Source organism: Thalassophryne amazonica, chromosome 10 (assembly GCF_902500255.1).
Source record: "Thalassophryne amazonica chromosome 10, fThaAma1.1, whole genome shotgun sequence".
NCBI lineage: Eukaryota > Metazoa > Chordata > Actinopteri > Batrachoidiformes > Batrachoididae > Thalassophryne > Thalassophryne amazonica.
The window spans coordinates 110,052,972-110,197,150 of record NC_047112.1 but is presented as its reverse complement, the minus strand read 5'-3'; the positions used below and the strand labels follow the sequence as shown (position 1 = coordinate 110,197,150).

The window sequence follows — 144,179 nt, the reverse complement described above, 5'->3', positions numbered from 1 at the left end:
CTGTTTACAATCATGACTGTCATCAGTCTCAGTTTCAGAACTGTCTGAGCCGCAAGCAGTGGTTTCTTGTTGACAACTATTTGGATCAGAGTTCCTGGCTGATTGTGGTCCTCCATAGTCCTCTCCATCAGCTTCCGATGTCAGTGTTTTGTGTACAGTTGAGCTGCTGGCTACAGGCTCAGCCTCTGTGCTCGCATCACTTTGGCTGTGATGAACCTGTGATGATGGTTTTTTATCATCAATTTCAGTCTCCAAAGTGACAGCAATGAAAGTGAAAGGGAACTTGGTAATATTAGCCTCCTCCACCTGATGAAGCTGCGCTCCTTGCTGACTTTTCCAGAGTTTTTCTTGTTCCTTTTTAGTGCCCTTCTTGTCAAAACTCAGATTCCACTTCTGCTGTTCTGGGAGAATTTCTTCTTTCATCAGCAACAAATGCTGCACATCTGCAAAGAATCACAGAAATGGATAACACTTATGTAGAATGACATTCATTAAAAAATAAAGACCAAGCTGCAGTGGTGAATGTGGCCTAAATACAGTAAGTTGTTGCACTGTGGGAACTGATACAAAATGTCTATCAGGAGTGTTTGTTGTACATTTCCCACATTCTTGACTGTATCCAATAGGGCTTAAAAAAATAATCGAGTAACTTGAAAAATTCGATTACAAAAAATGTTTGAGGCAAATTCTTTGCCTTGAGGCTTCGTTTAATGCTGTAGTACATACACCAGGCCAGTATGTGGTGCTGTAAGGCTCCCACAAAAACAGAGAAGAAGACTAAGAGCTAATCAACGTAGCAGGCGACACTACAAGATTACAAAGCCGCACACTGAGTAAAATAAAGCCTTTTAAGAGAAAGGGTCCACGCTGATAGTCTGAAAAAGACTTATTTAACATTTAAAGTGAAGCACTGTGCTTGTATATTAAAAAAAAAAAAGAAAAAAGAAAATGCGATTTGGTTCACTGGCTTGCTTCACAGATGAAGTGAAAGGATGTGCATTTTAAGTGAATCGTGTTTAACAATTAAAAAAAATGCCTTTATTCAGATTTCATGAGTTTTTAATCAACAGGCTGTACAGTTTATCAGTGCAGCTTTTGTGGAAACGCTGCACTCCACAGCTGTTTTTCAACAGGAAACAAGGAATTTGACTTCAGTTTAGGCTGTACTCTGTACAGCATGTATAAATATACACTGAATAAATCAAAGGAATAAAAAGTGCCAATGAAATGTGCAATAAGAGAGAGAAAAAAAGAATGTCCTGTCGGCAGACTGAAGATTTCACAGACCACCTGGGCTTATGGTTTGGCAAAGCTCCAAAACTCTTAATAATTACCTGGGAAAACACAGAGAGGGAACACCCTAAACTTAAAAATCTGCATGATGGCACAGCAACATTGTGCCATTGCTTAGGGAGAGCCATGTCACTATTGATAGTGTAAAAACACAAAAGTACTTTTTTTTCCGATTACTCGATCAATCACAAAAAAAATTGATAGAATACTCTATTCCAAAAATATTCAATACTGCAGCCCTAGTACCCAATTCATTTTAATTCAGTTCAGTTTATGTATATACGTGGTGGCAAATCACCACACGATTCGCCCCAAGACACTTCACAAGGGTAAACTCTAACCTTACCAACCTCCCTGAGCAAGCATGTAGGCAGCAGGGGTAAGGAAAAACTCCTTTGAGTGTAATTTCAGGAAGAAATCTCAAGGCCATACTAAAAATAACAAAGAGCATTTTGAGTCATGTCTTTGTGTCTTCCAGAATTGACTGCTGTCATGTGTTGTCTGGATTGACACTTGGGATCCTCGATCCACATTTTCTCACTTCTGATCCCGATACCTGAATTTGGGTATCTGCAGGTACCGGTAGTAGTCCAATACCAGAGCTCTGTTTGCTTTAATATTATCATTATTGTTGACTTTATATGAGGATATTTTGTATTCCCAGTTATACAGCTTCATGATGAAGTGGTATAGATGAGGATTTTCTTAAAAAGAAGACCTGAAAGTTCAGCTACAGCCCTGGTGGAGTCCAGGGGCAGGGCCCCCTGCAGCTCTAGGATTTAACACCTCTAAAATGTGATTGGCAGGCCCCATTTTAACTCATTTTAACTAAAAAAAAAAAAAAATACATTTACGTTGTAGTACTTGTAATATCAAAGTTCTTTTTTGCATGTTTCTGTCAAAGTCTAAGTTAATAAAATAAATAATGTGGAAAAGGTTAAAAACACGTTATTTGATGTAATTTGCTTTCTTCTTCAAAAATGACACACTGTTCCTTTAATCCAGTGGAGGCAGAGATTTTCATCTTGACAGTTTTTTTTTCAACATTTGAGTGGGATTACATAACTTAAAAAAAAGAAATTCGAATGAAATCTCTCTCTCTCTCTCTCTCTCTCTCTCGCAAACTGCAAACTTGGAACTTTTTAGAAACACAAATTTCTAAATGTATCATGAGCTACAGGGGTGGAGTTTTTTCCCTTTCAGCGGATAGAAGCTCTGTGTTCAGCTGCGCTCTGAGCTCTGCGTGTCACAGCCTCGGGACACTGTAGCAGCTGACTGCTGATCTCTGCTGTTTGCTGATATTTCATATTTCTTTAATTGCTTGTTTAAAATTGCAAAGCCAATTTTAACCCGAGAGCCAGGAGGAAATCTGCCGCACACCGTGGCTAGAATCCCGAGTCCTAAACTTCGAAAGAGTCCTTTCTCAGACCTTTCTCTGATTCCTCTCAGGTATCAGAAAATGCCACAGGTTGGATCGGAAATTTCCCATACGTGAATTATTTGATATCAGAAGCCGATACCGATATTGGATCAGACTGGCCCCATCCATAATTGGCACTAAAGACCATTAGATATCTGCAGATGGTTCAGAATTCTGTTGCTAGAGCCTTGACTAAAACCTGGAAATTTGATCACATTACACGTTACACCTTCTTTCCTTCACTAGCTTGCTGTTACTTTACGAGCTGATTTTAAGATCTTAAGGTCTTAACCCCTCCTCAGCCAAGTCCTGTAACTGTTCCCAGGTGATGGGTGATCTTGAGGTGTTCGAAAGCCAGATAGGAAACATAATACCTCCAGCATGTTCTGGGTCTTCCTTGGGGCCTCCTCCCAGTTGGACATGCCTGGAAGAACTCCCTATGGAGACGAGCATGTTGTGTGTGGGCCGCCAGAAGAGGAGGTACTGCTGGCCCACCATCAGAGGGCGCCCTGCCTGAAGTGCGGGCTTCAGGCACGAGAGGGCGCTGCCGCCATGGACACAGCCGGGGGTGACAGCTGTCACTCATTACCTCTTGACAGCTGTCAGCCATCTACTCAACGTCCTCTCACTCCATAAAGACCAGACGTCATCTCCATCTCGTTGCCGAGATATCATACTTCATTGGAGGTAATATCATCAGCCATTTGTGTTTATCTTAAACTGTATATTGTGAGTGTTTGCAGGAGTACCGGTCCCTCTTCCTGTGGAGGCTGAGTGAGTGCAGGACGGCACTCTTTTCCTCTGAGGGATTACTGTAAATACATCAGCATTCTGAGTGAGAGGTGGAGGTGGCATTCCCACCGTTGTTGTTACTGGGTGTACACACACCCACACTTGACTGTCTTTGTTCTCGCCAGCAGTACCAGATCCGACAGTCGGGGACGGTGATCACCTGGGAATTTCGGGACTTGGCGGCTCCAGTATTCACCAGGTTCTGTGGCGGCGGAAATCGTGTGGTTCCGGCTCTTCTCATGACAGACGTCTTCTATCCTTGAGCCTGCCCACACGTCACCTTTGTGGATTGACTGTAATTATATTCTGAGATTGTCTGTATATTCGTTGTGCACATTTCACAACATTAAATTGTTACTTTTTGGCTCATCTATTGGCCGTTCATTTGCGCCCCCTGTTGTGGGTCCGTGTCACTACACTTTCACAACAGACCAGGGGACATCCTTACTAGGTGCCCAACCACCTAAGATTGCAACTTTTGATGTGAAAAAGCAGTGGCTCTGCTTTGAGTCATTCCGACCTTAGGACCATAAATTCACTGGTAAATTGAGAGTCTCGCCTTCCGGCTGAGCTCCTTCTCCACGAAGGTCCAGTACAGTGTACATAAAACATCATATGCCGCCCCAATCCATTAATTGATCGCATGCTCCAATTTACCCCTACTCATGGACAAGACCCCAAGATACTAAAATTCCTCCACTTGGGCAATAACTCTCCCCTGACTCAAAAATGACAGTCCATCATTTATGAGAGATGACCATGGAATCAGATTTGGAGGTGCTGATTCTCATCCCAGTTACTTCACACTCAGCCAGAAACCTGCTCACTGTGCATCAGAGATCAACATCAGAACCACATCATCCGCAAAAACCAGAGATGCAAGTCTGAGGACACCAAATTGGACACCCACCGGTCCCTGACTGCACCTTGAAATTCTGTCCATGAACATCATGACTGGTGACAACACCCACTAGAAACAGGTCTGATGTAATGCAGAGAATGTGGACACAGCTCCCACTTTGGTCATATAGAGACTGGATCATACGTTGCAGCAAATCAGGTACCCCATACTCCAGCAGAGTTCCCTACAGGATATCTCAAGGGACCTGCTCATAGGTTAAGCTAGACATTAGCTGTTTCTTGTTGTCTCTGTTTTTCTGATGCTTGGCTTCACCATCAGATATGCAACGACAGTCAAAATTGTGCTTTGAAATAGGTTGGTACCAAGAATCAGAATGTCAAGCCCATGGCTGTGCACCGATGCTCCCCATTCAACCTGACAGAGCTCGAGAGGTGTTGCAAAGTGGAATGGTGCCCAAAGATAGCTGTGCCAAGCTTGTGGCATCAAATTCAAGAACACTTGGAGCTGTAACTGCTGCCAAAGGTACATCAACAAAGTACTGAGCAAAGGCTGTGTACATGTGATTTCTGAGTTTTATTTTTAATAAATTTGCAAAAAATTCAAAAACAGCTATTTTTCATGCTGTCATTATGGAGTGTTGTGAGGGAAAAAATGAATTTGTCTCCATTTTGGAATAAGGCTGTAACATAATGTGGAAAAAGTGAGGCTTGTGATGTCCAACACAGCACAGAGGTCTTGTAATGGATAGGAATTGTTTTTTTTTTCCTTTGAGTGGCACAGATAATTTTTTGTAGCAGCTTATTGTTTTGTAAATAGCTGTACAAAAACACCCGAAGCATTTCCTGCATTTTAATGTAAACAGTTGTATATAACTTTGTAGTCTGTGACATTTGTACATGCTTTTGAAATTAGATTTGCATTCTAATTTATAAAAATGGTTTGTTAAACATGTTTGTGGTTTTCACAGTAAAAAAAACTGTCTATTCAGAATTTATTTTTTGTGTAAATTTAGGTTCATTGTGTCAATACAGTGCATCGAAATGAAAGAAAAACTGTAAAGTCACACAAGTGAGGTTGTGCTGAAAAAAAATTACACCAAACAAGGCAAAGTAAACAGTTTTTTAAGGTAAATTATGAAGGTAAAGCCAAAAGTAGCCAAATACGGCCAATTACAACCCCTGGCAAAAATTATGGAATCACCGGCCTCGGAGGATGTTCATTCAGTTGTTTAATTTTGTAGAAAAAAAGCAGATCACAGACATGACACAAAACTAAAGTCATTTCAAATGGCAACTTTCTGGCTTTAAGAAACACTATAAGAAATCAGGAAAAAAAATTGTGGCAGTCAGTAACAGTTACTTTTTTAGACCAAGCAGAGGAAAAAAATATGGAATCACTCAATTCTGAGGAAAAAATTATGGAATCATGAAAAACAAAAGAACGCTCCAACACATCACTAGTATTTTGTTGCACCACCTCTGGCTTTTATAACAGCTTTGCAAGGAATGTTTTCACAGTTTTTGCTCTATGGCAAGATGCATTATCATCTTGAAAAATGATTTCATCATCCCCAAACATCCTTTCAATTGATGGGATAAGAAAAGTGTCCAAAATATCAACGTAAACTTGTGCATTTATTGATGATGTAATGACAGCCATCTCCCCAGTGCCTTTACCTGACATGCAGCCCCATATCATCAATGACTGTGGAAATTTACATGTTCTCTTCAGGCAGTCATCTTTATAAATCTCATTGGAACGGCACCAAACAAAAGTTCCAGCATCATCACCTTGCCCAATGCAGATTCGAGATTCATCACTGAATATGACTTTCATCCAGTCATCCACAGTCCATGATTGCTTTTCCTTAGCCCATTGTAACCTTGTTTTTTTCTGTTTAGGTGTTAATGATGGCTTTCGTTTAGCTTTTCTGTATGTAAATCCCATTTCCTTTAGGCGGCTTCTTACAGTTCGGTCACAGACGTTGACTCCAGTTTCCTCCCATTCATTCCTCATTTGTTTTGTTGTGCATTTTCGATTTTTGAGACATATTGCTTTAAGTTTTCTGTCTTGACGCTTTGATGTCTTCCTTGGTCTACCAGTATGTTTGCCTTTAACAACCTTCCCATGTTGTTTGTATTTGGTCCAGAGTATAGACACAGCTGACTGTGAACAACCAACATCTTTTGCAACATTGCGTGATGATTTACCCTCTTTTAAGAGTTTGATAATCCTCTCCTTTGTTTCAATTGACATCTCCAGGGTATACAACCCCTGGCAATAATTATGGAATCACCGGCCCCGGAGGATGTTCATTCAGTTGTTTAATTTTGTAGAAAAAAAGCAGATCACAGACATGACACAAAACTAAAGTCATTTCAAATGGCAACTTTAGTCAGTAACGGTTACTTTTTTAGATCAAGCAGAGGGAAAAAAATATGGAATCACTCAATTCTGAGGAAAAAATTATGGGATCATGAAAAACAAAAGAACGCCCCAACACATCACTAGTATTTTGTTGCACCACCTCTGGCTTTTGTAACAGCTTGCAGCCTCTCTGAGGCGACCAAGCAGAGGGAAAAAATATGGACTCACTCAATTCTGAGGAATAAATTATGGAATCACCTTGTAAATTTTCATCCCCAAAACTAACACCTGCATCAAATCAGATCTACTCGTTAGTCTGCATCTAAAAAGGAGTGATCACACCTTGGAGAGCTGTTGCACCAAGTGGACTGACATGAATCATGGCTCCAACACGAGAGATGTCAACTGAAACAAAGGAGAGGATTATCAAACTCTTAAACGAGGGTAAATCATCACGCAATGTTGCAAAAGATGTTGGTTGTTCACAGTCAGCTGTGTCTAAACACTGGACCAAATACAAACAACATGGGAAGGTTGTTAAAGGCAAACATACTGGTAGACCAAGGAAGACATCAAAGCGTCAAGACAGAAAACTTAAAGCAATATGTCTCAAAATTGAAAATGCACAACAAATGAGGAATGAATGGGAGGAAACTGGAGTCAACGTCTGTGACCGAACTGTAAGAAACCGCCTAAAGGAAATGGGATTTACATACAGAAAAGCTAAACGAAAGCCATCATTAACACCTAAACAGAAAAAAAAAGGTTACAATGGGCTAAGGAAAAGCAATCGTGACTGGATGAAAGTCATATTCAGTGATGAATCTCGAATCTGCATTGGGCAAGGTGATGATGCTGGAACTTTTGTTTGGTGCCGTTCCAATGAGATTTATAAAGATGACTGCCTGAAGAGAACATGTAAATTTCCACAGTCATTGATGATATGGGGCTGCATGTCAGGTAAAGGCACTGGGGAGATGGCTGTCATTACATCATCAATAAATGCACAAGTTTGAAATGACTTTAGTTTTGTGTCATGTCTGTGATCTGCTTTTTTTCTACAAAATTAAACAACTGAATGAACATCCTCCGAGGCCGGTGATTCCATAATTTTTGCCAGGGGTTGTATATATATATATATATATATATATATATATATATATATATATGCACTTCAATCGTCTTCATGCAGTTAAAAAAAAAAAGAGACTTGATGCGCTGTTCTAAGACACCTGATTATTTTGGCACACTAAATAAATTAAATAACTACACCACACAATAACCACACTAAAACACTCCACCACACACACCAAAAACACACTCCAAGCACGGCAAATATCACACAACTTTCAAAACTGAACACTTTCTGCTTTTCGCTCCACATGAAACCACAATTTCCCTTCGCTCAGCAAGCAAATTATGTGGATTGGGGATCATTGTTATTAGGTAATATATTTTACACCAGTGAAAGAAAAATTTGTGCATTGTGTGTATTGTGTGAAAAGTCCCATTTGCAAAATGCGTACACACACACACCCACGTGGGGTCTGTGGATTGTCATAAAACCACGTGAGGTTGGTGATTTTGGCTGGTTAGTTCCTGTTTTCCACCAATGGTAAACATAAAGGGGAGGTGATGGTCTAGTGGTTAAGCATTGGGCTTCAGACCAGAGGATCCTCTGTTCAAATCCCAGCCTGACCAGAAAATCACTAAGGGCCCCTGGGCAAGGTCCTTAATCCTGGTCCTTGATGTGTAAAGCGCTTTGAGCATCTGATGCAGATAGAAAAGCACTATATAAATACAGTCCATGTATTTACCCCTTTCTCCTGCTGAAGGTGAGGGAGTTGTATTTCTTTCCAGCCCCCTCTCTCTCCTGCAACAGAATGAGGAAATCAGTCATTTTTGCTGTGGGTGTCTGAAAAACACGCAGCAAATATGAGAATATTATCATCCCCAAAAACCTCGCATAAATTATTAATCATAAGTCAAGTTATACTTGGGCCATTAACAAAATTTAAAAAGTGGTGTTCAGGTTGAATTCCACACGTTCAACATGCATTCAAACAGACACAGAGTGGAATGGACTGTGTGCTATGTCCACTTAATTAGGTCATGTGACTTTTGACGTGGAGGCCACGGACCAAAGCCCAAAGCTGCAACTGCAACGCCTACATCCATTAGAGCCTGGTTTCTGGACTTTAATGTGAAACAAAAAGTTGTTCTACAGACTTGGAAGCAAAGAAATATTCAGTTTCGAGAGCATAAGATCTATTTCGACAATGACTGCTCAACTGACTTGCAGAGGAAAAGGAAAAAAGTCTGACCGGTAATAAAAAAAGTGAGAAGACATTACAGAGGGACAACAGGAAGAACCAACTGCTGAATCCAGCAGACATCAAAGCCATCATTCAAGGTGACAACAGAGAGGACAAAGTCACTGAGCGTGAGTAGGGAGGAGTCAGGACACTATGAGGGCAACCTGGCGGACCATCGCCACAGCACTTTGAGCTCTTTGCCAAGAAAGCCATATCTCTCTGCCAAGGGTAACTCTGGAGTGGGGAACCCCTGAGTTTGGTTATATGGTTATGCATCTGTTAATATCAGGCAAACCGCTGGGGTATTGGAAGTTGACATTTGTTTTTCATGTTTTGATACTCTGTTATCAATGTTTGGTGTCTCCAGGCAAACAATATTTTCAAAGTAACTACTGCTTCTGACTTTACTCAGATCTCAGGTATTAAGGAGTCAGTCAGAATAAAAACGGACACATTGACAGTAACTAGTTACAACATAAAGGAGTGAATAATCCTTTAATGAGAATGGAAAGTATGACCCTGCTGAAAAGACTGAACTGCTCAACAGCATTACTCCAGGAGACCCACCTTATGGCCCCTTCACTCATAACACAAAGTTAAATGAAAGAGACAGAAACCGGACGAAAAAATCCCCCTGCCAAAAAATGATTTGGCGAACTGTGAGAAAATTCCAGAAGCTGTCGGGAGGGACAGACGGTTGGACAGGCATGCACAAAACCGTCGCTGACACAGGAGCAGCAGCAATTATATGTTGGACAAATGTACACAATTCAATGAAAATGTGTAAGGAAAAAATGAGAGAGCACAGAACATTATAAGAACAAAGAATGTACTGTTTAAATATAAGACAACCATGTGACTGGTAATAATGTTTAACTGATGCCTGATGACTTGATGGTCTGTGTTGGAAATGATGAAACAAATGGATTTCATTTTGTCTGTTAAAATAAGTAGTTCTAAGATCTAATTAAAAAGCTGATGTATCAAGCTCTACCAAGCCATATAAAACACCACAGTGTAGCCACACTATAATGTGCACCAATATAATAACACAATTTTTGTTGTGATGTCTGCCTGGAAAAACCTTATGTCCTGTGCACCAACAACATTTCCAGGATTTTGTATAATAAACCATTTTATAATTTGTGTCAGTAGCATGGCCCAAGCAGAGGGTCACCCCTTTGAGTCTGGTCTGCTTGAGGTTTCTTCCTCAGAGGGTTTCTTCCTCAGAGGTTTCTTCCTTGAGGTTTCTTCCTCAGTGTGCTTGCTCTGGGGGTTGGTAAGGTTAGATCTTACTTGTGTAAAGTGCTATGAGGCAACTTTGTTGTGATTGGTGCTGTATAAATGAAAATAAATTGATAATGAAATTGAATTTTCTGGCACGTTTTAACAATAATAATGCATCATTGAAGTAAATGTGCATCGTGGAAAAGAATAAGCACAAGTAGGACTGGCCTAGGACTGGCCTCAAGTTGGAAAAGTTGTTCCCTAGTCTCTCATAGTCAATCAATCAATCAATCAATTTTTTTATATAGCGCCAAATCACAACAAACAGTTGCCCCAAGGCGCTTTATATTGTAAGGCAAGGCCATACAATAATTATGTAAAACCCCAACGGTCAAAACGACCCCCTGTGAGCAAGCACTTGGCTACAGTGGGAAGGAAAAACTCCCTTTTAACAGGAAGAAACCTCCAGCAGAACCAGGCTCAGGGAGGGGCAGTCTTCTGCTGGGACTGGTTGGGGCTGAGGGAGAGAACCAGGAAAAAGACATGCTGTGGAGGGGAGCAGAGATCGATCACTAATGATTAAATGCAGAGTGGTGCATACAGAGCAAAAAGAGAAAGAAACAGTGCATCATGGGAACCCCCCAGCAGTCTACGTCTATAGCAGCATAACTAAGGGATGGTTCAGGGTCACCTGATCCAGCCCTAACTATAAGCTTTAGCAAAAAGGAAAGTTTTAAGCCTAATCTTAAAAGTAGAGAGGGTGTCTGTCTCCCTGATCTGAATTGGGAGCTGGTTCCACAGGAGAGGAGCCTGAAAGCTGAAGGCTCTGCCTCCCATTCTACTCTTACAAACCCTAGGAACTACAAGTAAGCCTGCAGTCTGAGAGCGAAGCGCTCTATTGGGGTGATATGGTACTACGAGGTCCCTAAGATAAGATGGGACCTGATTATTCAAAACCTTATAAGTAAGAAGAAGAATTTTAAATTCTATTCTAGAATTAACAGGAAGCCAATGAAGAGAGGCCAATATGGGTGAGATATGCTCTCTCCTTCTAGTCCCCGTCAGTACTCTAGCTGCAGCATTTTGAATTAACTGAAGGCTTTTTAGGGAACTTTTAGGACAACCTGATAATAATGAATTACAATAGTCCAGCCTAGAGGAAATAAATGCATTAATTAGTTTTTCAGCATCACTCTGAGACAAGACCTTTCTGATTTTAGAGATATTGCGTAAATGCAAAAAAGCAGTCCTACATATTTGTTTAATATGCGCTTTGAATGACATATCCTGATCAAAAATGACTCCAAGATTTCTCACAGTATTACTAGAGGTCAGGGTAATGCCATCCAGAGTAAGGATCTAGTTAGACACCATGTTTCTAAGATTTGTGGGGCCAAGTACAATAACTTCAGTTTTATCTGAGTTTAAAAGCAGGAAATTAGAGGTCATCCATGTCTTTATGTCTGTAAGACAATCCTGCAGTTTAGCTAATTGGTGTGTGTCCTCTGGCTTCATGGATAGATAAAGCTGGGTATCATCTGCGTAACAATGAAAATTTAAGCAATACCGTCTAATAATACTGCCTAAGGGAAGCATGTATAAAGTGAATAAAATTGGTCCTAGCACAGAACCTTGTGGAACTCCATAATTAACTTTAGTCTGTGAAGAAGATTCCCCATTTACATGAACAAATTGTAATCTATTAGACAAATATGATTCAAACCACCGCAGCGCAGTGCCTTTAATACCTATGGCATGCTCTAATCTCTGTAATAAAATTTTATGGTCAACAGTATCAAAAGCAGCACTGAGGTCTAACAGAACAAGCACAGAGATGAGTCCACTGTCCGAGGCCATAAGAAGATCATTTGTAACCTTCACTAATGCTGTTTCTGTACTATGATGAATTCTAAAACCTGACTGAAACTCTTCAAATAGACCATTCCTCTGCAGATGATCAGTTAGCTGTTTTACAACTACCCTTTCAAGAATTTTTGAGAGAAAAGGAAGGTTGGAGATTGGCCTATAATTAGCTAAGATAGCTGGGTCAAGTGATGGCTTTTTAAGTAATGGTTTAATTACTGCCACCTTAAAAGCCTGTGGTACATAGCCAACTAACAAAGATAGATTGATCATATTTAAGATCGAAGCATTAAATAATGGTAGGGCTTCCTTGAGCAGCCTGGTAGGAATGGGGTCTAATAAACATGTTGATGGTTTGGATGAAGTAACTAATGAAAATAACTCAGACAGAACAATCGGAGAGAAAGAGTCTAACCAAATACCGGCATCACTGAAAGCAGCCAAAGATAACGATACGACTTTGGGATGGTTATGAGTAATTTTTTCTCTAATAGTTAAAATTTTGTTAGCAAAGAAAGTCATGAAGTCATTACTAGTTAAAGTTAATGGAATACTCAGCTCAATAGAGCTCTGACTCTTTGTCAGTCTGGCTACAGTGCTGAAAAGAAACCTGGGGTTGTTCTTATTTTCTTCAATTAGTGATGAGTAGAAAGATGTCCTAGCTTTACGGAGGGCTTTTTTATAGAGCAACAGACTCTTTTTCCAGGCTAAGTGAAGATCTTCTAAATTAGTGAGATGCCATTTCCTCTCCAATTTACGGGTTATCTGCTTTAAGCTACGAGTTTGTGAGTTATACCACGGAGTCAGACACTTCTGATTTAAAGCTCTCTTTTTCAGAGGAGCTACAGCATCCAAAGTTGTCTTCAATGAGGATGTAAAACTATTGAGGAGATACTCTATCTCACTTACAGAGTTTAGGTAGCTACTCTGCACTGTGTTGGTATATGGCATTAGAGAACATAAAGAAGGAATCATATCCTTAAACCTAGTTACAGCGCTTTCTGAAAGACTTCTAGTGTAATGAAACTTATTCCCCACTGCTGGGTAGTCCATCAGAGTAAATGTAAATGTTATTAAGAAATTATCAGACAGAAGGGAGTTTTCAGGGAATACTGTTAAGTCTTCTATTTCCATACCATAAGTCAGAACAAGATCTAAGATATGATTAAAGTGGTGGGTGGACTCATTTACTTTTTGAGCAAAGCCAATAGAGTCTAATAATAGATTAAATGCAGTGTTGAGGCTGTCATTCTCAGCATCTGTGTGGATGTTAAAATCGCCCACTATAATTATCTTATCTGAGCTAAGCAAGGTCTGAAAATTCACAGAGAAACTCAAAGTAACGACCAGGTGGACGATAGATAATAACAAATAAAACTGGTTTTTGGGACTTCCAATTTGGATGGACAAGACTAAGAGACAAGCTTTCAAATGAATTAAAGCTCTGTCTGGGTTTTTGATTAATTAATAAGCTGGAATGGAAGATTGCTGCTAATCCTCCGCCCCGGCCCGTGCTACGAGCATTCTGACAGTTAGTGTGACTCGGGGGTGTTGACTCATTTAAACTAACATATTCATCCTGCTGTAACCAGGTTTCTGTTAGGCAGAATAAATCAATATGTTGATCAATTATTATATCATTTACCAACAGGGACTTAGAAGAGAGAGACCTAATGTTTAATAGACCACATTTAACTGTTTTAGTCTGTGGTGGAGTTGAAGGTGCTATATTATTTTTTCTTTTTGAATTTTTATGCTTAAATAGATTTTTGCTGGTTATTGGTAGTCTGGGAGCAGGCACCGTCTCTACGGGGATGGGGTAATGAGGGGATGGCAGGGGGAGAGAAGCTGCAGAGAGGTGTGTAAGACTACAACTCTGCTTCCTGGTCCCAACCCTGGATAGTCACGGTTTGGAGGATTTAAGAAAATTGGCCAGATTTCTAGAAATGAGAGCTGCTCCATCCAAAGTGGGATGGATGCCGTCTCTCCTAACAAGACCAGGTTTTCCCCAGAAGCTTTGCCAATTATCTATGAAGCCCACCTCATTTTTTGGACACCACTCAGACAGCCAGCAATTCAAGGAGAACATGCGGCTAAACATGTCACTCCCGGTCCGATTGGGGAGGGGCCCAGAGAAAACTACAGAGTCCGACATTGTTTTTGCAAAGTTACACACCGATTTATTGTTAATTTTAGTGACCTCCGATTGGCGTAACCGGGTGTCATTACTGCCGACGTGAATTACAATCTTACCAAATTTACGCTTAGCCTTAGCCAGCAGTTTCAAATTTCCTTCAATGTCGCCTGCTCTGGCCCCCGGAAGACAATTGACTATGGTTGCTGGTGTCGCTAACTTCACATTTCGCAAAACAGAGTCGCCAATAACCAGAGTTTGATCCTCGGCGGGTGTGTCGTCGAGTGGGGAAAAACGGTTAGAGATGTGAACGGGTTGGCGGTGTACACGGGGCTTCTGTTTAGGGCTACGCTTCCTCCTCACAGTCACCCAGTCAGCCTGCTTTCCCGGCTGCTCGGGATCTGCCAGGGGGGAACTAACGGCAGCTAAGCTACCTTGGTCCGCACCGACTACAGGGGCCTGGCTAGCTGTAGAATTTTCCACGGTGCGGAGCCGAGTCTCCAATTCGCCCAGCCTGGCCTCCAAAGCTACGAATAAGCTACACTTATTACAAGTACCATTACTGCTAAAGGAGGCCGAGGAATAACTAAACATTTCACATCCAGAGCAGAAAAGTGCGGGAGAGACAGGAGAAGCCGCCATGCTAAATCGGTAAGAGCTAGTAGCTACGCTAAGCTAGCGGATTCCTAAAAACACGCAAATTGAATAATGTGTAAATAATTTAGAGGTGATTCAGCAGAAGGAGTGCTTTAGTTAAGGCATGTAAAGATTACACTGGGAAACAAATCGTAATCTAGATAACTAGATCAATCTAACTGCGCAGATTAAACAGCTAACAGATACAGAAAAACACCGCTGTGCTCCGGAACAGGAAGTGATACAATACCGCAGTGAGAGCCAACCACCAGTAGAGGCAAGCAAGGTCCAAAAAGGTAGTCCAGACAGTAGGAGCTGAGTGCAGCCGTAAGCAGGCACTCGTCCACTCTCTTTCTGCATTAGATTCCAAATTTGGACATTCATGTCAGGTGTTGCTCCGGATTTAAGCTTAATGTCATTTTTCAGTGTGAGGATCCAGGATGAAGAGTGATGCCACTTTGGATGATATCCAGTCATCTGTATTTTCCCCAAATGGAAAACAGAGAAAACTGACAACAGGCTCTTTGGCTGCAAAGTCAGTAAAGTGCCTGTCAAATTCTGACAAGATGCTGTGCACGTGATTATCATAACGTGCACTCTCAGGCTCCGCCCAGTCTGTGTCCTGCTGCTTAAGTTCTGTGTCCATGTGTGGAAAGTTCTGCAGGTCTCATTGTTGCAACCTGTTTGATAGCACGTGTCATTTGCTTTTAAACTTGATTTCAAATCCAAAAGCTGTGCATATTCAGCATAGTTTGAACATTTCAGAAATGTTGTTGTGAGGCCGGTTCGATGTATTGCCAAATTCTTGGAAAAGTCTTTGGAGATGGCTTATGGCAGAGGTGTAGTATGTTGCATTGCATTGTGTGTATGTTGTCATTACTAATTTTCATAGAGAAATCTGTGACATTCATGGGACTCAAATGAATGATGATGAAAGGTGACAGCATGTCATGTCACTGCAATGTCCTGGCATGGCGTACACAGCAGGACCATTTTAATTGAAAAAACGCCCACCTTAACTCATACGTGGCACACGCTAGCCCATTCAGATTGTAATTAAAGTGCACCCAAGCCAGCTGCTACTACGTAGTAAGTAAAGTGTGATACTTGCTACTTGACCCGAGTACCACATGAACTGCAAAAATAAGGGCCCAGTGAGGAGGTCGTGATCAAATATATAAGGCTGACCGTGTGTGTGTGTGTGTTCACGCACGTATGCTTTCAACCTAAGGGCCCCAGTGACCTCCCTCTTGGTGCCCCCAGTCAGCATACAAGTTTGGTGTTGATTGCTTAATTACTGTGGCTGTGCATAGCGGTGCATAGCAGGTTGTGATCTAATATATAAGGCTGAACGTGTGTGTGTGTGTGTGTGTGTGTTCGCGCACGTACGCTTTGAACCTAAGGGCCGCAGTCACCTCCCCCTTGGTCCTCCCAGTCACCATAACAAGTTTGGTGTCGATTGCTTAATTACTGCGGCTGTGCAGAGAGAACATACAAGCACAAATACACGTGCTCAGCTTTATATATTAGATGTTTTAGATCCTTGAGTTCAGCTCATGAAAAATGGGAGCAAAAACCAAAGTGTTGCATTTATATTTTTGTTCAGTGTATGTGACACCCCAAAGACCGTGACCATAACTTCTTTACAAATGTTACGCCATAATAGATCTCTATTTTTGTGTTAAAGAGAGATGCGTATATAAAGTCACAGACTGTCATATAAAACCTCTAACAATATCAGACCATGCTCCAATAGTTATGAGAGAATGATAACCTAAACAATGAGGAATGAATGTTTCTTTTCTGAATTACCCATAAATAATTAAAAGAATTAAAAATAATTGGAATGAACATATGGAACATATTGACAATGGTGATGTTTCAGTATCCACCTTATGGGAAGCTGCAAAAGTTGTTAAGAGGGGCAAATTAATTTCTTTGTCATCCCAAATGAAAAGAGATCATGATAAGAAACAAGTACAATTACAAAAACTCAAACAGAAATTAGAAAAAGGACATAAAAAGACAAATGATGAGAATACTTTGAAATCTCTCAGTCAGCACAGACTAACAATGAATGATTTGTTGACACACAAAGTGAAGGGCACTAGGGCTGAAATGATTACCGTAATTTCCGGACTATAGAGCATACCTGAATATAAGCCACACCTACCAGTTTTAAGAAGAAAAAAGAAATTTTACATAGAGACCGCAGTTGTCTATAGGCCACGGGTCTCCACGTTGTACCATGAGATATTTACATAGAAAGATGTTAGACTCCCTCCCTAACGAACACAGTCTGTGGGATTACTGAGTGTGCGAACTCACACTCATCAATACTGTTTCTGTTCTCTGCCAGCAGTACCAGGTCTGACAGCTGGAGACGGTGGCCACCTGGGGATCCAGGACTTGGCGGCTCCGGTGTTCTTCAGATCCGTTGGCAGTGAAGGCCGTGTGGGATCCGGCTCGGTTCTGGACGGACGTCTCCTATCCTCAAGCCTGCCCACACGTCACTCTACATATAATTATCTGTGGTACCAAAACTGTATTTGTCTGTATTCCGTTGTGCACTTCACAACATTAAATTGTTACTGTTTGGCTTATCCATTGCCCGTTCATTTAACGCCCCCTGTTGTGGGTCCGTGTTCCTACACCTTCACAACAGGATTTCTCGGCCAGCGTCATGGATCCCGAGGGGCGTCAACCATCGCTTGAACAGCCAATGGAAGAGCGAGGTGCACAGGCGTCAGCAGGAGGCGTGTTAGGTGAGTTGCAGCAAATCTTAATCGCTTTCACTGCTCGGTTGGACTTAGTCACCGAGCAGAATGTGATTCTCAATCGGAGGATGGAGGCTCTCACCACCCAGGTGGAAGCGCAGGCTCAGGGTGCTGATGCAGCACCTCCTCCTGCTGACTGGGGGCCTGAGACAGACATTTCTCTGGTCGTTCAACGAACCCCCCACCATCCCCTGAAGCATACATAAGCCCTCCGGAGCCGTACGGAGGCTGTGTCGAGACGTGCGCAGACTTCTTAATGCAGTGCTCGCTCGTCTTTTCACAGTATCCCGTCATGTACGCGTCAGATGCCAGCAGGGTGGCTTACGTTATAAATTTGCTTCGAGGAGAGGCACGCGCCTGGGCTACGGCGCTCTGGGAGCAGTATTCACGGCTCCTAACGACGTATACTGGGTTTGTGAGGGAGTTCAAGCAGGTTTTTGATCACCCCCATAGAGGCGAATCTACATCAAACTTGCTGCTGTCAATCAGACAGGGGCGTCGGAGTGCAGCGGAGTACGCAGTCGACTTCCGCATCGCGGCAGCGAGGTCCGGCTGGAACAACGTTGCACTCCGCGCCGCCTTCGTAAACGGACTGTCTCCAGTCCTGAAGGAGCATCTACTGGCTAAGGACGAACCGCGGGATTTCGCTTGTTGATCTGGTTATACGATTAGATAACCGATTAGAGGAACACCGTCGGGAGCAGGGCGGGGGGCGTGGCCGGGCACGAGCCGTCCCTCTTCCTTCCGGGTCCAAAAGGGTGCCGCCTTCCCCACGCTCCACAGCCCGTGACTCTCGTGTGGCTACAGCTCCCCCTGCTGACGAAGCTATGGACACGAGCAGGGCTAAAGTCAATACGAAGCTCAGACAACGGAGGCTGGTCCGCGGGGAGTGTTTTTTCTGTGGCTCGAGTGAGCATTTACAGAGGGACTGCCCCAAGTGGTTAAACGACAACGCCCGCCCTTAGAAGCTGGGCTAAGGGTGGGCCATAACACGCACGCAGGGAAACCCCGCAAATCCGCACGCATCCCACTTACGATTCTGAGTGGGGATCTGACCCTTCACGCCCCAGCACTGGTAGACATGGGGTCGGAAGGGAATCTGCTGGACAGCAAATGGGCAAGGGAAGTCGGGCTCCCTCTAGTGGCTCTACCTTCACCTTTGAAGGTACAGGCACTAGATGGCACCCTTCTTCCATTAATCACACACCAGACACAACCAGTGACATTGGTGGTGTCTGGTAATCACAGGGAGGAGATTGTGTTTTATGTAACACCTTCTACCTCCCGTGTGATTTTGGGTTATACTTGGATGATAAAGCACAATCCCCGGATTGATTGGCCGTCTGGGGTTGTGGCTCAGTGGAGCGAAACCTGCCACCGGGAATGCCTCGGATCCTCGGTTCCGCCTGGTGTGACAGCTAGTGAGGAAGTTAAAGTCCCCCCCAATCTGACAGCGGTGCCACGTGAGTACCACGATCTTGCTGACGTTTTCAGCAAAGATCTGGCGCTCACCCTTCCCCTGCACCGTCCGAACGATTGTGCCATTGATTTGATCCTGGGCGTTGAGTACCCGTCCAGTAGGCTGTACAACCTCTCACGTCCTGACCGCGAATCAATGGAGACCTACATCCGGGACTCGTTAGCTGCCGGTCTGATCCGGAACTCCACCTCCCCGATGGGTGCTGGTTTCTTTTTTGTGGGCAAGAAAAACGGCAGACTCCGTCCATGCATTAATTACAGGGGGCTGAACGAGATCACGGTTCGCAACCGATACCCTCTGCCCCTGTTAGATTCAGTGTTCACGCCCCTGCATGGAGCCCAAATTTTCACAAAACTGGATCTTAGTAATGCGTACCACCTGGTTCGGATCTGGAAGGGAGACGAATGGAAGACGGCATTTAACACCCCGTTAGGTCACTTTGAGTACCTGGTCATGCCGTTCGGCCTCACTAACGCCCCCGCAACGTTCCAAGCTTTGGTAAATGATGTCTTGCGGGACTTACTGCATCGGTTTGTCTTCGTATATCTAGACGATATACTCATCTTTTCCCCGGATCCTGAGACTCATGTTACGCATGTAAGTCAGGTCCTGCAGCGGTTGTTGGAGAACCGGCTGTTTGTGAAGGGTGAGAAGTGTGAGTTCCACTGTACTTCTTTGTCCTTCCTGGGGTTCATCATCTCCTCGAACTCCGTCGCACCCGATCCGGCCAAGGTAGCGGCGGTGAGAGATTGGCCCCAACCAACAAACCGTAAGAAACTACAACAGTTCCTCAGTTTTGCTAATTTTTACCGGAGGTTCATCAAGGGCTATAGTCAGGTGGTTAGCCCCCTGACAGCCCTGACCTCCACTAAAGTCCCCTTCACCTGGTCGGATCGGTGCAAAGCCGCGTTTAGGGAGTTGAAACGCCGGTTCTTGACTGCACCAGTTCTGGTGCAGCCCGATCCAAATCGCCAGTTTATAGTCGAAGTGGATACCTCTGACTCAGGGATAGGAACCGTGCTATCCCAGAGCGGGGAGTCCGACAAGGTTCTCCATCCATGTGCCTATTTTTCCCGCAGGTTGACCCCGGCTGAAAGGAATTATGACGTCAGCAATCGGGAACTTCTTGCAGTGAAGGAGGCTCTGGAGGAGTGGAGACACCTGTTGGAGGGAGCTTCGGTACCATTCACGGTTTTCACAGACCATCGGAACCTGGAGTACATCCAGACCGCCAAGCGTCTGAACCCCAGGCAAGCCCGCTGGTCACTGTTCTTTGTGCGTTTTGACTTTCGGATCACATACCGCCCCGGGACAAAGAACCAACGGTCTGACGCTCTGTCCCGGGTGCACGAGGAGGAAGTCAGGACCGAGCTGTCAGACCCCACTGAAACCATCATCCCCGAGTCCACTGTCATGGCCACCCTCACCTGGGACGTGGAGAAGACCGTCCGGGAGGCCCTGACACAGAACCCGGACCCGGGGACTGGACCGAAGAGCAAAATGTACGTCCCACCAGAGGCCAGGGCTGCAGTCCTGGACTTCTGTCACGGTTCCAAGCTCTCCTGCCACCCAGGTGTGCGAAGAACCGTGGCAGTTGTCCGGCAGCTCTTCTGGTGGGCGACCCTGGAAGCAGACGTCCGGGAGTATGTCCAGGCCTGCACCACCTGCGCCAGGGGCAAAGCGGACCACCAAAAGACCCAAGGCCTCCTCCAGCCTCTGCCAGTGCCTCATCGCCCCTGGTCTCACATCGGCCTGGATTTCGTCACGGGCCTCCCGCCGTCCCAGGGCAAGACTACCATCCTCACGATAGTGGACCGGTTCTCCAAGGCGGCCCACTTCGTGGCCCTCCCGAATCTCCCGACGGCCCAGGAGACTGCAGACCTCCTGGTCCACCATGTCGTGCGTCTGCATGGAATTCCATCAGACATTGTCTCAGATCGTGGTCCTCAGTTCTCCTCCCAGGTCTGGAGGAGTTTCTGCAGGGAACTGGGGGCCACCGTAAGCCTCTCGTCCGGGTACCACCCCCAGACGAACGGGCAGGCAGAGCGGACGAATCAGGAATTAGAGCAGGCCCTCCGCTGCGTGACCTCCGCGCACCCGACGGCCTGGAGTGACCGTCTGGCCTGGATCGAGTATGCTCATAATAGCCAAGTGTCATCTGCCACCGGCCTCTCCCCAGTCGAGGTATGTTTGGGGTACCAGCCCCCATTATTTCCGCTAGTGGAGGGAGAGGTCCGGGTGCCCTCGGTCCAAGCCCATCTGAGGAGGTGCCGTCAGGTGTGGCGTACCGCCCGCTCTGCCCTGCTCAAAGCCCGGACGAGGGCTAAGGCCCATGCAGACCCCGGCCCCTACGTATCAGCCCGGGCAGGCGGTCTGGCTATCTACAAAGGACATCCCCCTGCAGGTGGAATCCCAAAAACTTAAGGACAGATTCATAGGACCCTTCACCATCCTAAAAGTCCTCAGTCCAGCCGCAGTGAAGCTAAAGCTGCCAGCTTCACTGCGGATACATCCGGTCTTTGATGTGTCACGACTCAAACCCTGCCACACCTCTCCCCTCTGTGCCCCTGGACTGGCGCCGCCGCCTGCCCGGATCATTGACGGGGAGCCGGCTTGGACTGTGCGCCGGCTCCTGGACGTCCGTCGGAAGGGCCGGGGGTTCCAGTATTTGGTGGACTGGGATGGATACGGACCCGAACAACGCTCCTGGGTGAAGAGGAGCTTCATCCTGGACCCGGCCCTCCTGGCCGACTTCTACGCCCGGCACCCGGACAAGCCTGGTCGGGCGCCAGGAGGCGCCCGTTGAGGGAGGGGGGGTCCTGTTATGTGGGCCGGTGAAGAGGAGGTACTGCTGGCCCACCACCACCAGATGGCGCCCTGCTTGAAGTGCGGGCTTCAAGCACGAGAGGGTGTCGGAGCCACTGGGAGTGACAGCTGTCACACATCATCAGCACCAGCTGTCACTCATCCAACTTATCACCATCACCATAAAGGCCGGACTGCAACTCCACCTCCTCGCCGAGAAATCAGCCACCAGAAGAGGTAATTCTCTGCTGTACTGAAAACTGAATAATAGTCTGAACTCTTTTGCAGCCGTTTTCCTGTGGTGTTGCCTTATCTGTGGGATTGGCGTTTGGTGTGATCAGCGACGGCTTCGCTTCACACCCCAACCAGATAAGTGGTTAGACAGGAGCTGCACGAGTGTGTGATTGGAGGTGGAGGTGCTCCCTCCCTAACGAACACAGTCTGTGAGATTACTGAGTGTGCGAACTCACACTCATCAATACTGTTTCTGTTCTCTGCCAGCAGAACCAGGTCTGACAGCTGGAGACGGTGGCCACCTGGGGATCCAGGACTTAGCGGCTCCGGTGTTCTTCAGATCCGTTGGCGGTGAAGGCCGTGTGGGATCCGGCTCGGTTCTGGACAGACGTCTCCTATCCTCAAGCCTGCCCACACGTCACTCTACATATAATTATCTGTGGTACCAAAACTGTATTTGTCTGTATTCCGTTGTGCACTTCACAACATTAAATTGTTACTGTTTGGCTTATCCATTGCCCGTTCATTTAACGCCCCCTGTTGTGGGTCCGTGTACCTACACCTTCACAACACCTGCAACACATTTCAATAAAGCTGGGACAGGGGCGACAAAAGACTGGGAAAGTTGATGAATGCTCAAAGAACACCTGTTTAGAACATTCCACAGGTAAACAGGTTAATTGGAAACAGGTGAGTGTCATGATTGGGTATAAAAAGGAGCATCCCCAAAAGGCTCAGCCGTTCACAAGCAAAGATGGGGCGAGGATCACCACTTAAAAAATAGTCCAACAGTTTAAGAACAATGTTTCTCAATTGCAAGGAATTTAGGGATTCCATCATCTACAGTCCATAATATAATCAGAAGATTCAGAGAATCTGGAGAACTTTCTACATGTAAGCAGCCAGGCTGAAAACCAACATTATATGCCCATGACTTTCGATCCCTCAGGCGGCACTGCATTAAAAACAGACATCATTGTGTAAAGGATCTTACCACGTGGGTTCAGGAACACTTCAGAAAACCATTTTCTGGTAACACAGTTCATCACTACATCTACAAGTGCAAGTTAAAACTCTACCATGCAAAGTGAAAGCCATACATCAACAACATCCAGAAATGCTGCCACCTTCTCTGGACCCGAGCTCATTTGAAATGGACAGACACAAAGTGGAAAAGTGTACAGTGGTCTGATGAGTCCACATTTCAAATTGTTTTTGGAAATCATGGATGCCATGTCCTCCAGACAAGAGTTTGAAAAAGACCATCCAGATTCACAAAGTTCAAAAGCCAGCATCTGTGATGGTATGGGGGTGTGTTGTGCCCATGCCATGGGCAACTTACACATCTGTGATGGCACCATCAATGCTGAAAGGTACATCCAGGTTTTGGAGCAACACATGCTGCATCCAAGCAACGTCTTTTTCAGGGACGTCTTGCTTATTTCAGCAAGACAAAGCCAAACCACATTCTGCACGTGTTACAACAGCGTGGCTTCGTAGTAAAAGAGTGCAGGTACTAGACTGGGCTGCCTGCAGTCCAGACCTGTTGCCCACTGAAAATGTGTGCCGCATTATGAAGCGCAAAATACGACAACAGAGACCCCGGACTGTTGAACAACCGAAGTCGTACATCAAGCAAGAATGGGAAAGAATTCCACCTGCAAAGCTTCAACAATTAGTGTCCTCAGTTCCCAAACGCTTATTGAGTGTTGTTAGAAGGAAAGGTGATATAACCCAGTGATAAACATGCTGTCTCAGGAGCGGAAAAGGTTTGCTTACCACCTGGGCCGAAGCGGCTGTGCAAGCGAGAGACCGCAGCCACTCTGGCTAGGTGTGTAGGCTAGTGTCACTAACACTTAGTGACTTGATCTCTCCCATTTGCCAAGTCTTCCCTTCTCCATTGGGAACTGAAAAAAACCTGCACTTTTCATGACTACTTCGGTGATTCTAGCCAAAAACAAAACAGTACACTACTTTTTCCATGAGAAGTGATGCTGTGTTTGTGTTGTGCAACACCAGGCTGTCCTCGCAAGTGGTCAAATCCTGCAATATCACGCAGGGGCTCAAACGAGATTGCACTGCCCTATTATGCCCTGAAAGTCTGAAAGATGTGTTTGTAATAGAGAAAATAACCGCAAAGCATCATGTAAAAATGGATACCTTTTGACTGTGTTGCGCCCGCCATTTCCCACTTTCGATAGTTGGACAAATAAAGAGTATTGTTTGGACATGAGAGGTCAGGTACCGTGTTTTGCTTTTTGTTTTGCTTTTGTGGAAGTCATGTGACGTGTCAGAACCCTGTAGGGAGCTTTCTTTTGTTGAAGTTCATTTTGTGAAGCAGATCTTTGATGTTTGCTGGGACACTTTTTGTTTTTAGTGGTTGTTGTTTTGTGGTGGTGTTGTTGTATGCAAAATGTAATGTAAAGAATGTTAAAAAAATTGTAGTTGTACCATGGTCAAAAACTATGATTTTTGTCCTTTTTTGAAAAGCAGAAATTTGTGCTGCACTCTAAATCTAATTTTCAAAAAGGTATTGTACACTGCTACAGCCTTCTGTATGAAAAGTGGCTGAATTATGGATGCAGGTAGATATATACGGTGCATCCAGAAAGTATACACAGCACTTCACTTTTTCCACATTTTATGTGACAGCCTTATTCCAAAATGGATGAAATTTATTTAATTTTTTTCCTCAAATTTCTACACACGATACCCCATAATGACAATGTGAAAAAAAGTTTTTGAGATTTTTGCAAATTTGTTAAAAATAAAAACTAAGAAATCACATGTACATAAGTATTTACAGCCTTTGCCATTAAGCTTGAAACTGAGCTCAGGTGCATCCTGTTCCACTGATTATCCTTGAGATGTTTCTATAGCTTAATTGGGGTAAATTCAGTTGATTGGACATGATTTGGAAAGACACACACCTGTCTACATATAAGAGCCCACAGTCGACAGTGCATGTCAGAGCACAAACCAAGCACGAAGGCAAAGGAATTGTCTGTAGACCTCAGAGACAGGATTGTCAAAAGGCACAAATCTGGAGAAGGGTATAGGAACATTTCTGCTACTTTGAAGGTCCCATTGGGCTCCTCCATCATCCATAAATGGAAGAGGTTCAGATCCACCAAGACTCTTCCTAGAGCTGGCCACCCATCTAAACTGAGCGATTGGGGGAGAAGGGCTTTAATCAGGGAGGTCACCAAAAACCTGATGGTCACTCTGTAAGAGTTTCAGCATTCCTCTGTGGAGAGAACCTTCCAGAAGGACAACCATCTCTGCATCAATCCATCAATCAGGCCTGTATGTAGATTGGCCAGATGGAAGTCACTCCTTAGTAAAAGGCATACGCCAGTCAGCCTGGAGTTTGCCAAAAGGCACCTGAAGGACTCTCAGACCATGAGAAACAAACTTCTCTGGTCTCATGAGACAGAGTGAACTCTTTGGCATGAATGCCAGGCATTATATTTGAAGGCAACCAGGTACCATCCCTACAGTGAAGCGTGGTTTTGGCAGCATCATGCTGTGGGGATGTTTGTCAACGGCAGCAACTGGGAGATGAGTCAAGACTGAAAGAAAGATGAAAGCAGAAATGTACAGAGACATCCTGGATGAAAACCTGCTCCAGAGCACTGCTGGCCTCAGACTGGGGTGACGGTTCATCTTTCAGCAGGACAATGACCCTAAGCATACAGCCGAGATATCGGAGTGGCTTCAGGACAACTCTGTGAATGTCCTTGAGTGGCCCAGCCAGAGCCCAGACCTGAAACTGACTTAACATCTCTGGACAGATCTGAAAATGGCTGTACACTGATGTTCCCCATCCAACCTGATGGTCTTTATGTTATAATTCATATTCTCAGAAAAATGGCCAAAAAATATATCTAAAATTCTGCCAGGGTATGAAAACTTTTGAGCACAACTGTATATAAAAAAAAAAAAAAAACTCAGAAAGCATGTTCAATATTCTTCCCTGTGTCATTTCAGGTGATTACAGTTTCTTTGCATCTGTAGATTACTTGGGTTACTGACATCTGACAAAAATTTCATGTCAATAACACCTTTAGAAATATATTTCCTGAGACAAATGGTGATGTATTCAATACTTACAGTAGTATGCAAATGTTTGGGCAACCCTGATAATTTTCATGATTTTCCTTCATAAATCATTGGTTGTCTGGATCAGAAATTTCAGTTAAATGTATTACATAGCAGACAAACACTGATATTTGAGAAGTTTCTCGTATTTACAGAAAGTGTGCAATAATTATTTAAACAAAATTAGGAAGGTACATAAATTTGGGCACCCTTGTCATTTTATTGATTTGAATACATTTTGCACTAATTATTCTAACACAAAATTCGTTTGGTAAGCTCATTGACCCTTGGCCTCCTTACATAGGTGAATCCAATCATGAGAAAGGGTATTTAAGGTGGCCATTTGCAAATGCTTCTCCTCTTTGCATCTGTTCTAATGAGTGGCAACATGGGAGCCTCTAAACAACTCTCAAATGACCTGAAAACAAAGATTGTTCAACATCATGGTTTAGGGGAAGCATACAAAAAGCTATCTCAGAGATTTCAGCTGTCAGTTTCCACTATGAGGAACATAGTGAGGAAATGGAAGACCACAGGCACACTACTAGTTAAGGCCCGAAGTGGCAGGCCAAGAAAAATCTCAGATAACCTGAAGTGAAGGACCTGCTCCAAAGACCTAAAACATGATCTTACTGCAGATAGTGTCTCTGTGCATCGTGAAACTATACAGCTCACTTTGCACAAAGAGATGTTGTATAATGCTTTAATGCAGAGGAAGCCTTTTCTGCATACACACAACAAACAGTCGCTTGAGGTGTGCCAAAGCACATTTGAACAAGACAGCTTCATTTTAGAATAAGGTGCTGTGGACTGATGAAACTAAAATTTAGTTATTTGCACATAAAAAGGGGTGGTAGGCATGGCTGAAAAAGAACAGCAATTCCAAGAAAAACACTTGCTACCAACAGTAAAATTTGGAGGTGGTTCCATCATGCTGTGTGTGTGTGTGGCCAGTGCAGGTCCTGAAAATTTTGTTAAAGTTGAGGGTCACATGGATTCCAGTCAATATCAGTAGATTCTTGACAATGTTCATGAATCAGTGACAAAGTTGAAGTTGTGCCGGGGCTGGATCTTTCAACATGACAATGACCCTAAACACTGCTCAAAATCTACTAATGCATTCATGCAGAGCAACAAGTACAATGTTCTGGAATGGTCATCTCAGTCCCGAGATCTGAATATTATTGAAAATCTGTGGTGTGATTTTCAGCGGGCTGTCCATGCTCAGAAACCAACAAATCTGAGATGTTTTGTAAAGAAGAATGGCCCAAAATACCTTCAACCAGAATCCAGACCCTCACTGGAAGCTATAGGAAGTGTTTAGAGGTTGTTATTTCTGCAAAATTTACTAAATATTGATTTATTTTTTCTGTTGTGGTGCCCAAATTTATGCACCTAACATACAAATAAATTATTTAAAAAAAATCATACATTGTGACTTCTGGATTTTTATTTTTATTAGATTATGTCTCTCACAGTGGACATGCACCTAAGATGAAAATTTCAGACCCCTCCATGATTTCTAAGTGGGAGAACTTGCAAAACCGTAGGGTGTTCAAATACTTATTTTCCTCACTGTGTGTGTGTGTGTGTGTGTGTGTGTATACACACACACACACACACATTTTATCTGTTTATATTAAATGTCAAACACAAAAACAGCAAATAAAGTTAAGACAAAGCAACATAAAAATAAAAAATTCAACTGAAGTGGACATTCTAATATCAACAGAAGCAACGCTGGCCACCAGGATGCTGTGATTACTGTTCCAGGCTCACCACTATATGTCAGTACTTCCCTGTCCAGTCATTCAAGGCCAGACTGTTTTTATTACATAGTTTGGTCATTTTTTCATGTTAAAGGATGCCACAAATTAGCAGGTTCATACATCCTCAGCATCAGAAGGTGAAAAAGTGAATGACCCACTCACATACTGTATGAATGACATTCAGGTGTCACATATAAGGTTGCCCAGCACCAGATTTGTACTGTATATTTTGCAATCTGCACATTTGTTTGTTCTGTACTGAGTTTACCCTTTCTGTGTGTGGAACAAAATCAGGTTTAAAGTGAATAAATTCTGATCTTATCTTGAAATGATATTGCTTCCCTGGACTCATTCAGCACTACCTTGTCTGGATAGGGTTTAAATAAAATGAACAGGTGAGTTATTTTTGAAACCAACTGTCCTTTCCGCACACAGAAAGGGTAAAACAACAAACTTTTTTCCACACATTTGCAGAAAAAACATAAATCTGGTACGGGGTAATATCAGTACGCGATGCAGGAAAAACCCAACACAATCACTGTTTGATGCTACCCTAAGTTTATTATTTTACACATGTAGACATTCACTGTTGGAACACAAAAATGTTATTTCAGGTTGGATTATGTAAATAATGCGTCAGTCCTAAATTTCACTCTTACCATCAGTATGTGGTTGTAAATGTCTGCATGGACCTGAGCTGCCCGCTGCTTGTGATCCTCCACGGTCGTCTCCAATAGGTTCTATTTTCAGTGCTCTGTGTTCAAGTGAGTTGCTGGCATGAAGTTCCACTTCTGTGCGCTCATCAATTTCATTTTGATCAAGTTGGGATGACTGTGGTTTTTCTTCATCTTCACGCTTCACAGAGACAATAGTGAAAGGGAATTTAGTGATATGAGCCTCCCCCTGCCCATGATGCTTGTCCTCCTGACTTATCCAGAGTTCCTCCTGTTTCTCTTTAATGTTTGATGGCTCTGAGTCATTCTGGACCAGATCTGGTTTCCATCCTTGCTGCTCAAGAATGTCTTCTTTACTCACCAACAGCTGTTGCATGTCTGCAATGACAAATTTAAATGAATAAAATTATGAACAACATTCATCATTATAATGATTAAGCAGTACGTCTGTGTGTGTGTGTGTGTGTGTGTGTGTGTGTGTGTGTGTGTGTGTGTGTGTGTGTGTGTGTGTGTGTGTGTGTGTGTGTGTGTGTGTGTGTGTGTTCACAACAGCATGTTGTTGTACACTGCAAAAAGGTTTCTGAAAACAAGATCAAAACACAAAATCTGAGGGAAATTGTAGGGCTGTGAAATGAAAATTGTGAAATCAGAGGAAAATTTGCAGGGGGTCTGGGGAGCGTATCCCACCCAGGAGCTGGGGTCTTGGAGCTCGTCGAGCCCCAGAAACCAAATTAAATTTTTCATCTAATGATAGTGTCAGCATCTTCTGGAAGAAAAGAAATCTCAAAATTAGTGCACATTTAAAATGATCCTATATTCAACCTTTCATTTGAACTGTCAATGATAATGTTGAAATAACAGAATATGGCATGGAAGCAGGACATGGAAAGATTTTCCTTTTAACTGTAAACCAAATTATGCATTAACTCAGAACAGTTACACTACAAAAAAGTTATGAAGACTGAAAAGACTGTTAAAGCATTTCAAAAACCACAGCTAAAGCTTGTACAACCCCTATTCCAATGAAGTTGCAACATTGTGTAAAATGTAAATAAAAACAGAATACAATGATTTGCAAATCCTCTTGGACCTATATTCAATTGAATACACCACAAAGACAACATATTTAATGTTCAAACTGATAAACTTTATTGTTTTTGTGCAAATATTTGCTCATTTTGAAATGGATGCCTGGAACACATTTCACAAAAGCTTTGACAGTGGTATGTTTACCACTGTGTAACATCACCTTTCCTTCTAACAACAGTCAATAAGCATTGGGAACTGACGACACCAATTGTGAGTGTATAAAAGAAGCATCCCCAAAAGGCTCAGCCATTCACAAGCAAAGATGGGGCGAGGATCAACACTTTGTGAACAACTGTGTGAAAAAATATTCCAACAGTTAAAGAACAATGTTTCTCAATGATCAATTGCAAGGAATTTAGGGATTCCATCATCTACAGTCCATAATATAATCAGAAGATTCAGAGAATGTGGAGAACATTCTTCATGTAAGCAGCAAGGCCAAAAACCAACATTGAATGTCTGTGACCTTCGATCCCACAGGTGGCATTGCATTAATAACGGACAACATTGTGTAAAGGATCTTTCTGCGCGGGGTCAGGAACACTTCCGAAAACCATCGTCAGTTCACACAGTTCTTGTCTACATCTACAAGTGCAAGCTAAAACTCTACCATGCACAGCAAAAGCCAGACAACAACATCCAGAAATGACGCCGCCTTCTCTGGGCCCGAGCTCATTTGAAATGGACAGACGCAAAGTGGAAAAGTGCACTGTGGTTTGATGAGTCCATATTTCAAATTGTTTTTGGAAATCATGGATGTCAAAGTCCTCCGGAGAAAAGAGGAAAAAGACTGTCCAGACTGTTACCAGTGCAAAGTTCAAAGCCAGTATCTGTGATGGTATGGGGGTGTGTTAGTGCCCATGGCATTGCCACTTACACATCTGTGATGGCACCATCAACGCTGTAAGGTACATCCAGGTTTTGGAGCAACACATGCTGCCATCCAAGCAACGTCTTTTTCAGGGATGTCCCTGCTTATTTCAGCAAGACAATGCCAAGCCACATTCTGCACGTGTTACAACAGCGTGACTTCGAAGTAAAAGAGTGCGGGTACTAGACTGGCCTGCCTGCAGTCCAGACCTGTTGCCCATTGAAAATATGTGGCACATTATGAAGCACAAAATATGACAATGGAGACTCCACACTGTTGAACAACTGACGTTGTACATCAAGCAAGAAAGGGAAAGAATTCCACCAACAAAGCTTCAACAATTAGTGTCCTCAGTTCCCAAATGCTTATTGAGTGTTGTTAGAAGGAAAAGTGATGTAACACAGTGGTAAACATACCACTGTCCCAGCTTTTTTGAAACATGCTGCAGGCATCCATTTCAAAATGAGCAAATATTTGCACAAAAACAATAAAGTTTGTCAGTTTGAACATTAAATATTTTGTCTTTCTGGTGTATTCAATTGAATATACAGTTGGGTAAAAAAAAGTATTTAGTCAGCTCCTGATTGTTTAAGTTCTCCTAGGTCTGTAATTTTTATCATAGGTACACGTCTATGAGAGAAAAAATGAGAAAAAAAAAATCCAGGAAATCACATTGTAGGATTTTTAAAGAATTTATTTGTAAATTATGGTGGAAAATAAGTATTTGATCAATGACAGAAGTTCAACTCAATACTTTGTAATGTAATCTTTGTTGGCAATGACAGAGGTCAAATGTTTCCTGTAAGTCTTCACCAGGTTTGCACACACTGCAGCTGGTATTTTGGCCCATTCCTCCATGCAGATCTCCTCTACAGCAGTGATGTTTTGGGGCTGTTGCTGGGCAACATGGACTTTCTACTCCCTCCACATATTTTTTATGGGGTTGACGTCTGGAGACTGGCTGGATGTCCACTTCATGACCTTGAAATGCTTTTTACGGAGCCACTCCTTCGTTGCCTGAGCGGTGTGTTTGGGATCATTGTCATGCTGGAAGACCAGCCATGTTGCATCTTCAATGCTCTCACTGACGAAAGGAGGTTTTGGCTTAAAATCTCACGATACATGGCCACGTTCATTCTTCCCTTAACACGGATCAGTCGTCATGTCCCCTTTGCAGAAAAACAGCCCCAAAGCATGATGTTTCCACCCCCATGCTTCACTTTAGATATGGTGTTCTTGGAATGCAACTCAGCATTCTTCTTCCTCCAAACACAACGAGTTGACTTTTTACCAAAAAGTTCCATTTTGGTTTCATCTGACCACATGATATTCTCCCAATTCTCTTCTGGATCATCCATATGCTCGCTGGCAAACTTCAGACAGGCCTGGACATGTACTGGCTTAAGCACGAGGACACGCCTGGCACTACAGGATTTGAGTCCCTCTTTGCGTAGTGTGTAGCCTTTGTTACTGTGGTCCCAGCTCTCTGCAGGTCATTCATCAGGTCCCTCCGTGTAGTTCTGGAATTTTTGCTCACCGTTCTCATGATCATTTTGACCCCACGGGATGACATGCGTGGAGTGCCAGATCGAGGGAGATTATCAATGGTCTTCTATGTCTTCCGTTTTCTTACAATTGCTCCCACAGTTGATTTGTTCACACCAACCTGCTTGACTATTGTAGATTCACTCTTCCCAGCCTGATGCACATCTACAATTGTCTTCCTGGTGTCCTTCAACAACTCTTTGGTCTTGGCCGTGGTTGAGTTTGGAGTCTGACTCTGAGGCTGTGGACAGGTGTCCTTTATACAGATGAGTTCCAACAGGTGCCATTAATGCAGGTAATAGGTGGACAGAAAAGCTTCTTAAAGAGGTTGCAGGTCTGTGAGAGCCAGAAATCTTGCTTGTTTGTAGGTGACCAAATACTTATTTTCCACCATAATTTACAAATAAATTCTTTAAAAATCCTACAATGTGATTTCCTGGATTTTTTTTTTCTCATTTTGTCTCTCATAGTTGAAGTGTACTTATGTTGAAAATTACAGACCTCTCTCATCTTTCTAAGTAGGAGAACTTGCACAATCAGGGACTGACTAAATACTTTTTGGCCCCACAGTAGGTTGAAGCGGATTTGCAAATCATTGTATTCTGTTTTATTTACATTTTACACAACGTCCCAACTTCACTGGAATTGGGGTTGTAGAATATTTTGAAAATCATAGTAAAATATTAACATACCTTATTGTAAAAAAAAGCCACATATTCTTGTGTGAATTCCTGTAAATCCACTCAAAACCAGTGTCTTTTTCCCATGAAAAAAATTCTACATTAATAAAAACTCATTTACATTCTTGTGCAAATTCATGTAAATCCATTATTCAAAGCCACAATTTTTTTTTCCAATGAAAGAAAGCCTAGATTAATGAAAGAAAAGTCACTTAATCTTGCCTAAAATCCTTTTTGAACAGCACAATGTTTATTTTCCAGCGAGAAAAATTCTTACCGTGTTTAAATGAGGGCACAGCTCATTTTTCCCGTTCTTTCAGGTGTGTTCACGAAGCCAGCGACAATTCCATGAATTCTTGTCTTTATCAGACTATTTCAAACCATCTTTCTTGCCATCTTCCCTCTGTCCGATGGTGCTCCGTGGCACAGACATGCTGCAAAATTCTTCTTTTAAAAATTGGAGAGCTCTAAATGTTTGCGATGTCCACATGCTACGTCTAGCATAAGCATCTCGCAGGAGCCACACAGCGTGACCGCAGCAACCACCCAGTCCTGCTTTATGACAACCGTCATAACAGCCAGGCTTTGAGTGCCATTTATCCTCCGCGAAGTTCCCCGGATCCGAGGAAACTGACTTGTATCTGTAACACACAGATCAGTGTCCGAGGCCTTATAAAACTTGCACGATGTTGTAAAAAAAGAATGCTTTGTGATAGACATTTTAAAAACTCAGTGATGATCACAATTACAGAGTACAACATTCCCCCTCCTCCCCATGATGAAATCTGCGGAATTTCGCAAATCCACAGTTTTCACAACCCTGAAATTGTCTTGCTGCATGGTCAGATAATTTCACTTGACAAGATGTTTTCAATTAAGACTGTTAAATCTACAAATAAGCATGTGGAACATTAAAAAAAAAAAAAAAATCTAACCGTTCTAAATCTAAAGGTTGTTTTTGTTTGTTTTTTATCTTGGTCTTCTTCTTTCAGCTGCTCCCGTTAGGAGCAGATCAATCATTTCCATCTCACCCTGTCTTCTGTATCTTCCTCTGTCACACCAACCACCTGCATGTCCTCCCTCAGCACATCCATAAACCTCCTCTTTGGCCTCGCTGTTCTCTCCCTACCTGGTGGCTCCATCCTCAGCATCCTTCTCCCTACAGCTGTATGCAAAGGTTTGGGCACCACTGATGATTTCCATGATTTTCCTTTATAAATCATTGGTTGTTTGGATGAGTAATTTCAGTTAAATATATCATATAGCAGACAAACACTGATATTTGAGAAGTGATATGAAGTTCAGAGGATTTATAGAAAGTGTGCAATAATTCTTTAAACAAAATTAGGCAGGTGCATAAATTTGGGCACCCCAACAGAAAAAAAATTCCCAGTACCTGCACTGGCCACACAGCCCCACAGCATGATGGAACCACCTCCAAATTTTACTGTAGGTAGCAAGTGTTTTTCTTGGAATGCTGTGTTCTTTTTTCAGTCAAGCATACTTCCCCTTATTATGTCCAAATAACTAAGTTTTAGTTTCATCAGTCCACAGCACCTTATTCCAAAATAAAGCTGGCTTGTCCAAATGTGCTTTAGCATACCTCAAGCGACTCTGTTTGTGGCGTGTCCGCAGAAAAGGCTTCCTCTACATTACAGCATCTCTTTGTGCAAAGTGCACTGTATAGCTGAACGATGCTCAGAGACACTATCTGCAGCAAGATCATGTTATAGGTCTTTGGAGCAGGTCTGTGGGTTGACTATGACTGTTATCACCATCCTTCGCTTCAGCTTATCTGAGATTTTTCTTGTCCTGCCACTTCAGACCTTAACTAGTACTGTGCCTGTGGTCTTCCATTTCCTCACTATGTTCCTCACAGTGGAAACTGACAGCTGAAATCTTTGAGATAGCTTTTTGTATCATTTCCCTATACCATGACGTTGAACAATCTTTGTTTTCAGGTTATTTGAGAGTTGTTTCGAGGCTCCCATGTTGCCACTCAATAGAAGAGATGCAAAGAGGGTAAACATTTGCAAATGGCCACCTTAAATGCCCTTTCTCATGACTGGCTTCACCTGTGTAGAGAAGATAAGGTCAATGAGCTTAAATTAGTGCTAAATGTATTCAAATCAATAAAATGACAAGGGTGCCCAAATTTATGCACCTGTCTAATTTTGTTTAAATAATTATTGCTAACTTTCTCTAAATACTAGAAACGTCATTTCACTTCTCAAATATCAGTGCGTTCTTCTGCTATATGATATATTTAACTGAAATTTTTGATCCAGACAACCAAGGATTTTTAAAGGAAAATCATGAAAATTATCAGGGGTGCCCAAACTTTTGCATACAATTGTATATACCCTGAGTCCCTTGTCTGCACATGTCCAAACCATCTCAATCTCACCTCTCTGACTTTGTCTCCAAACCATCCCACCTGAGTTGTCCCTCTGATATGTTCAATCCTAATCCTGTCCATTTTCATCATTCCCAAACAGTGAGCTCAACATCTTCAACTCTGCCACCTCCAGCTCTGCCTCCTGTCTTTTTGTTAGTGCCACCGTCTCTAAGCCGTACAACATAGCTGGTAGTGCAGCATATAACTGAAACAATCATGCAAATGGTGAAAAAGCATAACATTTGGCAGAAATACTCCTTAAGACACTCCTCTTTTGAAAAAAAATGATTGGCCACTTGACTTTTGAATTGGTGGTCAGGTAGGGGTCAATTGAAGAATTACACAGGGGTCAAAATTAAAAGAAGCTCCAATCATAGTGAAAAATATTCCACATTATTTGCCTGATCTTAAAGATTCCAAAAAGGTATAGTTTGGACTATCTGTGACTGAATTCTATGGAGTTACGGGATAAAAACAGCAAGAATGGTGACAAAGGTCAGTGTCATTTTGTACAGGGGTCAAAAGTTAAAGTTACTCCAATTTTGGTAAAAAAAAATTATGCAAATTATTGGTTGAGCTAATAGGATTAATAAATGGAATAGTGTTGACAGTGGTGAATGTTTGGTCTCCAAAGTAAAGGTCAAACAAGGTCTACATCTATTGGATTCTATGACATGTGACATATGTTACCCCGTAACATGATAAGTAAGGATGATACATGGTCCAAACTATTCCTTTTTAAAACCGTGCGCTGTCCCTTTGTCTGGCCAATCAGTACAATTCCTTTTCTCCTTCCATCCTATTAAAGTTCATTTACAACTCACTGTATGCCTTTTCTTTAGCTTTTGCCACTTCCCTTTTCGCCTTACGCTATATCTCCTTGCACTCCTGTCTACTTTCTTCATGTCTCCGACTACCCCAATTCTTTTTCCCCATCTTCCTTCTCCTTATGCTTTCCTGAACATATTCTTTCCATCACCAAGCTTCCTTGTCTTACTTCCACTGTCCAGTACCTTCCGAGCTGTCTCCCTCACCACATCTGCAGTATTTTTCCAGTGGTCCAAGATTGCTTCCTCTCCATCTAGTACCTGTCTCACCTGCTCACTGAATTTCACACAACAGTCTTCCTCTCATCCTCTTCTTCACCTGTACAGACATAACACAAACCACCATCCTGTGCTGTTTAGCTACACTATCCCCTGTCACCATCTTGCAGTCTCCAATTTCTTTTAGCTTGCATCTCCTCCAAAGAATGCAGTCCACTTGTGTCCACTTTCCTCCACTCTACAACCCCAATTCCAATGAAGTTGGGACGTTGTGTAAAATGTACATAAAACAGAATACAATTATTTGCAAATCCTCTTCAACCTATATTTAACTGAATACACCACAAAGACAAGATATTTAATGTTCAAACTGATAGACTTTATTGTTCTTGTGCAAAGACTTGCTCATTTTGAAATGGATGCCTGCAACACATTTCAAAAAAGCTGGGACAGTGGTATGTTTACCACTGTGTTACATCACCTTTCCTTCTAACAACACTCAATAAGCGTTTGGGAACTGCAGACACTAATTGTTGAAGCTTTGTAGGTGGAATTCTTTCCCATTCTTTCTTGATGTACGACTTCAGTTGTTCAATAGTCCGGGGTCTCTGTTGTCGTATTTTGCGCTTCATAATGCACCACACATTTTCAATGGGCGACAGGTCTGGACTGCAGTGTTTCTGTGTAGGCTCTCAGTTGTCCAGGTGGGTTCCATAGTAGAGAAGCTTGAATCTTCGACTGGACTGGGTTGTTTGACGCGAGGACGTTTCGCTTCAAATCGCAGAAGCTTCCTCAGCTAAAATTCTTGCTCTGGAAGTCTGACTTCTGTCTGACTCTTGTAGAGACGAATGAACAGAAGCCAACAAAAGCTAGAGTTTTAAACCTAACCAGACCCCTCCTACTGAGAGGCAGACTGCTATAGGCTAGTGACTAAATAATAGCTCTAATTAGCAACTATTGTGCTCTAGTTAGCACTCTCCTAATGACAGGGCAGCTGTCCCTCCTAATGATGGGATGGGTGCCTTTCTTGATGGCTCCCTTTGGTTAGGTTTAAAACTCCAGCTTTTGTTGGCTTCTGTTCATTCGTCTCTACAAGAGTCAGACAGAAGTCAGACTTCCAGAGCAAGAATTTTAGCTGAGGAAGCTTCTGCGATTTGAAGTGAAACGTCCTCGCGTCAAGCAACCCAGTCCAGTCGAAGATTCAAGCTTCTCTACTATGGAAACCACCTGGACAACTGAGAGCCTACACAGAAACATTGCTACCAACTGTGGGCATGAGGCCCTGGCACTGGTACGTAAGCTGGAAAAGACTGATAAAAAGATAGCTAACTTTAGAAACCACTTAAGATTTAACCTGAGATGCAAACAAAACAATGTTATTCCCAAATGCATGAAGCAAAAGGCACTAGAAGCAGGCCACACAGCAGAAAAGATCCAGCACAGTTACCTTAGGAGGATTTTGGGTCTTAGAATTAGAAGACTTCATTTTAAAATATTAGACGTCCAAAATAATCTGGATAGTCTGCACAAAATGTTAGAAACTTTAATGGGGGAAGAGGCCCATAATAAGATCACAAAGTTCATAGTTAAAATTCAAATGGCTGAGCATTTAAAAAGTAAAGAGCGGCAAATCAGGAAGTTTCACAACCTTTTAGTGCAGAAAAGTCGTACTTTCAGTGGGAGTATTTTTAAAGATACACCCAGACAAATTAGTGACAACAGGGAAAATTGGGTAAAGAATCTCTCCAACAGGGTTCTTACACAGACAGAAAAAGATGTGCTCGCTAAAGGACTAAATTTCTCAGTGACCCCTAAACATATACCGACAGTAGATTACATCACTGCAGTAGAGTCAGCCATTAAACATAACAGTTTGTCAGAGTCAGAAGCTGGGGACCTCCGACTAAGAGTCACAGCAGTGCTGAACAGTGCTAAGCCTCCTCCGTCCAACATCACAGGAGAAGAACGGAAAGCTTTGTCAGCACTGCAAAAGGACCAAAGCATCCTTATCCTGCCAGTGGATAAAGGCAGATGCACGGTGGTCCTGAACACATCGGACTACGAGGCCAAGATCAGCAACTTGCTCAGTGACTCCAATACATATGAACGTCTGAAGAGAGACCCCACGAGCGGCTATAAGAAGAAAATCATTAGCTACCTCCAAAACCTGGGGAAAGAGGGACTCATCGACAGGCAGACATACTACAGACTGTACCCTGGAGACGCCACTCCGTGCATCTATGGACTGCCCAAAATCCACAAACAGGACGTGCCACTCAGGCCTATTGTATGTAGCACAGATTCCATCACGTACAATTTGGCCAAGCACCTCAAGTGGATTTTGGCTCCTCTAGTGGGTAACTCAGACCACCATGTGGAGAACACACAATTGATTTTGTGAACAAGATCAAGGACCTACAGCTGGAGGCAGATGAACCTATGGTGTCATTTGATGTGACATCGTTGTTCACCTGCATCCCCACCGCTGAGGCCATCTCAGCTGTGAGGCAGAGACTGCTGGAGGATGTGTCGCTACTTGAAAGGACCAAACTCACACCAGACCACATCTGCCAACTCTTGGAGATCTGTCTCAACACCACGTATTTCCTGTTTAGGGGGAATTACTACAGGCAGATTCATGGTTGTGCGATGGGGTCTCCGGTATCCCCCATTGTGGCCAATCTGTACATGGAGCGAGTGGAGAAGACAGCCTTGACATCTTTCACGGGCATCTCTCCCAGTCACTGGTTCAGATATGTTGATGACACATGGGTTAAAATCAAGCAACAGGAAGTTGAAGACTTTACAGAACACATCAACTCGGTGGACGCCAACATCAATTTCACACGTGAGGATGCCAGAAACAACCATTTAGCCTTCTTGGACTGTGATGTTACGATTGGAGAGAACAGGCAGCTCCAGACAGGGGTTTACAGAAAACCAACTCACACTGACCAATATCTGCTCTTTGGCTCAAACCACCCCCTTGAACACAAGCTCAGGATGATCAGGACGCTTCAACACAGAACCCTACAGGTGCACAACTGCAGAGGGAAGGGCTAAAGAACAACAACATGTCCGGAAAGCCCTCACAGTACGTGGGTACCCACGATGGTCCCTGGACAAAGTGCAGAAGTCCCAGAGAACAAAGAGACCAGATAGACAGGAGATGGAGACAAGAAGAAGAGTGTCTCTCCCTTATTTAGCAGGAGTAGGGGAAAAACTACAGAGGATCTTCAGACAACACAAAATCCCAGTTTACTTTAAACCGATTAACACCTTGAGACAGAAATTAGTTCACCCTAAGGACATGATCCCTAGTTACAAACAGAGCAATGTAGTGTATTCTGTCAGATGTCAGGAAAACTGTAACGAACACTACATAGGTGAGACTAAGCAACCTTTACACAAAAGACTATACCAGCACCACAGAGAGGGCGCCAGTGGACCTCAGTCTGCAGTTCATCTCCACCTTAAAGACAAGAACCACACGTTTGAGGACAAGGAAGTTAAAATATTAGCCAGAGAGAAGAAATGGTTTGAGGGGTCAAGGAGGCATTCTTTGTGAAACGTTTGAAACCCAGCCTTATCCGGGGAGGGGGTCTGAGACACACTTTGTTCCCTGTTTACAATGGGGTACTCAGGTCAAAGGAGTTTCAGTCCTTTGTTCATGGTAATGAGTCATTCACATCATCGGGAGAGTCATCAAGGGAGCCATCAAGAAAGGCATCCATCCCATCATTAGGAGGGACAGCTGCCCTGTCATTAGGAGAGTGCTAACTAGAGCACAATAGTTGCTAATTAGAGCTATTGTTTAGTCACTAGCCTATAGCAGTCTGCCTCTCAGTAGGAGGGGTCTGGTTAGGTTTAAAACTCCAGCTTTTGTTGGCTTCTGTTCATTCGTCTCTACAAGAGTCAGACAGAAGTCAGACTTCCAGAGCAAGAATTTTAGCTGAGGAAGCTTCTGCGATTTGAAGCGAAACGTCCTCGCGTCAAGCAACCCAGTCCAGTCGAAGATTCAAGCTTCTCTACTATGTCTGGACTGCAGGCAGGTCATTCTAGTACCTACACTCTTTTACTACGAAGCCACGCTGTTGTAACATGTGCAGAATGTCGCTTGGTATTGTCTTGCTGGAATAAGGACGAACCTCCCTGAAAAAGATGTTGCTTGGATGGCGGCATGTGTTTCTCCAAAACCTGGATGGGCCTTTCAGCATTGATGGTGCCATCACAGATATGTAAGTTGCCCATGCCATGGGCACTAACACGCCCCCATACCATCACAGATGCTGGTTTTTGAACTTTGCACTGGTAACAATCTGGATGGTCTTTCTCCTCTTTTGTCCAGAGGACACGACATCCATGATTTCCAAAAACAATATGAAATGTGGACTCATCAGACCACAGCACACTTTTCCACTTTGCATCTGTCCATTTCAAATGAGCTTGGGCCCAGAGAAGGTGGTGGCGTTTCTGGATGTTGTTGATGTATGGCTTTCACACTGCATGATAGAGTTTTAACTTGCACTTGTAGATGTAGCGACAAACTATGTTAGCTGACAGTAGTTTTCTGAAGTGTTCCTGAGCCCATGCAATAAGATCCTTTATACAATGATGTCGGTTTTTAATGCAGTGCCACCTGAGGGTCGAAGGTCACGGGCATTCAATGTTGGTTTTTGGCCTTGCCACTTACATGTAGAGAGTTCTCAGATTCTCTAAATCTTTTGATTATATTATGGACTGTAGATGATGGAACTATTACTATTATATACTGGACTATTTTTTCACTCAGTTTTTCACAAAGTGGTGATCCTCGCCCCATCTTTGCTTGTGAATGGCTGGGCCTTTTGGGGATGCTCCTTTAATATCCAATCATGACACTCACCTGTTTCCAAACAGGTGTTCTTTGAGCATTCATCAACTTTCCCACTCTTTTGTTTCCCCGTCCCAACTCTTTTGAAATGTGTTGCAGGCATTCATTTCAAATTAAGCAAATATTTGCACAAAAACAATAAAGTTTATCAATTTGAACATTAAATATCTTGTCTTTGTGGTGTATTCAATTGAATATTGATTGAAGAGGATTTGCAAATCATTGTATTCTGTTTTTATTTACATTTTACACAACGTCCCAACTTCATTGGAATTGGGGTTGTAATTTGTCACACTGTGCTCCTCCCTTTGCCTGAAGTAGGTATTCACCATAAGCCATTTCCATCCTTGTTGTAAAATCTACTACCATCTGTCAATCCACATTCCTGTCCTTGATACCATATCTACCCATTAATTCCTCATCACCTCGGTTCCCTTCACCAGCATGCCCAATGAAGTCCACTCCTCTCACCACTCTTTCATGCTTTGGTACACTCTGCACCACCTCATCTAACTCACTCCATAAATCTTCTTCCTCCTTCGTCTTGCAACCTACCTGTGGGGCATATGCACTGATCATATTCATCATTACCCCTTCAATTTACAACTTCACACTCATCACCCTGTCAGACACTCGCTTATCCTCCAACAGTCTTAACATACTCGTCCTTTAAAATAACCCCAACTCCATTTCTCTTCCTATCCACGCCATGATATAACAACTTGAACCCACTGCCGACACTCCTGCCCTTACTTCCCTTCCACGTGGTTCTTGCACACGCAATATGGAAACCTTTCTCCTCTCCATCATGTCAGTCAGCTCTCTCCCTTTACCAGTCACACTACCAACATTCAAAGCTCTGACTTTCACTTCCACCCTTCTAGTTTTCCTCTTCTCACACTGTCTCTGGACATGTTCTCCTCCTTTTCTTCTTCTTGTTCTGTTATAGATTTGTTATTATTTAATCATAGATGGCTAATAGACATATTGATTTTGCGCAGATTTTTTATTTGATTACAGCTCACCTTCTCAGGGTTCCGAGATCAACACCTCCCCCCCCAACACACACACACACACACACACACACACACACACACACACACACACACACACACACACACACACACACAACTTTACACTGGATTTACTGATCTCAAAAACATTTCCCGGTGAAACAGAAATATGGGAGACATGTACCTATGCATTTAGCACTGTCATTTCAGTGGCACCCAAGGATGCACTGTAGATCATCAAAAAAAAAAAGTTTCCCTGATTCTGTTTTTTTGTTTGTTTGTTGTTTTTTTGCTGACATATGATGTTGACTCTATAACAACTCCAACATAAACTAACAGGTGTAAGTTTGATGTGGTGGAGTTCACTGCAAAAATCTTATCCAGTATAACTGTCTAAGGCAGGGGTGGCCAAGTTCGGTCCTCGAGAGCCACATTCCTGACACTTTTAGTTGTCTCCCTGCTCCAACACACCTGAATCCAATGAAAGACTCGTTAGTAGACTTTTAATGAGCCTTTCATTGGATTCAGGTGTGTTGGAGCAGGGAGACATGTGTCAGGAATGTGGCTCTCGAGGACCAAACTTGGCCACCCCTGGTCTAAGGCATTTAAATAGTTTTATCTCAGGAAGATATAATTATTTGTTTAAAGAAAAGCTTAAAATCTTAACCAATGGAGTCTTGGAAACACCCTGTAGCAGTAAATACCAGTAACAGCAGTAAAATAAAGCTCAAAATGAGTTTTCTCAGCAAATTTTTAAAAATTGGTGAATTTTCACTTTTTCCACTGGCATTTTTTTTTTTTTTTTTGCTCGTTACAAGGTGTGGGGGTTTTTTGTTGACTAAAAAAATAGACAAATATTCTTGGTAAGATTTTAGTATTGGTCTAAAATATATTTAGTGAACAAACCTGCACTGTATGAATGAACTGCAGGCTTGAAAACAGCATCCAGCACTTTTCTTCTTTTAAACCATCTTCCAGAGACTCTGCGATTCTCTTCTTTAACAGCAAATAGCCGCTGATTTTAAACGACCTTCTCGGCTGTTGCAGTTTTTGCACTATCTCCGTTTTATTGACACTTTCATTTGGTGCTAGAACGCTTTCAAGCACATAAGATAAGTTTATAGACAGAGACAGAATTTGTTCCAAGGAGAGTCTTCGGTGTTTCAGCTAGCTGTAGCTTCGGAATCAAACTGAATCATCATCATCTTCTTCTTCTTCGTCGTCGTCTTCTTCTGTCAATTTTTGGCAGTTTGCGAACCGACACGATGCATTACCGCCACCAACTGCTTGGGTGGCAAAATTGTTAGCAGTTCCACAGAAACGACACCGAAATGATCCCCACAGTGTTTTTATGATCGACTGAGCCTGGGGAATATAAACCGCTGTCCTGCCTTAACTGTGACTGGATCTTTTGATTCATCTATAAATATTTGAATCATATCCACGTTTCATATTGAGGTAACGCTGAACTAGACCGCCCATCGCACTGTACTTATTACTTTACTTTGAAACTTTCTCCATCTCAAAATCTACGCGGGGCATAGGGAAAAAAACAAAAACCAAGGGGAATAACAGACAATGGTACAACACAACTATGCATTAACTTGCATTTCCTAGCATGACTATTTACTATCCAAACAAAACTATGATATTGCTTGGCAGCACGGTGGCTTAGTGGTCAAGGGTTCAATTCCCACCAACTAAACAGAGCAAACATAATACAACAAAGGCCAAGCCCTGACAGGATGAAACCGCAGCACCCAGAGGAAACCCACACAAACACGAGGAGAACATCATGCAAACCACACACACAGAAAGGCCAGGTTTTGTTACAAAGATGAATATTTTTTCAAGGCCAGGAAAAGAAAGTTCCAGGTCATTTCAGGGTCTTAAACTACCTTGTTAGGCTTGTAACTGGGGCTGGAGAGCTAAAACCCTTGAAAAATAACACTCTGTTAATTTGCGATGTGTTGCAGCCTGACTTTCAGACACCACAGATGACTGAAGCATGAAATGATGGTTCTCAATCCAAAGAATTGTGAAAAAAGTGCATAACAAGTAGATGGAAATGTGCACAAATGCACTCTTCCTTTTGCCGCATTAACAAAAGTTTAAGAGAGTTATGAAACTAGTTGGATAGAACACAACTAATGAGAGAGAGACCAGTTCCTGCTGTAATAACGTTACACATAAGTATTGTTTGTTATGATAACATAATATTATATATGGTAAAAAACCTTAAATCCTATAAACTTCATTTCACTTCTCAGATATGAGTGTGTTTGACTGGTAAAATGTTATGAATGTTTCTCTTTTATCTGGTTGTGTTCCAGGAGTTTTAAAACATGATGTAGTTCAGCCTCTCCTCAAAAATCCTACCTTGGATCCTAATATTCTTGCCAGTTATAGGCTTATTTCAAAGTTGGCGTTTTTAGCTAAAATCCTTGAGAAAATTGTCTATGATCAGTTTCAGTCTCATTTGGATGCTAATGGCATTTTTGAAAAATTTCAGTCTGGCTTCAAATCACTTCGTAGTACTGAAACAGCACTGTTGAAAGTTTTTAATGATCTCCTTTTAATTGTTGACTCTGGTTGCTCTGGGATTTTAGTTTTGCTGGATTTGACAGCAGCCTTTGACACGGTTGATCACTGTATTCTACTGTCCCATCTGGAGCATTATGCAGGTTTTAAAGGGACAGCACTGGAGTGGTTCAGATCTTATCTTAGAGACCGTAGTTTCTCTGTGCACCTTGGGCCACACCAGTCCAGCTCAGCACCCTTAAATTATGGTGTTCCACAAGGCTCTGTTTTGGGTCCCGCCCTTTTTTCACTGTATATGCTGCCACTTGGCACCATATTCAGGAAATACAACTTGGCCTTTCATTTTTATGCTGATGACCTGCAAATCTATCTGCCACTTAAGCTCCCATCAAATTCTCTTACTATCTTGGTAAATTGTCTGCAGGAAGTGAAAACTTGGTTGGCCCAAAACTTTCTAATTCTCAATGAGAATAAAACTGAAATAGTTGGCTTTGGCCCTGCATGGTCATCTGGTTCTTATGATGTGCTTGGTCCTTTGTCTTCCTGTGTGCATGATTCTGTCAGAAACCTGGGGGTCATTTTTGACAGCTCCTTTAAAATGGACAAGCAAATTAATTCTATGGTAAAGGCCAGTTTCTACCAACTCAGAATCTTGAGAAAAGTGAAGGCTTACCTCCCAGCGTGTGATTTTGAACGAGTTATTAATTTGTTTATAACATCTTGTCTTGATTATTGTAACTCACTCTACTGTGGACTGGACCAGTCATCTCTAAAGCGTCTGCAGCAGGTCCAGAACGCTGCTGCATGACTGCTTATAGGGACGAGGAAGCGAGAGCACATCACCCCTGTGTTAGCCTCGCTCCATTGGCTCCCTGTCACATTTACGATTGATTTTAAAATCCTGCTGCTTGTGTTCAAGTGTTTAAATGGTTTGGCTCCCGAATACCTCTCTGAGCTTTTGACTCCTTATGTTCCGGTCAGATCAGTGAGGTCAGAAAGCCAGCTTTTATTAAATGTGCCCAGATCTCGATTAAAAACTCGAGGTGATCGGGATTTTTCGGTGGCTGCGCCTAAACTTTGGAACAGTTTGTCTTTGCACATTAGAGCTGCTCCATCTCTAGAGTCTTTTAAATCTGTTCTTAAGACTCATTTTTATGCTTTGGGTTTTAATACAATTTAAGCTGTGTGTGTCTGGTCTTATGTGTCCTTGTATATTTTGGAATTTTAATGCTCTGTTTTTTTGTGGTATGGTTTTTGATATTGTTTTTACTGTGAAGCACTTTGGGCAGCTGCTGTTGTTGTAAATGTGCTATATAAATAAAATTGACATTGACATTGACATTGGTATATGATATATTTAACTGAAATTGCTGATCCAAACAACCAATAATTTATAAAGGAAAATCATGGAAATCATCAGGGGTGCCCAAACGTTTAGATACAACTCCAATTCCAGTGAAGTTGGGACATTGTGTGAAATGTAAATAAAAACAGAATACAATGATTTGCAAATCCTCTTTAATTTATATTCAATTGAATACACCACAAAGACGAGATATTTAATGTTCAAACTGATAAACTTTATTGTTTTTGTGCCAATATTTGCTCATTTTGAAATGGATGCCTGCAACACATTTCAAAAAAGCTGGGACAGTAGTATGTTTACCACTGTGTTACATCACCTTTCCTTCTAACAACACTCAATAAGTGTTTGGGAACTGAGGACACTAATTGTGAGTGTCATGTTTGGGTATAAAAGGAGTATCCCCAAAATCTCAGCCGTTCACAAACAAAGATGGGGTGAGGATCACCACTTTGTGAACAACTGCATGAAAAAATAGTCCAACAGTTTAAGAACAATGTTTCTCAACATTCAATTGCAAGGAATTTAGGGATTCCATCATCTACAGTCCATAATATAATCAGAAGATTCAGAGAATCTGGAGAACTTTCGACACGTAAACAGCAAGGCCGAAAACCAACATTGAATTCCCATGACCTTTGATCCCTCAGGCGGCACTGCATTAAAAACTGACATCATTGTGTCAAAAGATCTTACTGTGTGGGGTCAGGAATAGCGAAAGCCATACATCAACAACATCCAGAAATGTCGCCACCTTCTCTGGACACGAGCTCATTTGAAATGGACAGATGCAAAGTGGAAAAGTGTGCTGCGGTCTGATGAGTCCACATTTGAAATTGTTTTTGGAAATCATTGACATTGTGTCCTCCAGACAAAAGAGGAAGAAGACCATCCAGATTGTTACCAGCGCAAAGTTCAAAAGCCAGCATCTGTGATGATATCGGGGTGTGTTAGTGCCCATGGCATGGGCAACTTACACATCTGTGATGACACCATCAATGCTGAAAAGTACACCCAGGTTTTGGAGCAACACATGCTGCCATCCAAGCAACGTCTTTTTCAGGGACGTCCCTGTTTATTTCAGCAAGACAATGTCAAGCCACATTCTGCACGTGTTACAACAGCATGTCATCGTAGTAAAAGAGTGCGGGTACTAGACTGACCTGCCTGCAGTCCAGACCTGTTGCCCGTTGTAAATATGTGGTGCATTATGAAGCGCAAAATATGACAACGGAGACCCCGGACTCTTGAACAACTGAAGTCGTTCATCAAACAACAATGGGAAAGAATTCCACCTGCAAAGCTTCAACAATTAGTGTCCTCAGTTCCCAAACGCTTATTGAGTGTTGTTAGAAGGAAAGGTGATTTAACACAGTGGTAAACATACCACTCTCCCAGCTTTTTTGAAACGTGTTGGAGGCATCCATTTCAAAATCAGCAAATATTTGCACAAAAACAATGAAATATCTTGTCTTTGTGTTGTATTCAATTGAATATAGGTTGAAGAGGATTTTCAAATCATTATATTCTGTTTTTTTATTTACATTTTACACAATGTCCCCACTTAATTGGAATTGGGGTTGTACAACTGTAATTTCTATCGATCAGGTGGCCAAAGCAGCTCTGAAATCAGGAATATGAATCAACATTCCACTTACGAAATCTGAAGTCAAAACAGTCGTCAACACAGAATTGAACAAAGCATGGCAAAAGCAGTGGGATAGGGAAGCCAGGGGTTGGTTTTTATATAAAATTCAGGGGCAGGTTGGATTAAGAATTCTACTAGACACTGTCAGAACACGAGGACAGAGCAGTTTAACACTTCAAGGATTACTTGACTTTTCTACAATTACACCACCTGCTTGGAGGCGCGCACTGACATATAGAAAGGAAAGAAGGTTATTCAAGAGAATTTAGGACCGGGTTTTTTTTTGTTGTTGTTTGTTTGTTTTTTTTTTGTTTTTTTTGCTGTTTGTTTTTCCCCTCCCTCATTTCCCCTCCCTCATCTCCAACGTACATCAGAATCCAGTAATGCTCCACTCCTGACCATTTGGTGGCGGTAATGCACCGTGTTGGTTTGCAAACCGCCAATAATATCCAAAGAAGACGAAGAAGAAGACGACGGCAGTTCTTTGAAGCTGTGTTCACTCAGAGTTGCCTGGGGAATAAACTCGGTTGGAGGTAAGGTGTGATTGTGGGCGTTGCGTCTTATCTATGGTACATTTTCGTTACAGGTGTCATCGTCCTGTTCGTCGTGTTTCATAGAAATACGGTGGCGTTTTGCTGCCAGGACAAACTTCAGGCTGATTTCGTGCGTGTGTGTCTGTCTCTGTCAGTCATTATTGACTTGGTCGCGGCCACGTCACTGCCAGTTTACTTACGCGTTTGAATGTCGTTATATTTTCTGTTGTTGGGACCTTAGTGTGGCCTTCAACTATTCAGAGGGTTTGGAGCTAGAGTCCCTTGATAGAGTGAGTAGCGACATGACGAGTCGAAAAAAAAAAAAAAAAAAATCGGTCACGTGACTCATTGTGCCATTTTGGGTTCAAAATATTGTTCGCTGTTAATCTGTCTGCATGTAAATCAAGCTATTTTATTTTATTTATTTATTCTCTGAAAATGCCGGGTTGTTGTGCATTTGGAGGCACAAATAGACACAGCAAGGGCTTCAAGATGTACAGATTCCTCAGGAATCTGTACATACATACTGTTTGTATTCATAACTGATGTAAATAAAGTTCAAGATATATTTAGTGACTTGGAAATGTTCATGTAATCCATCCATCCATCCGTCCATCCATTTTCTTCCGCTTTATCCGGAGTCGGGTCGCGGGGGCAGCAGCTCAAGCAAAGCCGCCCAGACCTCCCGATCCACGTCTGAAGAAAACTGGCAATAAAATTGATTATTTACAGGTATTATACCAAAGGAGCCCATTATGTATGCATCTCATCATCTTGACTTTTATATTTTTAATTAATTTATATCAGGTTGTAGAGATTTGCTTTCAGTTTGAGTCTAAGGAAGATAATTTTAAACATTTATATATTGAGAAGCCTGATTTAGTTTGTGTATTTGAAATGCCATAAACAAATTCAAATGCATGAAATACCAAGGGGCTGAATACTTTTGCAAACCACTGTAAATAAACCTTCTGACCCCCTCTGCAAATCATTTATGGACATTATGGATGTCCAGTTAAACTTTCATATAATAGATTCAGGTGAACCAGTGAATTTTGTCCATTATTGAAATCTGTTTATACAATCCCAATTCCAGTGAAGTTTGGACATTGTGTGAAATGTAAATAAAAACAGAATACGATAATTTGCAAATCCTCTTCAACCTATGTATTCAATTGAATACACCACAAAGACAAGATTTTTAATGTTCAAACTGATAGACTTTTTTCTTTTTGTGCAAATATTTGCTCATTTTGAAATGGATGCCTGCAACACATTCAAAAAAGCTGGGACAGGGGCAACAAAAGACTGGGAAAGTTGAAAAATGCTTAAAGAACACCTGTTTGGAACATTCCACAGGTGAACAGAATAATTGGAAACAAGTGAGTGTCATGATTGGGTATAAAAGGAGCATCACCAAAAGGCTCAGCTGTTCACAAGCAAAGATGGGGCGAGGATCACCACTTTGTGGACGACTGCACGAAAAATAGTCCAACAGTTTAAGAACAATGTTTATCAATGTTCATTTGCAAGGAATTTAGGGATTCCATCATTAGCAGTCTATAATATCATTAGAAGATTCAGAGAATCTGGAGAACTTTCTACACGTAAGCAGTAAGGCTGAAAACCAACACTGAGTGCCCGTGACTTTCGATCCCTTAGGCGGCACTGCATTAAGAACCAACATTATTATGTAAAGGATCTTACCGCGTGGGCTCAGGAACACTTCAAAAAACCATTGTCGGTTAACACAGCTCATCACTACATCTAAAGTGCAAGTTAAAACTCTACCATGCAAAGTGAAAGCCATACATCAACAATATCCAGAAATGCCGCCGCCTTCTCTGGGCCTTAGCTCATTTGAAATGGACAGATGCAAAGTGGAAAAGTGTGTTGTGGTCTGATGAGTCCACATTTCAAATTGTTTTTGGAAATCATGGACGTCATGTCCTCTGGACAAAAGAGGAAAAAGACCATCCAGATTGTTACCAGTGCAAAGTTCAAAAGCAAGCATCTGCGATAGTATGGGGGTGTGTTAGTGCCCATGGCATGGGCAGCTTACACATCTGTGATGGCACTATCAATGCTGAAAGGTACATCCAGGTTTTGGAGCAACACATGCTGCCATCCAAGCAGCTTCATTTTCAGGGAAGTCCCTGCTTATTTCAGCAAGACAATGCCAAGCCACATTCTGCACGTGTTACAACAGCGTGGCTTCGTAGTAAAAGAGTGCAGGTACTGGACTGGGAAAGAATTCCACCTACAAAGGTTCAACAATTAGTACTAGACTGACCTGCCTGCAGTCCAGACCTGTCGCCCATTGAAAATGTGTGGGGCATTATGAAGCGCAAAATATGACAACGGAGACCCCGAACTGTTGAACAACTGAAGTCGTACATCAAGCAAGAATGGGAAAGAATTCCACCTACAAAGCTTCAACAATTAGTGTCCTCAGTTCCCTAACGCTTATTGAGTGTTGTTAGAAGGAAAGGTGATGTAACACAGTGGTAAACATACCACTGTCCCAGCTTTTTTGAAACGTGTTGCAGGCATCCATTTCAAAATGAGCAAATATTTGCACAAAAACAATAAAGGTTATCAGTTTGAACATTAAATATTTTGTCTTTGTGGTGTATTCAATTGAATATAGGTTGAAGAGGATTTGCAAATCATTGAATTCTGTTTTATTTACATTTTACGTAACGTCCCAACTTCATTGGAATTGGGGTTGTATGTATAAAAGGAACAAAATCCGTTATATGTATGAAATGGACAATCTACCATTATTATATTTATGTAATGGATTAGTTAGTTAGGAGGCGCTGAATGACCTATGGGGAATCCTGAATGGGACCCGTTTTATGTAATGACCAGGTCAAAAATTCCTCTTGAAAAAAAAAAATAGATTCCTGCCTTAAACAAGTGGCGGCTGGCGTGCCTTATGTCCATTAAAAAGATTACATTTGGTCAAGCCACTCTTTTTTCTGAGTCCACAGCAGACTGTACCTTAAAATCCTCTGCGGCTCATCTCTAAGTCCATAGTGCAGTGATGTTGATGTACGTGACAGTTTTAAAGTTCTCCATCACGTCTTTATGCAATTTGTCTGGATTATGCTTTTTATTGATTTGTCCCTCTGAGCTTTTCTTTGTACAGTCATCTACTGCGCCTCCAAATCAATGGTAAGGTGTACAATTTCCTCCATAGAAGAAATACATTCTACCAAAAAAAAAAAAAAAATATATATATATATACACTCAACAAAAATATAAACACAACACTTTTGGTTTTGCTCCCATTTTGTATGAGATGAACTCAAAGATCTAAAACTTTTTCCACATACACAATATCACCATTTCCCTCAAATATTGTTCACAAACCAGTCTAAATCTGTGATAGTGAGCATTTCTCCTTTGCTGAGATAATCCATCCCACCTCACAGGTGTGCCATATCAAGATGCTGATTAGACACCATGATTAGTGCACAGGTGTGCCTTAGACTGTCCACAATAAAAGGCCACTCTGAAAGGTGCAGTTTTGTTTTATTGGGGGGGGGGATACCAGTCAGTATCTGGTGTGACCACCATTTGCCTCATGCAGTGCAACACATCTCCTTCGCATAGAGTTGATAAAGGTTGTCAATTGTGGCCTGTGGAATGTTGGTCCACTCCTCTTCAATGGCTGTGCGAAGTTGCTGGATATTGGCAGGAACTGGTACACGCTGTCGTATACGCCGGTCCAGAGCATCCCAAACATGCTCAATGGGTGACATGTCCGGTGAGTATGCCGGCCATCCAAGAACTGGGACATTTTCAGCTTCCAAGAATTGTGTACAGATCCTTGCAACATGGGGCCGTGCATTATCCTGTTCTTCGTCCATATCAGATGCCTGCCGATACCATAACCCCACCGCCACCATGGGCCACTCGATCCACAACATTGACATCAGAAAACCACTCACCCACACGACACCAAACACACTGTCTGCCATTTGCCCTGAACAGTGTGAACCGGGATTCATCCGTGAAGAGAACACCTCTCCAACGTGCCAAACGCTAGCGAATGTGAGCATTTGCCCACTCAAGTCGGTTACGACGACGAACTGGAGTCAGGTCGAGACCCCGATGAGGACGACGAGCATGCAGATGAGCTTCCCTGAGACGGTTTCTGACAGTTTGTGCAGAAATTCTTTGGTTATGCAAACCGATTGTTTCAGCAGCTGTCCGAGTGGCTGGTCTCAGACGATCTTGGAGGTGAACATGCTGGATGTGGAGGTCCTGGGCTGGTGTGGTTACACATGGTCTGCGGTTGTGAGGCTGGTTGGATGTACTGCCAAATTCTCTGAAACGCCTTTGGAGATGGCTTATGGTAGAGAAATGAACATTCAATACACGAGCAACAGCTCTGGTTGACATTCCTGCTGTCAGCATGCCAATTGCACGCTCCCTCAAATCTTGCGACATCTTTGGCATTGTGGTGTGTGATAAAACTGCACCTTTCAGAGTGGCCTTTTATTGTGGGCAGTCTAAGGCACACCTGTGCACTAATCATGGTGTCTAATCAGCATCTTGATATGGCACACCTGTGAGGTGGGATGGATTATCTCAGCAAAGGAGAAGTGCTCACTATCACAGATTTAGACTGGTTTGTGAACAATATTTGAGGGAAATGGTGATATTGTGTATGTGGAAAAAGTTTTAGATCTTTGAGTTAATCTCATACAAAATGGAAGCAAAACCAAAAGTGTTGCGTTTATATTTTTGTTGAGTGTATGAGGTCTGTTAGAAAAGTATCCGACCTTATTATTTTTTTTCAAAAACCATATGGATTTGAATCACGTGTGATTACATCAGACATGCTTGAACCCTCGTGGGCATGCGAGAGTTTTTTCGCGCCTGTCTGTTACATCATTCGCCTGTGGGCAGTCTTTGAGTGAGAAGTGGCCCACCCTCTCATCGATTTTTTTTTTTTTTTTTTTTTTTTTTTTTTTTTTTTTTTTTCCCCCCCATTGTTTAGGAATGGCTCAGAGACTGCTGCTTTGTTTGATCAAAATTTTTTCAAAAACTGTAAGGCACAACTGAGTGGACACCATTCGATAAATTCAGCTGGTTTTCGGTAAAAATTTTAACGGCTGATGAGAGATTTTGGTCTGTATTTTGGCGGCGTCATCTCGCTGTTTCAAGCTGAAAACTTCCACATTTCAGGTTCTGTTCACCCAGGTCGTCGTCAGAGAACAGAGAAGTTTCAGAAGAGGTTGGCATGAGGAGTTTATGCGGACATTCCACTGTTAAAGGAGATTTTGTAATGAAAGAACGTGCGAGCAGATTCGCATGTCGGGCCGGACCCGACTGCGGGGGTCGCGACAGGAAAAACACCTCCATTGGAAACCTTAACGGACAAGTTGGAACATGCCCAGCTGTTAAACAATTTCTCAGATACTCACTTGTTGAAAGCCATCAAAAGCTACCTGAATTTTACAAATGGTTTTCAACACGGAGGTGTTTTTCCTGTCGCGGCGCAGACGGATTTGCGTCGTCGTCACGGAACCCACTCGGCGAATTTGCCCGCACGTTCTTTCATTACAAAATCTCCTTTAACAGTGGAATGTCCGCATAAACTCCTCATGCCGACTTCTTCTGAAACTTCTCTGTTCTCTGACGACGACCTGGGTGAACAGAGCCTTAAATTAGGATGTTTTCAGCTCGAAACAGCCAGACGGACGACACCTCTCCGCGCGGATCCGCTTTGTGAGCTGTCCTTAAAGCAAAAGAAACTCCACAATCTTTCATCAGCCGTTAAACTTTTCACCGAGAACCAGCTGAATTTCTCGAATAGTGTCCACTCGGATATCCTTCACAGGTCCTGTAAAAATTTTGATAAAGCAACACGCGCCGTCTCCAGCAGCGTCTCAGACAAAGGATTTCAGCCGAGAGGGCTGGACCAGTGCTCACTCAAAGCCTGCCCACAGGCAGATGACGTCACCGACACGCGTGAAAAAACTCATGCATGCGCACGAGGGTTCAAGCATGTCTGGTGTAATCACACGTGATTCAAATCCATATAGTTTTTTTTTTAATAAAAACTGCCGGTTAGTTTTCTAATAAACATCGTGTGTATATATATATATATATATATATATCTGTCAGAAAAGTATCCGACCTTATTTTTTTCAAAAACCATATGGATTTGAATCACGTGTGATTGCGTCAGCCAAGCTTGAACCTTTGTGCGCATGCGTGAGTTTTTTCACACCTGTCGGTTGCGTCTTTCGCCTGTGAGCATGCTTTGAGTGAGGAGTGGTCATTGTTTAGGAATGGCTCAGAGACTGCTGCTTTGCTTGATCAAAATTTTTTCAGAAACTGTGAGGGACATCCAAGTGGACACCATTCGAGAAATTCAGATGGTTTTTGGTGAAAATTTTATGGGCTTCAAAGAGATTACGGAGTGTTACTGTCACTTTAAGGACGGCCCAGAGCGCCGCGCTCCGAAGCCGCCATCGACAGGCTGAGCGACCATTTCATTTCTAAACGGATGACTGTATGGATCCGTGACCATCGTGTGCAATTTCTCTGGTTATCACAAGAGCTGGACATCAACCATTTTCCGGCAGATGTCACTTTTAACAAGAGATTTTGTCATGGAAAGCCGAGCGGAGGCTTCGCGCGTCACGATGGATTCGCTACTGGAGCGAGACAAAACCACTTCCATTTTGGTCTCACAAGACGGCTTTGAGATGGCGTTCAGACAGCTGTCGGTGGTTTTTCCATCGAGTGATTATCCCAGAAATTGTGGCTGTGCCTGGACATGCCAGAACATGTCATGTGAGGCTTCATCACGGCGTTGCTTTGCGCCATGCGGCACCCCCGCAACGCGCGAAGCCTCCGTTCCTCTTTCCATGACAAAAACTTCTGTAACAGTGGAATGTGCCATTCATTTCCACACTGGACGCTGTGTTGATCCGGGACGTCATCTGACTAGCACAGAAATTGCGGAAGATGTAGACATCAGCACTTTTTTGGCACATTGAGACAGACGTGCGGAGGAATTCCGTGCGTCGGGACGTTTCCGCATGGTGCAAAGCAACGCCGTGATGAAGTCTCACAGGACATGTTCGGGCTTGTCCAGCTCATGCACAATTTCTCGGATATTCACACGACTGAAAAGCAACCGAAAACGGTCTGAGACCATCTGAAAGCCGTCCTGTGAAACCAGCACGGAGGTGGTTTTGTGCCGCGCCATGAGCGGCACGGTCTTGCATCCCTCCGCTCCTCTTTCCATGAAAAAAATTCCTGTAGCAGTGGAATGTGCCGAAAAAGTGCTGATGTCCACGCCTTCTGCCTTTTTTTGTGGAAGTCAGACGACGTCCCGGATCAACAAAGCCTTCACGTTGGAAATGATCTGGTTGTTTCAGCGGGGTGTCAGCCTGTCGATCGGTGCTCGGAGTGTACCGCACTCTCAGACACTGTGGGCGGTCTTTAAACTGGCTGGAGCACTCCTTAATCTGTGTAATCCCCATAAAATCATCGCTGAAAGCCATATGAATTTTCCGAATGGTGTCCAGCTGGAGGTCTCTCACAGTTTCTGGAAAAATTTGATGCAGGAAAGCTCCAAATCGTTCAGACATTTATTCGCAATAAAAATCCGACGAGAGGGGTGGACCACTGCTCACACAAAGCCTGCTCACAGGCGAATGACGCAACCGACAGGCGTAAAAAAACTCAAGCATGCGCACGAAGGTTCAAGCTTGGCTGATAGAATCACACGTGAATCAAATCCATATGGTTTTTGCAAAAAATAAAAAGCTCGGATACTTTTCTAACAGACCTTGTGTGTATATATATATATATATATATATAGGGACTTGTGTTTTTGTCCAGTGAGTGCGAATATCTGGTTTAGACAGTAATTGTTTAGGCGAGTTTTACTGTATTAGGATTCCAGAAATCCATTCAGTGTTCGGTGCACATTAGTGGAAATACCCTGGATATCGTCCTCGTGTCACAAATATTGACATCATGCCTCTTGCATCAGTGGTCTCCGATCAGTCACTTAAGTTTACAGTCTCGTGTTTACTGGAACAAGACACTTATTTGTCATTGCGGCGACACATCAACTCTTCAACTACAGTTGAACTTGGAGCCTGGCTGCCTTATACTTTTGCGTCGCTTTCAGAACATGACCATTCAGTAGCCAGTCTTGTGGACAGCTTAAACACAGTGCTCACAGCCACACTCGACATGATTGTTCCACCTATATTAAACCCATGCGCCCCCAAAATACAATCGCCTTGTCCTGGTCTCACCAAATAGCGAAGGATGAAGCTTCTCCTCCTGCTCAAGGAGAAGCTTGTAGCCCACAGCACCACACCTGAATCTCAATTGCAGAGCTTTTTTCGCAGTACCTGAGGTCCATTTACATTCTCGCATTCCCATGTGGATAGGCTTTGAAATTGGTCCCTCCCAAAGATTCTGGATATTTTAGCCTCTTGTTTCACCCTTGCCATAATAGTTATGTTTTTCTTCTTTGTTTGATGGAGTTCAGCTTTCAGTCCCTTAATTTGATCCTGCATCTTTGTCTGGTGTTTTGCAAGTTCCACGTGGTGCTGGAATATTTTCAGCACCTGTGACGTCACATGCAAAGCTTCTATATGACATGTCCTCTGAATCCTCATCTTTTGTAGGTTTAGTCAGGTAATGAGTGAAGTTGTGACTTGTGATGCTTCACTTTGTTTACCACACAATCTTAATCCTTTATCTGCATAAACAGAAATTTGTTGCCACTATCTATTGCTGCTTGTTTGAGATTGACAGCATCAATTGCTGTATGTGATTCGGCATGTCAGTGTTTTCTTTCTGATAAAGAATGCATATGTTTGGTAAAATATGTAAAATCAACTGACACCTCAGGAGTACCAATACTGGAGGGAAGAGTGCATCTCTTTTTTGCTGGTTATGCAGCTTTTTCAACAGTTTCTTCTCCATCTCCAGGTTGCTGTAACAAAGAAAACACAACAAATTAATTCAATTTAATTTAATTAGCTTATAATGCGCCAAATCACAGCAAAAGCCGTCTCAAGGCGCCTTACATAAAACAAGTCAACATAAAATTGAATAAATAATTAGAAATAAATTTTAAAAAAATTCAAATACATAAATAAAAGCAGAAGTAAAATAATAAAACAAATAAAAATAAAAACTATCCATAAGAAAGAGAATAAAAATAGGTTTTGAGTCTTGACCTAAAAATGTCCACGGACTCAGACTGCCTCACGGTTGCAGGAAGACTGTTCCACAGGGTGGGTGCACGATACGAAAAGGCTCTTTGACCTGCTGACTTCTTCTTCACCGGAACACAGAGAAGTCCTGCATCCTGCGACCGCAAAGCCTGGGCCAGCACGTCGAGTTCCACCAGATTAGCCAAATAAGATGGCGCCAGTCCATGAACAACCTTATAAGTCAATAGCAAAACCTTAAAATCTGCTCTCACAGTGACAGGGAGCCAGTGCAAAGATGCCAAAATGGGTGTGATATGTTCAGACCTTCCGCTACGTGTCAGAAGTCTGGCGGCAGCGTTCTGAACCAGCTGAAGACCCCTAATGCTGGACTGTGGTAACCCTGGAAATAGAACATTACAATAATCTAGTCAAGAAGAAACAAAATCATGAATCAGGGTCTCAGCATTAGCCATGGACAGGATGGGGCGGATGCCTCTACTGGTGGTTGGCTCTCACTGCGGTATTGTATCACTTCCTGTTCCGGAGCACAGCGGTGTTTTGCTGTATCTGTTAGCTGTTTAATCTGCACAGTTAGATTGATCTAGATAACTAGATAACGATTTGTTTCACAGTGTAATCTTCACGTGCCTTAACTAAAGCACTCCCTCTGCTGAATCACCTCTAAATTATTTACACATTATTCACTTTGTGTGTTTTTAGGAATCCGCTAGCTTAGCGCAGCTACTAGCTCTTAGCCGATTTAGCATGGCGGCTTCTCCTGTCTCTCCTGCACTTTTCTGCTCTGGGTGTGAAATGTTTAGTTATTCCTCGGCCTCCTTTAGCAGTAATAGTACTTGTAATAAGTGTAGCTTATTCGTAGCTTTGGAGGCCAGGCTGGGCATATTGGAGACTCAGCTCCGCACTGTGGAAAATTCTACAGCTAGCCAGGCCCCTGTAGTCGGTGCGGACCAAGGTAGCTTAGCCGCAGTTAGTTCCCTTCCAGCAGATCCCGAGCAGCCGGGAAAGCAGGCTGACTGGGTGACTGTGAGGAAGAAGCGTAGTCCTAAACAGAAGCCCCGTGTACACCGCCAACCCGTTCACATTTCTAACCGTTTTTCCCCACTCGGCGACACACCCGCCGAGGATCAAACTCTGGTTATTGGCGACTCTGTTTTGAGAAATGTGAAGTTAGCAACACCAGCAACCATAGTCAATTGTCTTCCGGGGGCCAGAGCAGGCGACATTGAAGGAAATTTGAAACTGCTGGCTAAGGCTAAGCGTAAATTTGGTAAGATTGTAATTCACGTCGGCAGTAATGACACCCGGTTACGCCAATCGGAGGTTACTAAAATTAACATTGAATCGGTGTGTAACTTTGCAAAAAGAATGTCGGACTCTGTACTTTTCTCTGGGCCCCTCCCCAATCGGACCGGGAGTGACATGTTTAGCCGCATGTTTTCCTTGAATTGCTGGCTGTCTGAGTGGTGTCCAAAAAATGAGGTGGGCTTCATAGATAATTGGCAAAGCTTCTGGGGAAAACCTGGTCTTGTTAGGAGAGACGGCATCCATCCCACTTTGGATGGAGCAGCTGTCATTTCTAGAAATCTGGCCAATTTTCTTAAATCCTCCAAACCGTGACTATCCAGGGTTGGGACCAGGAAGCAGAGTTGTAGTCTTACACACCTCTCTGCAGCTTCTCTCCCCCTGCCATCCCCTCATTACCCCATCCCCGTAGAGACGGTGCCTGCTCCCAGACCACCAATAACCAGTAAAAATCTATTTAAGCATAAAAATTCAAAAAGAAAAAATAATATAGCACCTTCAACTGCACCACAGACTAAAACAGTTAAATGTGGTCTATTAAACATTAGGTCTCTCTCTTCTAAGTCTCTGTTAGTAAATGATATAATAATTGATCAACATATTGATTTATTCTGCCTTACAGAATCCTGGTTACAGCAGGATAAATGTTAGTTTAAATGAGTCAACACCCCCGAGTCACACTAACTGCCAGAATGCTCGTAGCACGGGCCGAGGCGGAGGATTAGCAGCAATCTTCCATTCCAGCTTATTAATTAATCCAAAACCCAGACAGAGCTTTAATTCATTTGAAAGCTTGACTCTTAGTCTTGTCCATCCAAATTGGAAGTCCCAAAAACCAGTTTTATTTATTATCTATCGTCCACCTGGTCGTTACTGTGAGTTTCTCTATGAATTTTCAGACCTTTTGTCTGACTTAGTGCTTAGCTCAGATAAGATAATTATAGTGGGCGTTTTTATCATCCACACAGGTGCCACAAAGGTGGCAGTAATTAAACCATTACTTAAAAAGCCATCACTTGACCCAGCTATCTTAGCTAATTATAGGCCAATCTCCAACCTTCCTTTTCTCTCAAATATTCTTGAAAAGGTAGTTGTAAAACAGCTAACTGATCATCTGCAGAGGAATGGTCTATTTGAAGAGTTTCAGTCAGGGTTTAGAATTCATCATAGTACAGAAACAGCATTAGTGAAGGTTACAAATGATCTTCTTAAGGCCTCAGACAGTGGACTCATCTCTGTGCTTGTTCTGTTAGACCTCAGTGCTGCTTTTGATACTGTTGACCATAAAATTTTATTACAGAGATTAGAGCATGCCATAGGTATTAAAGGCACTGCGCTGCGGTGGTTTGAATCATATTTATCTAATAGATTACAATTTGTTCATGTAAATGGGGAATCTTTTTCACAGACTAAGGTTAATTATGGAGTTCCACAAGGTTCTGTGCTAGGACCAATTTTATTCACTTTATACGTTTCCCTTAGGCAGTATTATTAGACAGCATTGCTTAAATTTTCATTGTTACGCAGATGATACCCAGCTTTATCTATCCATGAAGCCAGAGGACACACACCAATTAGCTAAACTGCAGGATTGTCTTACAGACATAAAGACATGGATGACCTCTAATTTCCTGCTTTTGAACTCTGATAAAACTGAAGTTATTGTACTTGGCCCCACAAATCTTAGAAACATTGTGTCTAACCAGATCCTTACTCTGGATGGCATTACCCTGACCTCTAGTAATACTGTGAGAAATCTTGGAGTCATTTTTGATCAGGATATGTCATTCAATGCGCATATTAAACAGATATGTAGGACTGCTTTTTTGCATTTGCGCAATATCTCTAAAATTAGAAAGGTCTTGTCTCAGAGTGATGCTGAAAAACTAATTCATGCATTTATTTCCTCTAGGCTGGACTATTGTAATTCATTATTATCAGGTTGTCCTAAAAGTTCCCTGAAAAGCCTTCAGTTAATTCAAAATGCTGCAGCTAGAGTACTGACAGGGACTAGAAGGAGAGAGCATATCTCACCCATGTTGGCCTCTCTTCATTGGCTTCCTGTTAATTCTAGAATAGAATTTAAAATTCTTCTTCTTACTTATAAGGTTTTGAATAATCAGGTCCCATCTTATCTTAGGGACCTCATAGTACCATATCACCCCAATAGAGCGCTTCGCTCTCAGACTGCAGGCTTACTTGTAGTTCCTAGGGTTTGTAAGAGTAGAATGGGAGGCAGAGCCTTCAGCTTCAGACTCCTCTCCTGTGGAACCAGCTCCCAATTCGGGTCAGGGAGACAGCCACCCTCTCTGCTTTTAAGATTAGGCTTAAAACTTTCTTTTTTGCTAAAGCTTATAGTTAGGGCTGGATCAGGTGACCCTGAACCATCCCTTAGTTATGCTGCTATAGACTTAGACTGCTGGGGGTTCCCATGATGCACTGAGTGTTTCTCTTTTTGCTCTGTATGCACCACTCTGCATTTAATCATTAGTGATTGATCTCTGCTCCCCTCCACAGCATGTCTTTTTCCTGGTTCTCTCCCTCAGCCCCAACCAGTCCCAGCAGAAGACTGCCCCTCCCTGAGCCTGGTTCTGCTGGAGGTTTCTTCCTGTTAAAAAGGGGTTTTTCCTTCCCACTGTCGCCAAGTGCTTGCTCACAGGGGGTCGTTTTGACGGTTGGGGTTTTTACGTAATTATTGTATGGCCTTGCCTTACAATATAAAGCGCCTTGGGGCAACTGTTTGTTGTGATTTGGCGCTATATAAATAAAATTGATTGATTGATTGACAACTGGGTTTGCTGAAGGCAGCCTCTGCGCTCCGTGAATATTAGAGTGGCAGATTATTGTGAATAAAAGTGTCGACACGTCTAAAAAAAAAAAACACTTGAGATTAGGGCTGTCACAATTATTACAATATTCGTCAATCGCGATTATTTTTCATATTCGCGATTACCGTGAATTATTTATTTTATCCACAAAGCATAAAACGACTCAGAATCTGACGTCTTTGTGCTGCAGCCTCCGTTTGGATAAGACGGCCGATTAAAACAGTGGCCGTCTTCTTCAAAAGCCGTCTAAAATGCGGAGCTCTCGGTGTGTGTGTGTGTGTGTGTGTGTGTGTGTGTGTGTGTGTGTGTGTGCGTGTGTGTGCGTGTGTGTGCGTGTGTGTGCGTGTGTGTGCGTGTGTGTGCGTGTGTGTGCGTGCACGCGCGCGCGGAGTCAACAGGCTGCAGATTGCGAGGGAGGGGGTGCGTGAGGGAGATTCCTGAATGCAGGAGCGACATGTTACAGTCTGAGAACCATTAGTGTGCAGCGAGCGCGGAGCAGAGAGAGGATTTTAACCCGAATAAACATGTTAAAAAAACCAAAACATGAAGCTGCTTTTACTTCTCTCTGAACTTTCTCTAAAGGTGTGATCTGCCGTTACCGTCCTGTTCACACCATGTGCGCGTCGTATGCTGAATTTATGAGATCATGAGATGAAATAAACGGTCAAATATCTTTAAAAACATATTTAAAAAATGAGAATATATGAATGAACTGAGCCACAAAAAACAAACAAACAAAAAAAAAACCCTGACATGGATAAGCTGTGGTGATGTTCAGATGCACAGATCACAAAAAGCAGGTGAGAACTCTGAACTTTAACAGCTGTTACTTTCCAAAGGTATTTATTTGTTCAATATGGGCTTAATGCAGTGTTTAAGCACAAAATGTGACTGATGAGGAGAAACAATTTCAGAAATGCAACAGAAACAACCACAATTCAGAAAAAGTTGGGACTGTATGTAAAATGAAGATAAAAATAAAAATGTTGCACTATTCCCAGTTTCTCCACTCACAGAAGCCAAACGTTCTTCCAGAGTTGTGTAATTATACTACAATAGTAGAATATAAAGGGGGAAAAAAAGAAAAAAAAATAGACAATATATTCGTCAATCGCAATTATTTGTTTGACAATTAATCGTCTCCAGAAATTCCTAATCGTGACAGCCCTACTTGAGATCAGAGCACAAAATGCTTGAGGATTTTCGAAATGAGGTGTTTTCTGTATCGATTTTCTATTGCGATAATTGGGTTTTGCGCAAAACCAGAGGTAATAGAATTATAATATTATTTTGGTTGGTGGTGTGCCGCAGGATTTTGTAAATATAAAAAGGGTGCCGCGGCTCAAAAAAGGTTGAAAATCACTGATATAGACAACAAACCCAAAACAAAAAGGAAAGAGTATAGTCATACAAGATTATTTGTCCATCCATTTAAAAAAAAAAAAAAAAGAGACCTACACAAAATCTGACCTTATGGGCTTGACATACTCTGTCCATTTTGACCAGGCTTTTGTAGAACTTGTTCATTTGAATTCTGAGCTTGAATGAGAGTCTTTCCATGATATCAGTTTCTTTAGTAATGTTGATCCACCAGTCTATAGTTAGAGGGTCTGGTTTAAGCCACTTCCTGGTTACGGCTTTCTTACTCACTGCCAAAAACAACTAGAGCATTATCCTCTTTACCCCAATTTGTAACATTAATATTTCCCAAATAAACATTTTCACAAATATAAGGTATTTACATTATTAATATGCTCATATATCTGTAACCAATATGGTCTTAACATGGAAAAGTCCCCAAAAATGTGGAAATGATTGGCCCCTGCAGAGCCACAGGATCTTTTTTTTTTTTTTTTCTTTTTCTTTTTTAGAGCCACAGGATCTCCAGCATGAGTCTCCACTGGCTTGATGTCTCTTTTGAATGGGTGTGATTAAAAAAAAAACAACAACCCCTGAGCATATTTTTCCAAACAAACTCATGCCATGAGTTCGATCCTGTAGTGGACCACTGCAGTCAGCATACTCTCCCAACCTTCATTTGAATTCTGCATATTAACTTCCTCGGTTCCTTTTATGGACTCTTGTTTACTCTGAGTCCATAAAAGGAACCAAGGAAGTTAATATCTACATACACATTATTAGGTTACAGATGTTTATTTTAAAATGCCACACACAAACACAACTTAAACACAAATGACAACAAAATGGAACAAAAATGTAAAAATTTGCATATCAATTGTAAGTTAACCGAAATTGAAACATGTTAAATGTAGAACAACCAAAGCAAAATGTGCAAAAGTTAGAAGAAAATAAAAATGGCAAGAAATGCAACACAATGTAAAGTGTGCAAAGTAGAATATAAACTGAGAAATAAATATTTTAAATAGCTATCTAAAGAAAAATACATTTTACAAAACTGTAAAGTGCAAAAATTATATAATGATATACATATACAAAAATGTGCAAAACTTCACATCATTTATGCATAAATGAGGATTATACTCTTTAAGTGGTATAGTCCTAAAGTAGCCTGAAACCTTATACCCTTTCATGTCAACCTTGGGGAATCCTCCTGGCAGATCTATGTGCAAGCATTCTGGGGTGTGCCATGAATCATATGAATGCAGTGTGTGCACAATTAAAATGAAATTGTCATTTCAGCACTAGAAATACATTCGCGAGTGCACAAATTAGCCATAATTGAATGCTTAAATTAACCAGGAAGGAGATTTATAAAGAAGGCCATATTTATAACACATAAAGTAGATATCAATACCTTTAAAATGGAACCAGTTTGAAGAGTTTTATTTACTGCTCACATGAGCTTTTCTTCTAATAAAATTAAGCCACAAAATGTTTTTTTCAGAATTCAGAGGTTTCTCCCACAGTATTTGTTTACCACAGATATGCCAAATTTACATATTTCATAGCCAGTATAGCTGGCATTAAGGAGCCAAGAAATGGAAAGACTTCTTTGAGTGTAATGGTATGCTTCAGTGTCTCAAACATGGATGCTCACAATAGTCAATGTAATATTTTCCATAGTTTGAGCATACATAAACGTCATAGTTTAGTGTCAATGTCTGTTGTTTGACTATAGTCCAAGTCTGGGTGTCCATGACAACTGCCACAGAAAATTTCAGGCCTCTAAGTTCATTATTTGCTGAGACATTCTACCTTGAACACGGCTCCAGAAATGACGGCCATAATTTTTGCCTAAAAACGGCAGACCCCATGCACACTAAATTGACCATATCTCCGAAACTACTTGGCCTACAGGCCTCAAACTTCAGATTTGTTGTTCTGGATAGTCTGGGAATATTTGAGTAAAATTAGAAGAAAATCTGAGACAAAGTGCGTGAGGCCCTCGTTGAATTGACATGGAATGACCCAAAGCAGCAATATGTCGCTATACAAATGCCATCTTTAAAGCACCAGTCTTTTGTTAAACAAATAATTTCCAGACTTCTTTCACACTTCTTCTTAAACCGTACACAAACATAACATACTTTTGGTGGCATATGCCACACACTTTGCGTTGCTCTTGACTCGTGTGAAGTTGTGTTGGACACAACTTCACTTGGGATGGAGGAGATCTCGCAGACTGGGAAAGAGTCTACCTCAGCACAACTGCTACTGGCTCAGTGTTGCAGATGGCAAGTGGAATAATCATATAATCAGCTGCTGTTCCATGTAGATTCGAGTAATTAAAGAGCAGTAAAGTTGACTGGTCAACTCATCAGCTTCTCTTTGCAACTCCCAGCTACTAACAAATTTCACTGAGCAAGTAGACAGTGTGACAGAAGCTGTTGCATGCAAACCACTACTTTCTATCATAGTAAAGCTTGTTAGAGAAAACTTTTTTTTTTGTTATTTCTTCTATACTGAATCCTTGATGTTTCTCTTTTTGTTCAGCATGAACATAACGCGGCAAACCCAGAAATCCTTAAAGCTTGTGTATCATTCAGTGAAGACAAACTGCACAAGAGGATTTTCTACATCACTGGTAAGTGGTGTTTGAGTTGAGTCAGTTTATTTAAGTGTTTTGGTGGTGATAAACTTCATGAATCAACAGTTCCAAATAGAAGGCTGAAGAGATTGTAATGCTGATTGTGATATCTTCATTCAGAGCTGCAAATGTTTGAGTGAAAGAGATGGAAATGTATATAAATGAACCTAGAAACATAATTCAGTAATTGTATGGTGCTGTGAAATCCTGTTGCTGTTGTTAACCCATGTGAAAATTACAGGTTAGAGTTTAGAGATGTAACATTTTACTGTAAATTGTGGTATAAAATATAAAAGTGTTATTTTCTAATTACAAGGGCTGTGATTAATCTGAATGAATCACATTTAATTGCATGTATATTTTTCAAAAATAACACCCCTCAGGTCTGTGTGTGTTTGGGGAATTTAATATTCTGTGGTAAAATTATAGGATTTGGGTTATTTCTGTTACATATGTCATATTAAACAAGCCGTGATGTAAATTGATCTTAAATCAGGGGAATGTCTGTAAAATTGTGGCACTTTGGAGATGTTAAAGTTGATTTTGCACAATATGACTCCTTTTAATAATTATCTTAATAGATTTAATTTTTAAGTCTGTCCATTGAACATTAAAGTGCTGTCACACCTTGACGATTTAGCCTGCGTATACTGACTGTATTAAAAACACTGGCATATGCAGGCATCTAATAAATTAATGCAGCTGTCACACCTTGATAACTTGACCAGCGTATACTTACAACACCGTTTCCAGTGAGTGGTTTAGGTGCTGCAAAATATTATACGTGTTGGAACAGTTAAGTCTGGCTTGGTTTGCATTTCCACCGCAGGCAGAACCCTTTTGTTTGGCAGATGGAACACTTCAATGTGGACGAGCACGACATCGGGCGCGCTTAAGAGATATTGCACATATGATGATGCTACAAGGATAAAGTTGCTACCCAATGCTACATTGTATTCTACAACCCCAATTCCAATGAAGTTGGGATGTTGTGTAAAATGTAAATAAAAACAAATATTTACTCATTATGAAATGGATGCCTGCAACACATTTCAAAACAGCTGTGGTATATGTTTACCACTGTGTTACATCACCTTTCCTTCTAACAACACTCAATCAATCAATCAATCAATTTTTTTTTTATATAGTGCCAAATCACAACAAACAGCTGCCCCAAGGCGCTTTATATTGTAAGGCAAGGCCATACAATAATTATGTAAAACCCCAACGGTCAAAACGACCCCCTGTGAGCAAGCACTTGGCTACAGTGGGAAGGAAAAACTCCCTTTTAACAGGAAGAAACCTCCAGCAGAACCAGGCTCAGGGAGAGGCAGTCTTCTGCTGGGACTGGTTGGGGCTGAGGGAGAGAACCAGGAAAAAGACATGCTGTGGAGGGGAGCAGAGATCGATCACTAATGATTAAATGCAGAGTGGTGCATACAGAGCAAAAAGAGAAAGAAACAGTGCATCATGGGAACCCCCCAGCAGTCTACGTCTATAGCAGCATAACTAAGGGATGGTTCAGGGTCACCTGATCCAGCCCTAACTATAAGCTTTAGCAAAAAGGAAAGTTTTAAGCCTAATCTTAAAAGTAGAGAGGGTGTCTGTCTCCCTGATCTGAATTGGGAGCTGGTTCCACAGGAGAGGAGCCTGAAAGCTGAAGGCTCTGCCTCCCATTCTACTCTTACAAACCCTAGGAACTACAAGTAAGCCTGCAGTCTGAGAGCGAAGCGCTCTATTGGGGTGATATGGTACTACGAGGTCCCTAAGATAAGATGGGACCTGATTATTCAAAACCTTATAAGTAAGAAGAAGAATTTTAAATTCTATTCTAGAATTAACAGGAAGCCAATGAAGAGAGGCCAATATGGGTGAGATATGCTGTCTCCTTCTAGTCCCCGTTAGTACTCTGGCTGCAGCATTTTGAATTAACTGAAGGCTTTTTAGGGAACTTTTAGGACAACCTGATAATAATGAATTACAATAGTCCAGCCTAGAGGAAATAAATGCATGAATTAGTTTTTCAGCATCACTCTGAGACAAGACCTTTCTAATTTTAGAGATATTGCGTAAATGCAAAAAAGCAGTTTGTTTAATATGCGCTTTGAATGACATATCCTGATCAAAAATGACTCCAAGATTTCTCACAGTATTACTAGAGGTCAGGGTAATGCCATCCAGAGTAAGGATCTGGTTAGACACCATGTTTCTAAGATTTGTGGGGCCAAGTACAATAACTTCAGTTTTATCTGAGTTTAAAAGCAGGAAATTAGAGGTCATCCATGTCTTTATGTCTGTAAGACAATCCGGCAGTTTAGCTAATTGGTGTGTGTCCTCTGGCTTCATGGATAGATAAAGCTGGGTATCATCTGCGTAACAATGAAAATTTAAGCAATACCGTCTAATAATACTGCCCAAGTGAAGCATGTATAAAGTGAACAAAACTGGTCCCAGCACAGAACCCTGTGGAACTCCATAATTAACTTTAGTCTGTGAAGAAGATTCCCCATTTACATGAACAAATTGTAATCTATTAGACAAATATGATTCAAACCACCGCAGCGCAGTGCCTTTAATACCTATGGCATGCTCTAATCTCTGTAATAAAATTTTATGGTCAACAGTATCAAAAGCAGCACTGAGGTCCAACAGAACAAGCACAGAGATGAGTCCACTGTCCGAGGCCATAAGAAGATCATTTGTAACCTTCACTAATGCTGTTTCTGTACTATGATGAATTCTAAAACCTGACTGAAACTCTTCAAATAGACCATTCCTCTGCAGATGATCAGTTAGCTGTTTTACAACTACCCTTTCAAGAATTTTTGAGAGAAAAGGAAGGTTGGAGATTGGCCTATAATTAGCTAAGATAGCTGGGTCAAGTGATGGCTTTTTAAGTAATGGTTTAATTACTGCCACCTTAAAAGCCTGTGGTACATAACCAACTAACAAAGATAGATTGATCATATTTAAGATCGAAGCATTAAATAATGGTAGGGCTTCCTTGAGCAGCCTGGTAGGAATGGGGTCTAATAAACATGTTGATGGTTTGGATGAAGTAACTAATGAAAATAACTCAGACAGAACAATCGGAGAGAAAGAGTCTAACCAAATACCGGCATCACTGAAAGCAGCCAAAGATAACGATACGTCTTTGGGATGGTTATGAGTAATTTTTTCTCTAATAGTTAAAATTTTGTTAGCAAAGAAAGTCATGAAGTCATTACTAGTTAAAGTTAATGGAATACTCAGCTCAATAGAGCTCTGACTCTTTGTCAGCCTGGCTACAGTGCTGAAAAGAAACCTGGGGTTGTTCTTATTTTCTTCAATTAGTGATGAGTAGAAAGATGTCCTAGCTTTACGGAGGGCTTTTTTATAGAGCAACAGACTCTTTTCCAGGCTAAGTGAAGATCTTCTAAATTAGTGAGACGCCATTTCCTCTCCAACTTACGGGTTATCTGCTTTAAGCTACGAGTTTGTGAGTTATACCACGGAGTCAGACACTTCTGATTTAAAGCTCTCTTTTTCAGAGGAGCTACAGCATCCAAAGTTGTCTTCAATGAGGATGTAAAACTATTGACGAGATACTCTATCTCCCTTACAGAGTTTAGGTAGCTACTCTGCACTGTGTTGGTATATGGCATTAGAGAACATAAAGAAGGAATCATATCCTTAAACCTAGTTACAGCGCTTTCTGAAAGACTTCTAGTGTAATGAAACTTATTCCCCACTGCTGGGTAGTCCATCAGAGTAAATGTAAATGTTATTAAGAAATGATCAGACAGAAGGGAGTTTTCAGGGAATACTGTTAAGTCTTCCATTTCCATACCATAAGTCAGAACAAGATCTAAGATATGATTAAAGTGGTGGGTGGACTCATTTACTTTTTGAGCAAAGCCAATAGAGTCTAATAATAGATTAAATGCAGTGTTGAGGCTGTCATTCTCAGCATCTGTGTGGATGTTAAAATCGCCCACTATAATTATCTTATCTGAGCTAAGCACTAAGTCAGACAAAAGGTCTGAAAATTCACAGAGAAACTCACAGTAACGACCAGGTGGACGATAGATAATAACAAATAAAACTGTTTTTTGGGACTTCCAATTTGGATGGACAAGACTAAGAGACAAGCTTTCAAATGAATTAAAGCTCTGTCTGGGTTTTTGATTAATTAATAAGCTGGAATGGAAGATTGCTGCTAATCCTCCGCCCCGGCCCGTGCTACGAGCATTCTGACAGTTAGTGTGACTCGGGGGTGTTGACTCATTTAAACTAACATATTCATCCTGCTGTAACCAGGTTTCTGTTAGGCAGAATAAATCAATATGTTGATCAATTATTATATCATTTACCAACAGGGACTTAGAAGAGAGAGACCTAATGTTTAATAGACCACATTTAACTGTTTTAGTCTGTGGTGCAGTTGAAGGTGCTATATTATTTTTTCTTTTTGAATTTTTATGCTTAAATAGATTTTTGCTGGTTATTGGTGGTCTGGGAGCAGGCACCGTCTCTACGGGGATGGGGTAATGAGGGGATGGCAGGGGGAGAGAAGCTGCAGAGAGGTGTGTAAGACTACAACTCTGCTTCCTGGTCCCAACCCTGGATAGTCACGGTTTGGAGGATTTAAGAAAATTGGCCAGATTTCTAGAAATGAGAGCTGCTCCATCCAAAGTGGGATGGATGCCGTCTCTCCTAACAAGACCAGGTTTTCCCCAGAAGCTTTGCCAATTATCTATGAAGCCCACCTCATTTTTTGGACACCACTCAGACAGCCAGCAATTCAAGGAGAACATGCGGCTAAACATGTCACTCCCGGTCCGACTGGGGAGGGGCCCAGAGAAAACTACAGAGTCCGACATTGTTTTTGCAAAGTTACACACCGATTTAATGTTAATTTTAGTGACCTCCGATTGGCGTAACCGGGTGTCATTACTGCCGACGTGAATTACAATCTTACCAAATTTACGCTTAGCCTTAGCCAGCAGTTTCAAATTTCCTTCAATGTCGCCTGCTCTGGCCCCCGGAAGACAATTGACTATGGTTGCTGGTGTCGCTAACTTCACATTTCTCAAAACAGAGTCGCCAATAACCAGAGTTTGATCCTCGGTGGGTGTGTCGTCGAGTGTGGAAAAACGGTTAGAGATGTGAACGGGTTGGCGGTGTACACGGGGCTTCTGTTTAGGGCTACGCTTCCTCCTCACAGTCACCCAGTCGGCCTGCTTGGGATCTGCCAGAGGGAAGGTTAAGCTACCTTGGTCCGCACCGACTACAGGGGCCTGGCTAGCTGTAGAATTTTCCACGGTGCGGAGCCGAGTCTCCAATTCGCCCAGCCTGGCCTCCAAAGCTGCGAATAAGCTACACTTATTACAAGTACCGTTACTGCTAAAGGAGGCCGAGGAATAACTAAATATTTCACACCCAGAGCAGAAAAGTGCGGGAGAGACAGGAGAAGCCGCCATGCTAAATCGGCTAAGAGCTAGTAGCTATGCTAAGCTAGCGGATTCCTAAAAACACGCAAATTGAATAATGTGTAAATAATTTAGAGGTGATTCAGCAGAGGGAGTGCTTTAGTTAAGGCACGTAAAGATTACACTGGGAAACAAATCGTAATCTAGATAACTAGATCAATCTGACTGTGCAGATTAAACAGCTAACAGATACAGAAAAACACCGCTGTGCTCCGGAACAGGAAGTGATACAATACCGCAGTGAGAGCCAACCACCAGTAGATCAAGAGATGTTTTGATCAAATACATATCAAATCGGGAACAGGGGTGAATCGTATTGCATTGTATCGTCATGTATTGCTATATGTATCATATCGCTGGTAGTGTATTGAGATGCATATTGAATCGTCGTTAGTGATGAGATTTACATGCCTACTATGCACAGAACGCACATGCAGTGTGCATCGTGCCACATAGGCCCCAAGATATGCATGTGTATTCATTAATATAACACTGTGACACATCGATGACTATAATTATCATAAATTCCACCAAAATGTGTTCCACCTGTTACAGACATTTATTCTCAGAATTAAAAAAAAAAAACTACTACAAAATACTGACATTAACACTGCTAAAATTTCCTTTTGACTTTAATAAATCATCTTGCATGTGTAAACTTAAACTATTTGCATTTTCCTGAATTTTGCGCATTTGACAGATGCAGTCCTGTTATGATTTCTCTTAAATGAATGCAAAATGCAGACTAGACAGCCACACAGAGGATGAAAGAAATACTCATGTATTTAACAGCAAAGTGCCATAACTGTCCAAAGATGGGTTGCAGTCCAAAACCCTCAGGTGAAAGGAGGTGTGTTGGGGAGAACAACAGCAACAACAGGAGGAACAAACATGACAATGGACAACATTAAGAAAATAAACAAACAACCAAACCAGGGGTCTGTACTACAAAGCGGGGTTAACTTACTCAGATGTAACCCAGGGTCAACCTCTTAAACCGGGGTTGACAAAACCTGGGTGCCTCAAGTGGTGTTAACCGGTACTACGACGCTAAATAAGATGTTGATTTGTTGAACCTGTGTTAACCTAAGTGGAGTATGTGCGCGTTCACATCAAAGGGGCAGGTTGCAGCACTTGTCATCATTTTTCAATGATGGCGCGGTCACCTTACTTTACCGGAGAAGAATGCACAATTATTATGCGGAGCTACGAGGAATTTAAATTAACGTTAAGGGGGAAATCGAACACATCGTCTGCCAATAAAGCAAGACAGGCTTGTTGGCAGTGTATTGCTGATCGGGTAAATGTGTAATTGTTCTCCAAATCTTTTACAGATGATTAACCTGTGGAATGTCTATGTGTAAAAATAAATGCCCCTCTTCCATTAATTACGCCCAGATGCAACACGATTCAGAAGTGGGCATAGGCCTACTGTTGGGTTTGCACCCTGTTTTAAAGAAATGAGAGGCACAGACACTGTAAAGAAACCAGTCAGAGAGGTGCAAATATATTTTATGCTCTGCGCAGAGGAGGAGGAGCGGGCAGTAGCAGCTTGTAAGTGCTCAGCTCCAAAGCTCTCCTAAAATCCCCTCCTCTGGCTCGGCTTTTTGTTTAGTACACCAACATGAGAAAAAACAAACAAGGACAGTCGGAGAGGTTACACGAGTCATGTCTGCATGAGGGAGATAGCAAGGCAAGGTAGTGGCTGAAACCTTCCATTCCTGCGACATGAGCCTTGTGGCTCGTCAAAAACAGGATAAGGCACTTATGCAAAATGAAAAATAGTTTGCTCAATCATGAAGAATGCAGACAACAAGTCTCTTTTTAAAACCTCCTCACAAAGAGGAAAAGTACATGTAGTCATAAAAGGAAATAAATGATAATATAAGCATGAACTATATAAAATCCTTGACACCTACTAATAAATGTTAGGTTAATGTAATGGTTCCTAAATAGGCTACCTTGACTGTATGATTGCTATTCCTAATCCTGTCAATATGTCAGATGCAATAGCAGTGCCAAATGCACCTGGCAGCAGGTGAAGATGAAATATAAAAACATCCTTCAGAACGGTAGGTTTATATTCATAGCTTGATAAGCCCCACTTCGCCTAATTAATGGACATGCATTAGACCTATTTTGATATTAGTAATTACCCACGATTGCATGAAACCCTTCTTTGATTTGCATTGCGGATAAATGGCCAGGGAAAACGACAGATGCATCCAGCAGTTTAGACAGAGCAAGTACTACCTTGCGAATCATACGATACAGTATTCTTGCTCAGATGTTCAGCATCACCGATGAATGACTACATAAATTGTCCACTGGTAAAATATCTAAGCGCAAGGCACATTATCTGCTCAATCGTCGGGGCATTGCTACACTGTAAAAAAATGACTTTTTTTTACAGGAAAACGCTGGCAGCTGTGGTTACCAGGGAATTCCTGTAAAACATACAGCAGCACAGTAGATAACATTACAGACATATGTATATGGATTTACAGTGAATGAACCACGGCTGACTCGCATTAGGGGAACTGTTAAATTTACAAACAAGAGCTCTTTTTTTTTTTTTGTACATTTAACTGCTGTATTTTTTACAGGAATTCCCTGGTGACCACAGCTGCCAGCGTTTTCCTGTAAAAACAGTCTTTTTTTACAGTGTACGATGGGCGATCTTACAGACTTCTGGCCCGATCAGCTAACAAAGATAACGAATTCCCTCGGCTGAGAATCTATATCTTTCATAGAGAATATCGTCCAGGTATGTCAGCGGATTCTGGCGGTCTTTAAAAACCCTCACCCTGCGGAGAGAGCCCCTCACAATTTCTGCTCCAATATCACACGGATCATCCAGGTAGGCCGGCATTGTCTTCGGAGTGATGCAGGTGGATGGACGGTACTTATAAAGGGAGTGGTTAAGCGAAAACCTCACGCTAACCTAGAACATAACCTGCTCGGAGCAGGTTTGGCGCACAGCGTAAGTTGCCGTGGCAGCATGCCTCGATCGAAACCTATCCACCTTTCATAGTACGGGTTAACCGGGAATGTACTCCACACGTCATCAACTTACTCCCGAAGTTACCCTGATAAGCCAGTAACCCCGCTTCGTAGTACAGGCCCCAGAACAGTGACAACTTAAATAGTGACACAAAACAAACAGATGAGTGGCAGGTGCTGTAATGGAATATGGAGCAGCTGTGAGGGAGAAGAGCTGACATGGAACCGCCTACGAACACACGTCAGATGAGAATAGACAAAGTGCAGACAGTAAACTACAAAGAAACCTAAGTAACCAACATAAACAAGTAGAAACTAAAGGAGAAAGTATAAGTGACCAAAAAAGCAACGTTTGACAGGGTGCCAGACAGGGAGAAGGGTTGGAACACAACACCCTCAGTGTTCAGTGTTAGTAAATCAGCATGCAGACACACATTTACACACACAAACCTTAAGGAAATCAGGTGGTAAAACAAACCATGAAGACCCACATAACCTAACAAACACAAAAACCCACTCATGCCGCAACATTAACTGGACAGATTACAAGACAAGAACAATGAACGGATTGTGTGTAAGGGGAAAACGTGCTCAGTGTTTATGGTTATTGGAAGAAAACTCAAGCAAACTAATGTTTTCACAATGTTAAACATAATGTAATTATGCCAGTCAGTTAAAATTCTGTCATGTCTTGCTTTTCTGTTGCAGCAGATCATGGCATCGCGACACACATGTACAAAAAGGATTGATGGCCTGGATAAGAATGTCTGGTAGGTGAACATTTAAAATATTCATCTCCAGGTTTGGCAAAACAGGATAAGACTTTTGATCGCAAGTCTTCCAACAAACTTTTTTGTTAGTGTCTTCTCCATCATGTGGACGTTAGCTGTGTTGAGTAAAGGTGTTATGTAAATTCATTTTACATGTCGGTTAAACTAAAAAAAAAAAAAAAAAAACCTGACGTAATCATTTATTTTTGACATGGGATTGCCATCATTAAATGTTTTTGTTAAACATGTAAAATAACAAAGTTCACTAAAGCAGAAAACTAAGGAATTCAAAACATTTTGCAGTTAATGCAATTTTACTATACAGGGCTAAGCAGTGGCGAGTAAATGCTATTGTGTGACTAGTGCACCGTGCCCTCTTGCCCAACATGGAAAGTTAATTTTCAGGCCCAGTTGGAACAAAATCTGGTAAAAAATCAATGTACGAGTGCATCCCAAAAAATTTGAATATCGTGAAGAAGTTCAATACTTCAGAGTGAAAATTTTACATATTGTAGTTTCAATACATGGAAACTAAAATATTTTGGTAATTTTTCATTATTATTATTTTTATTTTGATAATTATGGCCTACAGCACCCAAAAAATCTGCTGGTCAACAAAAAGAAGAATTTTTCTTGCATTTTTCTTGACTTTGGGAACTGATTTAGGGTCATTTTTGGGGTGCTGAATCTATCCCATCACATTATTTTGCAATCTACATGTTCCGTACTGATGGATTAAAAGTTGCTCATTCACTCAGGGGAGTGGAGGTGATGGTCTAGTGGTTGAGCATTGGGCTTGAGACCAGAGGATCCTCGGTTCAAATCTCAGCCTGACCGGTAAATTACTAAGGACCCATGGGCAAGGTCCTTAATCCCCTAGTTGCTCCCGGTGTGTAGTGGGCGCCTTGCATGGCAGCAGCCTGACATCGGGGTGAATGTGAGCCATTGATGTGCAAAGCACTTTGAGCATCTGATGCAGATGGAAAAGTGCTATATAAATGCAGTCATTTTTCATTCACTCACAAGTTTGATGCCACTAATCATGCACAAAAGCAGCTTCAGAAGCACAGTTTTTAAACCGGGTTCACAAAATGCAAACAATGAGCCATAATATCGTATATGGTGCCGAACAGGTGAGCAAGACTGCAACTTTTGCTTCAATGCTTGATAAGAGAAATAGACACGAAATTAGAAAAATAGCTGTTTCTAGACAAAATAGTAAAGTTTTCAACATATGTTTGACTGTAACAGCATACGTTTCTTAACATGAATGTTTATTGTGTGACAGGTTCAGCAATTTACAGTTCAGTGAAGACTTTGCCCTGATTCTTCTTTACGCTAAGGTAGTTAACATTTCTACGACTTCCAAGCGAAGGAAGTGTTGCAATGACCCAGATATTTTCTGTTAAATCTGTGATTGCTACACTCTACCACCTCAGACATAATATCGATACTTTTATCAAAGGAGTGTACCTTGTTTATTTCGAAGGACCACTTGGTGACAAGGACAAGAATTGGGCGCCTCACCATGTTTGCACAACTTGTGTTGAAACACTGAGATCCTGGTCTCAAGGAAAGAATACTCAGCTCAAATTTAGTGTGCCAATGGTTTGGAGAGAACTGAAAAACCACTCAGATGACCGCTACTTCTGCCTTGTAAACGTCAAGGGATTTAATAAGAAAAACAAACACTTGTAATACTTCAGCGTACCATCTGCTGTGCGAGCGGTTCACCACAGTGATGAAATAAGTACCCGTACCCATTGTCACCAAGCTCCCAGACATTGATGAGGATGAGTTTACTTCTTCCACATCTTCATCCACTTATGATGATGATGAAGAAGAAGAGGGAATAGCAGCTGAGGTATGGAATGCAGATTGAGCTTCTCTGTATAGCCAGTCCTACTACTGATCATTTTAAAGTGACAGTGTTACTTTTTTGAATGCTTTTGGTTTAAATCTGCAAATTAAATTTAGTGAGAAACACCCAAAACTAAAAAAAAAAAAAAAAAAAAAGAAAAAAAAACAAAGCTTCTGATGAGCATAATGCTCCAGATTGTATTTTTTTTTTTTTTTTTCTCAATAGAAAGTCCCTTCGGCTACTCCCTTGTTTGCACTCGGGGTCGCCACAACAAATCCAAGGTTGATCTGCATGTTGAATTGGCACATCTTTTATGCCGGATGCCCTTCCTAACGCAACTCCACATTACATGGAGAAATGTGGCAGGGGTGGGATTTGAACCTGGAGCCTTCTGAACTGAAACCAAGCGCATTAACCACTTGCCACAGTAATTGTATAATGTGATCAATAATGATCAAAAAGAGTGCAAGCATAAAAGTAGCTGCTTTCCATTGTAAACATTATTCCATATATGGGTGCTTAAATACGTGATTTTTTTTTTTTTAACTTTCAGCAAAAAATATCAGATTAAAAAAATGTTTTCATATCTCAAAAACATGATGTGATTAGCAAAACTAACTACAGATTTGTATTCAGTGCCCACAAAATCTGTTGAAAAACTCCATGCAAGAAAAATCATGTTGACCAGTGAAATAGAAAACTCATATCTTAAAGTATTAGAAAATTTCAGCACAACACTTTTAAAAACATTTTTATAATACAGAAATATCAGACTTCTGAAATGTTTATTTATGCACCCAGTATTTGATTGCAGCTCCCTTTGAATAAATTCCTGCCTCATTGTGGCATGGAACCGGTCAACCTTTGGCTCTACTGAGGTGTTCTGGAAGTTTAGGTTGCTTTGATTACAGCCTTCAGGTCACCTGGATTGTTGGGTCTGGTGTCTCTTATGTTCCTCTTGACAATACCTCACAGAGAATATATGAAGCATTGTCAGTGGGGTCAGTCAAGTACAGTAACACAGTGATCAGCAACCCAGTCACTAGTAGTTTGGGCACTGTGTTTTCTTCTTCCTGCTGGAAGAGGAAATCAGCATGTCCAGAAGATTTGTCAGCAGATGGAAGCATGAAGTGCTCTAAAACAGGGGGGCCCAAGTTCTGTCCTTGAGATCTACCTTCCTGCCACTCTTGTCTCCCTGCTCCAACACACCTGAATCCAGTGAAAGGCTCATTAAAAGCCTGCTAACGAGCACCCCTGCTCTAGTCTAAATCCTTCCGGTAGATGGCTGGGCCTTGGATGTGATAAAACACAGTGGACCAACACCAGCAGATAACATGGTGCCAAATCATCACTGACTGTAAAAACTTCACAGTGAACTTCAAGCAGCTTGGATTCTGTGCCTCTCCACTCTGTCTGGACACTCTGGGACCTTGATTTACAAATGAAAAATGAAATACTTTCATCTGAAAAGAGGACTTCAGACAACTGAGCAACGATCCAGTTGTTTTTCTTCTTAGCCCAGGTAAGATGTTTCTGACAGTCTGGGGTTGAGGAGTGGCTTGGCACTACAAATACAACACATGCAGTCCATTTCCTGGACACATCTGTGCATAGTGGCTCTTGGTACACTGATTCGACCCTCAGTCCACTTCTTATGAAGCTTCCCCAGGTTCTGGAATTGACTTTGCTTGACTGCAGTCATCCCTGTTGCTTGTGCATCTTTTCTGACCACACTTTTCCCATCCAGTCAACTTTCCATGACTATGCTTTGATCCAGAACACTGTGAACAGCCAAAGCTTTCAGCAGTGACCTTTTGTGGCTTACCCTTCCTGTGGACGGTGTCCTTGAGTGTCTTCTGGACACCTGTCAAGTCAGCAGTCTTACCCGTGATTGTGGTTGTGTGTACTGAACTAAATAGTAACTTGAGATACAATATTTTAATATGTTGAGATATGCATTTTCTATTTTTTTTGGAGCAGGATGCTGTAATTATTAAAATTTAAAAAGTTACTGAAACATTTTAAGTTCTATGTATTGACTCTAGAATATGTAAAATTTTCACTCTTTGCAATACCTGACAAAAAAATCTTGAACTTTTTCATGATATTCATATTTTTTTTTAGATGCACCTGTATTTTATTCATGTTCCTGGAACTGCAGAAAGGTTTTTATTGATTTATTTATTTTTAATTGATCTATTTAATTTAATTCCTCTTACCTTGTCTCATGTGCGTAGTGTCATTGGACTGAGCAGGATTGTAGGATGAAGACAATATTATACTGACAGTGCAGAATTGTAGGAGTAAAAATATGTGTTGAAGAGCAATATTAAAAAAAGTCTCTTACTTTAGTATTGATTAGTATGTCTGGTATTTATATGGTGTATATATTTGTATTTACAAACTGTTTTTTTTATTTATCTTTTCTTTTCCTTTCACTTTTGATACTCTGTGTGCTTCTTACCCTGAGTGCTGCTATACAATGCTGCTGGAACCTCAATTTCCCTGAGGGATTCTTCTGAAGGGATCAATAAATTTCTATCTAATCAAATTATCTGACACCAAAAATATTTGAATAAATATGTAAAAAAAAAAATGCACACCAAGATCCTCTGCTGAGGTGCATATGCAGAAATACACTCAACAAAAATATAAACGCAACACTTTTGGTTTTGCTCCCATTTTGTATGAGATGAACTCAAAGATCTAAAACTTTTTCCACATACACATCACCATTTCCCTCAAATATTGTTCACAAACCAGGCTAAATCTGTGATAGTGAGCACTTCTCCTTTGCTGAGAAAATCCATCCCACCTCACAGGTGTGCCATATCAAGATGCTGATTAGACACCATGATTATTGCACAGGTGTGCCTTAGACTGTCCACAATAAAAGGCCACTCTGAAAGGTGCAGTTTTATCACACAGCACAATGCCACAGATGTCGCAAGATTTGAGGGAGCGTGCAGTTGGCATGCTGACAGCAGGAATGTCAACCAGAGCTGTTGCTCGTGTATTGAATGTTCATTTCTCTACCATAAGCCGTCTCTAAAGGCGTTTCAGAGAATTTGGCAGTACATCCAACCAGCCTCACAACCGCAGACCACGTGTAACCACACCAGCCCAGGACCTCCACATCCAGCATGTTCACCTCCAAGATCGTCTGAGACCAGCCACTCGGACAGCTGCTGAAACAATCGGTTTGCATAACCAAAGAATTTCTGCACAAACTGTCAGAAACCGTCTCAGGGAAGCTCATCTGCATGCTCGTCGTCCTCATCAGGGTCTCGACCTGACTCCAGTTCGTCGTTGCAACTTCGCACAGCCATTGAAGAGGAGTGGACCAACATTCCACAGGCCACAATTGACAACCTGATCAACTTTATGCGAAGGAGATGTGTTGCACTGCATGAGGCAAATGGTGGTCACACCAGATACTGACTGGTATCCCCCCCCAATAAAACAAAACTGCACCTTTCAGAGTGGCTTTTTATTGTGGACAGTTTTAGATCTTTGAGTTCATCTCATACAAAATGGGAGCAAAACCAAAAGTGTTGCATTTATATTTTTGTTGAGTATAGTAACTCAAATATAAAGAAAAACCATAGCACACTCAAAATATTGATGTCCTAAATAAGACATCAATATTTTGAGTGTGCTATGCTTTTTCTTTATACCAAAAATATCTGAACCACAATTCCATAACATCGGTACATCCTGCCGTGTCAACATTTCATTCATTAATTGGGGTAAGCGGGTAAGGGGGGGTGGGGGGGCTATCCCAGCAGTCATAGGGCGTGAGACAGGGTACACCCTGAACAGGACACTAGTCTGTTGGAAGGCCACGTATTCAGACGTGCAAATTCACACTCAGACTTTGGATCAATTAAGTTTCCAATTCACCCAACCTGCATGTTTTTGGATGTGGGATGAAGGGAGGGAGGGAACTCATGCTAACCACTAAACCGTGATGCTCCATGCCATCATTTAATGCCTATGAATGAACTAACATTGTCAATCATCATGACCACTGGGATAGGGTCCAACCCCGTGACCCATAACTGGAATAAGTGGGTTCAGAAAATGAATGAATACTTCAAAAAAAAGCACGGGCGTTCTGTGAAACAGGGTCTTAAAGGTCTTGAAATGTCTTAGTAACTGTAGCACAATGCTAAAATACCCTCAGCCATATGAGCGTGTACCTTTTAACGGAATCTGCAGGAGGGTGTGTGTGTGTGGGTGCACATGAGTTTTTGAAATGACCGGAAGTTACCTTTCACTGTATGTAATGCGCGTGCATGCTGACATTTGTGAGATGTATTGAAAATTATCCAGACATGTTATCAGGTTACAAAAACAGCAGTTTAATTTTTAGAAGTGTTTATTTCTCGCTAGCTTTTACATAATATATAAGAAACATGTTAAGGCACTTTGACACTTGCACATATTTGATTCCCGCACTGCAGTGCAATTCATTGTGCCAATGCGTCCCACTTTGTCCCATTTGATGCCACACTATGTAAAATAATCATTTCGTAGCCGATGATGCATTTGCTCTCAGAACTTGGCTGATGAAACCATTCTCTCATCGCTCCCAGAATCACAGAAAAATTATCTACAGCTACAGGTTGCCTCATGCTCGTCGTGTGGTTGAGAGTGCATTTGGAATCGGGTCTCAAAGGTAATTATTTATAATATATGTATATTGTAATGGATTGGTAAAACAGTTGCATTTTCATACCTTCTCACGAATTAGATAATGTATCTGATGGCCTGCAGTGGGGGGAAAAAAAAACAGGCAGTACTTCTGGCTTTTAACGTGTGTTTTTGCATCATGTTTATTCCCATTTCCGCAAAGCAATTGGCAGAAAAATGCACTCCAAATATAGATACATTTTGTAGCTGTCCCACATTCAGCTGTCTCCCTCAGCCCCAACCAGTCCCAGCAGAAGACTGCCCCTCCCTGAGCCTGGTTCTGCTGGAGGTTTCTTCCTGTTAAAAGGGAGTTTTTCCTTCCCACTGTAGCCAAGTGCTTGCTCACAGGGGGTCGTTTTGACCGTTGGGGTTTTACATAATTATTGTATGGCCTTGCCTTACAATATAAAGCGCCTTGGGGCAACTGTTTGTTGTGATTTGGCGCTATATAAAAAAAATTGATTGAAAATTGATTGATTGACTTCCTGGAGTTGCATGCGCCTCGCAGCTTCAGTAGGAACTTAGAAGGGGAAATTCACATGGGAAATTTAAAATCTTATAAATTCATAAAAATTGTCTGTAAATTGTGGTTTTAGTGTGTTAGTTGGGACTTGGTACTTTATGTACAGTCTTGTTATGTAAAACATAAACAACCATGTCAGTTGCACTTTAAATCTGTCTTCCCTTAAACTGTGGAACCCTAAAAGATCCATGTCAGGCCACTTAAAGTCCAGCACTGGCTAAAGTCTGCGCTGACATTAACCATTTCCAAAAGTTTCACAAACACTTTCAATACAAAATTGTCTTTCTGTTGCAGTCTGACTAATAATGAATTTCATTGTCACTTCAGGGTGGCCTTTACCTCAGTGGCAGCAGACCCATCCATTGTTAATCTGGGCCAAGGTTATCCAGACATTTCTCCACCTTCTTATGTCAAGGAGGCGCTGGTGAAGGCTACATCAGTGGACAGGATGAACCAGTACACAAGAGGCTTTGTAAGATCGATTAATTGTTACAGTTTCGTGAAAGCATTTGAAAACACTGCAGGTTTGCCCACAGCACATCAGTGAGGTGGTGAATGTGGTAACGTGCAGCAGCACTGCAACCTTCTCAACCTGACTGGATTTGGGAATAATAATAATAACCCCAATTCCAATGAAGTTGGGACGTTGTGTAACATGTAAATAAAAACAGAATACAATGACTTGCAAATCCTCTTCAACATATATTCAACTGAATACACCACAAAGACAAGATATTTAATGTTCAAACTAATTTTGTGCAAATATTTGCTCATTTTGAAATGGATGCCTGCAACACGTTTCAAAAAAGCTGGGACAGTGGTATGTTTACCACTGTGTTACATCACCTTTCCTTCTAACAACACTCAATAAGCCTTTGGGAACTGAGGACACTCATGATTGGGTATAAAAGGAGCATCCCCAAAAGTCCCAGCCGTTCACAAGCAAAGGTGGGGAGAGGATCACCACTTTGTGAGCAACTGCATGAAAAAAATAATCCAGCAGTTTAAGAACAATGTTTCCCAGTGTTCAATTGCAAGGAATTTAGGGATTCCATCATCTACAGTCCATAATATAATCAGAATATTCAGGAGAATCTGGAGAACTTTCTACAAGTAAGCGGCAAGGCCGAAAACCAACATTGAATGCCTGTGACCTTCGATCCCTCAGGCGACACTGCATTAAAACTGACATCATTGTGTAAAGGATCTTACTGCGTGGGCTCAGGAACACTTCAGTAAACCATTGTCAGTTAACACAGTTCGTTGCTGTGTCTACAAGTGCAAGTTAAAACTCTACCATGCAAAGGGAAAGCCATACATCAACAACATCTAGAAACACCGCCGCCTTCTCTGGGCCCAAGCTCATTTGAAGAGGATTTGCAAATCATTGTATTCTGTTTTTAAATTTACATTTTATACAACATCCCAACGTCATTGGAATTGGGGTTGTAGTTAGCTGAGTTACCTGTTCTATGGACAGGTAATAAAGATGAATTTTGGCCATGTCATTGTATATTTCATTTCACTTTAGTTAAGATATAGTAAGTTGCATTGCATTGTGTGTTTGTTGTCATGAATTTTCATAGAGCAATTTGTGACATTCATGAGACTCAATTGACTGATGATAAAAGGTGATAGCATGTCATATCACTGCAGTGCTCTAGCATGCCATACACAGCATGTACATTTGAACTGCTAAAATGCAGTTTAACTGGCACACGGTGCGCACTGGCCCCTTCGGATTGTAATTAAAATGCGTCCTAGCCAGCCGCTACTTGATGCCCCCAGTCACCATAGCAGGTTTGGTGTGGATTGCTTAATTGCTGTGGCTGTGTATAGCGAACACACTCACACACAGTCAGCTTTATATATTAGATAATAATAATAATACATGAAGAGACAGATTTGTCTTGTGGGCTGCTCATATTTCATTGGAGTGATGACATAAACCTCTAATCAGACTGTCGTGACAGATGTACAGTAGTGTTCAGAATAATAGTAGTGCCATGTGACTAAAAAGATGAATCCAGGTTTTGAGTATATTTCTTATTGTTACATGGGAAACAAGGTACCAGTAGATTCTCACAAATCCAACAAGACCAAGCATTCATGATATGCACACTATTTAAGGCTATGAAATTGGGCTATTAGTTAAAAAAGTAGAAAAGGGGGTGTTCACAATAATAGTAGTGTGGCATTTAGTCACTGAGTTCGTCAATCTTGTGGAACAAACAGGTGTGAATCAGGTGTCCCCTATGTAAGGATGAAGCAAGCACCTGTTGAACATGCTTTTCTCTTTGAAAGCCTGAGGAAAATGGGACGTTCAAGACATTGTTCAGAAGAACAGCATAGTTTGATTAAAAAGTTGATTGGAGAGGGGAAAACTTATACGCAGGTGCAAAAAATTATAGGCTGTTCATCTACAATGATCTCCAATGCTTTAAAATTGACAAAAAAAACCAGAGACACGTGGAAGAAAATGGAAAACAACCATCAAAATGGATAGAAGAATAACCAGAATGGCAAAGCCTCACCCATTGATCAGCTCCAGGATGATCAAAGACAGTCTGGAGTTACCTGTAATAAGTGCTGTGACAGTTAGAGGACGCCTGTGTGAAGCTAATTTATTTGCAAGAATCCCCCGCAAAGTACCTCTGTTAAATAAGACGTGCAGAAGAGATTACAATTTGCCAAAGAACACATCAACTGGCCTAAAGAGAAATGGAGGAATATTTTGTGGACTGATGAGAGTAAAACTGTTCTTTTTGGGTCCAAGGGCCGCAGACAGTTTGTGAGATGACCCCCAAACTCTGAATTCAAGCCACAGTTCACAGTGAAGCATGGTGGTGCAAGCATCATGATATGGGCATGTTTCTCCTACTATGGTGTTGGGCCTATATATTGCATACCAGGTATCATGGATCAGTTTGAATATATCAAAATACTTGAAGAGGTCATGTTGCCTTATGCTGAAGAGGACATGCCCTTGAAATGGGTGTTTCAACAAGACAATGACCACAAGCAATGACCTCCACAGCCTGTCTGGTGGATTTTTATTTTATTTTATTTTTTAGTACTCTTGCCCTGCGTTATCTGTGTTGCTTCATGGCCTGTCTGGTGGATTTTTATTTTATTTTCTAGCACTGCTGCCGTGCGTTGCCTGTGCTGCTTCGTGGTCTGTCTGGTGCCTTGACTTAAGCGCTCCTTCTGCTGGGTCACCTCTAGATTGTTTGCACGTTATTCACTTTGCGTGTTTTTGGGAGTCCGCTGGGTTAGCGTGGCTGCTAGCTCTTGGCCGATTTGGCATGGCGGCTTCTCCTGTCTCTCCCGTGCTTTTCTGCTCTGGGTGTGAAATGTTTAGTTATTCCTCGGCCTCCTTTAGCAGTAACGGTACTTGTAGTAAGTGTAGCTTATTCGTAGCTTTGGAGGCCAGGCTGGGCGAATTGGAGACTCGGCTCCGCACTGTGGAAAATTCTACAATTAGCCAGGCCCCTGTAGTCGGTGCGGACCACGGTTGCTTAGCCGCCGTTAGTTCCCCTCTGGCAGATCCCGAGCAGTTGGGAAAGCAGGCTGACTGGGTGACTGTGAGGAGGAAGCGTAGCCCTAAACAGAAGCCCCGTGTACACCGTCAACCCGTTCACATCTCTAACCGTTTTTCCCCACTCGACGATACACTCGCCGAGGATCAAACTCTGGTTATTGGCGACTCTGTTTTGAGAAATGTGAAGTTAGCGACACCAGCAACCATAGTCAATTGTCTTCCGGGGGCCAGAGCAGGCGACATTGAAGGAAATTTGAAATTGCTGGCTAAGGCTAAGCGTAAATTTGGTAAGATTGTAATTCACGTCGGCAGCAATGACACTCGGTTACGCCAATCGGAGGTCACTAAAATTAACATTAAATCGGTGTGTAACTTTGCAAAAACAATGTCGGATTCTGTTGTTTTCTCTGGGCCCCTCCCCAATCGGACCGGGAGTGACATGTTTAGCCGCATGTTCTCCTTGAATTGCTGGCTGTCTGAGTGGTGTCCAAAAAATGAGGTGGGCTTCATAGATAATTGGCAAAGCTTCTGGGGAAAACCTGGTCTTGTTAGGAGAGACGGCATCCATCCCACTTTGGATGGAGCAGCTCTCATTTCTAGAAATCTGGCCAATTTTCTTGGATCCTCCAAACTGTGACTGTCCAGCGTTGGGACCAGGAGGCACAGCTGTGGTCTTACACACCTCTCTGCAGCTTCTCTCCCCCTGCCATCCCCTCATTACCCCATCCCTGTAGGGACGGTGCCTGCTCCCAGACCACCAATAACCAGCAAAAATCTATTTAAGCATAAAAATTCAAAAATAAAAAATAATATAGCACCTTCAACTGTACCACAGACTAAAACAGTTAAATGTGGTCTATTAAACATTAGGTCTCTCTCTTCTAAGTCCCTGTTGGTAAATGATATAATAATTGATCAACGTATTGATTTATTCTGCCTAACAGAAACCTGGTTACAGCAGGATGAATATGTTAGTTTAAATGAGTCAACACCCCCGAGTCACACTAACTGTCAGAATGCTCGTAGCACGGGCCGGGGCGGAGGATTAGCAGCAATCTTCCATTCCAGCTTATTAATTAATCAAAAACCTAGACAGAGCTTTAATTCATTTGAAGGCTTGTCTCTTAGTCTTGTCCATCCAAATTGGAAGTCCCAAAAACCAGTTTTATTTATTATTATCTATCGTCCACCTGGTCGTTACTGTGAGTTTCTCTGTGAATTTTCAGACCTTTTGTCTGACTTAGTGCTTAGCTCAGATAAGATAATTATAGTGGGCGATTTTAACATCCACACAGATGCTGAGAATGACAGCCTCAACACTGCATTTAATCTATTATTAGACTCTATTGGCTTTGCTCAAAAAGTAAATGAGTCCACCCACCACTTTAATCATATCTTAGATCTTGTTCTGACTTATGGTATGGAAATAGAAGACTTAACAGTATTCCCTGAAAACTCCCTTCTGTCTGATCACTTCTTAATAACATTTACATTTACCCTGATGGACTACCCTGCAGTGGGGAATAAGTTTCATTACACTAGAAGTCTCTCAGAAAGCGCTGTAACTAGGTTTAAGGATATGATTCCTTCTTTATGTTCTCTAATGTCATATACCAACACAGAGCAGAGTAGCTACCTAAACTCTGTAAGGGAGTTAGAGTATCTCATCAGTAGTTTTACATCCTCATTGAAGACAACTTTGGATGCTGTAGCTCCTCTGAAAAAGAGAGCTTTAAATCAGAAGTGTCTGACTCCGTGGTATAACTCACAAACTCGTAGCTTAAAGCAGATAACCCGTAAGTTGGAGAGGAAATGGCGTCTCACTAATTTAGAAGATCTTCACTTAGCCTGGAAAAAGAGTTTGTTGCTCTATAAAAAAGCCCTCCGTAAAGCTAGGACATCTTTTTACTCATCACTAATTGAAGAAAATAAGAACAACCACAGGTTTCTTTTCAGCACTGTAGCCAGGCTGACAAAGAGTCAGAGCTCTATTGAGCTGAGTATTCCATTATCTTTAACTAGTAATGACTTCATGACTTTCTTTGCTAACAAAATTTTGACTATTAGAGAAAAAATTACTCATAACCATCCCAAAGATGTATCGTTATCTTTGGCTGCTCTCAGTGATGCCGGTATTTGGTTAGACTCTTTCTCTCCGATTGTTCTGTCTGAGTTATTTTCATTAGTTACTTCATCCAAACCATCAACATGTTTATTAGACCCCATTCCTGCCAGGCTGCTCAAGGAAGCCCTACCATTATTTAATGCTTCAATTTTAAATCTGATCAATCTATCTTTGTTAGTTGGCTATGTACCACAGGCTTTTAAGGTGGCAGTAATTAAACCATTACTTAAAAAGCCATCACTTGACCCAGCTATCTTAGCTAATTATAGGCCAATCTCCAACCTTCCGTTTCTCTCAAAGATTCTTGAGAGGGTAGTTGTAAAACAGCTAACTGATCATCTGCAGAGGAATGGTCTATTTGAAGAGTTTCAGTCAGGTTTTAGAATTCATCATAGTACAGAAACAGCATTAGTGAAGGTTACAAATGATCTTCTTATGGCTTCGGACAGTGGACTCATCTCTGTGCTTGTTCTGTTGGACCTCAGTGCTGCTTTTGATACTGTTGACCATAAAATTTTATTACAGAGATTAGAGCATGTCATAGGTATTAAAGGCACTGCGCTGCGGTGGTTTGAATCATATTTGTCTAATAGATTACAGTTTGTTTATGTAAATGGGGAATCTTCTTCACAGACTAAAGTTAATTATGGAGTTCCACAAGGTTCTGTGCTAGGACCAATTTTATTCACTTTATACATGCTTCCCTTAGGCAGTATTATTAGACGGTATTGCTTAAGTTTTCATTGTTACGCAGATGATACCCAGCTTTATCTATCCATGAAGCCAGAGGGGACACACCAATTAGCTAAACTGCAGGATTGTCTTACAGACATAAAGACATGGATGACCTCTAATTTCCTGCTTTTAAACTCAGATAAAACTGAAGTTATTGTACTTGGCCCCACAAATCTTAGAAACATGGTGTCTAACCAGATCCTTACTCTGGATGGCATTACCCTGACCTCTAGTAATACTGTGAGAAATCTTGGAGTCATTTTTGATCAGGATATGTCATTCAAGGCGCATATTAAACAAATATGTAGGACTGCCTTTTTGCATTTACGCAATATCTCTAAAATCAGAAAGGTCTTGTCTCAGAGTGATGCTGAAAAACTAATTCATGCATTTATTTCCTCTAGGCTGGACTATTGTAATTCATTATTATCAGGTTGTCCTAAAAGTTCCCTAAAAAGCCTTCAGTTAATTCAAAATGCTGCAGCTAGAGTACTGACAGGGACTAGCAGGAGAGAGCATATCTCACCTGTGTTGGCCTCTCTTCATTGGCTTCCTGTTAATTCTAGAATAGAATTTAAAATTCTTCTTCTTACTTATAAGGTTTTGAATAATCAGGTCCCATCTTATCTTAGGGACCTCGTAGTACCATATTACCCCATTAGAGCGCGTCGCTCTCAGACTGCAGGCTTACTCGTAGTTCCTAGGGTTTGCAAGAGTAGAATGGGAGGCAGAGCCTTCAGCTTTCAGGCTCCTCTCCTGTGGAACCAGCTCCCAATTCAGATCAGGGAGACAGATACCCTCTCTACTTTTAAGATTAGGCGTAAAACTTTCCTTTTTGCTAAGGCTTATAGTTAGGGCTGGATCAGGTGACCCTGGACCATCCCTTGGTTATGCTGCTTTAGACGTAGACTGTGGGGGGGTTCCCATGATGCACTGTTTCTTTCTCTTTTTGCTTTGTATGCATCACTCTGCATTTAATCATTAGTGATCGATCTCTGCCCCCCTCCACAGCATGTCTTTTTCCTGGTTCTCTCCCTCAGCCCCAACCAGTCTCAGCAGAAGACTGCCCCTCCCTGAGCCTGGTTCTGCTGGAGGTTTCTTCCTGTTAAAGGGGAGTTTTTCCTTCCCACCGTAGCCAAGTGCTTGCTCACAGGGGGTCGTTTTGACCGTTGGGGTTTTTCATAATTATTGTATGGCCTTGCCTTGCAGTATGGAGCGCCTTGGGGCAGCTGTCTGTTGTGATCTGGCGCTATATAAAAAAAAAAGTTGATTGATTGATTGATAATAAACGAGCAAAGTCTTGGTTCCAAACCAACAACATTAATGCCTTGCAGATGTGAAGAAATCATGAAAAACTGTGGTTATACAACTAAATACTGGTTTAGTGATTCACAGGATTGCTAAAAAAGCAGTTTGAACATAATAGTTTTGAGTTTGTGGCGTCAACAGCAGATGCTACTATTATTGTGAACACCCCCTTTTCTACTTTTTTTTACTAATAGCCCAATTTCATAGCCTTAAGAGTGTGCATATCATGAATGCTTGGTCTTGTTGGATTTGTGAGAATCTACTGAATCTACTGGTACCTTTTTTCCCATGTAACAATAAGAAATATACTCAAAACCTGGATTAATCTTTTTAGTCACATAGCACTACTATTATACTGAACACTACTGTAGGTCCTAAAGTTTGAGAATTCCATTGTCAATTCTATGTCAATTTCAGTTTTAGTTATCAGTTTTCTGAATGATCAGAAATTACATGTTTTTTTCTGTCTTTTTATAATAAGTCAAATAGAAGATTCTGAAGGGTGACTTTTTGGTTTTTAACACTGGCCCAGCTTCATTCTGCTGTCCATAATTGTCGTGATTTGTATAAACTGAACCCAAAATGCAAACTGTAAACATGCAAAGAGTAGTCAGACAGTGAGGGATCAGTGGATGAACATGGAGTCGTGGCGCAGACAAGCATCAGGAACCAGAATATGTAACAACCAAAATAAACCACCAAACAAAAGGGGACAGGTGCCCCGTTTACATAACCATAATAATCAGATAACTGTTAGTAATCAGATAACTGTAATAATCTGATCTGAATAATCTGAAAAAGCACAGACTGACAAAAAGCGCACTCTTTCTGTCTCTGTCTGTCTCTCGCTCTCTCTGTGTATTTGTCTCTGTCTCTCTGTCGGTCTGTCTCTCAGCGAGGAGGTTCGCAGAGTTGATGTCCTCAAGCCCCAAAATATGTCATCATGGTTTTAGGAAACTCCGCTCAGCTTTATTTGTCTATAAATTGCATAGATTGCTAAGAAATTTGCTCTTTAGAACTCTGATCCAACACAGAGGAATGTCCAAGGACACTTGGGCATCCTATCAAATTTTTTTTTTACTTTTTTTTGGACAGCCAACAGATTCTGAACTTTGTGATCTGGTGAAGGATGTTACGAGGCAGCAGGCCGTCCTGCAGTACATCTGGAAATGTGAGCGGCAATCCAGGTGCTAGTCCGATCTCTCATAATGAGATAACGGTCATTATTGGATAAAGCATATTGGATTTTGTGGTTTACAAATATTGAGACAAATGTGCACCTTAATAAAAGTGTTAATCGTTCCTCCCTGAAAGACGGATTAATAAAGCGTCTAATGACAGACATTTAGCATTAAGGGCATGTTTATTCAAATTTGCAATTCATGGATGTTTTGTCTAAGAGTTATATTGTATCCTGCAGTCTTTTGATGTCTGCATGTCTGTCTGCATGTAAATCCAGCTGTTTTATTTATTTATTTACTGAAAATCCCGGGTTGCTGTGCGTTTGGATGCACAAATAGACACAACAAGGGCTTCAAGATGTACAGATTCCCTTCAGATCCAAACAGAAGAAAAATTTGGGAAAAGCTGTGTGGGATGGAAGCCGACATTATCGTCAGATTTTGTGAGGTAAATTTATTGTTCAATCCCATGTACAGTAAAACTCACCTAAACAGTCATTATATAAACCGGATTCTCAGTCACCGGACAAAAAAAAGTTACAAAGTTTTTGTATTGTTTACCACATAATAAACACCGTATATAACACATTTTATACAATGGATTTTTCGCTTACATCGGATAAAATGTCCTGTCTGAGCTCAATATATTTCTGTTAAAAACCCCTCGCATGTGGGACCAGAGTCATTTCCATCATTAAAAAGCTGTCTGTTTATTTATTTATTTTTTCACACCATGCTCAGACTCTGACCTCGCAGCCTCAATATTTGCACAAAGACAATAAAATTTATCAGTTTGAACATTAGATATCTTGTCTTTGTGGTGTATTGAAGAGGATTTGCAAATCATTGTATTGTTTTTATTTACATTTTACACAACATCCCAACTTCAATGGAATTGGGGTTGTGCCTCGTACATAAACTGCCCACGTTGTTGTTGCTAAATTTTGAACTTCTTGACATTCGCGCCATGCTCAGAGATGAATATTCTGCCTCTCTGAGCCAGTATTCTCCCGCAATTGTTGAATAACTGGACTCGTACCAAAAACAAAAAAGAAATGCTACGTGGCTCATTATTCGGTGGGACCAGGGCTTAAGTCTGTTGCATTGTCATGTAGATGTCCATCTGTAACACCAGAGGGAAGTCCTCTGTTTCAGACAGAGTTCACTAGAGGAAGGGACGGCAAGCAGCCGTCTTCATCATCGTCCTCATCGATTTTGTTTTCTGTTGATTTTAAAGGGTCATCCATCTTTGGTGAAAGCCCTTTCCCGGGTTTATGGGAAGGTCTATGGACATGAGATTGAACCCTTCAAAGAAATTTTGGTGACAGTTGGGGGATATGGTTCCTTATTCTGCAGTATTCAAGGGCTAGTGGAAGAGGGAGATGAGGTAAGTATTTTCCTTGTCCTTGGTGGGTCAGACACTGAGGTAATTTAATTCTAGATTATATCATTCAAGGCATTTTTCATTAAGGATGTGTAGTATTGATCTTGTAATACCCCTTTCTTAAGGTCATCATCATAGAACCTTTCTTTGATTGCTATGTTCCTATGGTGAGAATGGCAGGAGCCAAGCCAGTGTTGATACCATTACGTCTTGTAAGTTTTATGTGTATTATGTGGACATAAAGTATTTACAGTACAAGACTGAAATAGTTTCCAGACTTTCCTGTTTTCCAAATGTGACACTATTGTGTGCTTTGCAATGTTTTAGAAGTCTGAAAAGAATACGATCACAAGTGCTGACTGGTTCCTGGACCCACATGAACTTGAACGTAAATTTAACTCGAAAACAAAGGCCATCATAATCAACACCCCCAACAACCCAATTGGGAAGGTATGTGTCCATCCAAGCTCATTATGAGTGACACACATGAACACTTGCTGTTACAGACAGAAAACCTACTTTGAGTTGATTATACCTGCTGCTGTTACTTTCTTTCCTGCAGGTTTTCACCAAGGATGAGCTGCAAATGATTGCTGACCTCTGTATTAAACACGACACTCTGTGCTTCAGTGATGAGGTTTATGAGTGGCTCGTCTACAAAGGCAACCAACATGTCAAAATTGGTATGTTTCCACCTACCAGTGAAAACTCACTTGTTTCCTGAAGTTTGACTTTATGTATATCTGTAAAATCAGCAACATTCACTCTGCATAAAATACTAACAATATGTACTCACTCCCTTTTGCTTTTACTGTACATGTTTTTGTTGTTTCATGTTTCAAATTTCCAGCTCATATATACAAAAATCTACATGTAATATTTAATCACAAAGTGAAAAGTTAATCTGTACAAAATGTTTTTTAAATAATGGATTAAAGAAATGCTCCTTTTTTCCAGAATCGATTAATTTTTTTCCACACAAAGCAAAAACAGAACAAACAAACATGTGCCCCTGCAGTCTCCGCACAACCCAAACTCAAGTCCCAAACTCAGTCTTTTTCCATTTACATCCCTTCAACACATGAAATAAAAGGCCTCCAAGTATCCTCAAATTCATGCACTTTGACCTTCAACATATGTAATCCTTTCCAGCGGGAGAGTCAGTATCATTTGTCGTAGCCATTGGTCCAGTGTTAGTCTATGGGATTTCTTCCAACATTGGGATATACATTGTTTAGCATTAAGCCTAAATCCAAAAGTGTCTGTTCATCCTTAGTGTAATTGTGCTTCTCAGTGTAGAGACCATGTAAAAACAATTTAGGGTCCATTATCACACTTTTGGAAACAATTTTATCCATCACATTTTTAATCTCTTCCCAATAACAGCTGTTTTTTTTTTTTTTTTTTTAACAATACCACAATGTATCAATGTTCTTCTGTGTTCTGTACATTTTGAACACACATCAAGTACATCACCATTATAACAATTTATGTTTACTGGTGTTACATACACCCGCATCAACCATTTAAACTGGATCAATTGTTAATGGATCTGGTGTGCACTAGAATGCATGCTTTCTGACAGTCTTTCTCTGACAGATCGATTAATAAGTCATCTTTCCAGGCCCCAAGTCTGTCATTTTTGAATGGAATTACTGAAATAAATCAACTTTTTTTTTATCATATTCTAATTATATGACCAGCACCTGTATGTGTGTTATGGGCTGCGTCTAGTTCTGTTAACCTTATTTGTTTTTCAGATTCTCCCATTTTTTGCATCCAGCCCCATTTCCTTTAGAAATGTCCTTGACAAATAATATCAGTCTATTAGGATTATGTGGGTTATCGGGTTATGTGTTACACATATACATGTGTGTGTATGTATTTTCCAACGTACTCCCATTGGTGAAACTTCTTATTTATCTGCCTGAAAGCTTATTAGGAGACGAGTGTGCCTCAGGGCTCCCTGTTTGTTTACTAAAATCACACGTTACAGACCTTGATATCCAGCAGCAGGGGTTAATATTATCCAAAGATTTATAAACATACAAATTAACGTGCTTACACTTTATCAAGATTTTCTCCAGTGTGAGATATAAAAGTGTCTTAACGTAGCGTTAGTGTGTATATGCATTATAACGCCTCAGCACACGAGCGAAGTTACGATATTCTACAGAACGACAAAATACGCAACATGCATCCAGCAGCATACGCGTTGCTGTCATAGGCAACTGCCTGTAAAGTTTTTTGGCAAGTTATAACTTTCTAAACAGCGTATTTTGAAAGCCTCTTACATTTGTGCAGCTCTGGGTGCCGTGTTTGTTTCTGTGGAGACAGCGGTAAGCTCCTCCTACCCCTCTAATTGGAGTGTGCATCCAGATTTCGGTTTGTAGCCCTCCGCCTACCCCTCCACCTCACTCCAAAAAGAGAATTGAGACACCCCTCTCTCTTGTGCCCATGTAAAAGAGAGGGAAGGGGTAGAATTGAGATTCAGCACTAAGTATAGTGCATGGCTTGATGGAAATTCTAGGCTGTACAGGGATCTGAGGGAAGTGGGCTTTCATGGTCCTGAGATTGGATAAGGATGTGTTTGTTTGAGGAAACTTTGATCAGGTGACTCATTATTTGCGGTCTAGTGACCTTTGACCTATTTACAGAGGCATCAAAGCACTTTGTTCCTCACTCCGTCCCACTGCAGTTATGTCAGGTGACTGTTCAGTCCTGACACATGCCCCTGATGTACTGTCATGCAGGGCCAGCTACTTTGAGCAGCAGTATGTTTGCCTTTAACAACCTTCCCATGTTTTTTGTATTTGGTCCTGAGTTTAGACACAGCTGACTGTGAACAACCAACATCTTTTGCAACATTGCATGATGATTTACTCTCTTTTAAGAGTTTGATAATCCTCTCCTTTGTTTCAACTGACATCTCTCGTGTTGGAGCCATGATTCATGTCAGTCCACTTGGTGCAACAGCTCTCCAAGGTGTGATCATTCCTTTTTAGATGTAGACGAATGAGCAGATCTGATATGATGCAGGTGTTAGTTTTGGGAATGAAAATTTACAGGGTGATTCCATAATTTTTTCCTCAGAATTGAGTGATTCCATATTTTTTTCCTCTGCTTGGTCTAAAAAAGTAACCGTTACTGACTGCCACAATCTTTTTTTCTTGATTTCTTATAGTGTTTCTTAAAGCCAGAAAGTTGCCATTTGAAATGACTTTAGTTTTGTGTCATGTGTGTGATCTGCTTTTTTTCTACAAAATTAAACAACTGAATGAACATCCTTCCGAGGCCGGTGATTCCATAATTTTTGCCAGGGGTTGTATGTGCTTTCTGGCAGGCTGGGATTCAAATTTCACTTCTTTTAAATAATGTTTTTTTCCTCTTTAATTCTGTAAGTTGTTTCTTTAGTTACAACCAGTGGATTTTGAATGTTCTTCGTCTTTCCCAATAGCCACTCTACCTGGAATGTGGGAGAGGACAATCACTATTGGAAGTGCAGGGAAAACATTTAGTGTAACCGGATGGAAGGTAAGAACTATGTGGATATAGATACCAGTTTATTCTTTCACAACGCGCTAATGATTTAAATTTGTTTGCTAGCTTGGTTGGTCTGTAGGACCTGAACACTTGATAAAGCATCTTCAGACTGTCATGCAGAATACTCTGTATACATGTCCAACACCTTTACAGGCAAGTCTACAAAGTTGTTCTAAATGTTCCTTGGAATCTGTTGAGAATCTGGATTGTGTGACTACACTTTTTGTATCTTGTTTAACTCTTAGGAGGCTGTGGCTCAAGGTTTGCTCCGGAACTATGAGCTGATGGGTCAGCCAGAATGTTACTTTTCTTCGCTGGCAGAAGAACTTGAGGTCAAGAGGGATCGCATGGCTGCCATCGTGCAGGAGGCTGGAATGTCCCCTGTTATCCCTGAAGGAGGCTACTTCATGCTTGTGGATGTTGCAGCTCTCAGTAAGTTAAAGGACATGTCTCATTGTATTTAAAGTGTCGTTCAACAACACAGAATCAAACTAATTGTGATTATGTCTATCCACGCACGTGATCACAATTGGTGGCCGCTGGTGTACTTTATTGCTAATTAAACCTCTTACACTGTGAGTCAGCAGGTGCATTTCCAGAAAACGTTGTTTACTTTGCATTTCTGTGCAGGTGACATCCGTCCAAGCAAATTCAGAAACGACACAGTAGCAAACCAACAGAGTGAAATAAATGATGCAGCTTCAGATCATGAAACTACAGACCATTCAAATCAGTGGACCTGTGAGCAGATGTTTGGAAAATGTTGGGAATAAGTTATTTTCAGGAGCTTCAGGATTTCCTACTAGTTTGTGGATGTGAACAAGTACTGCACGCGTGCCACCCCGTTCAGTGCTCCGTCCGTACAGAGAAGAGAGACAGACCCTTGGCTCTCAAGCCTTTGCATTTTTGAGAGAGTCTTGGATTTAGGATCCTGACATGTGCTGAGTCTGCTGTCTATACTAGAGGCTGACATTTTTTTCAGGAATCCCACGGGTCATACAACCCCTGGCAAAAATTATGGACTCACCGGTCTCGGAGGATGTTCATTCAGTTGTTTAATTTTGTAGAAAAAAAGCAGATCACAGACATGACACAAAACTAAAGTCATTTCAAAAGAAACACTATAAGAAATCAGGAAAAATAATTGTGGCAGTCAGTAACGGTTACTTTTTTAGACCAAGCAGAGGGAAAAAAAATATGGACTCATTCAATTCTGAGGAATAAATTATGGAATCACCCTGTAAATTTTCATTGCCAAAACTAACACCTGCATCATATCAGATCTGCTCGTTAGTCTGCATCTAAAAAGGAGTGATCACACCTTGGAGAGCTGTTGCACCAAGTGGACTGACATGAATCATGGCTCCAACATGAGAGATGTCAATTGAAACAAAGGAGAGGATTATCAAACTCTTAAAAGAGGGTAAATCATCACGCAATGTTGCAAAAGATGTTGGTTGTTCACAGTCAGCTGTGTCTAAACTCTGGACCAAATACAAACAACATGGGAAGGTTGTTAAAGGCAAACATACTGGTAGACCAAGGAAGACATCAAAGCGTCAAGACAGAAAACTTAAAGCAATATGTCTCAAAAATTGAAAATGCACAACAAAACAAATGAGGAACGAATGGAGGAAACTGGAGTCAATGCCTGTGACCGAACTGTAAGAAACCGCCTAAAGGAAATCAATCAATCATTTTTTTTATATAGCGCCAAATCACAACAAACAGTCGCCCCAAGGCGCTTTATATTGTAAGGCAAGGCCATACAATAATTATGTAAAACCCCACGGTCAAAACGACCCCCTGTGAGCAAGCACTTGGCTACAGTGGGAAGGAAAAACTCCCTTCCCACTGAAATGGGATTTACATACAGAAAAGTTAAACGAAAGCCATCATTAACACCTAAACAGAAAAAAACAAGGTTACAATGGGCTAAGGAAAAGCAATCGTGGACTGTGGATGACTGGATGAAAGTCATATTCAGTGATGAATCGCGAATCTGCATTGGGCAAGGTGATGATGCTGGAACTTTTGTTTGGTGCCGTTCCAGTGAGATTTATAAAGATGACTGCCTGAAGAGAACATGTAAATTTCCACAGTCATTGATGATATGGGGCTGCATGTCAGGTAAAGGCACTGGGGAGATGGCTGTCATTACATCATCAATAAATGCACAAGTTTACGTTGATATTTTGGATACTTTTCTTATCCCATCAATTGAAAGGATGTTTGGGGATGATGAAATCATTTTTCAAGATAATGCATCTTGCCATAAAGCAAAAACTGTGAAAACATTCATTGCAAAAACACACATAGGGTCAATGTCATGGCCTGCAAATAGTCCGGATCTTAATCCAATTGAAAATCTTTGGTGGAAGTTGAAGAAAATGGTCCATGACAAGGCTCCAACCTGCAAAGCTGATCTGGCAACAGCAATCAGAGAAAGTTGGAGCCAGATTGATGAAGAGTACTTTTTGTCACTCATTACGTCCATGCCTCAGAGACTGCAAGCTGTTATAAAAGCCAGAGGTGGTGCAACAAAATACTAGTGATGTGTTGGAGCGTTCTTTTGTTTTTCATGATTCCAAAATTTTTTCCTCAGAATTGAGTGATTCTATATTTTTTTCCCTCTGCTTGGTCTAAAAAAGTAACCGTTACTGACTGCCACAATTTTTTTCCTGATTTCTTATAGTGTTTCTTAAAGCCAGAAAGTTGCCATTTGAAATGACTTTAGTTTTTTGTCATGTCTGTGATCTGCTTTTTTTCTACAAAATTAAACAACTGAATGAACATCCTCCGAGGCAGGTGATTCCATAATTTTTGCCAGGGGTTGTAGGATTCCTGTGGGATTTCCACAGGATGGGAGTCAACTTTATTTATCACGTGATTGGGATGGTACGGGATTAAAAGTTCACGGGATCAGATGGAGCGGGAACCAAGGTTTTAGGCAGCGAGCTATCCTGCCGTCATTTGAGCGGGCAATTTTCGAAAAAGGAACGCTGAAAAAAATTGCGGGCGGCTTTGCTTAAAGCCGTCAATTAGGACTGGGTCCGATCGCTGCAGTCGTGTGTACATGCGCAGTCGGTTCGCTGCGAGGGGGGGGGCACGCGCACTGAGAGCAGAGAGGAAGCATCAAACAAAACTGTCGGTCCGTCCTGTTCATGCTGTGTGTGTGACAGTTATACTGAAATTATGAGAGGAAATAAATGGTCAAAATTCCTTAAAAAATGAGTATATAGGAATGAACGTTATAAAAATCACACACGTTTGTTTAAAAAAAAAAAACCTGATGTGGAGAAACTCTGCAGTGATGTTCAAAAGCAGAAATCACATAAAGCAGCTGAGAACTCTGAACTTTAACAGCCTGTTATTTTCCAAAGATATTTATTTTAGATGTATTAATGTCATTTTATGTTCAAGCACAAAATGTGACTGAGGAGGAGAAAAAAAATAGGAAATGAACTCTAGTCAGAATAAAAATATAAGCTGCTGATTTTTGTTTTTCAGTTATTAGGCTGCAGCTCTGCGTTTCATTTATTTCAAAGTAAGTTGTCTCTTATTTTCAAAAATCATGAGTCAAATCAGTCTGCATTGTTCAGTTTTTCCTGCACGTTTGTGTATTTTTTTTCTTCATAAGTTTGATATTTGCGTTTGTTCTACAAACTTTAAAAAAAAAAAAACAATAAAATGGTAACACTTTTCTTTGTAGCAGTTCTGTAATTTCAGAAATGCAACAGAAACAACCACAAATCAGAAAAAGTTGGGACTATATGTAAAATGAAGATAAAAAAATTAAAATGTTGCACTATTTCCAATTTTCCACTCACCCACAGAAGCCAAAAGTTCTTCCAGAGTTGTGTCTTGGTGGTTTCCCTCACTTGTCTCCTTCCTGCACGGACATTTAGTTTTTGAGAACTGCCTACCTGACACAGATTTACCATAAAGTACCACACTGTTTGTATTTCTGAATGATTGATGTAAATGAAGTCTAAGAAATATTGAAAATGAAAATGTTCACGTATTCATCTTCTGACATTTCTCAAGAAAACCGGCTGTAAAAATTATTAATTAGTTCTTACATTTAGAACAAACTGCCCTGTCCCAACCTTTTTTTTCTTGGAAAATGCTGCAGGCCTTAAATGTAGGAATGGATATATATTACAAAAAATAAAATAAAAGCTGACCACACAAAACATGAAATATGTTGGTTTCATACAGTCTGCAGTTACAGAAATAGAAGACAAAGTAAATGTCAGGATCATTACGTGTCCATCACCACCACATTTTGAAAAAATGTAAGACCACAGGCTATGCATTATTTGTTTTGTCTTTTACTGATTTTTTTTTTTTTTTTTTTTGGATTAAGGCAATAAGTACCTCCCTGTATTACCACAGATGAACTCTTCCTGTTGCCATATCTTCTGAAATAAAACTGCAGAACACTAAAGCCTAAAAACTAAAAGAAGGAAAAAATAGGAGCGGTACAGGAGCGGGAGTCATTCTGAATGGGAGCGGGATGGGAGTGGGAGTCATTTTACCAGGAGTGAGACAGGACGGGATTTATTTATTTATTTATTTATTAGCTCTGGTCCGGGATTGAGATGGACAGGAATCTTTCTCTGGGAGTGAGATGGGACAGGAGTGAAAATCTACTCCCATGTCATCCTCTAGTCTGTACCACAGCAGGGCATTATTTTAATCCAGTTATAACTGTCCCAATGAACGTGCACATGAAACTCTCCATGACGCTCTTTTCAACCCAGCTATTTGAACGTCTCACTGAAACTCCATCACAACGCTGTTTTTACAGGCTGCCTGGAATACATTATTGGGAATATACTAATATTTCACAACTTCAGGACTTTCTACCAGCGTGCAGGTGCACATGAGTCGGAACTCGGAATTTGTCCCACCAATGTGGACACAGTGATACGTATTCTGATACTTCACTCCTAACTTGTAATTGTTTTGTTTTTTTTACCTTGACAGCATCGAAATTAAGTTATCACTAAAATGTAGTCATCATGACACAGCTCCTTTCTTAATGTTATCAGCTGCTTGTCTACATTCCATTCAACAGTGCAGTGGGGTGTTTTCTGAGAGTGACGCATACACAGAAACACTCCAAAGAAGTACTTTGTTTCTGACAGTCTCTGTAGCTGTGTGATTTGATTGAAGCATTCTTACAGACTGTTCACAGAAGTGCACAAATTAATACACCACAAGCGACCTATTAACTGAGACTGAGGAGGAGGAAAAATAAAGACAATTTCTCTGTTTAGACCACAGCAACTGGCCAGTACTGCCATCTACTGTATTATGGCATCCAAAATGTTCAGTTTTGGTCTCATCTGACCAGACTGTACTCTCTCTAGAGTTCACAGGCTTGTCTAAATGTTGTGCAGCAAACTTTAAATGAGCTTCAACATGCTGCTTCACAAGGGTTAGGTCTAACCTTATTCACCATCCAGGGTAAGCACACTGGCATTATATGAATGTCAATAGTTATTTGAACTGATCATATGAAGGATGGACTTAGCTGGCACCTGTAATAAAAATAAACAGCCTCAGCATCAAATTCAGTCCTAGAAATCATTAAATAAATTTAGTCATATAAAGTTTAATTTTGGCTTGGAGAGCAGTGTTAAAATGCACCCTCAAGCTAGGTTAGACCAACAGTTAGTACATGGCTGTTTTAGACCTGAAAAGTAATTTTATTTTTATTAGCCTTCTTCTAATGACACACCTGGCCACAAAGCTTCCGTTGAATGATCTCTGGGCCAAAATGCTTAAACTGAACGGAATGCATTTTATTTTGCTGTTCACAGTTAGCTACAGTATGTTATCACTGAATTTGTGTTGACAAAATATGCAATTAAAATGGAAGTTAAATGCAATTAAATCATAAAACTGTGTAAAGTAGTCTATCATTGATTTTTAGAGCACAAAAACATCCTCGTGTAGTAGCCGAATATTTGTGCATCCATACAGGCAGAAAAAAATAGCACTTTAATATTTTTATTTCAAAAATTATTATTGCATAAGTTGCAGTCATTTTTCTGTGCTGTTTCATTTTTTGCAAATACATTTTTTTTTTATTAAATGAAGTAAATCTTGTACTGAAAAATGTTTGTAGTAATTATAAAGCGCTTTACACAGGAATGCTTATTTGCCATCTTTGGAAGGTTTTCCGTCTTTTTGTAAATTCTTGCCATCTCAAAGAAATCAAATCAGATCAAAACAATTTTATTTATATAGCGCCAAATCACAACAAACAGTTGCCCCAAGGTGCTTTATATTGTAAGGCAAAGCCATACAATAATTACAGAAAAACCCCAACGGTCAAAACGACCCCCTGTGAGCAAGCACTTGGCGACAGTGGGAAGGGGAAAAACTCCCTTTTAACAGGAAGAAACCTCCAGCAGAACCAGGCTCAGGGAGGCGCAGTCTTCTGCTGGGACTGGTTGGGGCTGAGGGAGAGAACCAGGAAAAAGACATGCTGTGGAGGGGAGCAGAGATCAATCACTAATGATTAAATGCAGAGTGGTGCATACAGAGCAAAAAGAGAAACACTCAGTGCATCGTGGGAACCCCTCAGCAGTCTAAGTCTATAGCAGCATAACTAAGGGATGGTTCAGGGTCACCTGATCCAGCCCTAACTATAAGCTTTAGCAAAAAGGAAAGTTTTAAGCCTAATCTTAAAAGTAGAGAGGGTGTCTGTCTCCCTGATCCGGATTGGGAGCTGGTTCCACAGGAGAGGAGCCTGAAAGCTGAAGGCTCTGCCTCCCATTCTACTCTTACAAACCCTAGGAACTACAAGTAAGCCTGCAGTCTGAGAGCGAAGCGCTCTATTGGGGTGATATGGTACTATGAGGTCCCTAAGATAAGATGGGACCTGATTATTCAAAACCTTATAAGTAAGAAGAAGAATTTTAAATTCTATTCTAGAATTAACAGGAAGCCAATGAAGAGAGGCCAATATGGGTGAGATAATGCTCTCTCCTTCTAGTCCCCGTCAGTACTCTAGCTGCAGCATTTTGAATTAACTGAAGGCTTTTCAGGGAACTTTTAGGACAACCTGATAATAATGAATTACAATCGTCCAGCCTAGAGGAAATAAATGCATGAATTAGTTTTTCAGCATCACTCTGAGACAAGACCTTTCTAATTTTAGAGATATTGCGCAAATGCAAAAAAGCAGTCCTACATATTTGTTTAATATGCACTTTGAATGACATATCCTGATCAAAAATGACTCCAAGATTTCTCACAGTATTACTAGAGGTCAGGGTAATGCCATCCAGAGTAAGGATCTGGTTAGACACCATGTTTCAAAGATTTGTGGGGCCAAGTACAATAACTTCAGTTTTATCTGAGTTTAAAAGCAGGAAATTAGAGGTCATCCATATCTTTATGTCTGTAAGACAATCCTGCAGTTTAACTAATTGGTGTGTGTCCTCTGGCTTCATGGATAGATAAAGCTGGGTATCATCTGCGTAACAATGAAAATTTAAGAAATGCTGTCTAATACTACTGCCTAAGGGAAGCATGTATAAAGTGAATAAAATTGGTCCTAGCACTACACACTTTATACACTTTTCTCAAACAGGCATTAACATTTTCTCACTTTTCTCTCCTGTGTAAACACTCAAAGTTCAAACCTTAGTAGAAAAAAATAGAACGTTTTCCTATAAATAATTATGATGGCTTTTAGAACTAACGAATTTAATTTTAACGATCAACCTACGAGGTTGGACACGTAAGAAATTATTAACTCACCAGTATTTTACAGTTCCTCTGACCTCGCCTCTTGTCTTGGCGCTCCTCCGCTGTCCGGATTGGCTGATTACTTGGGTGGTATGAAAAATATTACCCGTCCGTGAAAAGGGTGTATTGCTATTTATTCTTTAGTGTTTTATCCAATCATACTGGCGTATCATTTATAGGTATATGATAAGATATATCTCTTTACCTGGTCTGAAAGCAGTTTTTTTTACTTTTGTGATTGCTCAGTGTTCTACATTGCTACTTTTACCACACTTTACACCCACTTTCAGGCATTGAATATGTAGCAGATTATTTTTTCTTTATTTATTTATTTATTTTTAGCATCAAAAGTGTGCACAACTGGTTGTCAGAAATCAGCAATGGGAGGCCACCTTTAGTGGAGAAAGACTTTCCTTTGCAAAATCTTTCCTGCAGGGTTGTGTGGCTTTGTGCCTGTCGAGGTTTAGAACATAACTGCTGTGAAGCAATCAGAAGTAACACTTTATTTCTAAGTTGTGATAAATTACTGTGTAGGAACCGTCTGTTGTGTGTATGATTAAATTTGCCTGCTTGACCAGTGCACATACAGGTCACTGCTGGACATGGATGCAGTCTTTATCATTTTCCTGACTGGATGTGTCAGAGTTTTGACTTGAAGATAATTTTCAGTAAATTATGAAACAAATGTTTTTGTTGTTGTTGTTTGTTTTTAACCGCCTTTGGCATGAGATGTAAATTCTGGCCTCGAAAGAATTCTTGATGTTTGGTGTTTTTGCTCCTTCAAATCTGAAGCCTCAGTTTTACAATTGAATAAAACACTTTTGCATCAGTGCATCACTTTTGGATGCAGTGTAATTTGTGTTTCTATTTCCTGCTGGTTGATGTGTCACAGTTCTTTACTGCTGCTGAGATCTTTCAGTACTACAACAGAATTTTTATATTTTTAAATTTTCCTTCAATTAAAGACTCTCCTGAAACCTCATTTTGGACCATATTTCTGACTATCATAAATTAAAAGTTAATTAAAAAAAAAAAAAAGAAATGTGTGTTGAATATGACAGTCTGAACAAATACGCATTCCATTGAAGCTCAAAATAAATGCTGTCCCTTCAGCTATATTGTTTTTTGACTTCAAAATAAAATTAGAAAGCTTGTTTGTTCAGAGTGGTTAAATGATTGAGGCTTCTTCTTGTTGGAGTGTGGTAGCAAAGTACACATAGGAGATAAAGTATTCAGTCAGAAATGTTGAAGTAAAGTGAATAAACTTGGCACAAGAATCCAAGCCTTCCTCCTGATATTGAGCTCTGCTTTGTTCATTGTAGATCAGGACCTGTCACACATGGGTGATGATGAAGCCTATGATTACAAGTTTGTCAAGTGGATGATTAAAGAAAAGGTAAATTACTTGTGCTTACAGTATATTAGCCTGCTTAAAGCTAATGATGTCTTCACGTTGACTTTTAACTGACAGTGTTTGCTATACATTTGATGCAGAAACTAGCGGCAATTCCAGTCACTGCATTCTGTGGAGATGAGTCCAAAAAGCACTTTGAGAAATATATACGCCTGTGCTTCATTAAAGTAAGTATGATGTGATTATTGGTTTGGAAAAAGTAGCAAAAAAACAAAACAAAAAAAAATTGTTTAATGGTGTTTGATGTTAGCTAAGGCTGTTTTAGCTTATACTGATGGCAATGTTTATTTAATGTTCCGTTGTTTTTCTCGTAACAGCAAGATTCTACCATTGATGCAGCAGAAAAGATCCTGAAAAACTGGATCAAGTCTTAAGAGAAGGCAGTGTCTAAATGATAAACCACTTGGGGCCTGCGGAACATTTATGTCTTGAAACCAAAAACACTGCATAAGATGGAAACATGTCGCAAAAACTGAAAATTAGGAGCACATACAGTAGTGTTCAGAATAATAGTAGTGCTATGTGACTAAAAAGATTAATCCAGGTTTTGAGTATATTTCTTACTGTTACATGGGAAACAAGGTGCCAGTAGATTCTCACAAATCCAGCAAGACCAAGCATTCATGATATACACACTCTTAAGGCTATGAAATTGGGCTATTAGTAAAAAAAAAAAAAAAAGTAGAAAAGGGGGTGTTCACAATAATAGTAGTGTGGCATTCAGTCAGTGAGTTCGTCAATTTTGTGGAACAAACAGATGTGAATCAGGTGTCCCCTATTTAAGGATGAAGCCAGCACCTGTTGAACATGCTTTTCTCTTTGAAAGCCTGAGGAAAATGGGACGTTCAAGACATTGTTCAGAAGAACAGCATAGTTTGATTAAAAAGTTGATTGGAGAGGGGAAAACTTATACGCAGGTGCAAAAAATTATAGGCTGTTCATCTACAATGATCTCCAATGCTTTAAAATGGACAAAAAAAAAAACAGACGCGTGGAAGAAAATGTAAAACCTGTGTGAAGCTAATTTATTTGCAAGAATCCCCCACAAAGTCCCTCTGTTAAATAAGACGTGCAGAAGAGGTTACAATTTGCCAAAGAACACATCAACTGGCCTAAAGAGAAATGGAGGAATATTTTGTGGACTGATGAGAGTAAAATTGTTCTTTTTGGGTCCAAGGGCCGCGGACAGTTTGTAAGACGCCCCCCATACTCTGAATTCAAGCCACAGTTCACAGTGAAGACAGTGAAGCATGGTGGTGCAAGCATCATGATATGGGCATGTTTCTCCTACTATGGTGTTGGGCCTATATATCGCATACCAGGTATCATGGATCAGTTTGGATATGTCAAAATACTTGAAGAGGACATGCCCTTGAAGTGGGTGTTTCAACAAGACAATGACCCCAAGCACATTAGTAAACTAGCAAAATCTTGGTTCCAAACCAACAAAATTAATGGCTTGCAGATGTGATGAAATCGTGAAAAACTGTGGTTATACAACTAAATACTAGTTTATTGATTCACAGGATTGCCAAAAAAGCAGTTTGAACATAATAGTTTTGAGTTTGTAGCGTCAACAGCAGATGCTACTATTATTGTGAACACCCCCTTTTCTACTTTTTTTTTACTAATAGCCCAATTTCATAGCCTTAGGAGTGTGCATATCATGAATGCTTGGTCTTGTTGGATTTATGAGAATCTACTGAATCTACTGGTACATTGTTTCCCATGTAACAATAAGAAATATACTCAAAACCTGGATTAATCTTTTTAGTCACATAGCACTACTATTGTTCTGAACACTACTGTAGGTGTATTTTTGGTTATGAGGGTGACGACACATGGGAGTAAATGGACTGCATTTCTGCAGCATTTTTACATCTGAAATAGATGCCCAGAATGCTTTACAGTGATGCCTCACACTCATTCATTCAGACACATTCGCACACTGATGTCAGCGTGCTGCCATGCAAGGTCTCAACTGCACACTGGGAGCACTTTGGACATTAAGGACCTTGCCCAATGTCTCTTATGGCCTAGTCACACGGCACTTAACGAAGCCCTAACAAAATAAGAAATCTGGACTTTCGTTGGCATCGTTTAACCTTCGCTCAGCTTTGTTCCTGCAGCGGTCGCTTCGTTAGAATTTTTAAACTGTCGAAAAATTTGAACAAAGGGCAACGAAAATCTCAATCCGTATTTCATTTTGCTGTCGTTCTTGATGGTTTCTTATTGTTTGCTTAATTTTTGTAATGTTAGCCTTTTGTTTGACTTCGTTCAACCAGCCGGATGTTTTCACACAGTACAAAAACCAATTTTTGAGCGCTCCTCTGCGCCGTTGCTGCTGTGTGTGTGGTGTGGGGCTTCTACCACTGCGTGTGATGTGGTGAGAGCTGCCAGTCATCTCGTGGTGCTGGTCTGCCAGGAAGATCACTGGCCTGCCGTGATCGTGGCGTTGGCCAGTGCTGCGCACGAGGAGAGAGTTGCTGCACAAAAAGTCCGGCCGGAGCTGCAGCATTCTGTCTGAAGTTCTGAAGGCCTTGCTGTCCTCCATCCTCCGCTGACAGACAAGCCTGTTGCCCCTTTCAGCGTCTAACAGTTCAACAGTTTTGAGAAAGTGATCCTTGATCACTGCGTATTGCACGACTTTGATCCACGCACTTGCGCGCACGTTGTCGTGACAATCCCAGCTGCTGTGTTCCCAGCTGGACGCTGTGCTTTGTTGCATCTGCAGCCACGCGCTATGTGCTGGACGCTGCATATAGAAATAATTATTTCGTGGCAGATTAATCATTTTCTCTGCAAGTTTTCTGCTGAAAATGGCTTGATCTTCCTGAATCGCACCAGCCAGAGCCGTTTGCGCACGTGTGCTGGAGAAAGCATTTGGAGCTGTCTAAAAAGGTAATTATTTGTCATGCTTACGTTGTCATGGCTTGGTAAAACAGTTGCATGTTCTTTCCTTCTTGTGTGCAGTTGTAAAAGTATGTTTATGAGACATTTCACATCTCGTTACAAGTAGTTCAGAGAAGCGTGACTTTGTCATCAAAGAGAGAGAGAGCCCCCCCCCCTTATCTTGTACGTGTGTATTTTGGGTGTACAGTCAGCGATTAGAGTTTTGGTATTTGAGAGATTTGAGAAATATTTGGCATGTTTGCAATGTGTATAATTTTGGTGCCGTATTTAGTGTGTGTGTGTTTTTTTTTTTTGTTTTTTTTTCTAAAAATGAACCATCTTATGAATGTTGAACAAGCGCTTTTATTTTATTTTTCATTGGTGCAAGGCGTCAGTCTCACCAGACAGTGAGGATTCTGGTGATGAAGAAGATGAGTCCTCTTTTGTTTTAGATGAGGAACCAGAGCAGGTACTGGATCCACCAACGTGCGCATAGATCTCCACAGTGGGTCGAATCACGCGCTTCTGTTTGCAGCTGAGCTCCGTCCCAGCGCTGAGTCCTGGAACGCAGAGATGCAGACACACACACTGCTCCAGCAGTGGCTCCAGGCACATTTCATTTAAAGATCAAGGTTAGCTTCGGTTTCGTTTCTCTTTCGTCCCTTTTGTGCTCTTGATCCGTAGGCTATTCGCCGATAAAGCTCGCTCGTCCACCTTTTCTCAACGAATTGTGATTTACTTTTTTCCCTTCGTTCAGGAATCGTCGTACACCATGTGACTGGGCCATTAGTGAGTAAAAGGTTGTATTTTCTGTGTCTTTGTTCCATTGTAGTGGGAAAATGTCATAGGCCTGACAACTGATTACTGATAATGAACTTTAACTGAGCAATATGAGTTGCAAACTGCATACCAGAGGTACCTCATTTCCTGTTGTCGTATCATTGCTCCCACTCGTATTGTGTGTTTAGTTTTTTGTTTTCATGTTGGATTGATGTTATACAAACACTTTGTGCCTTTTCTTCAGTTAGCAATAAACCCCAACATACAGTCAGGTATTTGGAGAGTGGTGCAGTTTTTGTATTTTTGCCTCTCTACATCACCACAATGGACTTAAAATCAAGAGCAATCAAGAGGTGCTTATAGTGTAGACTTTCAGCTTGAATTGGTGGGGGTCTTTGCAAAAAGTACTGCATGGACAATTGAGTTATTACAGTTATTTTTCACACAGACACAATAGTATGCAAAGAAACATAATGAAAATGAGCCTATAATGTCTGCCACCTTTATCAAAAGTCTTTTGTACAAGTTAGGTCATAAATATAAAGAGTGAAATGAAAGGATTAATAAATGGAATACTTTTGACTGTGTTGATGTTTGATCTCCAAAGTAAAGGTCAAACAAGGGTGACATGTTCCCCTGTAACGTGATAATTAAGCATGACAGATGGTGCAAACTTGACCTTATTAGAACCCTATCAACCCAAACAATAATTTCCATCATTTTTTATTTATTTATTTATTTTTTTTTTTTTTTACATCAAATGACATAACTTAAAACATTTGCTACATTCTGGATCCTCTCATCAAGCCCTTTACTTTGGTGTATTGCACGACATGTTTTACTGTAGTCTGAAGTTTGACTTAATTTAGGTGACATTTCAGCTGAAGCGAAACCCTGAAGGTCAAGGTCAATTGCTTATCCCAGGTAATGGCTTATGGGCAAGGTCTATCTCTATGTTCATGTCAAATTTTGAGGCAAAATTTAAAAAATTGTGACTAGGAAAGTTTTGTTGAATTTAGTGTTTGACATTTGAGCTTGAGCTTGATCCTTTTGTGTACTGAAAGGTACCTTACTAGGGCTGCTATATTTCAAAAATTGCAACCAGGAAAGTTGTTTAGTTGAATTTTGTGTTTGACCTTCCTGTGGCCTTGACCTTGACCTTGATCCTTTTATGTACGGAATGGTACCTTACTAGGGCTGCTTATATGTGAACTTGCAAGAGTCTGCAATGCAAACTGTGTGCTGCACAGTGAGTTAAAGGTGAAAAATGCAATGATTACAAACAAACAAAAAACCCATCCATACTGACAAACATATCTTGCAAAACTTCGATTTGGTCTTAAAAAGCCACATGGCCTCTGTATATTTATGCATGCATGTTTTGGCCAGATATCAGGGTGGGGGGTAAGATATCCTTGGGGTAAGATAAACTGTTACAACGGCGCAAAGGCAAATGGTTGGCAATGGTTTGCACTATGAACCTTTATGAATGCATACCAAGATGTTCAAATACCGAAGACGTTTGCACACACAGATGCTGCTGCTGTGGTACAATGGCTGCCTGTTTTCTCTTGTTCCACAGACGCCCCTGACATGGTAATAACATGTCAACACTCCAAATCCCAGCACACGTTTGTGGCACACATATATATATATATGCTTCCATAAATTGCTTTTTTTTTCCAGTTCTAAACACTGGCGTTTCACCACCACATGGGGGAGACAAAGTACTTCTGACCGAAGCTAATCAGATCAGTGATGTGTTCACTGACTGTGTGGGTAAACAACCGTTCAACAATAAGATGGACCTTTGCAGGGAAATATTAAAATTATAATATACAACATCAAACTTTCTGAACTTTACTGATGTTAATGAGGTGGTATGTGCAGGCCAAGTTGGCGAAGTTCACCTCAAGCTGATGTAGTCAGATACACTTGACCTGCATGTTTGAGAATCTGTCAGGGTTGTTATGATGAAAAGGATTCAATCTACATGTACAGTAGTGTTCAGAATAATAGTAGTGCTATGTGACTAAAAAGATTAATCCAGGGTTTGAGTATATTTCTTATTGTTACATAGGAAACAAAGTACCAGTAGATTCTCACAAATCCAACAAGACCAAGCATTCATGATATGCACACTCTTAAGGCTATGAAATTGGGCTATTAGTAAAAAGTAGAAAAGGGGGTGTTCACCATAATAGTAGCATCTGCTGTTGACGCTACAAACTCAAAACTATTATGTTCAAGCTGCTTTTTTAGCAATCCTGTGAATCACTAAACTAGTATTTAGTTGTATAACCACAGTTTTTCATAATTTCTTCACATCTGCGAGGCATTAATTTTGTTTTGAAACCAAGATTTTGCTCATTTACTAGTATGCTTGTCTTGTTGAAACACCCGTTTCAAGGGCATGTCCTCCTCAGCATAAAGCAACATGACCTCTTCAAGTATTTTGACATATCCAAACTGACCCATGATACCTGGTATGCGATATATAGGCCCAACACCATAGTAGGAGAAACATGCCCATATCATGATGCTTGCACCACCATGCTTCACTGTCTTCACTGTGAACTGTGGCTTGAATTCAGAGTTTGGGGGTCGTCTCACAAACTGTCTGCGGTCCTTGGACCCAAAAAGAACAATTTTACTCTCATCAGTCCACAAAATATTCCTCCATTTCTCTTTAGGCCAGTTGATGTGTTCTTTGGCAAATTGTAACCTCTTCTGCACGTCTTTTATTTAACAGAGGGACTTTGTGGGGGATTCTTGCAAATAAATTAGCTTCACACAGGCGTCTTCTAACTGTCACAGCACTTACAGGTAACTCCAGACTGTCTTTGATCATCCTGGAGCTGATCAATGATGAGCCTTTGTCATTCTGGTTATTCTTCTATCCATTTTGATGGTTGTTTTCCATTTTCTTCCACGTCTCTGGTTTTTTTTGTCCATTTTAAAGCATTGGAGATCATTGTGGATGAACAGTCTATAATGTTTTGCACCTGCGTATGTTTTCCCCTCTCCAATCAACTTTTTAATCAAACTACGCTGCTCTTCTGAACAATGTCTTGAACGCCCCATTTTCCTCAGGCTTTCAAAGAGAAAAGCATGTTCAACAGGTGCTGGCTTCATCCTTACATAGGGGACACCTGATTCACACCTGTTTGTTCCACAAAATTGAGGAACTCACTGACTGAATGCCACACTACTATTATTATTATTTTGCTAATAGCCCAATTTCATAGCCTTAAGAGTGTGCATATCATGAATGCTTGGTCTTGTTGGATTTGTGAGAATCTACTGAATCTACTGGCACCTTGTTTCCCATGTAACAATAAGAAATATACTCAGAACCTGGATTAATCTTTTTAGTCACATAGCACTACTATTATTCTGATCACTACTGTATGTGTTCAAGTGCTATTTGATTATTACATCTGAACAAATCAATAACAACAAACACAGTAGTGGGTGGTAAAAAGTGTGCATTCAAGTGCTGCTTGTTTTTGTGAGCTGGCACCTGGGATAGTTGTCTGTGTTTCTGAAAGAAGTTAAAAAGAAAAAGGCCAGTGCCAAGATGATTGATGACCTATCAAAGAAGAAGCATGACCTGCTTAAGGTTATCAACAAATAAAATCAAAAGGGTTATGTTAGACTTTTGATGGTGAGTGCTGGTATCTGGTCAGACGAAGCAGTCTGAAGCATCTTTGGGCAGTATCAGTAGGAAGAAAACGAGCCTCACCAGGGATTTGGCGGGTTCGAGTAGTTTGACAGCGAGCAACAAATAGAGTATAGCAATGACAGACATGCATGAGCATGTGTGTGAAAATTAGCTAATGTGGTAGCTACTTTGCCAACTAAGTGCTTATATTTGAATAAAAAAAAAGTTTTTTTAAATAGTAATACCCAAAATGTTTGTTGTGCTGCTTGATCACTGTGTAAAATGTCATATGAATAGGTGTAAATTGCCAAAAAAGTATCGGTTCAAAAGCGGGTCCCTTTCTAATTCATCATTACGGATCATAAGCATTGTATACTAACAGGTGAAAAAAGTGGTATGAAGTATAACTGTAATTACCAGTTAATTGTCTCATCTGCCAACTTAACTGTGAATAAAATGATTGTTTCCGCTCATTCTTTACGTTTAGTTAAAATTTTTATTGTCTGAACTGCAGCTTTTTTGAATATCTTATTAAAACCTATGAGTTCAAACTGCCGAAAAGACGTCTACATTTTAGGCACTAGAAACATGTTATTATGCAAAAGTAAAATGGAAGATATTTTATAAAAGAAAAAAAAAACAAAAAGTCTCTAAGCTGTTAAATATTTGTATGTGAATGTCATTCCTAAAATAATTATATTTGCTAAAACTTATATATCTATCTGTAGCCCAGGGATTTTGTTGCCACTCAGGACACAATTAATGGGATTCATGCAGCGCTTTACTTTTATTAGTACAAATGGTTAAAATAAAACAAATTGCCAATGTCTTTAAAATTGGAGAATACAAAACGTTACCAAAAAACACAAAAGATGGTAAAAGAAAATACAGTACAAAATATGGCAGTATTCCAACAATTTCTCAGACGACACGTTGGGCACCCTGAAGCTGACACATCTAGTACACCGGCCTTGCTAGCCGGGTGAGGACATGGCGGGCCCGGCACACCACGAGGACAACCCGCAAACGTTGAGTTTCTGCTGTAACACTAGAACCAACCATTACCGTCCTCTACGCGTCCCCAGATTGACCCAGACATGAACTGAATGCCAAGCATGAATGCACCTGTATTAATTAGGATGGTATTAGGATGCACCTGGAGAGGTCTGGGCTAGTTCATCATCTCACGTGGCACAACACTGCTATCTCATGGCTGTCATTTGTAACACCAGGCCACCTACTTTCAACCCTTTGTGAACCTGAATTGTAGGACTGAATTAGCAGTCCAGTATAAAATTAGGCAAAGGCTATACGCCCAAGCGTTGGGCAGATAAATGTCTTATCTTATTCGCCCAACCGTGATCGTGTATTTGACACGATTTGTGCATCTAAACTACATTTTTTACACCACTTTTTAAGGCTCTATTGCGGCATATGTTTGTCACATTTAACGGCGCTGTCTTTAATTACTGCGAAAACACCCCAGTGGATCAAAGCAGACAAACTTCATAAACATTTTGAGCAGAACCCTGTTAACAACGACGAAACCGTTTTTGAACAAAATGCTGCTTGTTGGCTGTAAGATGGTGTTAGTTTGACACAGTTCCCTGGGTGTGATGAGCCAAACAAAACCGCTTTAGATCACAGCCCCTCCGCGGGGTGCGAACCCTCCTGCAGCCGGCGAAAAAATATCCGCCTTTTTTCTCTCCCATGTTGAAACCGGAAGTGAGCTTACAAGCATGCTCATTGGTTGGTTGTGGTTGGGTGTATATGCTCGCATATTCACTTTACTGAGCTAACGGTTGGGCGTATAGCCACTCCGATAAAATTACATCTCCCCTGCAGCTAGTCAACGCTCTCGGTAAATAAGAGACCTGAGCCAACTGAAATGCTCCCTGCAGCGAGTTCTCCAATGCAGCTATACCCAGGTCTGTCAAGATCGGTCAAACCATGTCTACTATACGAACTGTTAACACTTTACAGGCTGATTTGGGCAAATGGGATGGGTTTGAATGACATCCAGCACTGACCCTCTTGCTTCTCCTAACAGGAGACACCAATCGATCGGTACTTTTCCAACCTCCTCTAAACCTGCCTGTCCTCTGTATGGGTCTATCCCCATCGTCCGTATCTGGCATGTCACTGTCACTGTTTCAGACAGTGCAACACTCCTGCGGTCTGTGTCTGTCACACAGCTAGCAGTACTGGTAACACTTGCCTCTGTTGCACTAGGGCACACCTGGGCATTTTACAGCCTGTGGCCATATCCAACCCTTTGGCTGACTTGGACAACCAGCAGATACCTGTAAATTATATAACAAAATATTTACTATTCTATCAGCTTAGTGTGCGTCTCCTCCAGAGTATAGCAGAGCCTGGCATAGAGCGATCACCCCACATCACACAGCCTGGCATGGTGCCATCACATTTGCCACACAGCCTGGCATGGCGCCATTGCGTAATAGGCGAGCCTGGCATGGAGCTATCGGAGCGACGCCATCACATTGCCATACAGCCGTACAGCCTGGCATGGTGCCATCACATAATGGCAGAGTCTGGCATGAACCGATCACCCCGCGCCGCACAGCTTGGCACGGTGCCATCATGTTGCCACACAGCCTGGCACAGCGCCATCACGTCCACCACACAGTGTTCGTGTGATCCATGGGGAACTGTCTGTGGGGACAGTGACAGAGATGGTGGAGGGAGCCATGGATCCAGTGCCGGAGACCGTTTGGATTTATATCCACTTTCGGTCCCGTGAATGTTTTGTTTTCACACTCATGCGCTCTTGGTGTGCAGGCTTTTCGGTGATGGGAAAGGTGCAGATCATTTGTTCACCTTTTCCTGATTTTTTAGACTTTTTCTCCTTCGTTCAGCTGTTGTTGTGTGACCGGGGGCCTTTATGACTGAGCTAAAACCGCATTGCTTTTATTTTGAAGTCTGTTTTTTTCTTTTCTTTTTTTCTCGGAAATGATTAATTCAATCAATGTGCATTGCTCCTCAAAAATGTCCACTCATGCCAAAAAGAGAGAGGTGGATTTGATGAAGTTTAATAAATCCAGGTACAAGTCCTCTCTCACTGATCATCTTTCAGCTGTGCTTCACATCTGATACACTTGTTAAAGATCAACAGAGACCGGATTTATCTCACTGACTAAGAAAAAATAACTGAAAAACACTAAAATGTAAAAAAAAAAAAAAAAAAAAAAAAAAAAAGGTGGAAAATACAAATGTAGTCATGCAAAGAACATAAGAACTCGTGAACTGGGACAAAATGGTAAATGGACTGCATTTATATAGCGCTTTTCCATCTGCATCAGACGCTCAAAGCGCTTTACAATTATGCCTCACATTCACCCCGATGTCAGGGTGCTGCCATACAAGGCGCTCACTACACACCGGGAGCAATAGGGGATTAAAGGCCTTGCCCAAGGACCCTTAGTGATTTTTCCAGTCAGGCGGGGATTTGAACCCATGATCTTCTGGACTCAAGCCCAACACCTTAACCACTTCTCTCTCTTTTTTCTGCACAGTTCAGTGATGATATTATGATTTGTCTTTAATATCTGGTTTACAGTGACAATTGATGTGATGTCTTCAGAAAATTAAGAACCTTGTTCCAATCGCAAGTTTCAGTTTCAACAGTATATTAAACTCAAAATGTGTTTTGGAGTTGATGTGACTGAAAATGATCACAAATGTAATGAGTCAGAAATGTTTCATATTTTGTTCACTACAGTCTTGGAAAATTTGATTGAATTGCCTAGTCAGAACAACGCTATTTAAGGCTTTTTACATCGGAATGAAATTATTATTGTGCAGACTTGAGTTTAGCCTTTTGGCCCGACCCTCCACAATATTTTCTTTCTCATTTGGCCCTTTGCAAAAAATAATTGCCCACCCCTGTACTAGGGTCACCAACCTCTGCATGTGTGAAGACAATCCACTGCCTCTGCCATTGCAGGCACCTCAGGTAAATGTTCATATTGAGCAAGAGGGTAAGAGGAGGAGGACAAGAGGATTGGTGTGATCACCAATAAAATACCAAATAAATACCAAAATATAATCATCTTTTCCATGACCTAATACCTACTTTCTCAATAAATTTCACAAAAATCCTTTCCTTTTGTGATATTTATCTGAGAAACACAAATGGCAAAGAAACCATATCCTCCTTGGCAGAGGTAATTTATGATCAATTCTCTTTGGCGCTTCTCATGTCTTGACTGAAAATCACACATTTAATCTGAATAAAGTGTAAATCATTAATAAAAACAGCAAGTAATAAAAGATCAAGACAACTTACTCCACAACTAGTTTCATTTTGCTTAAGTAATTGCAAGGCCAGACAATGGCCTTTTTCAAAGTACAACTTTATTTATTTTTATTTTAATGTATTAAACTGAGATTACCTTATTTTCTGGAGTATAATTTTATTGTATTTTATTTTTTACCAGGTTAAGTCCTGCAACTTATATATATATATATACACACACACACAGGGTTGGGTAGGATTACTTTGAAATGTAATCCAAAGGTAATCAGATTATGTTGGTATATGCCATATACCAACACAGGGCAGAGTAGCTACCTAAACTTTGTGAGTGAGAGATTATCTCGTCAATAGTTTTATATCCTCAATAGAGCTCTGACTCTTTGTTAGCTTGGCTACAGTGCTGAAAAGAAACCTGGGGTTGTTCTTATTTTCTTCAATTAGTGATGAGTAGTAAGATGTCCTAGCTTTACGGAGGGCTTTTTTATAGAGCAACAGACTCTTTTTCCAGGCTAAGTGAAGATCTTCTAAATTAGTGAGACGCCATTTCCTCTCCAACTTACGGGTTATCTGCTTTAAGCTGCGAGTTTGTGAGTTATACCACGGAGTCAGGCACTTCTGATTTAAAGCTCTCTTTTTCAGAGGAGCTACAGCATCCAAAGTTGTCTTCAATGAGGATGTAAAACTATTGAGGAGATACTCTATCTCACTTACAGAGTTTAGGTAGCTACTCTGCACTGTGTTGGTATATGGCATTAGAGAACATAAAGAAGGACTCATATCCTTAAACCTAGTTACAGTGCTTTCTGAAAGACTTCTAGTGTAATGAAACTTATTCCCCACTGCTGGGTAGTCCATCAGGGTAAATGTAAATGTTATTAAGAAATGATCAGACAGAAGGGAGTTTTCAGGGAATACTGTTAAGTCTTCAATTTCCATACCATAAGTCAGAACAAGATCTAAGATATGATTAAAGTGATGGGTGGATTCATTTACATTTTGAGCAAAGCCAATTGAGTCTAATAATAGATTAAATGCAGTGTTGAGGCTGTCATTCTCAGCATCTGTGTGGATGTTAAAATTGCCCACTATAATTATCTTATCTGAGCTAAGCACTAAGTCAGACAAAAGGTCTGAAAATTCACAGAGAAACTCACAGTAACGACCAGGTGGACGATAGATAATAAATAAAACTGGTTTTTGGGACTTCCAATTTGGATGGACAAGACTAAGAGTCAAGCTTTCAAATGAATTAAAGCTCTGTCTGGGTTTTTGATTAATTAATAAGCTGGAATGGAAGATTGCAGCTAATCCTCCGCCTCGGCCCGTGCTACGAGCATTCTGGCAGTTAGTGTGACTCGAGGGTGTTGACTCATTTAAACTAACATATTCATTCTGCTGTAACCAGGTTTCTGTAAGGCAGAATAAATCAATATGTTGATCAGTTATTATATCATTTACTGACAGGGACTTAGAAGAGAGAGACCTAATGTTTAATAGACCACATTTAACTGTTTTAGTCTGTGGTGCAGTTGAAGGTGCTATATTTTTTTCTTTTTGAATTTTTATGCTTAAATAGATTTTTGGTGGTCTGGGAGCAGGCACCGTCTCTACGGGTATGGGGTAATGAGGGGATGGCAGGGGGAGAGAAGCTGCAGAGAGGTGTGTAAGACTACAACTCTGCTTCCTGGTCCCAACCCTGGATAGTCACGGTTTGGAGGATTTAAGAAAATTGGCCAGATTTCTAGAAATGAGAGCTGCTCCATCCAAAGTGGGATGGATGCCATCTCTCCTAACAAGACCAGGTTTTCCCCAGAAGCTTTGCCAATTATCTATGAAGCCCACCTCATTTTTTGGACACCACTTGAATTAACTGAAAAGCCTTCAGTTAATTCAAAATGCTGCAGCTAGAGTACTGACGGGGACTAGAAGGAGAGAGCATATCTCACCCATATTGGCCTCTCTTCATTGGCTTCCTGTTAATTCTAGAATAGAATTTAAAATTCTTCTTCTTACTTATAAGGTTTTGAATAATCAGGTCCTATCTTATCTTAGGGACCTCATAGTACCATATCACCTCAATAGAGCGCTTCGCTCTCAGACTGCAGGCTTAACTTGTAGTTCCTAGGGTTCGTAAGAGTAGAATGGGAGGCAGAGCCTTCAGCTTTCAGGCTCCTCTCCTCTGGAACCAGCTCCCAATTCGGATCAGGGAGACAGACACCCTCTCTACTTTTAAGATTAGGCTTAAAACTTTCCTTTTTGCTAAAGCTTATAGTTAGGGCTGGATCAGGTGACCCTGAACCATCCCTTAGTTATGCTGCTATAGACTTAGATGGCTGGGGGGGTTCCCATGATGCACTGAGTGTTTCTTTCTCTTTTTGCTCTGTATGCACCACTCTGCATTTAATCATTAGTGATTGATCTCTGCTCCCCTCCACAGCATGTCTTTTTCCTGGTTCTCTCCCTCAGCCCCAACCAGTCCCAGCAGAAGACTGAGCCTCGTTCTGCTGGAGGTTTCTTCCTGTTAAAAGGGAGTTTTTCCTTCCCACTGTCGCCAAGTGCTTGCTCACAGGGGGTCGTTTTGACAGTTGGGGTTTTCTGTAATTATTGTATGGCCTTTGCCTTACAATATAAAGTGCCTTGGGGCAACTGTTTGTTGTGATTTGGCGCTATATAAATGAAATTGATTTGATTTTGATTTGATAAGTAATCCAAATGTATGTACATACATACATGTAAGCCACATGTATTCTTTCAAAGTAATCCTACCCAACCGTGTGTGTGTGTGTGTGTGTGTGTGTATGTATGTATGTATGTATGTGTATATATATATATATATATACTAAACAAATTTGCTTTTTCAGTTGATCTTATGCATCAAAGTTCGCTACATTTTAATCTGTGTGTTCTCATTCTATGCCCTTTTAAGTTGGAGATGTACATGTTTTGTTTTCACTTGATCTCAGTTGTGGAGATGGATTGATGCTACGTTTAAAAGTTGTAGAGAGAGTTTGTGAATAACTGCAGCATAAAAGGAATGAACTCTTCTACAGGCCCTTGTACTCTGACAAAAGTGGAACTTGGACCAACTTTTAAAAAATTACTGTAATCTGTTACACCAAAACTTTATTAGTTTTTCTCAAAGTATATTTATAATTTAGCTGAAACGTTAAATAATAAATGTACTTTGAGAGAAACATGCATTTCAGTATAACAGATTACAGTAATTTTTTTGAAGTCGCACCAAGTTTCACATTTTTCAATGAATAAAATCAATCTGCAATATCTTACATGGACCACACCGACCCTCAGTGATGCAGCCGGTCCGCCATGAGGGATAACAGAAACACACACAGACATGCACGGACGCATGCATGCACACACTCACACATAGACACAAGTACACCAATTGCTCTTTTTCTGGTGATTATCTGATGAAATTGTTTTAACTCTAGCCTCAAGAGTTATCAGCTAACGCTCCGAGGTACGTGGTGTGGAATTGTTGTTGCTTTGTGTAAAAAAAAAAAAAAAAAAAAAAAGAGGACATTAACTCACCTTGACTATGTGAATCTTTAAAGTTCGGTAGGTTGGTGTTATGGAAACTAGAAGTTGGTTGTATCTACAGAAAGAAATGACAGTTGTCCACTGAAGTAATTTCTGTAAAGTGCTCACATTAGAACTTTTTGAGGATGTTACATACGTACAAACTGGGCTGTACAGCCAGGTACAAAAGTATTTGAACAGTGAAACAAGATCTGTAATTTTGCCTCGAGTCACCACAATGGAGTAGAAATGAAACAATAATGATGTACTTGGAGGTTAAAATTTCATCTTTAATTCAAGTTTAACCAAAATAACACTAACTGTTTAAAAATGATGGCTTTTTTTTTTTTTTTTTTTTTTTTTTTTTTTTACACAGAGTCCACACATCTTCATAGCACATAAGTAATTGGATAAACTAAATATGAGGGTTATTGCTTTTTTCAGCCAGTTTTCTTGAGATGTGTCAGGGGATGGATACATTAGATTAGACAGAAATTTATTGATCCCTTGGGAAAACTCTCTCAGGGAAATTGAGGTTCCAGCAGCATTGTATAGCAGCACACAGGGTAAGAAGCACACAGAGTATCAAAAGTGAAAATAAAAAGAAAAGCACTTTGCAATATAAATGCACTATATAAATACCAGACGTACTTGTTGGCTACTACTGTTCCTCTCCTTCCTGACCTCTGGCTTCCTGTTAACCCCCCCCCAAGACCCAGACTTGGGTCTAGTCTGGAAAGGTGGAGATATGCTCTGGAGAGCAGGGAAATGAAAGTCAGTAACAGCAAGACTGAGTACATGTGTGTGAATGAGAGGGAGCCCAGTGGAATAGTGCAGATACAAGGAATTGAAGCGGTGAAAGTAGATGAGTTTAAATACTTGGGGGTCAACTGTCCAAACTCATGGAGAGAGAAGAAGAGAGTGCAGGCAGGGTGAAGAAAGGTGGCAGGAGTGATCTGTGACCGAGAAGATCTGCAAGAGTGAAGGGGAAAGTCTACAAGACAGTAGAAAGACCAGCTATGTTGTACGGTTTAGAGACGGTGGCACTAACAAAAAGACAGGAGGCAGAGCTGGAGGTGGCAGAGCTGAAGATGTTGAGATTCTCTTTGGAAGTGATGAGAATGGACAGGATTAGGAATGAACACATCAGAGGGACAGCGCAGGTGGGATGGTTTGGAGACAAAGTCAGAGAGGCGAGACAGATGGTTTGGAGATATGCAGAGAAGGGACCCGGAGTATATAGGGAGAAGGATGCTGAGGATGGAGTCACCAGGCAGGAGACAGAGGCCAAAGAGGAGGTTTATGGATGTGCTAAGGGAGGACAGAGTGAGATGAAAACGCTCTGCTGGGGCGACCCCTAATGGGAGCAGCCGAAAGAAGAAGAACAAGGAACAGCATCTCTTGCTCTGCAATACTTTGCCATGTGTAGATATGATGAGGTCATATGGTGAAGCAGTTCAGTATCATTTGAATGTAATCAAAATAATAATCTGATTAAACTCATTTTAATCTGTGCAGCAGATGGCAGAGCCACATTTATCAAACATGTTTTGATCGAATGTTTGCAGAAAGTGGCAGGGTGTGGTCGACTCGATGTCTGCTGCTGGACACGCCTCTTTAACTGCAACAGTTAGATGCACTTTTTTTCTAAGATGAAACCTTTGTGTAGTCTGGCTCACGGCGTGTAATTACTGCCGTCACCTCTGATCTGCAATGTGCAGAGTGAATGTCTGATCATTAGCAGCTGGTTATGGAAATGCAACAACTGCAGTTACAATCTGAGTGGGATTATTTTGTAGGTTGCTGTTTGTCATATTTAATGGGCAGCAGCCAGATTGCTGCTGATTAGACGTCTGTTGGAATATTGCCCTCATAATTTATGTTAATTATCTTTATTGTGTCAACAATGGCACAGTCCCTTTATGAGAAAGGAATTAAACTGAGCAGATGTTAATATTTTATTTCTTTTCACCTCTAGGTGGCCTTGTTGATCATAAATGACCATTTATTGTTGAAGCACATGCTCAAACAGACAGCAGGTTCTACTCTTATTTAAAGGGGTTACTTTTTAACGAGTACTTGCAACAGTTTTGTGAGGAGAACTGGGTGACAGTTCCTGTGTAGGTCCAGAATATTAACCCTCTGGGGTCTGAGGGCATTTTTTGGACAGTTCACTCACCTGGCATAAATGTTTTATTATTGCTGTTAACAGCTCTCCCTGCATCCCACAATCAAGTTTTATGTCTCTTTTTTTCAGGACAACCTGTGCTTTCAGAATATATGTTTTTGTTGTGTTTTATAAGTGTAATAAAGGTTTACAATCAAAAATAGGCATGGGAAAAATACAGCAAAAACTTTTCCACACATTTATTCAAAACACACTGCAAATTATAATAACTGTTTTGACACTTTATAAAGGTAATTTGAGGTCTTGTGTGAAATTCTGTACAACAAAACGGTTCAAACAATAAACACAAATGCACATTTTGAACAATATATATATATATATATACACAAAATGGTCTATGCATTTTGTTGGCTATTGATATGGTAAACAGTGCTTTAAGCAGAGAAAGCAACAGAGTTATCCAGTAACATTCACATGCAAACTAGTGGAGCAATCCTGATAGTTACACACTCTTTGTTTGAGCATGTGAGATTGTCATCGGAGGATTTCTGTGTGTTCCTGCTTACACTGATCGCTGTGCGTAATGGCGCAGGGCACACTGAGTATGTGCTAATAGTATGTACTCATTGGAGCACCCAGGGGGCTATTCAAACGGGCCAACTAGTAACATATCACTCCTGAAAACGATCTTTGGCTTTTCATGTGAGGTAAATCTGCCCTACGATTGGATTTTGGAAAACCATGTGATGGTGAACCAATTCCGATTGGACACTCACATTGCGCACATCATCACACAGCTTCTGTGAGGAGTACAAAGATGGCCGATGGCTGGCTCGAAAGTCTGCGGAGTTAACTTTTCAGCAAAAAAAAAAAAAAAGTTTCTATCTCATATCATTCAAAAGTTATTTATAATTTAGTAACACTTGGTCTTAGCTGTCGTATACGACGGCGTCGGCCCCAGAGAGTTAAAGGATTATTAACCTTGTTTGCTCGATCTGTACATGAAAATATCAGACCGAGGTGTTAGTACGGACCGACGCTCAGCCTAATGCTAACGCTAACCCTACGGTCAACGCTTGGTTTGTATTAACACCTCAGTCTGATATTTCCCCATAGAGACCGAGCAAACAAGGTTAATAATTCATTTATTATATGGCTGTTATACGTGTAAACAGGCAAATTTACAGTATCACCCAAATACGCTGCTGATGGTGTTGAGCTTGTTCGCTTTCTTCACCTCCATGAAGAACTTGCTAACATACAATCCGGCCGTTAGCTGGTAAACTTTCAATCTGCATGTTTTTTCCGATGCTGATTAGATATTTATGGAGTACGTTCATGTCCGACTTGGTTTTTCTAATCATGTTTTTAGCTTCCTGGTTTGTAACGAAAATACACGTTGGAGACTGATTGTCATGGTAACCAGTCCGGATATTATCAGGTATCAAGTTGTTCACCAATGAATATGGCTTCAGGGTGTATGGTTTTCTGAAGGGTGTAAAAAGCCATATTCATTGGTAAAACAACTTGATAATGATTTTATCATATACAGTGGTCCCTCGTTTATCGCGGGAGTTACGTTCTAAAAATAACCCGCGATAGGCGAAATCCACGAAGTAGTCAGCGTTATTTTTTACAATTATAGATATTTTAAGGCTGTAAAACCCCTCACTACACACTTTATACACTTTTCTCAAACAGGCATTAACATTTTCTCACTTTTCTCTCCTGTGTAAACACTCAAAGTTCAAACCTTAGTAGAAAAAAATAGAACGTTTTCCTATAAATAATTATGATGGCTTTTAGAATTAACGATAAACCAACGAGGTTGGACACGTAAGAAATTATTAATAGTGACTCTCCAGTATTTCACAGTTCCTCTGACTGCGCCTCTTCGTCGTGGCGCCGCTCCGCTGTCTGGATTGGCTGATTACTTGGGTGGTATGAAAAATATTACCTGTCCGTGAAAAGGGTGTATTGCTATTTATTCTTTAGTGTTTTATCCAATCATATTGGCGTATCATTTATAGTTATATGATAAGGGAAAATATTGTACCGGTAATCAACCATTCAGAGTGTGCGTAGCGTTGCAGCCATATAATAAAAGAATATAATACCTTTATTGTCATTGTATATGCAGGATACACACACAAAAACATTTGTCCTCTGCGTTTGACTTATCATAAATTTCCTTTACACAAAATGCAACCTCCAGGAGCAGTGGGCAGCCACAGTCTGGCAGGCAGGGACCTCGTCCAGCTGGTCAGGGGCAGAGAAAGGAGTGCAACCCTCGTGCATTTTTTGATGGTGGGAGGAAACCCACTCAGATGCAAAGTCCACACAGACAGGAACTGGGCATGATAGGGAATTGAACCCCAGACCTTTTTGCTGTGAGGCACGTGTGCTATCTGCTCAGGAGTTTTTGCTTGTAGCAGAAACAAACTGAACATTACATTTCTAGTAGGCCCAAAGTTGATAACCCCCACACTAATTTGCAGCATTTGAGGACATGTTTTGTGTCTCCACTCTGACTTGGGCTGAGACATAAATATGTGTGAGAATTCGAGGGGTGTAGCGTTGCACCCCCGGGTGATGTCCGCTCTCACATAGGCCATATGGCGGCGTGTGCCTGGCTCTTACTGCCAGCACTGTTCTGTGCACATGGGCTAACAGCTTGGTGGACACATAATTAATTTGCTGAGGCGTCTGCCATTTATTTTCCAACCTACATTTTGTTAATTGGACAGAGGAGTTTAAAATCAAATGAATGTCTCAGGGTCCTCGGGCATCTAGTTGAAATGGAATTAACATGACTGTTTGCTTGTGAGAATACACAGAGTGAGGTTTGAGGGGGTTTTTGAGGAGTATTGTTACAAAAATACCACTTTTACTAATATGGTCAGTTGGTGTTGTGCTGCCGCCAACAGATGACTGGAGGTGTTCACTAATTCTGACAGCAGCTGTGTGACTTAGTCATTTCAAGAGATTATCATGCAGACATATAGCAGAGAGAAAAGATGGTTTTCTTCCTTGAAACATATGCCACATTGTTTATGTTGAATGGAATGTGGAATTTTTGATGTTCTTTGTTGATTATGTCATAATGCCTGCAAACAAATACGGCAGCCATTTAACACAACAATAATCAAACAAGCAACATACAGTAGCTGCTGACTTAATGAGAACCTGATGTCTTCTTTTTGATACAGACTCCAGAGCAATGTTCCCAAACACGTTGCAAAGGTTTCAAAATGGTTTTAAACTGTAGGTGACACGTAATTAGGATGGGTATCAAGAACCGGTTCTTTTCGAGTATCATTAAGAAATTATTTGATCCACCGATATCAATAGCCTTTTTGCTTAACGATTCCCTTATCGGTCCTTCAGAGCAGCCGTTGTTTTTGAGGGTGTTTGTCGGTAAAATGATCATTTCTCTACATTGATTACTGGCCCCGCAGCAGCTCTGTAATCAACAATTTCTGCAGCGTGACACCACTTTGAAGCGTGAACCATTGAAGCAATGCTTCGATCCACTAGCTCATTGGTTCTTTGATTCGCTGCTCTTCAGAAACAGCGAGTCCTCTTCTTAACCCCTCTCAAAGCCATTAAAATACCGTGAGTCACTTTTGTGTGTAATAAAGTCACTAACTGAGACTCTTGTCTTCTTGCAGTCAAGAAACGAGAATCGTCCTCCGTTCCATTTGCACAACTCCAAACGTTGCACGGCTCTCTGCCGAGACAGAGTCCAGTCGGAATTAATAACTTCAAAACGAATCGCCACTTTAAATAAAATGACACCTCTTTACAAATGCTGTAATACAGACAAGATACTACAACAGACTAAAACGTTTTTTCCTCCCAAAATGAGATGTGCTGTATTCTTTGTAAATTACATCCTGATGTGCAGCACAGCAGCTGCAAGAGCTCAGCTCAGACATAGAAAGACATTAATGCCAATAATGCCTGAAAGGAAATGCTTTTGACAAAAACTACAGATTTTGTTTATTTCTATTTATGTCCAGAGATCAAGGATCCACCTTGTAGAGTTTATTATGTCCAAAGTTTATGGATACAGTGACCAATTTCATATTTATTTACTTTAAGACTCAATAAAATGTTGTTCACTTTCAATTCAATTTAATCAGCTTATAAAGTGCCAAATCTCTCTCAAGGCACCTCATATAGAACAGTTCAACATAAAAAATTAAAATAAATAAAAATTTAAAAATTGAAATACATAATTAAAAACAGAAGTAAAACAATAAAACAGATAAAAAATAAAAACTATTCATAAGAAAGAGAATTAAGAATAGGCTTTAAGTTTTGACGTAAAAATGCCCATGGACTCCGACTGTCTCACGGTCGCAGGAAGACCGTTCCACAGAGCGTGTGCACGATAAGAAAAAGCTCTTTGACCTGCTAACATAGAAAACCTGTAAAGCCTACTTTTAGTACACAAAAAATTCACAAGAGGTATTGATAAGGGAATCGATAAGGAATCGGATCGATAAACAGAATCGATAATGGTATCGATAAAATCTTATCGATACCCATCCCTACACGCAATGCCATGTTTTCATGAATATTTTAAGACTAAAATTAAACAACAGTTTGAAATTTATCCTTTCCTGGTGCTCAGTTCTTCAAGAGAAAAATATTCTGATTTTGAACTGCGTGCCACAAAAAAAAAACCCAAGAACTTCCCAGCGTGCCAACATTGGACAAGAAGAAGGAGGAAGTGGTGTCAGCTCCGGAACCATTATCTTAATTGTCCCATTAATTTGTGGCTTTTTACAGGCTACTGACATACCTGTTTCCATCAAGTGGATTGGGTCGGAGCTGCACCGTGTTTTCATTTTTCAAATCAGAATGGTTATTCTCACCGGCAGAATCTTTTTCAGTTCGCAGGTGGAAACACTTATAGTGACGAGCGTGCACGCAGACTATAATGCAGATTCTCCACTCCACACGGAGGCAGAAAAGATTTTCACTTTATTTTATTTGATGTTGTTTTTGGATCATGGGAATTTCATTGCATGCAGACCGAAATGTTAGGAGCAGATAAGTTACTACGAGACTTTTAACTTGAAGCACAAAGCGGTCTGCTGTGGAACAAGAGGATCCATTCACAGCAGAGAAGCGGATCAGTACAGCAGAGATTCGAACCATCATGGACTTTTCTTCTACTAGGACAACAAATTAAATTATTTTCACACATTTTCATCAAAATGAAGATGATCTCACTCAAAGGATCAGGTAAGACTATATTATTTTCTCCTTGTGCAAATGGTTTTAATATTTGATAACATGTTACGCTATTCAAGAAGGAAACTATTTATTTTAAAAATAGCTGATATTTTCAGTCCCTCGTGACATTTTTCAGATTTGAATGTACCTTTTCTCAGAAAAAAAAAATCATAAGGTAAGTCCCTTCGGCTGCTCCCTTGTTTGCAGCCGAAGGGGTTTTACATAATTATTGTATGGCCTTGCCTTACAATATAAAGCGCCTTGGGGCAACTGTTTGTTGTGATTTGGCGCTATATAAAAAAAATTGATTGATTGATTGTTTGCACTCAGGGTCGCCACAACAAATCCAAGGTGGATCTGCATGTTGAATTGGCACAGATTTTACGCCGGATGCCCTTCCTGACGCAACTCCACATTACATGGAGAAATGTGGCAGGGGTTGGATTTGAATCCGGAACCTTCTGCACTGAAACCAAGCGCATTAACCACTTGGCCACCACCCCTGCCTCAGAAAAAAAATCATAAATAATAAAAATCCACACCATCACCAAAACTATACTACCTCAGATGTGTTTACAATTGATTTGGGCTTGAATCAGCAGGTGCCACTCCGGTGAAGGCGTGGCGACAATATGGCCAAACAGGGCTGAAACAGAGTGCAGGCTTCAGACAGCTGTAGTTTATCCTTCACATGCACTTATCGACTTTTATTGTTCAGGAGTTTTTAAAATATCATTTCATCATTTTGAGTGACTATTTGTGCCCATTTTTTGGTGTCACCTACACTTTAAGTTGGCCATCATTAATTCGGAGTGCCGACAAACCACAGCCAAACATTCTATCCATTCTTTAATTCAGGTTTACATTCTCATTTTGTTCTATATTTTGACCTGTACTTGGTGGGATTCAAACTACATACAAAGACAACTGTCTGCCTTAGTGCAGTGGATAACTGAAACAATCCTTCAAATGGTGATGCAAGTGCCAAATTCAGCACAAATACTCCTTAGACATTACTCTTTTGAAGGGGAAAAAAAAAATTTGACCACTTGAATTTTCAATAGACGGCCAGGTAGGGGTCAATTGAAGATTTACAAAGGGGTCAAAATGTAAAAATGCTCCAATCATATTGAAAACTATACCATATTATTTGATCATAAAGATTCCAAAAAGGTATAGTTTAGACTATCTATGTCTGAAGGTTATGGAGTTATGTGGTTAAAAATGGCAAGACTGGTGACAAAGGTCAATTTCAGTTTATACAGGTCAAAAGTTAAAGTTGCTTCAATTTGGTAAGACGTGATGCAGATACTTGGTTGAAGTAATGGGATGAATAAATGGAATAGTTTTGACTGTGTTGAATGCTTGGTCTCCAAAGTAAAGGTCAAACAATGTTGACATCCATTGGATTCTATGACATGTGAAATATGTTACCTGTAACATAACTAAGCATGACACATGGTGCAAACTATTCCTTTTTAAAACTATTAACCAATAATTTCACCACTTCTTACCAAAATTAGAGCAACTTTAACTTTTGACCCCTGTACAAACTGAAATTGACCTTTGTCACCACTCTTGCTCTTTTAACACCATAACATGTAGTCACAGACAGTCCAAACTATGCTGCTTTGTAATTGTTATGTTCAGACAAAAAAATGTGGTATATTTTTCAATATGATTGGAGCATTTTTAAATTTTGCCCCCTGTATAATTCAATTGACCCCTACCTGGCCGTCTATTGAAAATTCAAGTGGTCAATCAGTTTTTTTCAAAAGTAATGTCTAAGGAGTATTTGTGCCAAATTTTGTGCTTCTATCACCATTTGCAAGATTTCTCTGTAAATATTCTGTTATCTGTTGCACTATCTATATGTGGCCCGTGCAGTGGAAAGAGTATTTTCTACTTTTCCTAACTTTTCCTAATTTTAAACTCTGATAAGATTGAAATGATGGTTCTTGGTCCAGTGAGGCATCAACATCAATTTGACCAGCTAATGCTTAGCCTAGGCTCATGTGTCATTCATCACACTGACAAAGCGAGGAACCTTGGGGTAATTTTTGAGACTGCATTGTCCTTTGACCTCCACATTAGAGATATTGGGCCTCATGTATCAACGTTGCGTACGGCGATATTTGAGCGTATATGGGGTGTACGCCAAAACGGCTGCGCTACTTGGCATTTATCAAGGTGGTCATTGGCGTACGCTGCGCTGAAAATATACACCAGGTTGAGAGGTGGTGTAAATTATACACCAAAATGAACCAGCGCTGGAATCCACATAAAAATGAAGATGATCAACATGATAAACAGTGCCATTATACAAATCAATGCATATGTTACATAAATAACACTTGCCTGATTATACTACATAGTAATCAATACAAATCCCGCTGTTGCGGGATTGTTATGGAGCACGATCCGTGGCTACAGCGCTGACTGCAAAGACAGCGCTGCACGCCCGTTTTCTCCAGACATCGAGCCTGGAGCCAGAGCAGCGCTGAGCTTAACTTCATGTGGTGTGATCGTTTTAGACTATGAAATTGATAATAACAACTGTAGTTCCGTCATTCCCTTAATTCGCCCGTGCTGCAACCAGGTTTTGTCGTCTCCATTCAGTTGTCACAATAAAATAAATACAGAAATACATTTAAAAAATAAAGAAATCTGACAGATTAGGCGTGTCTTATTAATTGAGCGAGCAAATATCCACGTCAAGAATTAAAGAGGATACAGTGGTCCCTCGCTATAACGTGGTTCACCTGTCGTGGCCTCGGAGTCTCGCAGAGTATTTAGTCCAATTTTGCATGCCTTTTTTTTTTTTTTTTTTTTTTTTACAGTGTTCTGTGTTCTGCGTATCTGTTTATAAGAATCTTCTCGCCCAGAAGAGAAAAGAGCGCCAACAACTACTCATAACTGTGTTTGTCACTCGGAAACAGACACCTGCAGCCAGGTGTGAGTGGGAAAAGGCGCGGCGTCAGGACGCAGAGGCGCGATCTGTGAAATACTGGTCAGTCACTATTAATAATTTCTTATGTGTCCAACCTCGTTCGTTGATCATTAAAATTAATTCGTTAGTTCTAAATGCCATCATAATTATTTATAGGAAAACGTTCTATTTTTATTTCTCAAACAAATGTTTGGGCCTGAAAACAGGTTGGTCTTATTTTTGTACTAAGGTTTGAACTTTGAGAGTGTTTACACACGAGAGAAAAGTGAGAAAATGTTCATGCCTGATTGAGAAAGTGTATAAACTGTGTAGTGAGGGGTTTTACAGCTTTGAAACATCTATAATAATTGTAAAAAATAACGCTGACTACGTCGCGGTTTTGCGTATTACGGGCTATTTTTTAGAACGTAACTCCAGCGATTAATGAGGGACCACTGTAACACTTTATTGATTATATACTACAAAACAATTGATACGACAGCCGCTTTCGGCGCTCTATTGGCACGCGTCGTGGTTGGTGGAGTTCTTTTTCATTGCCGTCTTCCCGGCTTCCATGTCGTAAAATGAGGGTGTGTCTGAAGCGGAGTCAGAATATTTATGGGTGTGTTTATTATAATTATGATCATTTCCACCTGCCGCATTTATCAAGATCACGTCAGGCGTACGCCAGAAATGGGCAGGTGCGCACTGCTTGGTACATGTCACGGCGACTTTGGTGTATTTCAAGTTTACGCCGTAAAGCTGTCAATGATGTTAAAGGGGGCAACACACAGTATTAAGAAAAGGAGTATGGAAACTTTTGATCAGGGTCATTTGGGTACTTTGTGTTGTCATTTTGTGTCACCCTGGTTTCTGCTCCTCTGTGCTCTCTTGCGCTCTCGTCCAGGTGGCATTCCTTGTGGAGCTGATGAGCACACCTGTCTAGAATCAACCTGCCTCCATAAAAACCCTGGTCCAACAGCTCATCGGCACCAGAAACTCTGTGTTCACGACCTGGTACCTGGCCTCTCTATTTCTGTATAGAGGCTTTCTGTCTGCGTTCCGTCGCAGGGTTTCTTGACTCGCTGTTTTGTGAACTGCATGTCTCTACTCATCTGTTCAGTTTGGTTCTTAACAATTATACACTGTCACTCTCATACCGTTTCTCCATCTCTGTAGTGACACCACTCACTGTCAGCTCCACTGGGGCCACCTGGACCATGGACCTCGCACCATTCCACACCTTGGAACTCCACCAGCACACCGGATCCACTTGGGCTGCGACCACCGGTTCCCACCGCAACGTGGGCCGGGTCTCCACTCAGCTAACCTCCAAGACTGTACTCACCATTTCCACTGCACTTGTTCTTGTACAATAAATCTGGTTATCTTTTTCCATTCAGCCTCCCTGCATTGGAGTCTAACCCAGATTTTTGGGATCAAATCCATAAGTCATTATGATTTCAAAAGATTAAACACAGTTGTTTGACAATAAATGGCTTCACCCAACCACTAACTATGAGTGGAAAAAATAAGTTTTTGTGTTGTCGTTCATATTCTCTGAGAAATGGCCAAAAAAAAACCTAAGCTTCTGCCAGGGTATGTAAACATTTGAGCACAACTGTAGGTAAATGGTCGAGGTCCAACAGAGACTTAACTAGCAATACAGGAGAGTCACCTTGAAACTTTGGTTTCAACAGTGTTTGGTTTGTCATCCCTTTGTAACCAAGTCGCCATGAGATGGGCACATCAAGCAACAAATGTAAAAAGTACTTAATTCTGTGGTTTGTGGGCCCTTGATATCAGCAGTCCAACTGTAATGTCTTCTAGCTATTAGAACATGGATATCTCAGAGTTTTCTGTCTGAGGTAATCTATCAGTTGTATTCACTGACACACCAGCATGTTGGTTGCAGATTATGTTGGAAGAAATAAGTTCACCTGCATGTATAATATGTTAAAACATCTTACAGTTTTTGCAGGTTCAACAATAACTTTACTTTGATGAAAGTTCCTCATGCCTCTTGACGTATCTGTTCCCTGAAGCGTGTTATTCATCTGGCCAACAGCTGTGAAAGTTTTTCTTTATCAAATAAAGAATTTTTTTTGTCATTCATTCCACTTTTCATTCTTTTGGTGTTCCTGAGCTCACCAGGCCATTCTTGAACCAAGCTGTTGATTCAGACACCTAATGTTTTTTGCTCAGTCATTTTCTGTTAAGGGTTCATTGCTTTTTTGAGCATGAATATTTCTGCACCACTGGCAGCAACAGCTCTTTTTACTTTATTCTGACAGTTAACAGCACCATTTTTAAAATGCAGCATTTGAACTCCTTATTACTTTTAAATCAAGTATAGACATGGAAGCTCACATTTGGTAAAGAAAACAGCCAAGCAGCCTTTTGGTTCCTTGCAAATGAAGCATGAAATGGTCAGTCATTGCTGTGCCACTGATTTAATTTGGCTAGAAAAGACCCCCAGATTAAATCTGTGTTTCTACTCCAATATACAGAATCTAAAAGAACAAATTTTTGTTAGTGTCAAAATAAAAGTGAATGAAATGTTTTGTGACTGTGCACTGAAGTGTGGATCCATAATAAACACTTTCCTCATACTGCCCGATGTGGCGATGGGCAGTATCCATCAAGGTGTTTGCAAATGAAAAACACTAGGTAAGGACAACCCTTCCACCAGTCACTTTGAACTAGTGAAGACCATTCACTTGTGTCTTAATACATCAAGATCACTTATAATTTTAACAATCTTTAAAAAGCTTTAAGAAGCTCATCACATCACCTAACAAAACTTTCCAGTTAACAGAATAAGTAGACAATTATTTATTGTTACAGTTATCACAGAGTCCTTTGCGTTCCTGTGGTATCACTGTGCTTTGTCTTTGTGGAGACAAAATCTCTCTGAAGTGTGAACAGCGAACGTAATGTGGACATTTTTAATACAAAATTGTGCGAGGGAACCTATATTGGTTCATGCCTTGCATTAGCAGGCAGAGATTGACATGGTTATTGATGGTCAAAAGCTGCTGTTTAAAACAGGTGCCTTTTGTCGGTTTTGACACAAATGAGGCGACACGTCAGTTTCTAACTCAGCATATCTACTGTTTGTGTACTTATTTATTCAAGGAAATAGTATGAGGATAAGGCTACATATTCTTGACAGCACCAGTGCTTTCTAGTTATAGTGTCTGTTCTAGCACCAGATGCTGTGTTTGCTCGGTCGACGAGATCTGTCACCCAGTTTCTGACAAACTTTGATGCAGTTGCGCTGCTCCAGTTCCGCCATTTTCCTTGCAAAGAAAAAAACGATGAGAGACTACACACGTCCTCACACAAAGGCTGCTTACCAGCAAATGATGCAATCGACAGGCGTGAAAAAATTCACGCATGCGCACAAAGGTTCAAGGTTGGCTGATGCAAGCACACGTGATTCAAATCCATCAGGTTTTTGAAAAAAATAAAAACGTCGGATACTTTTCTAACAGACCTCGTACACAACCCCTGGCAAAAATTATGGAATCATCGGCCTCAGAGGATGTTCATTCAGTTGTTTAATTTTGTAGAAAAAAAGCAGATCACAGACATGACACAAAACTAAAGTCATTTCAAATGGCAACTTTCTGGCTTTAAGAAACACTATAAGAAATCAAGAAAAAAAGATTGTGGCGGTCAGTAACGGTTACTTTTTTAGACCAAGCAGAGGAAAAAAATATGGACTCACTCAATTCTGAGGAATAAATTATGGAATCACCCTGTAAATTTTCATCCCCAAAACTAACACCTGCATCAAATCAGATCTGCTCGTTAGTCTGCATCTAAAAAGGAGTGATCACACCTTGGAGAGCTGTTGCACCAAGTGGACTGACATGAATCATGGCTCCAACACGAGAGATGTCGGTTAAAACAAAGGAGAGGATTATCAAACTCTTAAAAGAGGGTAAATCATCACGCAATGTTGCAAAAGATGTTGGTTGTTCACAGTCAGCTGTGTCTAAACTCTGGACCAAATACAAACAACATGGGAAGGTTGTTAAAGGCAAACATACTGGTAGACCAAGGAAGACATCAAAGCGTCAAGACAGAAAACTTAAAGCAATATGTCTCAAAAATCGAAAATGCACAACAAAACAAATGAACGAATGGGAGGAAACTGGAGTCAACGTCTGTGACCGAACTGTAAGAAACCGCCTAAAGAAAATGGGATTTACATACAGAAAAGCTAAACGAAAGCCATCATTAACACCTAAACAGAAAAAAACAAGGTTACAATGGGCTAAAGAAAAGCAATCGTGGACTGTGGATGACTGGATGAAAGTCATATTCAGTGATGAATCTCGAATCTGCATTGGGCAAGGTGATGATGCTGGAACTTTTGTTTGGTGCCGTTCCAATGAGATTTATAAAGATGACTGCCTGAAGAGAACATGTAAATTTCCACAGTCATTGATGATATGGGGCTGCATGTCAGGTAAAGGCACTGGGGAGATGGCTGTCATTACATCATCAATAAATGCACAAGTTTATGTTGATATTTTGGACACTTTTCTGATGTTTAAGGATGATGAAATCATTTTTCAAGAAGATAATGCATCTTGCCATAGAGCAAAAACTGTGAAAACATTCCTTGCAAAAAGACAGATAGGGTCAATTTCATGGCATAGGGTTAATGTCAATGAGCAGATGTGATTTGATGCAGGTGTTAGTTTTGGGGATGGAAATTTACAGGGTGATTCCATAATTTATTCCTCAGAATTGAGTGATTCCATATTTTTTCCCCCTGCTTGGTCTAAAAAAGTAACCGTTACTGACTGCCACAATCTTTTTTTCTTGATTTCTTATAGTGTTTCTTAAAGCCAGAAAGTTGCCATTTGAAATGACTTTAGTTTTGTGTCATGTCTGTGATCTGCTTTTTTTTTCTACAAAATTAAACAACTGAATGAACATCCTTCCGAGGCCGGTGATTTTTGCCAGGGGTTGTATTATATATACACACATTTCTAAATTCAAGTACAAGTTGGTAAATTCTGTACTTTGTGTAAAAATGTTTGTATGTATGGTTTTAGCACAAATTGTTGCTATGTGTACAAATCGTTGATACATGAAGCCCGACAAAGTCCTTGAAAGCCTAGATCTGAGTGTTTGTCCAGAACACTGATAAACCCAGACACTCTAACTCTGATATCACCACTTACAAGTTGATTGACCCTTAAAAGACAGTGATATCAGAAAGTAAACAATTAATTAAAAATGATGACAAATAGTTAGTCATAACACATTGTATTCAAGATATCCACCATTTCTACCCGAGGCCAAAATATGGCCATCGGGTATTGCGAAGACTTTGCGTCCATCCGTCCGTCTGTCTGTCCTCAGCACAAGTCCATTCCTATTACTGCCAGAGTCTCTTAAATTCACAGGAATCATTCTTGGGATACAAACCTTGGACAAATTCAAAGATGTCTAACCTTGACCTATTTTAAGTGGTCAAAAGGTCACATTCTTTCTACACACTCTCATTGATTACATGCTCGTACCGCCAAGGATACTTTAGCATTGCGTTCTATATTTCTCATGTCTAAGCAGCCATAGATGTTTTTGTGCCGAGGCACGGACGCAAAGCAGCTGGTGTTAATGAACATACACGTTATTGTAGAGTTTATTGCTCTTACTGATCCAGCTAACCAGCGGCTGCACGTTAGGGGATGGGGTTCTCTCATGGTGCCTCTCGAACTGAGCATCAGAGGGCATGTTGTCCACGGTGACGATCCCTGCTGCTGTTAATCACCTGCCTTTCCCCAAATCCCCCCAGTGCTCCCCCTCCTTTGCCCTCCCTGTGCAGATTTGCAAGCACAAATTAATCAGCGGATGCGCGCCTTGATGAAATTTTGCTGTTATTGTTCCCAATTTTAGTAACCTCTTTTATTGTCTTCATCATTCATTTACAGGAGGGGAAGGGAGGGGGGAGAAGGGGAGGGGCGCAATTATGCAAATAATGATGCACATTTTTGCAATTACTTCTTTCAGTTTCTATTGTCTGTTAGAATTTAATTATTAAATATTATTTTGATCACGTTCCTTGTAGTTCCTGAAGTTTGTTCACACACCCCCCAGCTCCTCTTCTTCTACTCCATGCCGTAATTAAAGCGGTGAGGCATGATGCGCTGGCAAAACTCCCCTCAGTTTAACTGTGTGAAGTTACTCTGATCTCATCTGTCAGCTTTGATCTGTTATTGGAAAAAGTCAAACCACATCCAATTGAAAGACCACAAACTGAAGTCAAGTTAATTAAAAATTGCCATTGTTTTTGTCTCACCTAATGATTTTTTAATCTTTTCTTTAATTCTCAGGAATTGGTTTTTCAAAGGATTTGTCTGGCAGCCACACAGATACCCTGAATAAAGACTAGAGATTGGTAAGAGATTTGAGTGACGATAGTAAAATGAAAGTCTGTATAGTTCACGTATTCAGAGGAAAGGTGGAGAACCTTCATCAGACGTTGCTGTTGACACTTCATGTAGCCATCATACCCCTAGCATGATAATCTGGAAGTGTAAATGTTGACTCAAATTAAATTGGCTTTATATCAAACAATTCAATCATTGTATTTTAAAGTGCTTAACATAAAAAACAATCTAAACATAATAAAGACAGAAGTGTACTCAGAAAGTACCCACAGTCCATGTTAAATTAAGCCCTGAACTCTGTTTTGATCCCGACATTTGACACTGATCACTCTTCTTGATGTTGATGTCATAACCTAGAATGTCATATTTTTACCTCCGCCAAGGAGGTTATGTTTTTGGTCGCATTTGTTTGTCTGTCTGTCAGCAGAATAACTCAAAAAGGTTTGAATGGATTTTGATGAAATTTTGTGTATGAAATTTTGAGTGGTTGGAAATGACAAGAGGAACAAGTGATTAAATTTTAGTGGTGATCCGGATCATGATCCGGATCCCGATGCTAACACGTTAGCATGTCTATGGCATTTTCAATGTTAAAAGTTAGCATTAAGCAGTTGCAGCTGTCACCACGTTCGGGTGCATTTGTTTTCAAATTGTAATATTTCTTGAATTTGTTTTTGTTGAAATTTTGTGGAGTGGTTGGAAATGACAAGAGGAACAAGTGATTAAATTTTAGTGGTGATCCGGATCACAATCCAGATCCTGATGCTAACGCGTTAGCATGTCTATGGCATTTTCAATATTAAAAGTTAGCATTAAGCAGTTGCAGCTGTCATTACATTCGGGTGCATTTGTTTTCAAATTGTAATATTTCTTAAATTTATTTTTGTTTATATATTAATAATCTAATGATTATTATATACAATTTTAGAGAAAGAGACAAAAAGAAATAGATCACTGTGCCAAGGAGGGAATCTCTTTAGGGTCAGTGACCCTAAGGCCTTGTTTAGAGAAGTGTTTCATAAATGTTAAAAAATTCATATATTTGCAGTTTAGTTGAATAATAAATTGAATTTTGTCTCATTTGTTTTTGTCTATAAGCACATGCAATATCAATATCAGTGCTCAGATGACAGTAGCTTCTGGGAAAGGTGCAAGTTGCAGTAAACTGTGATACCAAGTGCTAAGGATACATTTTTTTTTACTACTGAGCAAACATCATTGTTAGACTTTTTTAGGTTCAGTGATTCCACAGCGTGTAGATGTTATAGCGTCAGTGACCCCATGGCCTTGGCAGAGGTTTGCACTCTCTGAGTGCTTCTAGTTCTTTATAATGTCACAGAGTAAAAGTGTTACAATTTTCCTTGCAGTGTCATAGGGGCTTAGTATTAGGTTTTCCTTTATGCTGTCATGGGGCAAGAATGTTTTAATTTTGTCTGCCATAGGAACATGCCACAGAGCAAGAATAATACAATTTCCTCTATAATGTCATGGGGTAAGAATGTTATAATTTTCACCGTGACCTCATGGTGACAGATTATTTGGTTTTGCTTTATGATGCCGTGGGGTCACAATGCTAAGTTATCTTGCGATCATGTGTGTAAAAAGTACAAGAAGGTCAGATAGTACAATTACTTCCATGTCGAGTATTCCATAAAACCTTTATGGTGTGTTTACACATAGGCAAGACACATTACAAATGTCATATATCATTCTTGGCACATTTGTGACATTCTTAACGTGTTCTTAACACATCTGAATAGGTTTCTTAATAATGCGTGTTGGTGCATGATTTTCATGGAGCATGTTTTTGGTTGTCCAAAACATCTTCCACGAATGTCACACACCACCCTCATTTCGCCTGATGTCGTGGAGGTCGCAACTGAGCGTGTTGATCCATCTTGATTAGTGGTGATCCTTAATAGAGTGTGACAACATTCTTCTCTGGCGTGCGCACAATTAAACCCTGATGCACTGCATTCAGTTTCATTGCTGCAATATGCTGAAGGAGGACAGTGATGCCAAGTTGGCTAAAAGTCTTGTTCCAGTGCTCATCAGCGCGCTCCTGCAGGTGTTCCACCTGCTGCTGCTGTGCCTGATGTTTAGGAAAACAAGTGAGATGAGAGCCGCGTGAAGCCACACATCTGGCTCTCTCCGTCTCCTCCTCCTCTCTGTGCCACACCATGGTACAGAGCCCAACTAAGCATGCAGTCACAAAGTTCTTCTGCTGTGGATTTTGAGGAGCAAACTGGAGTGATCTGAATTGTTCAGCAACTGACTCTAGGATGAATATGGGGGTGTGTGTGGAGACAATTTGCCCCATTCACAACGTGACAGAACTTAATGATGTGCTGTTGCGTGTGATAGTGCTGTAAACTAAGGATGCTTTCAAAAGAAAAGTCATGAATAGTTTTTACGTTACAGTGAACAACATGCAATGTGACAAACAGAAAAAAATCAAATTAAATCAATATTTGGTGTTAATTCAAAAACAGCGTTAATTGTCCGAGGTACAGCTGTGTAGTTTTTGAATGATCTCTGCATCTCTTTGAATACAGTATGTGTATAATATGAGGGGTAGTTGCCAAGTGGTTAGTGCACTTGTTTTCAGTGCAGAAGGTTCCAAGTTCACACCTCACCCCTGCCACATTTCTCCATCTAATGTGGAGTTGTGTCAGGAAGGGCATCCGGCATAAAACTTGTGCCAATTCAGCATGCAGATCTACCTCGGATTTGCTGTAGCGACCCCAACTGCAAACAAGGGAGTAGCCAAAGGGCTGTACTTACTATGAGTTCTCTGATAATTCCTGAAAAAAGGTGGCATGAATTAGGGCCCCTTCACACATAGTACGAATGTGGTCGAATTGCACATGAATTGCGCATGAAACAAGAATCGTATGCAATATGTGTAGCTGTCTCGAATGCCTCGTGCCAAGGGCGTAGGTTTGGTCTCAGCTTTGGTAGGGACAATACCACCACCTACCACCCCCCCGGCCCCCCTGCCCACCACCCCCTAACCCACTCATACCATTAGACGCACAAGTACAGCATAGTACATAACATATGACAACATAATGCTGAATAATTTAACACTTTATTTACATTATTAAGTGTGTAGGCAAACAAACAAATAGCTTAAATAACAAAATTGCACCCAAAATCACGAATCTATTCTATATGCCTACACCTGAGAGAACAAGACAACAAAAAAAATACTTGTGGAGCTAAAAAAAAAAAAAAAAAAAAAGTTTTTGCAACCAAGATGTATAATCTATTCTCTTCATCAATAATGCAGTTGTAGGTATCTGGCAACCTAATTTGCCAAAAAAAAAGGGCTTTCCAATGATATATGGTGTATTACGGTAAACGTAAGCCTGTGATGTCATAACGCGGAGGAAAAACACAGACGTTTCACACTAGTGTGCCGCTGATTCTCATTACCGTAAGTTCTCATGTAAGCCCTCACTCTGAAAAATTTCAACACTGACAGCAAGCCAAGAACCTGTGCTTTCCAACAGTGTGCTATATGTTGCATATATTACGGTAAAGTGCGTTCGGTGACTTTTGAAACGAGGGAAAAGTATGAAAAAGAGCGCAAAAGTGACAGAAAAGTACAGAGACAGACAGCAAACATAAATGTAGTAATTTCTGAGGAAAAGGCAGGGTGTTAGTGTCATTTGTGAAGGTGTGTGTGCGTGTTTGTGTGGGTGTGCAGTTTATTTTAAGTGTGGCGCACAGCATTGTTCGCAAGCCCCCCCCGCCCTTCTTGTTTTTCTGTACCAGAGCCACCCATCCTCTGCGCTCCGGGACCTCCCACTTTACAAATTAAGCACTGCCTGCCACCACGAGATGCGCTTTGTTTACGTCCATGTGAGAAGAACGTGAGCCAGTGAAATTGCAACATGGGTAACCCTGTCACTCTGGCACGTCGAAAACACAAAACGTGACGACTAAAATTATAGTATCGAGTTCGCAAAAAAATAGTGAATGATTTTGTTATATAAAAAAATGCTAAATATTGGTAGGGACTATTTTGCCATCCCAAAATATTGGTTGTGACTTGTCCCTATGGTCCATATGCAAACCTACGCCCCTGCCTCGTGCACCTGTTGCTACAACTATGTGCGCACACCAGCAGCTGAAAGACAGAGTGTGCGCTGTGAAAGTCCATCAAACCCTCTCACGGCAGGTGTCGGCCAAATTTCAGCTGACACACACAAACATCTAACACCACTCTTTTGGCGCTTAGAAAATGTGTGGAGTGCAGAACACAGCTGCAGAACACGTACCGTGTTTTGACAGACACGCACATGTGTGTGCTTGCTGTCCTCACGTGGACTGACAAAAAACATTTATCGCTGTTACAATGGGCTGCAGCGAGCGAGCATATGCCACGTACATTGACAGGCTACCCCAGGTGAAACGGACCATCAAATCATAACACGCAGTGGTCGATCTGAATGTCACGTCACCCACGTGAGCTCTGTTCCACATGATGTGGTGTCTGTCCTGCTGCGTGCCGTCCACAAGACACACGTCTGGCCGGACATGCCGCCAGCAGATGTGGACATGATAAGAGCATGCTGCTTCATCATTCATGTCATTTCATGACTGTATGTCTATGACCATGGGTCATCTACAGAGGAACAGACGGATCATACTTGTATTGCTTGCTTGATAAGAGGGACTCAGTAAAATGTGGTGTTTTTATATGGTGTGTGGTTTCATTTTTTTAAAAATACATCCATGTCCTTCTTGATATCAGGCATTTTCAGGCGGCGCGACTTGACAGTTGCAGTGGCTACCAACGCACTCACATCGCCTCAATTGGAAAACGGACTGTTTCAAGTTTAGTGCACATAAACAATGTCAAATGTATATGTGTTGACTTAATTCTGATGTGTGCCATTATTACGGTAAACAAGTAATAATTGTAGATCAATTGCTGTTTGTATGTGGAATGTGAGTGCGGAAATCTCGTTGTTGTAATGACAATGACAATAAAAGAAAACTATCTATCTATCTATCTATCTATCTATCTATCTATCTATCTATCTATCTATCTATCTATCTATCTATCTATCTATCTATCTATCTATCTATCTATCTATCTATCTATCTATCTATCTATCTATCTGTCTATCTGTCTGTCTGTCTGTCTGTCTGTCTGTCTGTCTGTCTGTCTGTCTTCCTTCCTTCCTTCCTTCCTGCACCTTGTACAGGACAGTGATGGTAGCTCAGTGGTAACGTGTCTGGCTTGTGGGTGGCAACTATTTTTATTTTTTTGTTTTCACAGCACCTGCGATGTGGTTACACATCGCGCAATGTGAGCATTTGCCCACATCGCGAAGCTGCTCGCACTGTGTTCCCGCATGCATGAAACCATCGCAGCATGTATTTTTTTTTCACAGCACTGTTCACACTGTGTTCCCATGGGCACGAAGCAGTTTCAGCGGAATCGTTCATGCCTGCCCGTCGGCTTGATGTTTTCGCCCTGATTTGTACTTATTCATACTATGTGTTTTCTATGTGATTGTATTTCCATACAATCAAAATATGTCCAAATAAAAAATATGTTATTTGGACATATTATGGTCATGTGCAACCATTTACATATTTAAATAATGGAAATCCAGATCTTTCTTTTCCTAGTGATATTTCAAGCACATTATCTCACATACTAACTACAGTTAAGATGTGTAAGGACTGAGCCCATGTAGTACACCAACTGCACTTTTCATTAGTTCAGAGAGGTAGGGTGAGGTCCTGGGACTCTTCACAAACAATCTTGTGAAGGGAAGTGACTGGTTCATTTGTGGTTGGGGGAGCTGAGTCTCAAAAACCTAAGCCGAAGAGCACTTTGTTGCAGATTAGTCATTGACGTTTTCCTGCCTCGTGGGATGCTTCTATTTCTGACGGTTGGTGTGTTCACCAGCATGTCCGGCGCCACTCGTCATGTTGGCCATGACTATGGCTGGGAGGAACAGCTGTCTGTGCTAACAAGGCCATATCGCCACAGACCAGGGAGGCGGCAGCGCTCAAGCAGACCAGAGCACGACTCAGGCTCCATAAGGCCTGGGGATACATAAACAATGACTTAATGAGAATGCATGCCATTACTGTAATTAACACAGCTCACGTCAAGCACTGTCAGCTTGCAAGAGTTTCACAAAGGTCTTGCATTACATTGGAAAGTCTGGCATGCAAAGAGCAAAAGCTGTCCCTTCAACCGTCACAGCAATCTAAAAATACCCCCCTCCCTCCACCACCCCCCAAAAAAGACAGCCAACGACAATTATGTGCAGCAGAGTCTATCAAAAATCTCATGCTCCTCAGTATTTATGAACATTTCTCTATATGTTGTTTGTCAAGGTTTTCCATCAGTGGCAGACATGAAGGTTTCTCATATTTTGAAGTTAATGATTGACTTGCTTCAGAAAATTATTTATTCTTTCAAAATTCCCAGACCTGTAAATGAAGCAGTTGCTTGAGAAGGTGATTTACTGTTTCAGCGCTTTCAAAATGTGATGATGGCAAGTAAACACAAAATATATTCATGCCTCTGGCCATGGAGAGGGATTGTCTATTAACCAGAGGGTCGATGGTTCATACATGAAGCGCGTGCATGTGTGTGTGTGTGTGTTTGTGTGTGTACGCAAGCGCCTAGGAGAATGAGACATAATTTCAACTGAAAACTAGTGTGGCCAATTAATGCACATCGTCTAGTAGCATGCAAAAAGTTTGGAAACGCTGGCTGGTTTCTCAGAAGGCAAAAGATGGAAACCCACATGCTTCTTTTTCTGGGTAAGGCTCAAAACCTCTCAGTCACCCCTCATCCATGCCATGACATCATCGGGACATTTTCTGGAAGAATGAAAGCTGTGCAGCAATTATACTATTTATTTATTATGGTTGTGTTTGCACTCATCACATGGTACAATCCAGGACTGTTAACGTCATTAAACCTCACGCAACATCACATTCATGGGCAACCACAATCTTTACCTGCTGATTGTGGGTTCAGATCTGGATCTGGGATGCAGGCACATAAAAGGGAGTTGGAGCTTTAACAAATGTGAAAAGTGGGGAAGTAACTTGTAAGGGAAATATTCCAGAAGGAAAGTGTTTCACTTGTTCTCCAGTGTCAGGGTCCTTAAATCTTACCTCAAACACTGTTAGGGTTTGGCATCCTGACAAAGTTGTCACAGTAATAAGGTAGAGTACTGACAGGGACTAGAAGGAGAGAGCATATTTCACCTATA

General features: G+C 41.0%; 2 protein-coding genes across 2 annotated transcripts in view; one reads left to right on the top strand and one right to left on the bottom strand.

The window, feature by feature from the left end:
- LOC117519363 (zinc finger protein 260-like) overlaps window positions 1–43,429 on the bottom strand; it is a 44,355-nt gene extending 926 nt beyond the window's left edge. The window contains exons 1-3 of the mRNA XM_034180715.1: window positions 43,171–43,429; window positions 28,735–29,127; window positions 1–443 (exon numbers count right to left, since the gene is read on the bottom strand). The exon at window positions 1–443 is cut by the window's left edge and continues 926 nt beyond it. Coding sequence (XP_034036606.1) covers window positions 1–443; window positions 28,735–29,125 — 834 coding nt within the window. The 5' untranslated portion in view covers window positions 29,126–29,127; window positions 43,171–43,429. The remainder of the gene's footprint in view (window positions 444–28,734; window positions 29,128–43,170) is intronic.
- Window positions 43,430–48,269: 4,840 nt separating this feature from the next.
- Window positions 48,270–105,421, top strand: LOC117519362 (kynurenine--oxoglutarate transaminase 3-like). The gene is made up of 14 exons (XM_034180714.1): window positions 48,270–48,349; window positions 65,628–65,718; window positions 74,904–74,965; window positions 82,372–82,516; window positions 92,172–92,321; window positions 92,444–92,530; window positions 92,646–92,768; window positions 92,881–93,001; window positions 95,776–95,852; window positions 95,925–96,014; window positions 96,107–96,293; window positions 104,954–105,027; window positions 105,126–105,212; window positions 105,363–105,421. The coding sequence occupies exons 2-14, from the start codon at window positions 65,629–65,631 to the stop codon at window positions 105,417–105,419; spliced, it is 1,350 nt and encodes a 449-aa protein (XP_034036605.1). The 5' UTR covers window positions 48,270–48,349; window position 65,628; the 3' UTR covers window positions 105,420–105,421.
- Window positions 105,422–144,179: the final 38,758 nt, after the last annotated feature.

Excerpts from the sequence above, each read along its gene's own strand:
- LOC117519362 (XM_034180714.1), top strand. The coding sequence starts at position 65,629 with ATGAACATAACGCGGCAAACCCAGAAATCCTTAAAGCTTGTGTATCAT. Across the intron at positions 74,966-82,371 it reads GGCCTGGATAAGAATGTCTG|GGTGGCCTTTACCTCAGTGG; the intron begins GTAGGTGAACAT and ends TTGTCACTTCAG. Across the intron at positions 105,213-105,362 it reads TACGCCTGTGCTTCATTAAA|CAAGATTCTACCATTGATGC; the intron begins GTAAGTATGATG and ends TTCTCGTAACAG.